Source organism: Coffea arabica, chromosome 2c (assembly GCF_036785885.1).
Source record: "Coffea arabica cultivar ET-39 chromosome 2c, Coffea Arabica ET-39 HiFi, whole genome shotgun sequence".
Classification (NCBI taxonomy): Eukaryota; Viridiplantae; Streptophyta; class Magnoliopsida; order Gentianales; family Rubiaceae; genus Coffea; species Coffea arabica.
In genome coordinates, this window is record NC_092312.1 from 10,361,326 (window position 1) to 10,479,507 (window position 118,182).

Sequence of the window (118,182 nt, forward strand, 5' to 3'; positions counted from 1 at the left end):
TAAAGAGAGTCAAAATTCATCAGGGACTGAATTGCAAAGATTGAAAACTTTTAGGGACAGAAGTTATATTTTTCCAAAGTTTAAGGGTCAAAATTAAATGAAAGATAAAATTCAAGGACCAAAGTGCAATTAAATTAAGTACCTAAGTGAAAGGAATTTAAAATATTCTGGGCCGAAGTGAACTACTCCAGAGATCAGGGGCTAAAGTGCAAAATTTGATTTCTGATTGGGGAGAAAAAGGCCATTGGGCCATTATTTATTTCTTTGGGCCGAAAACTACCTAAGCCCAACCGAAAATCCATAGAAACGAGCAGGCCAGCCCGTCATTTTATCACTCAAACCCGACCCAGAAATGCATGGGCTCCAGCCTCCTGGCCCATCCGAAATCCAAAAGAAAAAATAAGCCAAAGCCCATTTCCAAAACCCAACCAAAACTAACTCCTGGCCCAACCGAAGAAAAAACATTAGCCCAAACCGTTTTCTTTCTTTTCTTTTCTTTCTTTTTTTTTTTCTTCTTCTTCTCTCTTTTCTTTTTTCCCCGTTCGTTCCGTCTCTTCTTCTTCCCAGGCGAGCTGAAGCTTCAGCTGGCGGCCATGGTGGTCGCCGGTGGCGCCGCCGCCGCCGACCGCTACCGCCGGTGACCTCTCCGGTTACCAAAAATCCTCAAAATACACCCCCTCACTCGATTTTTCGCGTAGGTTTCATTTCCGGAGTTAGTTTTTACAAAAGATGATCTGAAAGTGGCCAAAAAGTCAAAATACAGTCCAGTTTTTATTTTTTAAAACACCCAAATCTTTCACCAAAAATCATAAAAAAAATATTACAATACTCCTTATAACCTCTATAATACAACTATGATTTTAACTAACCAGAAAACAATAACAAAAGACTACATTAAGGCAAAACAGTCCCTAAAAATCTTTTTTGGCATTTTTTCAAACAATTAATATGCATTCACAGACATCATTTCCTTTTCCTTCATCTAGTTCATGCCATTTCCCAATTTTCAGCAATGCAACAACAACAATACGAGGCAGCCAGCAGAAATGAAAGAAAACTAAACAATGAAGCATTGATTTAATGTGCTAGACAAAAACTAAAAAAAATACCTCAATGTAGGTGTGTGTGAGGTTGAGATGGAATCGAGAATTCTGTTTGTTTCCTCCGCCCAAGTCCGAGAGAGGGAGAGTGAGGGGTCAGGCTGCAAAAATCCGAGTGCTTCCCTTCCTCTTCTTGTGCGTTTCTTTTTTTTTTTTTTTTGCCTCTGCCAAGTGAGTCCAGAGGGATTGGAATGCTTTTTTTTTCTTTTTGTGACTTGTCTTTTTGGTCTCCTGAAACTAGAGAGAGCCGAGGGATGTATTTTTGGGGGAGGAAGAGTGGAGAATTTTTTTCTTTTTGGCCTGTCTCCGTGAGAGCCGAGAGAGGAGATTGAGGAAGTAGTTTTTTTTTCTTTTGTTTGGTTTTTGTTCTCGTCTGTTAAGAGCTAGCCGAGAGAGGGAGGGAAAATTTTTTCCTTTCTTCCTTCTTCTGTCCTGGAGAGAGCCGAGAGATGTCTTGTAGCCAAAATGGAGCTTGTGTGCTGAATCTTCCAAAATGATGATTTTCTCAATTAATGAAAAGACAAGTCCATGGTCATTGAGTGTGAAATGGGTTAATAGTTAATTTGGTGAAACAAAATGATCAAAATGATTTTTTGATTTTTGTTGTTTTGTTGTTTTTTTTTTTTTTCTCTTTTCGTAAAGCAAACCTGCAAAAAATGAGAAAATGTACATTAAAATACAAGAAAATAAATAACTTATTAAATAGAAAAATCCTGGGAAAATATTAAAAATTGACAAAAATTTGGTGTCTACAATTATTTCACTATACGTTGATGATTTGCTTGTCACAGGAAGTAAACCAATCTTGGTAAATCAGTTTAAGGAGCAGATGAAGCAAGTCTTTGAAATGACAGACTTGGGAGAGATGTTCTATTTTCTTGGCATGGAGGTTATTCAATCTCAACAAGAAATCTTCATAAGTCAAGACAGATATGCAAGAGATGTGTTGAAAAAGTTTAATATGGAAAGTTGCAAATTAATTAGTACTCCATTGATTGAGAATGAGAAGCTTAGTAAAGATGATGGAGCTGCCAAAGTTGATGAAGACCTGTACAGAAGTCTTGTAGGTTGTTTGATGTATCTTACAGCAACAAGGCTTGATATTATGTATGCTGTGAGTTTACTGTCTAGATTTATGCATTGTGCAAGTGAGTTGCACTTCAAAACTGCAAAAAGAGTACTCAGGTATGTCAAAGGCAATGCTAACTTTGGAGTTTGTTTCAAAAAATCAGAAAAATTGGAGTTACATGGCTATTCAGATAGTAACTGGACTGATTCATATGATGATATGAGGAGCACTTCTGGATACTTGTTCAACCTGGGTTCTGGATGTTTTTCATGGAATTCCAAGAAGCAAGATGTGGTAACTCAATCTACCGCTGAGGCAGAATATGTTGTTGCTACGACTGCTGTTAATCAAGCCTTATGGCTTAGGGAATTGTTAGCTGATCTAAATCAAGTTCAACAAGAGGCTACTCAAATTTTTGTTGATAATGAAGCTGCTATAGCTATTTCCAACAATCCAGTGTTTCATGGGAAGACTAAGCACTTCAAAATTAAATATTATTTTCTTCGAGAGGTTCAAAAGAATGAAGAAATTGTTCTAGTTCATTGCAAGACTGATTATCAGATTGCAGATATTTTTACGAAAGCCTTGTCCAAAACAAGGTTTGAATGCCTAAGAAGACAGTTGGGGATCTGCAGTAAAAGTGGCAAGGAGGGGTGTTGAGATATGCCAACTTTTCCTACAGATTTTATCAGATTAAGTTTGATATCAGAATAATTTAGTTGGTAGAAGAATAAGTCTTATTGTTAGGATATTTGCTAATCAAAATCATATTGGTTTGATAACAAATATTTTAGTTAAGATTTGCTAGGTAGAAAATCATGTTATCAAATAGTTTTTGTTGAGATTTTCTAGAGAATTGTTAGCTGAAATTGTTTTAGTTTGTTTCTTTGTAAACACTATAAATAGGGTGTTGATGAATGAAGAAATTAAGTTCCTTTTTTTTTGGCCCTCAATATAGTCTTGATATCTTTGTTTATACTTCAAATAACCAACATCAAGAGATCCATATGTCAGTACTAAATTTATCCTAATAATCTCGCATCATAAATTTAAAGTTGGGTCGGACAGAAATTCCTCTAGGAAAAAGGGTAGCAAAATTTTTCAGTTGAAAATAGTTGAGAAGTTAAGAAAGTGTTGCAATCCAAATCAAAATGGAAAAGACAATATCCAATTGTCGATTCGATGTGGCCTGAAGTAGGGTAGAACTGCAATCACTATTAAAATTTCCCAATTAGATGCAGTGAGCCATACCATCACAATGACTGTCCAAATATTGTCTCAATATTGTTCATGTAGTTATAGATATTGTTCACTCACATAACTTGGTGCATGAATTATTAGGATCAAATCTAATCTCAAGAACTATACATCCACAGGTCCAAATATTCACCAAGCATGCATGCCACTGCACATTCTATTACAATTTAAATGAATTCTTAACGAGCTTGCATCAAAGTAATTGTCATTTCATCGACCGATACAGCTCCTATGCTTGCAGATGACGAATATGGAAGATTACTACCATTATTAACTTTTTTTATGACAAATGCAGGCTGTTTAGGAGAAACTGAAGGCAGCGCCGTTCCATTTGATAGCATGGAAAGTACTTGGGACATGGTTGGCCGATCACTCGCCTGTTCTTGAACGCACAAAAGGCCAATTTGAATGCATCTCAGTACTTCATCTTGATTATACGAGTCCCTCATTGATGGATCAACTATTTCCAGGGCCTTATCTTCTTTCCACAGATCCCAAACCTGAAGCGTAGAATCAAGCACATATATCAAAAAACAGAGAGTTTTCCTTTTCGTCAATCATAAATATGTTAGCCATGTCATCGAATTAGATTTCATGACTGCAGAATTATGCAAGCATGCTTACATATCCAATCAAATTGATAGCGTTATCATGGAAATAACTGCTATTCTTTCTGCCGCTGATAATCTCCAAGAGCAAAACCCCATAACTGAAAACGTCTGATTTATCAGAAAAGAGCCCTTGCATTGCATATTCTGGTGACATGTACCCACTGCAATCACACATATATCATATTAATTAGTCCTATGCTATTGCAAGTAATCTCTTCATATTAGTATTCATTCCAACTTCAGTACTCTGCAAACTGATGATCAGACTCAGAAGTAGCTGACTATTTAAAAAAAAAAAAAAGAATCAGAACACTTACTAGGTTCCCACCACTCTGTTTGTGTTAGCCTCCATTTGACCTGCTCCAAATATTCTAGCCATGCCAAAGTCTGATATTTTTGGCTCCATACCAGCATCTAGTAAAACATTGCTTGCTTTCAGATCCCTGTGGATAATTCTTAATCGCGAATCGCGGTGAAGATACACAAGTCCCCGAGCAATGCCTAGTATTATTTCAAAGCGTTTTCTCCAATTGAGCAATGCAGCTTTTTCTTTATCTGGACAATGCATATCGACTATCCATCACATTTTCATTCAGCATCTTAACATAATTCTTATTCAAATTGAGGGGTGAAAAATAATTTCTCAAGGCTGAAGGAAGATTGATGAACAAATATAGGGCGGCATGCAATGCCACTTTTCCGAATTGTAGAAAGTTATCATCGTTTTGTGCTTGTACCAAATGTTTTTCAATTTCAGAAAATGAGAATGTGCGACCACGTATGCACAAGATGAGTATAGTACTGCTGATAGAAGCATACCGAAGATGAAATTGTCGAGTCCCTTATTTGGCAGGTATTCATAAACTAGCATTTTCTCATCTTGCTGGATGCAACATCCCAAAAGCTTAACAAGATTCCTGTGCTGTAGTTTTGCTATCAGTGTAACTTCATTCTTGAATTCCTCAATCCCTTGTCCTGAACTTTTTGACAATCTTTTGATAGCTATTTCTCTACCAGTATGCAGTCGACCCTGAAATTAGAATCTAGAAACCAATAGGTTATCTTGTCCAGAAGGTAGCAAAACAAATGGAAAACTGAATTTATCATGGACAAGGAGAAGTCACCATGTAAACTGTTCCAAATCCACCCTCTCCAAGTTTGTTAGCAAGGGAGAAATTGTTGGTTGCTGAAGATATGGTTCTTAGGTCGAAAACCGACAAATCTGTATTTTCATCTATTTCCTTTGTTGTTGAAGAAGCTCCGTAGGACGGTCTTGGACTAATGTTAAAGCTGAGCAGCCGCTTGATGTACTGTCTTTTACCTGCCCTTATACACAAGCATTTCAAGAAGTCATAATGGAATTCAGAGAATTAGAAGAAAAATTCTAATCGGTAATGGTTGGTTTAGTTCTCTAATTAGGATTGAAGTCAAAATCTTGAAGCTTAAAGTCATCGTGTCATGATTTTTTGTACCCTGAACTTTGAAGAAAAGATCAGAAATTTCTGAGCTTTTAAGTATGTATATCTATGAAGCAGAATTTTACTGCCAAATCGATCTTGCAATAGAAAGATACAAATGCATTATTGTAATTCAAAGTAATTTGTTTACCTTTTCTATTCTTGAGTACCACCCATGACAAAAATAGCAGTATGAGAACTCCTGCTGCAGATGCTACAACAATGATTACCAACTTTTTGCTCCGCGAGTCCTTTGAACTCTTTAGAAATTCAGCTGCAAAGATGGAAAGACCACTCAATTGATTAGCTCAGCATGTTGCAAACAAGTCCAATTTGTAAATATTTAAGATTAAAAAACCTGGGAAGTCCCTAAACTATTGTCGTTATCTATTTTTGACCCCTTATCTAAATTTTGCTTTTGATTGGCCCTTAAACAATTAAAATCACATACTTTGAGGACTTCGGTGACTTTAGACATAAATTTAGCCGGATTTAAAGGGCTTTTTTGTCAGTTCACAATTAAAGTAATGGCACCAGCATTAGAAACCCTAAAAAAAAGGCAATCCTTCAACGACTGCTAAAGGATCTGAAGAAGAAGAAGAAGAAGAAGAAGGACAGGGTGTAAAAATGAAACTTGAAAATGCATAGCCAATAGATTGTACATATGGATATTGGAGTGTCTCTTTTGTTATTGGATTAAAGGTAGCAACGGATGATTCGTTGTCCATTAGCAATGAATCCTCCTTGGAATAGCAGATTGCATGATCTTTTAGTGCCTTGGGAACTGAAAAAGAGTACTTGGCATTCCACTTGGAATCAACAAAGCTGTAGAGTCCTCTTGATCTTTCCAGGAATATTAGACATGGAGAGAATGTGTTGGTGGTCCTCATCGGAATGGTGGAGTCGCAGAGGCTGTTGACACATCGGAAGTTTATACAGCCAACAAAAGAAAGTTTTCTAGCAGGGAGAGCAAGTATTTTTGAAGGGACATCACACAACAATTTCCTTTATTTTGCTTCTCCTGATCTATTCCCCACCAAACTCTTCACCTTGATTTCCTTTTGTTCCACCTCCATCCGTCCTCTTAGTTGTTCTTCTTCTTCTGATTTCCCAGAGATTCTAACTATTTCTTGCTGATGATTACTAGTGTCTCCCCTATGATGATTATCCTTAAAAAAAAGCCCTAAAAAGAGGCAATCCTCGATTTTTTACAGGATTTTTTGAAGAAAATCTAACGGTGTTTTGAAGCAATTGAAGGGCCGCCTCTTTTTAGGGATACTAGTCCTGATACTTCAATTGTAAACGGATCAAAATACCCTTTAAATCCAGCTAAATTTATGCTTAAAGTCACTAAAAATCCTTAAAATATGCAATTTTAATTGTTTAAGGACCAATCGAAAACAAATTTTAGATAAGGGATCAAAAAGTAGACAATCACAATATTTTAAAGACTCCCCAAGTTTTTTACTCAATATTTAACTATCTCCTTTCCTAGGATGTCAATCATTCAGAGGAAAGAAAGTCGCGAAACATTGACTGCCGGGCTTGACTCCGAGTCCATTTTTCCTTTTTCCATATCACTTTTGATTCGTGTATGGAGTACGTTTTTATCAGTAATGAATTCGTCATTGACTTGATGTCAAAATGTGATTGAATCGTCTCTAGCTAACTAACTGACGAAATCTAGTGCTCCTAATTTTCTCACTTTTGAGTTCCTTTCATGGGAATTTAAACAAGAAACAACAAAGATTGGTAGATGAACAATTGATAAAGAAAATTGACAGCTTACCTAACTCCGCGGCTGTAAGTCTGATGTAAACATCCTGGCCTCCATTGGAAAACTGCCTGATATCTATCAAGTTCCCGTACCAAGTGATGCAGCCACTTCCGCCACGACTGATATTAGCACTTGCATAAGCTGTGCATGAACAATTTCTTAAGCACAAATCCTGGCACTCTTTTGATCCCACACCCTCATTCACTCTAGCATTTGAAGTGTCAGGAACCTTCACAAAGGTCAATTTTATGAATCCGTCAGTGCTGTTTCCGCACGTCTTTTCTCCTTGCTTTCTGGTGCACCCATTGATTGCATCCCTCAGATACCATTCACTTTTCACCTTAGGCACAAAACCTGGAAGACATTTACACTCGAATTCACCCAAATTGTAAGGGTCACAGTCACTGAATGTGCCACAATGGCTGTAATAGTCGCATTGATCCCTGGGGGCAGACCAAAATTTGACCCAGCTATGCTCACCTCCTTGCCAAGTTAGCCTCTCCATGGTCCCTGATTCATTTAATACTAATCTAGAAAAAATATTGGGATCGTGAATACTATAGGAGAGGCTAACTCCATCATTATTATCGACATAGCTAACTGTGAAGATGAACTTTGAAGTCATGTCTGGTACTCCACTCAATTGGATCCCATTCCATGGCCCTGTTCGCCATAGCCGGTCTGATCGTTTGTACAAAAAGAATTGGGGTGAGCCATTTAGCTCCATGTTGAAACGAAAATCACCCGTCCCAGGATCATCTTGTGACTTCCAAGAGGTCAGGACTGTCTTAAATCCAGATGTCCGGTTCACCCCAAGTTTCATGTGAGGAAGCAAAGTATTAGTGGGAAAATCAAAACTTTGCCATGCTACAATGCTTCTGCTTTGATCTTGAAACAACATCAAATTCCCTGTTTCAGTGAGCTGAACAGAAGAAGAGCTAGTGGATAACATGCCTGAAACATTGGTGGACCATAGCAAAAGGTTGCTGGATTCATCGCGTAGAATAAGATTTCCTGATTTTTCAATGGATACAACTCCATTGGTGCCATTTACGGGACTGTCCCTATTGGCTACCCAGACAACAGTTTGTTCTGGAACTTTGTTGTACCAGATGCCGAGATATCGGTTTCCAGAAATTCCAGGGCTAAAGAAACCAAAAGCAAAGGAGTTTCCACTAGACACTAAAAGATCTCCATCTTTGAAAGATTGGTTTTGTGTGATGGAGTCCTTGGAAGTGCAATACCGGATAAGAATCAGGAGGAGAGAAGCCAACAAGTACCTTTTCTGGTGTTGCATGGTTCCTTCAAGGCTTCTTGCCTTTTGCATTTGGAAGTTTGAAAGGGAGTGTTGGGATGCCACTTTTTGTATATAGACTCGTCAATTACATGTGTTCAAGTGGTTGAGAAAACAGAATTTAAATAAAACAAAATCAAAATAGTATTTAAGGTGATTCTTGAAACATAGGCAGCATGCTAATTGAAAAAATGGTTCCCACGAGTTCACCAACATTTTGACCTCTTTACTTTGGATATTGTGAGCTGTATTCTGCAAAGTATTAATACTAAGCACTAAGCAGGACGCCCGTGCAAGTTCAGGTGTGCTTTCCTAAATTCCTTTCTGAAGTGCTCATAAGATATGGAGAGGGAAGTAGTCCGACTATAAGGTAGTGAGATATCTATGATCAGGTTTATGCTGATATTTTCACAAACGATACTTTTTTTTTATAATATAAGTGAAAGGGCTCGATACGAGACCTTTTATTTAGACTCTCTCTCACTCTCGCCACCCAATCCATTTCTCCCTTTATGACTGACATTAGAGTCTACTGAATTTTTTTTTTTTTTGAAAGTTTTAGAGTTTCTTTTAGTAACTTTTACTATTGACATCATTTTTGGGCTTTGTATTGGCAGCAAGTATGAAATTTCCAAAGAGCTAGTATCAAGTATTCAATGCTACGGTGATAATCATAAGCCTCTCTTTAATTAATGCAATGAGGTTCATCATATTTAATTAATTGATTGATACGTACCACAGAAGCATTGGTACCAGCTGGTAGATTTTTCAACTTAAAAAAAAAAAAAACTTACTCAAGTGTCCGGTTTCTGCAGGTATAGTACAAAGGTAGCATTTTGTGAAATAGAAAAAAGAGGACGTATGGTAATGTAATGTGCACGTATTTACCTTTGATTTTGCATTTCGCATTAGAACAAGTGTCCATCAAACGTTGAAGAGTCAGAATCACATTAAATTCGATGTATCTGTTTCCTTTAGTACTGACTTTTGCCTCTCAGTGTTACTTTTGCACCATTTAATCCATTTTTGCTTAAGATCACCATAAAAAACTTGATTAAAATATGGGAAATTACTGCAGCCCCCCCCTCTCCTCTCCTCTCCTCTCCCTTTCTAATTTAGAAGCACAAATGCTTTTTCTGCAATTGTATCAGTCACTTGCCATTTCTCCTTAAAGTGATATTCTTGAAATTCATAGTCAAAACTACACATGAACATTAGATCACATAAAAGTACAATAGTTGCACTCTGCGTACAACTATGGTAAAAGTTGCAATGAATTTTGGTTATCTACCCTCGAGTACAGTGACAGTTACGTCACTGGTTGGGCGTTTTTCGACTGGATCTTCAGTATCGTACATACTCCTCTCACCATAGAAACCTGCAGGCTGTTTGGGATGGGGTAGCACCATATTCGCACTATCCAACATCAACACCACAGAGGACATGGTTGGTCTGTCTTCAGGGCAGCGCTGCACACACAAGAGGCCTACTTGGATGCATCTTTCTACCTCTACTCTGTTAAATGACTCTTCCATCAGCTCATCTATTAGATGGCAAGCTTTCCCCTCACTCCAGATTTTCCAGGCCTGACGAGCATAGTTCAACAACAGATAAACGGAATTTTTTTTTTTTTTATATGCACAGATTATTTGTCTGTAGGAAGGAAAATCTATGAGCTTACATGTCCCAATAGATTAAGGTTGTGATCAGGATGATAGAAATCTCTGTTCCTTCTGCCACTAACTATTTCCAAGAGCAATACTCCAAAGCTGAAGACATCTGATTTCATTGAATATAGCCCATTGGTCACGTACTCAGGTGCCATATAACCACTATGTATGTTTAAAGAGTGTTAGAAGTCACAAACGAAGAAAGAAGTGTTCGCTCAAGGAAGACTCTTAAGGCCAGGTAGATTATCAAAGAAACGATAAGCATGCTTACTGAGTCCCGATAACCCTGGTGGTTTTGGCTGAAAGCTGCTCCTCTCCAAAAGCTCTTGCAATCCCAAAATCAGAAATCTTGGGATTCATCTCACTGTCTAAAAGAATGTTGCTAGCTTTCAGGTCCCTGTGAATGATCCTCAATCTTGAATCTCTATGAAGGTAGAGAAGCCCCCGGGCAATCCCAATAATAATGTAAAATCGCCTCATCCATGTAAGCTCTTTCCTTGTGGTACAATCTGCGGCAACTTCTAATCAGATGACCAGATAGCCTTCTAATATAGAGGAGGGCATCAGGAAAAACAGAATTTCTGTTTCTTCAAGTGGAATTCAATAAGCAAGAGAGTCTGAGATTGCTAACCATAAATATAGTTGTGCAAGCTTTTATTGGGCATGTATTCGTAAATAAGCATCCTCTCTTCACCATGAATGCAGCATCCCAAAAGTCTAACTAGATTCCTATGTTGAAGTTTGGAAATCAAGCTAACTTCATTTTTGAACTCAGTCAGCCCTTGCTTGGAATTTAGGGAGAGCCTCTTCACTGCAATATTTTGTCCTGTTGCAATTTGGCCCTGTAAATTGCGGAAAAGTTTTCCAAAGTGTCATTCCTGTTCAATGTGCACAGTTATTTGTACATTGAATTAGACCTCTGATCTCTCTCTCTCTCTCTGTGGACGGTGTGTGGTAACTACAAGAAAAACAACATTCCTGTTTGTTTATGATGACAAGTCCAGGATTGATTGCAGTGGATCTCTCTATCTATTTTACAGCTCCCTGTCTATATGAGCCCAATGAACTCCCGCCCTTTATATTTCTTAAGAATAGCTAATGCAGTTGCTTGTTTTAGTATACCTTGTAAACAGGTCCAAAACCACCCTCACCAATCTTGTTTGAGTCAGAAAACTGGTTGGTTGCTTCTGCAATGCTAATCATATCAAAAGTCGGTGATTTGAGCTCTCCCATACTACTAGATCTGGGCTCAGGTTTTCTTCCTACAACTGCAGTTTGTTCAACAATAGACCAAAAGTAGCATAGAAAAGGGCCTTGGAATCTCACATTAGATTAAACACATCAAAGAATTACCAGATAACCACAGTCAACAAGGTTCCGTGTAAGTGTGTTTATATGAAACTGTGTACTACTTATATGCCAATATAAGAGTTAAAAATTGAAATGCCGCAGCAAAGTTCTTAAAAAATTCTATACAGATGTACAAATTTGTTTCTGCCACCGGAAAACAGTAGTGTGAATTTTGTTGACATTAATAATTCAAAATCCCGTGTAATACATCATTTTGGTAAATCATATGGCAGTCACAGAAGGAAATTGACTGTCAGATTCAGGGTCTAAAGCCTGAAACGTTAGGACCTCGTGGCCCTGACACAAATCAAGAGAAAAAGTAGGAAAGACATAGTCAAGGAAATGGGAAAGTTACCTTTGCTGTATAATTTTTTTCTCCAGACAAGATATAAGGTTCCAATAAGCATCGGAAATGTTACAGACACAGGAATTGTTACCATCATGAGGCGTTTTTTCTTAGGATGTGACGATGATTCTACAACAAGACATGGTCAAAATGTCACCGCTAGAAAAAGGAACATCTCCAAATGTATATAGAAGAAATACTGCTAGAATACAGAAATAATACCAATATCCTCGGCTGTAACACGGACATGAAAAGTCAGACGATTGAAGGAATCATGCCTTTGTAAATCGAACAAATCCTCATACCAGAGCAAGCAATTACCATTCTCACCTCCACTGGAGTCTCCAGTGGAATAAGCTGTGCAGGAACAATTCTTTAAACACTCCTTTTGGCAATCATCGAGGTTCATATTAGAGCAGATATTGAAGGGCACCGTGTCAGGTATTTTAATTCCAGTCATCCTAAGAAATCCTTCATTCTGTGGACAGTTCAAGGGGTGTTTCCTAATGCAACCGTGTGATGAAACAAGCATATTACTATCTTCTGGAGCTTTAGGCACGAAACCTGTTAAACAGCTGCAGGGCTGAGAAGTGTATGATGTGCATATAGCATTTGGACCACAGCTGTCGTAATTTTCGCAAGTTTCACCAGGATGAGTGCGTATGTCAAACCACACAAGGCTTTTGTCGTCCCAAATGAAGAATCCAATGGTTCCTGTATAACTCAAAACTACAATTGAGAATTCGTTATTTGGATCAAACTCACTGTAAGCCTCTTCTGGAGTAGATATGAACTTGGGCTTGAAGAAAACATTTGGTCTCACTGAAGTTCCATTTAAAATTTGAAGATCGTATGATCCACTTCGGAATATCTTTCTCGTTCCCTTTTTCAAGTAGAATTGGGGAAAGATGCCGCGATCAATAGCAAAAGAGAATTCCCCAGGAGAAGGGTCTTCTGCACTCTTCCAAGATGTTAAATTCCTGTTTAAGCCATTTCTAATATCCCATCCCAGTTTCATGCCAGCTAAAAGTGTATCTGAAGGATGATCAAAGCTCTGCCAAAGATAGGTCTGATCAGATTTAGTATCACTTTCATACCGAAGAACGAGATTTCCCGAGTCCAGAAGCTGCGCTTGGGTAGCTGTCGTGGATATATTTAAGATATTTGTAGACCATGCCTTTTTTCCCTGGGAATTTTCAAGTATCAAGTTGCCATCATTTCCAATCTTCAAAATCCCAGATGCATCATTCAGAGGAGAGTTTCTATTGGCAACCCAAACCACAGTCTGTACTGGGATATCATTAGGCCATATCCCCAGGTACCGTAAATTAGAGTTTGGAGGAGTAAGAAAACCAAGCCTAAATTTCTTGCCTACAGATGTTAAGCTGGAGCTATCATTGAAAAGTTGGTATTGACTGAGCCTGTCATTTGCTGCCAATGTTGTTGTTGGATACAAAACCGCAAAAGAAATCTGGCACAGTATGTAGAAGAGATGGCGTCTAGCGAACTGCATGATGCTGCTTATCTAGTGAGCAGTCATCAAACTGTGCTTGAACTTGGAAGTTATCGTCAGTTCAAAAGCTAGAGACCGATTCTTAAGGCCATCCATTTCAGAAATGGCTGAGGCATTATTAATGGTACAGTGGGAAAAAAGGAAAAAACTGTCAATTTATTGCTTTTTGGCTTTGAACTAAGCTCTATCTTTACTTAAAGTCTGATAGACAAGGATGGTATTGGAGCTTTATCAGTCAAGCCGGATGGGTACTCAGTAGTTGGTAGTATCCCCTCAATACCCAGTTAAAAGGAAAACAATGCCAATGCGGTTGGTATAGGGTGCGGTTGATGGACAGGATTAATCTGCACAACATTAAAACATAGACGGGGGGAGATGCGAAGAAGATAGGCGGCATCATTTTGGGTAGCAAGGAAAAAAATAAAACGAAACAAAATTAAAAGAGCCAACTCCGCTCAATTCACCGTTAGTCAAGTCCCACAACAATAAGGTTTTCTTCCATAAGGTTTCTTTTCTGGGCAAATTACACTTTACCCTCCTATGGTTTAATATTTTTTTATATAACTCTCTTATGATTTCAAAAATTATATATAACCCTTCCATGATTTAGATTAAAGTATCAAAGTAATGGAAATGATCATTTGTAACGGAATCACCTAAAATATAAAAAATACTCTTATATAAAGTAGAAAATGGTTTATTAAGCAAGGAGAGTCAAGTGTATATTTTGAAAATTATAAGAGTTTATATGATAAAATATAAGATCACACGGGATTAGTGTATCATACATTTATAAAGGTAATATTGACATTTTAAGATTCCGTTATGAATGATCATTTCCGTCATTTGACACTTTAATTCAAACTATGAGAAGATTATGTATAATTTTTGAAACCATAGGGGGTTATGTGAAAAATTGCTAAATCACAAGGAAATAAAGTATAATTTTCCATTCTTTTTTTTTTTTTTGATAACTCTTCCATAAGCTTTCAATGTAAATTTCACAAGGTTGAGACTTGTTTCCAATATTTTTTTCCCTCCAGTTTTGCCTCTATCTGAATGGGAAAGTATGGGACCTGCCCTAAAGTAAAAATATGAGAAAATCAATCAAAATATCTCTTTTATCTCATCAAATGAACTTTTTTTCTTTCATTTTTAAAAGGAAAATTTGACCATTTGGTCCCTCACATTTTCTGAAAAAGATTTTTAGTCTTTCAAATTCAAAATCAGTCAAAATAATTCCATAGACATAAAAAGAAGTCTGTCTATTTGATCCCAAAGCTTATTTTCACTCATTTCTCTGACCAAAAACCATATGCTTGCCTCGTGTGCTCATTCCTGTGAGCATGGTTTGTGCTTGAAATTATGAGCAAGTGAGGGAGATGTGTGTTTTTTGGCTAGAGAAGTGAGCAAAAATGAGTTTTGGGATCAAGTGGGCAGATTTTTTCATATTTAAGGGACTATTTTAGCTAACTTTGAATGTGAAGGAGGGGCTACAAAATTTTTTTTTTTTTTTGGAAATGCGAGGGACCAAATTGAAAACTTTCCCTTTTTAAAATACTAACTTTACTCCCTTGCAAAGTCAAGTTAGTAAATTTTGGTCCCAATCTAGGGCCTTGTTTGGCAAGTAAGTTTTTTAGGTGTTTGTCTAAAATTTTACTGTAACTTATTGTACAAGTTTTTAAAAAAAAAAATTTTGAAGTGTGTTTTTTTTGAATATTTTGAAATGTATAGTTTAAAAATTTTGGAAGTTTTTTGAAGTTGCTGTAGATAAAGTTTTTAAAAAACTTGTAGCAGGCAAATTTGGAAAAAAACTCAAGTGCCAAACAGGGCCTAGATTTTTTATCATTTTTTACTTTAAATTCATCACGTGACCTACGCATAATCATTTTTTTAGTGACAAAAAGGTTAAATCCCATTTATAATTAAAAAATGATTCTATTTATATTCATTTTTGCTTCTAAAAGAGTAGGATATGGCACAAACCATATTATTTTTGCTTAAAAAAATGGGGGTCCAACCTAATCCGTATTCATTTTTGCCACTAAAGAAGTAGGATCTAACTTTTTTATACATAAAAAATGACTGTATATGAGTCACATGAAGATTTCAAACTAAAAAGTGGTCAAAACCTGGGTTGAGACCAAATTTTACTGATTTAATTTTGTAAGGAATATAAAGTTATTATTTTAAAAGTGAAGGATGAAAAAATTCGTTTGACAAAATGTGAGAAATGTTTTAATAATTTTTCTTAAAAATATATACCTAACCATGTGTACAATATGCAACGAGGTTTGATTTAAAAAAAAAAATGGGACTCGGCCGGATTCCCTGATCCTTTTTCCTTTCCTTTTTTTTCCTTGTCCTAGATGCATTTTTCAAATGGGTTTAGAGTTAACTAGATTGAGAACAATCCCGCAATTAACTGTATTTGAGTGAATTTTTTAAAAAAGAACATTATTGATAGAATTTGGCCAATCGAAAAATGCCTAACCACCTTGCATAAAATCATAAGGAAATTATGTGGATAATAGTGAAAAATAACAAGGAGATAAAGTGGATAGTCATACAAATACAGGAGAGTCAAGTGAATACAGTGATTCTATTTCACACATAGCGCGTTTGATTCAATCATTGCAACTGGTGATGCTTTTCATCCATTTTTTTTTTATATAAATCGAAGGGATTTATATGACTATTTTGAAACAGGGTCATACTGATACAACATTATATAAAACTATAAGGGTGCTAATATTCTACAAAGCCATTGTGAAGCACTCACACTCCAAGATGCTTCTTGACGAACCTAGGAGTTGACTGACTTTGTCATGAACTGGTAACTTCCGCATTTATACTTCTTATCTGTTGTAAGGACTTTTATTCCTAAATCTACGACTGAGCCTATCTTAAGAAAATTGCAGCAGCCGACTAGTTTTCTTCTTAGAGTAGATGAAATGGCATAATACAGGATTTGTTATGGTGGACCATTTGATTGTTTTAATTTCCAATCCAAATCCATCGTGTCTACCGATGATGAATGGCTACATTTTGTAGAAGACAATAAGTAGTCTCTCAATGGGTAAAAAATCAATTCATGACGGTGCCTATACATCAAAAGTCTACAACTACTTCTGAAAATTCAAAATTGTAGGGGCCTCATATTCCACCTATGTTTTCAGAACCGGACCGGATAGTGACTCGGTCGAGGTCAGGGGTCAGGGGTCAATGGGTTCGACCGGGGGTCGATATGAGTCGAACCGGATGACGTCATAAATAAAAATTATTTGAAAATTAAAATATTATATATATAATATCTAATAATATATTGATATTAATAAAGGTATATTCATATATATTTGATGTTTCAAATATATTTAACAAGAAAATACAAAGAAATTAGAACAATCAAGTAGCAATTTATATTATTTAATAAATATTAACAAGTTTAGAATTAAAATTATGAATTTAATTGAAAAATAACATCAAATTTTAGGACAATATTTATAAAGTATCAAATATTTGAGGTATATCAATAAGTTTTAACAATTTAGGGGGTCAAAACATAATATTAAAAAGTTTGAATTTTTTTTAAAAAAATTACTGTTGAACCGGAAAAATTGATTTTTTCCCGGTCAAATCCGGTTTTTGACCGGCTTTGACCTGATTTTAAATTTTTGGATTTTTAATATGATTCGGACCGGCTATCTGGCCGATTCCCGGTTCGACCGGCCGATCCGATCCGAGTTTTAAAACAGAGTATTCCACCTCAAGTAGGGAAAATAGTATTGTCATTTCGCATCTGGATCACCACTCCACTCTGTAGGCAAATTGACTGAGTCCATAAAGCAACATAACTGGACACCAATATGCCATTGACTGTAGGTACTATTAACTTCTTGAGGATGGCAACTTTATGAGAAAAAAATGACGAATTTATAAGAATATTGTCAAAATTAAAAAAGTTCAGAAATTGGAGGTAGTCAGAGAGGTTTCTGATTTAAGGGTTATCGCATTTTAGGTAAGCGGCTATCAATAAAATTAGAATTAATTTGTATTTATTTTTGATTGCCGTAATTTTGTATAATTTCTCCGAAATTTTTTTTCCCAAGCTTTCGCCACACATTAGATGAGCGGCGAAAGGCTGATAACGACTTCACAGGGCGGGACTACAGCTAATACAATTCAAATTTTTTTGAATAGTTTATAGGTTGAGGCAAATGGCTAACACGGAAAAGATAGGAGGTTTTTTTTTTTTTTTTTTAAAGCTGAGGCATTCAATTAGGCAGGACGTCAGCTTTTTGACTTTTAAGCAACGTCAAAAAATTTTTTTTTTAATTGAAAATTTGCGTCGTCAAAATTTTTTATTTTTTCCACCTTTGATCATAATGTGATCAACGACACATATTGTCGGCCAAAATATTTTCTTTTAAAGTGAGAAGGCAATTATTGATTGATTTGTGCAAAAATTATTTTTTTTAACTGAAAAAAGTTTATATACTAATTATTACATTTTATAAATATGATATTATTTATCATTATTGATTGCGATAATAATATTATAAAATATGACTTAGGCAAATTTTATTAGTAATTTAATAGCATACTTGGTTATCATCTTAATTTATAAATTTAATATTATTCTAATATCATATTTTAAATTTTTGATAATTTTGATTTATAATAAAAATTTAGTAATACGATTTAAGAATTTTAATTTGAAAAGTGTTACACTGTAATTTGAAAATTAGTATTTCGTGTAAAACGTAAAACCCTAATTACGCCTATTTAAGGTTACGTTTTACGGGAGAAAAAATTTGGTCGCGTTGCCTTTTATTAAATATTAAATAACTTATTAAAAATTACATATTAAATAATAAAAGGTAGGAAGAATTTTTCGAAGAAAAAAAAACAAGAATGTATCGCCGCTGATCTTTTAGAATGGAGATTTCATTTCACTCTCCCGGGCAGAACCGGCCTTTGCAAGTCAATAATGTCCAATAGGGTCAGTCAAAGTTTCCTGCAACTGGTCTTTCCTTTTTTTTTTTTTTTCATAACCTTCTGCCCATTCGTCCTATTCAAGGTATCCAATGGCTAGTTCCTTTGCTCTCTATGGATGATACGATTTAAAGTGCCACAGCCCCTTCTTCACTTCAAGAAGAGCTTCTTTTCTCTAAGCCCTTCTTTATACTCAAAGCCCTTTTTCGTCCTTACCCCTTTTGCTTCGCACCTTAGCAAGTTTCTTTTGCTTTGAATCGGAATAGCTATCCAAACCTACTGCACTAAGACGAATTCTTTCTATTGGCCCTATGGGTTCTTCCTTATTTTCTTAGTACTTTTTGATCCGGAGATAAAGAAAAATCCTTCGCCGCACATGAGTTGAGCGTCGATGGCGATGAAAATTCCTTCCCCGTTTAGTTTATTTCATGAGCGGCGAAGTGTATTTTTTTTTAAAAAAAAAGAATCAAAATGAATGAAAATTAAAAGTCTTTTTATTAGTAGTTTCATGTCTCAATTGTGGCGACCCCTTATTCCCCAATACTCCTCACGGAACACCAATTTTCTGAACTTTTTCAATTTTGACAATATTCCTAAAAATTCGCCGAAAAAATTGCATCCTTTATTGTGTTTTATTCTTGTTTCTTCACTATCCCACATCTGCTTTATCAAACGATTCTGATAAAATCTGAACTGGTCTGTGTCATCCTCTCTCTGCAGCTGGACAGAGCGCAAATTTTTTTTTTTTTCTTGCATATTCATTAGTATTGAAATAAGTATAGAATTTCTCAAAACTCAAGTAAGATGGCAAAGCTCTTTTGAAAAAAAAAATTGGAAAATGCAAAAAAAAAAAAAAAAAAAAAACTAAGAATCTAAGATGGCAAAGACTAAAATGAAGTAAATGTATATTGTGTTCAAGTTGATTTACATACTGAACACATGCATGTTTTTGTTTAAATACATGAAACCGTTCCTGCACTGTTTCATTGGTAGCAGTTTCAGCCTCGAATCCGCACCGCGCACGCATAAGGAAATTATTCAAGAGATGTTTATCATTTCCTTGAACGGAAGTTACGTGAATCTCTTTTGGTTCACAGTTCGCTGAGTTTATGACGCATTCTGGGACTGCACACATACACATAATTAAGGAATGATCTTCCCACCATAGCAACGACGAACAAATAAGCAAATTAGTTAACATTTCTTGGAAAGTCCTGCACCATTCCCCTTTAGACCACAGTAATCATAATCATCAAATTCTATTCCTTCTATAAAAAAAAAAAAAATCCATATCATTGGATCTAGTTTTCTCTCCACGGTTAAGAGTAAAATTAGCGAGTTTGGATGTATGGGAAATAATCTCTATTCAACGTTACTTTGAAATTTGCATGTGTTATATTAGCAATGAATTGATTGCCCTTATGAGTGTTTTGGAAAGGGAGATAATTAAAACTAAAAAGTTCGACAGCACGCATACTATTGTTTAGACATTCAAAATGGAAATTGCCCGAATGGCGACAGAGTCAAGAAGGGATAGAAAGAAATCGACTATCTTTCTTTTGCTGGGGCAGGCAGATAAACCAAAGAAAAAAGGGTTTTTATTTCATTTCTAAAAGCTCAGCGAGCGAAGAGGAGCCTCCAAACAGAGCAAGATCAGCAATAGAAATGGCCAAAAGGAGGAGGAGCATTGCCCTCACGCTTGATACGCACAAGGACCGGAAGAGAACAAATTCAAGTACGATCATTCTGACTTTATGAACCAACTTTTCAATCATGGAATGATCCTTTGCCAATACAAAGTCAGTTCAATTGATAAGTATGGGTTAATAATTTTTTTTTTTTACAAAAAATCATATGTTTAAATTCTGTTATAGATTTAAGGATTGTGTTGGTAAGTAATTTGAAAAAATTCTTGTAAGAGACGTATATTTTTAGGAGCACGTCCTGACCAAATCAAGAGAGTCTCCTTAAATGGCATTAGATACATGTACCCTCCTCATAAGTAAGGTCCACATGACGAACCAATAAGAAAATGCATTTAAGATGACCAACAAATCAAAAATGTTATAAATGTATATATGTGCATTAATTCCATACATACGTCTGATAATCGGCAATACCCAGAATGGAATAGAGGTTTTTAAAGTAACTAGTAATTCATTATATTTATCTAAATCCAGTACTGATGATGCATGACTGAACAACATCCGTGTCCCTTCTCCAACAACAGAGACATGATTCTACCAAGAACTCGTCTTGCCAAGTTATATATTTTGCCAAACAATAAAGGAAAAAGACTAATTCTTGAACCCTTTATGAAATCTTCTTTTTTGCAGTATAAATAGGTGTCCAAATGAGATTCTCTTTCAACGATTTCGTCCACCAATTCTTCTCCTTCCAATACTGTCTGAGGCAGAAAGGCCAGCTTCAATTATAATGGCAAAAACCACAGTGCATTGTTATGTGTGGTTGATAGTGGCTATAGCTTTGATTGTGAGGCCTTCCAAGGCATTTGATTGCATTGGCGCCCCGCAAGAACTGATTCCATGCCTAAGTTACCTGCAAGCTGCTGATCCCACACCCAGTATTGAATGTTGTTCTGGTGCTCAAGATGTGGCCAATTCGGCTAATTCGTCTAAAGACGATTTGCAATCCGCTTGCCAATGCTTGAAATCTGCTGCGCAAACTTATCCCGACATAAATTATGATAATGCTAAGCAACTCCCCGCCCTCTGCAACGTCAACCTCAATATTACCATTGATCCTAACATTGACTGCACCAAGTAAGTTTACTTCTTTCGCCCAGAAATTGAATTTCAATTTCACTACTTTATTTTTATTTGTGTTTGACGTCCCTTTATCATCTATTATATGCATGTCATTCCTCTTCTTCTGTTTCTGGACTTTAATTTCTTCAAAAGGAAAAAAAAAAAAAAGAAAGAAGAAAGGGACTACGACTCTATGTTAGAGTATGATTGATTGATTTTTGCTACTATTTCTTGGTCCTTAGAACCATCTAGGTCAAGTTTAGCTGCTATTTAACACTACTGATTCCAATTGAACGTGACTTTCATGTTGTCTATACATGGCCGCACCAAATAGCAATAATATGAAATTTCTTTAGTTTGAACGCTGTTCTGATCAAGAAATCTTACTTCTGTATCTGCACAAGTTAATTTTTCTGAAAGATGTTTGATCATTCTTTACCTTTGAATTTTGATCACGTGCAGGCTCCAAGTGACATCGGAGAATCTTGAAGAGAAAAGTGCCAAAATTTTCAGTTTTGGTGGAGATATCAGCATGCATGCAGTGTAGCCTCGTACAAATTTGTAGTTTGAATGTACCTCTCTTGAATTTTTTTTTTTTTTTAGTATGGGAACTTCAGATTCCAATACTTGAAGAGAAGAAAGGCAAATTAACTGTCTCCTTGTATCCTTCTTTCTTGCATGTTGCTACCCGTCTTTATTAATATCTTGGCTTCTATGAAAGTTTTCATGTTTCGGAATGGAGCTTCACCTATGGATTGATATTTCGGTCGCGTTCATGTTTTACTTACTCAACATAAATATTTGCTGTCATTTGTTTCTGGAGAGAATTGCAGTTTTCATCAATAATATTTGGTCTGTGGTGTGTCAGTCAGTTTTGATCAATAATATTTGGCCAATACTCAATACCAAATTGCTATTAGTCAACGCTTTTGAATTTACGCTTTTAGTCCCTAATATTTTGATTTTGAATCATTATAAATTTTAAATAATGACATTAAGGGTTTTAAAATGAAATGAGACGTGAATTAAAATAAAATTATATTAAATGGATCATAGAAATTCTAATTAATACTGTTCAAAAGGGTATAGCAGCATGGACCATCATTAAGTTAAAAATTTGACTTCAAACATTATACTCGGTCATTTCCATATTCATTGAAGAAATGAAAAGTTGGCTTCAATCAATGGCCGAGTCAAAATTTTAGGTTGGGAGGAGGGAGATATATATGCATAGTAAAATGTCAATTCACGATAGTAATTTTGGAAACTAAGACTTTTTTATATCTTAATGAATACAGAAATGACAATGGCCTGTACCGTTGCTTATATCAAAAATTTAGTTTCCATACGGTTTTGGTTTGCTTTGGCATTTGTTGAATCAATTTTATTTCAAGAAATTCCTTACCTACCATCTAACAAAGTGATACTCGTATCATTTGTAACGGGGTGTTCTTTGTCCCACAAATTTTCAATCTCTTTTCCACTTCTTTCTGTGCAGAAACCAGGCTGCTTAGGTTTGTATTCTCAGTATTTGGCGTCAAGACCACAGTGGACAAGGTTGGCCTGTCTTCAGGGTGCAGCTGCACGCACAAGAGGCCTACTTGTATTCTACATCTGATGCCGGAAAGAATTCTTCCATTAGATCATCTATCAGTTGATAGGCAGTCCTTTCATTCCGGAGTTTCCACGCCTGATAGTTTATTCCGATCGTGTAATTGAGTACCAATACGCACCATTTTATTCGTAAAATGTCCCCGTATGTTAAGATTGTGGTCAGGATGGCAAAAATCTGTATACAAATCAGGAACTTTGCACTGCATTTTGCAACTAATCAAGCCATGAAATCTGTATACAAATCAATTAGATATTGATTTATCTGGTTCTCCTGAGGTAGTAGTGAGAAACTGAGAATCACATCATGGCTGTGATTAGTCATTACTTGTTAATTTGGAAGCTCGAACATTTCAGAATTGAATTGCTATACAGAGCTGCTATACAACTTTACTAGATCCTTATTGACAGGATCAAAATTTGTTGAACCAATTTCAGTGCCAAAAATTTTCTCTACCTGCCCTCCGACAGAGTTATAGTGATGTCATTTGTAACAGGGTGTTGTTGTTGTTGTTTGTCCATTGAATCTTCTGTTTCATTTGCAGTCCTCTCCGAATAGAAACCTGGCCGCTTAGGCTGGGGAAGTAGAGCAGTCTCACTATTTAACATGGACAGTGCAATGGACATGGTTGGCCTGTCCTCAGGGTACCGCTGCCCGCACAGGAGGCCAACTTGTATGCATCTCTCCACCTCTGATACCGAGAAAGATTCTTCCATTACCTCATCTATCAGTTGACAGGCATTCCCTTCACTCCAGAGTTTCCATGCCTGAGATTGTAGACAAAATTTGATGGAGGAAACTTCATGTGTAAAGCATTTTAAGGATGAAACACCGAATCCTGTTTACTTACGTGACCAAGTAAGTTATGGTTGTGCTCTGGATGGTGAAAGTCTCTGTTCTTTCTGCCGCTCACAATTTCAAGGACTAGCACTCCAAAGCTAAACACATCGGATTTTGTTGAATATAGCCCTTGTGTGACGTACTCAGGAGACATGTAGCCACTGCAGATCATCGTATGTCAGTTTCTATGAAAGAAAAACAGTTACCTGCTGGGGAGAAAAAATATGAAATCTGGAAATAGTAAACTTTTAAGTTCCTTACTAAGTGCCAATAACCCTTGTTGTTTTTTCCGGACTCTGATCGCCTCCGAAAGCTCTAGCAATGCCGAAATCTGAAATTTTAGGATTCATCTCTCTGTCTAGGAGGATATTGCTAGCTTTTAAATCCCTGTGGATTATTCTCAATCTTGAATCTCGATGCAGGTAAATGAGCCCTCTAGCAATCCCAGTTATAATGTCAAAACGGCATGTCCATGTTAGCAACTTTCTTCTCGTGCTATCTGCAAGAGCTTCTAATCAAGTAAGAAAACCAAATTTCTCATGACAAGATAGAAATCAATTGAACAAGATTTTTGTTGAGTGGCACCGTATATGTAGATGTCCAGGCTTTTACTGGGCATATACTCATAAATTAGCATCCTCTCTTCTCCTTGAATGCAGCATCCCAAAAGTTTAACCAGGTTGCGATGTTGAAGTTTGGAGATCACGATGACTTCATTTTTAAATTCAGCAAGTCCTTGATTGGAATCTATCGAAAGCCTCTTTACTGCAATCTCTTGTCCTGTTGGCAGCTGACCCTGGAAATGCACAAATTTGCAGAATACCAATATAACAGAAGAAATTTGAAGTACATAGTCTAATTTGAAAGATTGCACATCATAAATGGATTACTACTACTTGAAAATACCTTATAAACTGGTCCGAAACCACCTACTCCAATCTTGTTTGAGTTAGAAAAGTTGTTGGTTGCCTTTGCAATGGTCATCATCTCAAAAGTCGGTAATGATAGGTCTTCCATTACTTCAGAATGAAGCTGTGGTTTTAGCCCTGCACTCAGAACATGTCTAACATTATAACCAAACTTGAACTCAAATTTATTTCCAAAGACGAAAATAAAGTCTCAAAGATGATCTGTCCGCCTGGTCGCTTGAAGGTCTTAAAACTTTAGTTATGAAGTCCCTAATTGACCTGGTAGAGAAGTGTAGGAATAAGAAAAAGCTATACAAACTCCCTCCATAAGAGTAATCCAGGAGCGGTACACGATCGAACTCCAAACAAACCAGATTCAAAACGAATCTTATCGCATAGTCAAGGAACATGGCAGAGCCAACAAATACAAAGTGTTTAATTTTGTAAATATTGATAGAAGTTTGTTATAAACATTGATAAAAGTTTGATAATAACAATCCTGCTCGATTATAGGCTACAACAAAATTTGCAAAAGGCTCTGACTATGGTCCGCATAGGGATCCGCTGCTGGCAGCCACTGTCAGTTACGGATCCACCTGCAGACCTTCAGTGTCAAGCTGGCCTAGATTCTTTCTTTCTCCATATCTTGCTAGCACAGTTATGATCACAACAAAAATAATAATTCTAACAAAAATAAATGTAAATACTAACAAAAATTATAGAAACTACCTTAATTAAAATCCTAAATGAATTCTCGAGTATAGATGAGACATTCCTGAATTATCTCACTAGAACAAGATTCAAGATGCCTAGACTTAAATGAGACAGATGTAAAAAATATAGCTTTCCTTGATAAAAGGATGCATTTTGTCTTCTGTTATGTCCTCATCCCATCTTTTCTAACGTAAACCATTTACCGCACCATCATTTCTCCGCGAGCATATTTCTATGATTGTCTCCCTCAAATTACTTAGCACCCCAAATGTCTGGCATCAGCGGGATGAGCAGAGTTATAATACGAATCTATTTCTACATTATTAGACCAGTTGGAGAAGTAGCAGGCAATAGGAGGGCCTTACTGTTTTCTCGGCGTATTCAAGATAAGAGCTCTTGATCAGAAGATGCATGTTTTACTTAAGGCAGTTGTCATCAGCAAATAATAAGTTGAGAACAAAAGAAAAAAGCATCGACTGTTTCTCCATTTTTCGGATGAAATAGTTAATTGCTCATTACTTTGCATGAGTTCTGTGTCTTCTGCAGTAACAGTAAAACAATGCGGCAAGTGTTTTCATCAATGTTAAGCAAGTATTTGCTAACAAGCGATATTTTGTTAGAACACAATCTTGAAATGAAAATCGATCTCGAGTTTCTGAATTTACCTCGTCTCCGTGATCTCTTGAACAGGATGAACCAAAAAGTCAAAACTAGCAAGGCCAGAACAACTGAACAAGGCACCACGACTAGAATGATCTTTTTCCTTTCGTTAGAGCCTGTTGTGAGCTTTATAAAGTCAATAACTGTCGAAAAATAGAGGTGCAAGAAAAAAACAGATTATTAAGAAATAATGGAGTAATAAAGAATTTCAAGATACCTAGTTCCGCAGCTTCTACACGAATATAAATATTTTGATTGCTTGGGGTAGCTAATCGCCTTATATCAATCAAATCCCCATACCAGAAGAAGCAACCACTTCCCCTCCCTGAAACGTTTGAATTGGCATATGCAGTACAAGTGCAATTCTTCAAACACTCCTCTTCACATTCCTTGAGAGTTGCACTGCTGTCCGTCCAATCCAGCGAATGATCGGGAACCTTTACGCCCTTTACCTCCACAAAACCTTCTCCCTTCGAACAATTTAGAGGTTGTTTCCTAAGGCATCCATTGGACCGTATGCCAATTCCCCAATCCTGAGGTGACTTGGGCACGTAGCCAGTCAAGCAGCTGCAGCGAAAAGGATCATTTATGGTGCAAATACTGTTGGTACCACAATAGCCATAATTATCACAAGAGTCAATAGGAATACTATAGATGACTATCCATTCTAGGCTGCTGCTGCTGTTCCATAAATAGAAATAGATTTCCCCAGAGTAGCTGACCACAATCCTTACGAGAAGTGGACTACTGTCAGGAACCTCATAGTAAACCTCATTTGTGTTGACAAAGATTGTTGGGTTGAAGACTGCAGGTATTGGCGGTGGTATGGAAATAACTCCACTAAAGCCAACACCATTGAAAGGTCCAGTTCGAAACTGTAGAGAATTACCTTTCCAGAGTTGAACCTCCAGGGGACGTCCAGTACCGCTGATGCCATATGTAAATTGCCCTGAGGATGGATCATCCATACTCTTCCAGGATGTCAATTTTCGATTTAGGCCAGTCCTGGAATCTCTCCCTAATTTCATCCCTGGAAGCCAAGTATCAGTGAAATTATCAAAGCTTTGCCAGATGTACCCTTCATCATTTTCTTTGTCATCATGTCTCAGAACAAGATTCCCAGAGTCCAAGAGCTGCAAAACAGTCCCACTTGAGGATATCTCCTGAATATCAGTAGACCAAACTGTTTTTCCTGTACCGTCTCGAAGGATCAAGTTTCCATCTTTAACAATGCTGACAGCCCCTAACGAGTCATTGAGAGAGCTATTTCTGTTTGCCACCCACACAATGGTCTGTGGGGTCATTCCATGGCACCATATTCCTAGGTATCTCTTTCTTGAATTTGGAGGACTGAAGAAGCCAAACTCAAATCTATTTGTAGCAGATACCAATGTCAGGCCATCAGTTATAGTCTCAGATGCAGCTAAGATATCAGTTGCCCTGACAACAGAAAGTATGAATCCTACTGTGCAGTAGAAAACCGGAAATATGATAATGATCTTCATATGAAGATCAGAATACATGAATGGCCGTTGAATACGCGAGCTGATCGAGTGGGAAGTAAGTCTAAAACCAATTTAGTCAACATTACTTAAGTATTTTTTAGTACTAGAATGTTGAGTAGAGCAGTTGTTTTACTTTGAAGGTTGAAGTCCAGATACGCCATCAAACTGTGAATACCAGGCAAAGGTGTTGGGCACGTTGATCATGTAGGTCAACACAAGTCATTAATGAGAAAAGTCTAAGTTTGTTAGTCCAACCTTCCTAGTGGTGACTGGTGAGCTCTGACAAACAAGCATGTGGAAAAAAACCGAAAGCTTCTCTCTGGAGGCTCACTGTCAATGGTGAAATTTGCAAATGTCTTCTAAAGCAGCAATCACACTGGATTTTTCCTAGGGGTGGCAATTTTCGACACGACCTGAAAACACGACACGAACCTAACACGAAATTAATAGGTTTGGGTTGAGGTTTTGGGAATTCGGGTCAGAATCGGGTTGGACCCGATGAACCCGAAAAGAAAACAGGTCGATTTCGGGTCAACCCGTGGTGACCTGATATGATCCAATATGACCCGTTTACGAATTAAAAATAATTTAATAAATATAAAAATAATTTTATCTAACTAACCTAAGTTATTCTTTTTTTCAAAGGCATTAATTACTTAATCATAAATGAATTTATTTAATTTGTGTGAAGTTGAAATTATTATATTTGGACAAATAATATATTATATTATTTTTTACTTTTATACTGTTTTAATTTATTTTATATTTTGTTTGGGATAAAACACTTTTACGGTGTTTAATTTATTTTAGATTTGGTTTGGAATTACTTATTTAAATTTTTATTACTTGATTATGTAATTAGTTTTGTGAGAAATTGATTTTATTAGAAATTACAGTAATAAATTAATAAATTAAAATTAAGTTTCGGGTCATTTCGAGTCGACCCGCCAACCCGTCAATCTGAAATTTTCGGGTTCGAGTCAGCATACCTGACCCGTCACGGGTTGACGGGTCGGGTTCAGGTCAACAGATTTTCTGGCGGGTTAATCCGAACCCGACCCGCCAACCTGATTTGGACCCGAATTGCCACCCCTAATTTTTCCCATGAATCCAGCCAGGTGAATAAACAATTACTTGTGGTTCGGCCCAAGTTGATCTCCTTTAAGCTGCTTCGAGCTTAATGTACGAGGACCATAATAATTATGTGTACTAAACTGTATGCTAACTTTGCATAAGAAATTCATGGTCCAAAACTACATGGGTATTAATAATCCAATGGGCCTAAGTTAAGTTCCGAGCTCGTTTAAGCTGCTTCGAGGCCTGCAAGAATTATGTATAGTACCGTTGCGTTCTCTATGTTGGAGTTCTCATGATCCCTTCTTCCCGTCTAGAACCATAACGCCACTTAACTTCTAACTCGGTATTAATGGTCCAATGGGCCTGAGTTGACCTCTGACCTCGTCTAGAACCATAACATTACTTAGCTTCTAGTTGGGCATTAATAACCCAACGGACAAAAGTTTAGTTGGGTATTAATAGTGCAATGGCCCTAAGTTGAGCTCTGAGCTAAAGATATCAGGACCACGCCTGCAATAATTACAGAGTAACATATTGTATAAGAAACCAATGCTTAATGTGGGAGGACCGTGCCTGCAATAATTATGTATAGTAATTGTCGGGGACTTGGTTCATGGTCCACATTCACTCATTGCCATCTAGAACCATAATGTCACATAGCCGGTCGTTGGGTCATTCAAGGATCCAATGCGCAACGGATCTTCTGTCCATATCATGTGCCACTCTCTATCCCACTTTTTATTATATTGCTATTTTTTCTACATAAATATCAATCTTACATCAATCTATTACGGATCCAACGGGTCTAAGATTACACATCAATCTATTACTGTTCTCCCCGCCAATATAGGACTCTTAATTGGAGATCTTACATATAACCGCCGCATGACATTGCGCACTTGTTAAGGAGACATTTCATAAGATTTTTTTTTTTTTTTTTTGTGATTTAGGGTGCATCTGATAAAATTAAAATTTGAAATCTAAATTTATTAAATTATTGAATTATTAAGTATTAAATTCAATATATTTGAGTGCATATCACATTCAGTGATAAGTGAATAACTTATCACTTAATTTTGGAAATAAGTTTTGCTCAGAAAATTGAGTACCATTTAATTCAAATTTGTGGTAAATTACATCATTATTTGTTAGTCTGTAGATCTGACTTCTTACGAGAATATAGACTCTGGACCAAGATTCATGCACTTGTATGAAGAAACTCGACAAGATGGGAATGGAATCTACTACGATACTTTCCCTGAATTATCCATCAATTAACTCCATAACCAAGCCGAGTTATCCACAAAATCCCATTTCAGTGCATTTGACTCGTGAAACTGGATGTTTGCATGATTCTTACGGACATTGTAATTGGACTAAATGGACAACCCAAAGTATCCCCCGTTCCATACACGAGGGTGGCTAAACAACAGAACAGAAAAATTTTGTGGATGATATTTGTTCTACCTTTTGCAAGTGAAAGAAAATGGCATCTTCAACTTTTCGAATGGCGAGTAGAGTTTCACTGGAATGATTAATCGTCCGGGCCGTCCTGTACTTTCATTACCGTCTTCGTGTTACCATTTGTCATTCTGACTAAATTACATTCCAATAATTTCACTTTGACGTTCATTACATGAAACACAATACAGAGGAAAGTGTCAAAAAGATTTCCACATCTCCAGTGACAAAAGTACTGTTTTTATCGACCCTCAACTACAGTGATAGTTACATCATTTGTGGTAGGGCATTCTTCACCTAGCAAATCTAGTCTCTCATCTCCACACCTTTCCATATAGAAACCAGGCGTCTTAGGTTGGGGAAGGATGGTGCTCTCACCATCCAACATCAATAGTACATCGGACATGGTAGGTCTATCTTCAGGGCGTCGCTGAACACACAAGAGGCCAACTTGAATGCATTTTTCTACCTCAGACATGGGAAATGATTCTTCCATTAGCTCATCTATTAGTTGAGAGGCATTCCCATCATGCCAGAGTTTCCATGCCTGGAATTATTTGATAATAGTTAATCATAAAATTTTTTGCACAATTTTCTGCAGATGAGAACTGCAATGGATGAACTTACATGTCCGAGTAGGTTAAGGTTGTGGTCTGGATGGCAAAAACCTCTGTTCTTTCTGCCACTGATAATTTCCAGGATCAATACTCCAAGGCTGAAGACATCTGATTTCATTGAGTATAGTCCATTTACAACGTATTCGGGAGACATGTAACCACTGCACGCCGACATTGAAGTTGTGAAATCAAGCAATGCTACTTCCTGAAATAAGAAATGACAATAAAAGCAGGGAGCGAAGTAACTTTCTTACTAAGTGCCAACAACCCTTCCTGTTCTTTCGCAACTCTGATCTCCTCCAAAAGTTCTAGCAATGCCAAAATCTGAAATTTTAGGATTCATCTCTCTGTCGAGAAGAATATTGCTAGCTTTCAGATCCCTATGAACTATTCTCAATCTTGAATCTCGATGAAGATAGAGAAGCCCTCGAGCAATTCCAATAATAATGTCAAGGAGCCTCGTCCACGTTAGTGAATGCCTTCTTGTACTATCTGTTAAGAGCATCTAATTAAACATATGTGTGTGTTTTTCTGACCTATAGCAGTCACTCCAGTCATTCTTATTACTTTTTCCCTAGGATTTGCTCTTTTACTGTTGTCTTGCAAATTGTTAAAAAAAAAAGGGGGAGGGTTAAGATTGCGAACCATAAATATAGTAATCCAAGCTTTTGTTATGCATGTATTCATAAATCAGCATCCTCTCTTCTCCTTGAATGCAGCATCCCAAAAGTTTAACCAGATTCCGATGTTGAAGCTTAGAAATCAATTTAACTTCATTTTTGAACTCAATCAGTCCTTGATTGGAATCTACAGAGAGCCTCTTCACTGCAATTTCTTGACCAGTTGGAATCTGACCCTATAAAATGTCAAGTGAGTCCAGATAGTATGCCAGGAACTTGAAGTTTCTACACAAAATGAATGCTTATAGTCCTGCACTTCATGATACCTTAAAAACAGGGCCAAAACCACCCTCTCCGAGCTTGTTAGACTCTGAAAAGTTATTAGTTGCTTTTGCAACACTCATTATCTCAAAAGTTGGCAATTCCAGGTCTTCCATGTCTTTAGACCAGCGCTGCAGTTTTACCTTTCCAGCTGCAATTGGTGCAACATTAGAAAAGAAACTAGCAACTGAAATAGTTAACCGATAGATGTATTCTTTACTATAAAGTTTGCATCCTTTGGCCTGGTCTTTGTGGAAGTCTCTATCTTTCAGATCCCATGCCTTAATACAGGATCTCATAAATTTAATCGAATTGAGAAAAATACTAAAAATGAAATATTAATACAGAAAATGTACAATAAGATGTCATAATAATGTTGCTTTACTTGTTTAATCTCAGTCAGTGTGGTAAACAATGTACTTGATAATCCAGAATCGATACTTTATGTTTTAGCATGTGTGCATGTCAGATGACGAAAAATACCATTACAATAAAAATCCCATATACTTTCTCTTTCTCTTCCCCCCCCCCCCCCCCCCCGCGCCTTCCCTAACCCCAAAAAAACACACATGACACAACCCTTGGAAGAACAAGGTCTGATTGATGTGCTTCTGACAATCGTATCGTATCTATCTGTATTCCGGTTAAGTCATATGTGCAGTCAGAGAAGGAAGCAGTAGTGGGATGGCTACGTCCTTGCTTTGATGTTATTTAGTAAGAAAACCTTTGATCAGAAAAGAAACACACTCAGAAATTCAACGAGAAGATGACTGCAGAAACGCCAAATAGAAAATGAAAGGTAATACATGACTTCAGTTTTAATATGTGGTACATGTTCTCAGATCTCTACATGGCAACAGCTAAAATTGCTGGTTATGGTCACTATTGATGAGGAAGCAATGAGTTTTGCAGCTAACAAGATTTCTGTCAGTGCAATAAAAAGTGAGTTTACCTTGTATATGTGCTCTCTTAAGTAGGATGATACAGCAAACTGAAAACATCACTGTCAAAGATAATGAGGAAGTTAACACAACCAAGATGACCTTGTTTCTTTTCTTTGGGCCTGTTATCAAATCCATGTACTCAATTAAAGTTCAGAAACAAATATTCAAAAGGCAAAGACTGGTTGACTGCAACTGATAAAGTAGTTTAAGCAATTAAAGTACCTAGATCAGAAGCTGCAACACGAATATAGAGGTTTTGAGCACTTGGTCTTACTAGTTGCCTTACGTCAATCAAATCCCCATGCCATATTAGGCAGCCACTTCCCTGCCCCGAAACATTTGAATTAGCATATGCCGTGCAAGAACAATTCTTCAAGCACTCTGCTTGACATTCCTTCAGGGACATACCCGGTGTTAATCCAAATCAACCAATGATCTGGAACTTTAACGCCTTTTAGTTCCAAGAAACCTTCTCCTTTTGAACAATTTAGTGGATGTTTCCTAACACATCCACCAGTCCAATCATGGATTTCCCAACCCTGTTGTGATTTAGGTATGAATCCAGTCAAGCAACTGCAAATAGTTGGGTCACTTATCGTGCAAATACTGTTGGCACCACAATGGCCATAATTATCACAAGGGTCATTGGGAAGATTACCTACAAGTAGCCATTTTAGACTGGTAGCATTCCAGACATAACGCTGCATTATGCCGGAGTAGTTTAAAACAGACCTTGTTGTAACAAGCTTGGTCTCGGGAACGTACTCGTAGTATGTCTCTTCTGCATTCACCACAAGCTTCAGGTCGAAGACATTGTTTGGTTCAAAATTGAGTCCGCTGAAACCAACTCCATTCCATGGTCCGCTTCTATACTGTAGAGAATCTTCTTCCCAAAGTACAAATTCCAAGGGCGGTCCACGGGGATTAACACTACAACTGTATTGCCCTGGGGCAGGGTCATCTGCACTTGTCCATGATGTCATACGTCGAAACAGGCCACTGCTGGGATCCTTCCCTAGCTCCATTCCTGTTAACCATGTATTTGAAAAATGATCAAAGCTTTGCCAAATATAGTCTCCTGCATTTCCACCGTTGTCATTTCTCAGGACAAGATTTCCAGAATCCAATAGCTGCAAAAAGGTCCCATTTGAGGATATGTTCTCCGCACCTGTAGACCAAACAATCCTCTCTGTCTGGTCTTGGAGGATGAAATTTCCATCTTTTGCAATGCTTACAACTCCTGATGAGTCATTAAGCGGATTATTCCCATTTGCAACCCAAACAATGGTTTGTGGACTCATCTGAAAGTACCATATTCCCAAGTATCTATTTCTGGAGCTTCCGGGACTAAAGAAGCCAAACTCAAATACATTTCTCGCAGATACCAAAGTCATGCCATCGGTGATTGCCCCTGGTGGAGTCAGCATGTCAATTGCCTGGGAGATTTCAATCAGGCAAATTATCAGGAATATACTGTAACAAAAACCCACAAAAGCAGCAGCACGACTGCCCCTGGAAATGGTTGATCGAGACATATCACATTCATATCTGTCGATATGAATCTGTCGGGCCATGATTTTGGCTAGATGTTCAAAACTTGGAGTGACAGAGATGATCTTGTCTCTGATTCTTCAGTTCATCCTTTTCTCTAAAAGGGGTGGCAAAGAAGAGACTATCACGGGAATGGCAAGTGCAAGACTGCAAATTGTCCCTGGGTAAGAAACTGAACTCAAGTTCCAAGGCGTATAACTAACTTAATAACTGGTTTGTATCCCATTCTCGTTTCATTTGTTTTGCAATCACTTGGCAGGAGTTTCAGTGAAATATAAAGCTGGAAGACGAGCCTGACAGGATTTCAGTGCTTCATTGGCGCACTAAATTCAACTCAGTTTGTCTGGCATTCTTCATTTGAACGTGACGGGACAAAGTCGCAGTTTTAGAAAGCGGCCAACTCACACTTGGACACGGAATTTTCTGCCTATGGAGATTTTGAGAGTCAGCTTTGAATGCAATAGTTGTCTGTCTTTTGCGTGTTCAATACATACATAATACAGTACATTTGGTTACACCCTTGCCGAAATTTTCTTTCTAAATTTTAAATGACTCTATTGTATTGAATCAATTGACGTCAGAACTAAATGTTGAACAAATCAATGAGGGTCCTTCAGAATTCTGTCCGGATCGGTGATCAATCCTGAATGTTTTTTAATGTAAATTAAATATATAGACAAGTTAAGCGCGATGGATATAAAATTCCAAATTCGTATATAAAAGTAAATTGATTCAAGTGTATAAAAAACATTCAAATGGTAGTCAATTAAAACGTTCATGAATTGTTTTTTTTTTTTTTTTTGATCCGGCAATGTACCAATCACAGTGGGGAGAGGATAATTTGTGCTTTTCCAGACAATGCTTTCTAGTCTCAACAGAAAGGATCGAACAAAAATTAATTCCATTTTTAAGCTGCTGGGGCTTGGCCCTTTGGTGAAGATTTTCAACTGTTTCGTTGACTTTTTGTGCACCAATTTTCAAGACTTGCACCATTTCTTATGTTTTTATCAATTTCACAAAAGAAACATTTATAAGTTGTGAGCAGACAGTGTCCATAGATATTGCTCTTCACGTCACGGCTTGCACTTTGCCAATCTTGCTAGGCAATTTCAATCTAGAGTCCAGAAGTTTAATTTAACTTTATCATGCGATAGGTCTTCTTAGATTAAACAAGGGACATGTAACTATGGTCAAAGTCTTGAATGCAGTTCCATTTGGATTGTTATTTTTAGGAATTTTTATAGAAAAATATATTATAACGATTTGATGTATATAAGATAGTAGAAATGTGTTTGCGAAAATCACAAAAATTTTTCTGCGTAAAATCATATTCCAAACATAGAAACTATGATGCTGTCTAAGTAAAGAAACGTGCAATTGACTGGGGGATATAACTGTCATGTGGTATGTGTAATATTGAGTAAACTCTTTCTTGTTTGGGCAGCTTTTTGCAAAAAAAAAAAAAAAAAAAAACCCTTCCAATTTCTTGTTTTCCTAGCTGAATTTTGGAAGTCATTGACAATAATTTCCAAGATCTTAGGTGCCACCTTGGTCGAAATTACCCACGAAATGGGTCTCTACCTTAGTTCGATAGAAAAATTGGATGCAAAAAATATCAAGCTTCATAAGTTTTGCCTTGGTTATACCCACTGCGAGACAGGAATTTAACTTGAATATTAGGTATTAACCAATTCGATCTTCCTCGCTAAAACGAAATGAAATATATTAATCAACATTAAAACGTTGAAGAATACACCATAAAGGATCTCAAGTTAAATAATACACGAAGAAATGCAACTCTTGAAATTTAGGTAAATGATACTAAAATAACAACACAACAAGACATCGTGCTTTAATTAACAGTAGAACTGGAGATGTGGGCATCTCTTCAAAGTGGGTGAATTCTCTTCATACGATCCTACTTGCAAGTATCTCAGTTTAAAATTAACAAAGAGCTGAATTCCAAACCTTGCAAGGTGCCTTCATTCTTCTACCCCTTTCTTCTCTTATTTTCTCTGACAACACCAAAGTCAAATAAAAGAACATGCTTTTCAAGAAATCTTCCCCCACTTTATCCCTTGTCATCCTAGTTTATGATTCCTGCACATTTACTTATCATGAAATTGAATTCTGGTATCGGCCAAAGCTCAAACCAAAGTCCAAACAAAATTTACATTTGAACTGATTAATATGGAAGAGAAATTAACGTTCTGCAGCATATACCATACACTTAGGAATGTACGCAAATGATTGCATTTACACACCCTTTAAATTCTTTTAAAGAAATATATACATGCTATGAACCAGAACTTATCGACCATGTAACAGTGTTACTGTTACATCAGTAGAATTATGCGGCATTTTCCCACTTGATGTAGAATCCGTGTCAATAACAGTTCTCTCGATGTAAAAACCAGGTCGTTTAGGCTGCGGAAGAGTTGGATTCTCACTGTCCAAAAGTAATAGAACAGTTGACATGGCAGGTCTGTCATCAGGCCGCTGTTGAACGCACAAGAGGCCAACTTGGATACACCTCAACACCTCAGATGTAGAAGCCGCCCCCTCCATAAATGGGTCAACTAGATTCGAAGTATTTCCTTCATTCCATAGTCTCCAAGCCTGAATTCAGAGCCACCCTCAGGTCAGTTGTATTATTCTCTACAAGATGTTTGTCAAGAAAGTATTGCTGTTAATTTTGGACTCACATGTCCCAAAAGGTTGAGGTCATGATCAGGATGGCAAAATCCTCTGTTCTTTTCACCACTAACTATCTCCAAAACCAGGACACCAAAGCTAAACACATCAGATTTAACTGAAAACAGGCCATCTACTGCATACTCAGGAGCCATATAGCCACTACATGGAAACATGGAAGAATATTCATCATTTGCAAATTAGCTACTGATGTCTGTGAAAAAGAGGCAGGGAAAAGAAAATGTGCTTACTATGTTCCCATGACTCTCGTGGTGTTATCCTGGTAATGATCACAACCAAATGTTCGTGCTAGGCCAAAGTCAGAGATTTTAGGATTCATTTCAGTGTCGAGAAGAATGTTGCTTGCTTTCAAATCCCTATGAATTATTCTCAACCTGGAATCTCGATGAAGGTATAGAAGTCCCCGAGCAATTCCAACAATTATGTCAAAGCGTTTTCTCCAATCTAGTACTTTTCCTCTTCCTTGATCTATGATGTATTCAACTTATGTTAGCCTCTTTCATTTAAACAAAATGACCATCAGAAACTATAGGAAACTTACTGAAGATGAATAAGTCCAGACTCCTGTTGGGCATATATTCATATACTAACATTCTCTCATCCCCATGAATGCAGCACCCTAGCAGCCTGACAAGGTTTCGATGCTGCAGCTTTGCAATTAAGATCACTTCATTTTTAAACTCTTCAATACCTTGTCCAGAATCTTTTGAGTCTTTCTTGACTGCTATTTGTTGCCCTGTTGAGAGGATACCCTGCAAAGCAACTTATCTTTGAGTTAGAATAAGCAAAATGGCCTACAAGAAATGTTAAAGGAAGTCAATGGATATGTGACAGACACTACCTGGTAAACAGGACCAAATCCACCTTCTCCAATCTTATTTGCGAATGAAAATTGATTAGTAGCATTTGAAATGGTGATCAAATCAAATAAGGGTAACTCTATCTCGTCATCTGCAATTCTTTCGGTATTCTCCTGGCTTGCAGTCTCTTGTTCTTTAGCTGACAATTTAGGTAAAACTCGCATTAGACATCAATGGGAAAGGGAACCATCCAGCATCTAACCCCTTATCCTGAAGAATCAAGTTATACCCCTACTACTACGATTTGCTCTTGCCGGGTCGATCAAATTGCAGAAGTTGAGATCATATGTTTTACATTCTATCATACAACAAACAATCTATCTAATAATGACTGCTTAACAGTAATTGACCTCCGAAATAGTAAATAACTTGAAAGCAGTTATTCCTCCAGCTGAAGAACACCTGCGCTACAGTTAGACTGTTATGCATGGTGGTTTCAAGTCCCCCTCTTTTCCGCTAGAGTTCCAAATTTTTAAGAAAACTAGTTGGCATGTATGCCAAACTCCCACCACATCGGATTGGATTCTTTATTTTTTTTTTCCCTTATCTTTTTAATTCTCGTCGGAGGAAAAAAGAAAAAAAGAAAAACCCTGAGGTCCAAATTTTAGTCAAGGCAATAATCTCAAGAACATCCAATGTGAACCAAATCGACCAGGCGATGTGGCTTCATCATATCTAAAGATGAGATGAATCTGCATCGCTTGCCGTTTCAAACTGCATATCATCAAAATTAGAATATGTATTGACTAATGCTTATGAAATTGCACAAGAAAATGACTTTAATATACCATACTCCAATTAGTGCCACGTAAAATATTAAGGATGCTGAAAAAGTAAATTTGGTCGAACAAAATCCTAACAGTTTGAGCTGAAATCATCCACAAGTTGGTTCCTAAAAATATTCTTCTATATTCCATTGGCATTGAAAAACTGGACGTGACTTTTGGGATAGGCCCATTGGCCATAAGACTATTGCAGAACAAGTGGAAAAAGGTGTAATCTGTTTGCGTCCGAATATGAAGAAAACTTGCTAGATGATAAGGATGGTAAAACATATTTGTCAACTGAGGCATTTCGTCAAACAATTAATAATGCAATAACAGCAAAGCTAGGGTTTACCTTGACCACCCTTTGCGGTCCATTTACGGAAAAGACACCACCCGCCGAGGACCAACACAAGAGTCCCTAAACCCACCGACACCGATATTATCAAAATCCCCCTTTTGCTGTCAGACCCTTCCACAATCCATCAAGAATGACAGCGAAATACATTAGTATCACTTTTATTCATAGAAACCACAAAGAAGAAGGGAAAAAAAAAAAAAAAAGGGACGACTTGTAAGACTTTGCAGTTTGCAGTTTGCGTCCTCAAAGTTTTGTCAAGGTTCAGTTTGTACGCCAAACTTTTATTTCCAATAGTTTGTATCTTTGATTTGAGGTATAATTTCTGTTCCAACAGTCAATACTCAATATTGAACCGGACAAATGGTCATACTTGTTCCCTATGGTGTTATTAACTTGTTAGATAGATACATGAATGAATTTTTTCCATTTTCACTAGAACTATTAATTTCTGTAATAGGTTTAATTTCACTAGTAAGTTTGTATTCTTTTGATATTTTTAAAGTGCGAAGCGTGCAATTTTTGAAATGAAAAATTTCTTATCATTTTAAAGTGAAATTATGCATTTTGCAATTTTAAATGTGAGGGGCTACAACCAACCGTTACAAATATGAGGAATAATCCGTGCAACTTCTTCTTTTTCTATAGACAACTGAAAAATGTTTCTCGCTTGTGAAGATTAAGATATGCATATCAAACTCTTCTAGACATTGGAAAAATTATTATTTTACTATTTTGAAACAAGAATAGTCCAACTACTATGACTAAAAATTTTAGTAATTTTTTTGTCACCACGTAGAAAATGGAATAAGTTCCTCATAGATATTAGGTGAACCGCTTGGGGAGAATCATTGAAAGAATAAACCATTAGCAGTGTTCATGCACAAAAAAAAAAAAAAGGAGCACAGAGTTGGTTTTGTGATGCCAATAATATAGCAATAGTTGCTTGTCTTTTGTTACCAGAGTGCTAATGTATCAACGATATATAATAGAAGCTGAAGCTTGGCTGCTATAGCAATATTATCATGTTGAGGGCCAAGTTGTATACCAAGTAGAGAATCACAAAATTGCAAATCAAATATACATCCAGTTCAAAAGTGAAGAAAAAGTTACTTTGATAAAATACATACCTAGTTCAGAAGCAGGCATCCTGATGTAGAGGTCCTGTCCTCCATAATTGTAAGTCCTGACATCTAACAGATCACCAAACCAGACCACACATACACTATCATCAATCTTAGCATAAGCCGTGCAAGAGCAATTTCTCAAACAAGCCGCTGCACACTGCATTGGATCAATCGCTATTTTGTTTACCAGAAAATTCGCGGTATCAGGCAGTTTCAACTTGGAAAACTTTCTGAATCCCTCTGGTCCACTGCAATTCAATGGATTTTTTCGTACACATCCACCTGACCAGTCCATCCTTTGCCAATCCACAGGAAGTTTTGGGGTGAACCCTGGTGGACAACTACAATAAGGGCTGTTATTGATATCGCAAATGCCATAACTTCCACAGAGGGCATACTGGTCACAAGCATCGCTCTGCACCGTGGCTATGTCCACCCATTCGTTTCGCCTGATGCTCCAAGTTAGATGCTGAATAAGTCCTGACTGGTTCAGTACGAATCTAGAAACAATTGAATCATTAGTGTTCTCATAAGTGTAGTACTCATTATTTGCATCAAACACGAATTCTGGTCTATAGACAGTGTTTTCTTCCAGGTCACTGCCCCCAAAGCGAACACCATCCCAGGGTCCGCTTCTGTATTGGATGGCTGATCCTTCGCTCAGAACAACTTGAGGAAGTCCGCGAGGATCAACTCTATACGTATAGGCTCCTGTGGATGGATCCTGTAAGCTTTTCCAGGATGTTAAGTACCATTCCTGGTTTGTTCTGAAGTTCCATCCAAGCTTCATTCCAGGAATTAAAGTATCACACGGATGATCAAAGCTCTGCCACAGATAGGTACCTGAATTTTTGCCGTAGTCGCTACCATTTTTCAGAACAAGATTGCCATTGTCCAGCAGCTGCAATGTCGGATTACTAACCAGAGTTGCGGATGTATTCGATGCCCAGATGATAGAATTAGTGCTGTTGTTGATGATGGCAATGCTTCCAGATGGTGTGATTGACAGGATGCCTGATGAGCTTGGTATCGGATTGTCCTTGTTGGCAACCCATACCACTGTTTGCTCTGGGATGTTCTTGAACCAAATTCCAATGTATCTTTCGCTCACATTTGACGGACCAAAGAAGCCTAACTCGAATTTTCGGCCAGCTGAAGCTAGTGTCCCCCCATTGTCTAATAGAACTTGATTTGGTGCCAAGAAGTCAACTGCCGAAGAAAATTGGCAGAAGAAGGGTGAAGCGATCGAGAAGATGATGAATAGGATGACCATCATTCATGATCTCAATCACCGAGCTCTAAGATCATGTTTATTGAGTTGAACAAGACAGGAATAATAATAAAAAAAAAAGGTAAAACAAAACTTGCAAGATTTGGACTTTGAATTGTGAATTGAATAGTTCAGATTTCAGAACTGGTAACAAAAATTCCAAGAATGACTTTGACTGGGTCAAATGCTAAGTGGTAAATTGCCTACTGAACAAGTTTTCGCGATTAAGACAAAATAGGGGTGGCAATTTGGATTGAGATCCATTTATCCATCCATATAATCCATAATTAAATGGATTTGGATTATTCAGTTATAGTATTGGTTTTAAATGGTTGACCAAAGTAAAATTATTAAATTAAATGAATTTCTATGAATTATCCACAAAAATCACTAATATCCATTTACTTAAAAACCAAATTGGTTGCAAAACTCATTAGCTAACTAAAATCTCGAATTTGTTGACTAAAGCCGCACATCACAGCTAACTTGAGTTGGCTTGTCCAAGGAATTAAATAACCGTTGAGAAGTGGTGCAACTAGGAAAGGATGCTTCTTTTATAATCATGGTCAATGAAGCTGAATTATGTGGAGCTTTTCTTGAATTGAGTCTAATTTCTGATGGTTTTTCTGTATTAAATGCATTAAGAATTTGCCAAGAATAGAACTTTGTGGCTTTGCATCAACTTGTGCCATTAGCCACTAGGTGTCTCCCAGCATGGATCATGGATGCCTTCTCTGAGTGTTCAAGTCTCTATGAAGATGATTTCAACCGCAGAGATGGTCCACCCACATATTCTCCTCTTTTATTAGCTAGTGGCATTGGGCATGCCTTCACTAGAACATGCCTGAGTAATGGCTGTCACTGTTCATACCTAAATTCTTAAATGAAAAATTTTGTTTGGATTGTAAGTTATTTGGGATATACTGTAGCACTTTTTATGACGTGATGTAAGTGAGATAAAAAGGTAATTGAGAAGATAAAAAGGTGTATTGAAAATTGTAATGATGATGTAAGTAAATAAAATTGAGAAAATAATGCTCAATCCAAACAAATCCTAACCACCCGTTTGGTTAGGGTACTCACCGCTTTTCAATGGGTATCAAGCTCTCAAGAACCATATCTAGTGCTTGGTTGGTGTCTATAGGTATACATCTATCACTATGGAAGGCCCAAAAGTTGCCAATAGCCATTACCGACTAAATTGGGCACTTTAACACTAATTTCGGAATTTGAAGCTGGGCAATTAAGGGTGCGTTTAATAAAATTGAAATTTAAAAATTATAATCTAAAATCTGAATCCATTAACTTATTAAATTATTAAATATTAAATTTAATACATTTGAATGCATATCACATTCAGTGATGAGTGAATAACTTATCACTTAATTTTAGGAACAAGTTTTGTCTAAAAAATTCAATGCCACTCAATTAATTCAGACGTTCAATTTTTGATTGTCAAATACTTTGAATATATTAAGATTTAAATTCATTAACTTTAAATGCAAAATTGAACTATCATACAGAACCTAAATAAAAAATTAGCAACAACAAAGCAAAGGGTGCCGGTGTCTCTTCATGTCTTCTCCACTCATCTACTCCACCATATACAATACTTGCCCTTCTCTCCAGTCCAACATCTTGGCCAAAAAATGCCACTCTAGCCGCGATGGGTTTTCTTTCTCTTGTGATCCACGCTCAAAATTTGGGAGATTCGGCACATTTGGCATCCAACTAGAGTTTATGTAAAATTTTTACAATTCTCCTACAACTTCGATGGATTGGACTAATTCAAGCCTGACTCACAGAAGATTATTTTTTTTTTTTGTTTTGGTTGACTGTGGATTAGATCAAAATAATGAGATTATCTTTCGAATTTGGCCTGAAGAGTTATGGGCTTTGCCACGATTTGTTGATGGTTTTGGCTCCCTTCTATTGGGTGTGTGTTGATTTTGTTGGAAATCATGAAGTCAAAAGAGAAATTTAAGGTTGATCAATGGAGGTTGTTGAGATATCCATCACCAGCAGTTGGTGAGAACAGACAACGGAACTGAAAGCATGAAAACGATAAGACAAAAAGAAAAAAGAAAAATAAAAGTTGATTTCTAATCCAATGCAAATACTTCATTCTTTGTCAAAGGGAATCATCCTACACAAACCCATTACTATTGAGGAGTCAAAGTCATTGCGATTCCTTAGCAGGAACCAAACGGGTGGTAAGTATTTTGTCCTCTTTCTTGTCCAAATACATCTAAAATTTATAAGTACATAAAAAAAGTATCTCCATATTACAAGAAATGGTAATACAAAAAAAAAGTAACCAAAATATTTAAATGCATTATAAATGAATAATCAGTTTTTATTTAATCCATTTAGATACATTTATTAAATTGATCTAAATGGATTGAATAAATTTCATTCACCATCCGTTAAGTCAAAACCAATTATGAACTATTTATCCATATTGCTACCTCTGGACAAAAAGCAACACCTTCGGGCAGAAATTGATGAGACTCGAACTCTTGGTGCCCCATTCTGCATTTTTAGCTATGAAAAATTTCTTCATTACTCAAGAGTCAGGACAAAAAAAAAAAAAGATTTTTAAACAGCACCAGAGAGGATTGAATGAGTTGAGCATACAATAAATTTCCATCTCCAAGATGAACACTAGCAGAAACTTTCCTAACATTTTTCGTCACTCGGAGGTGCTAAATTGTCCCTTCCTATGCATCCCATTTATCTAACCAGCACCAATTGTATTAATGAGACAAACATGAACATAGATTAACCGAAAATCAATCACAAGCATCTATGTACAATGTTCATATGATTCCCCCAATATTTGGAGTCATTCGACATATGAACACGGAAAAAAAAAGGGCTTGTTTCAGGGAGGATATAGCCAAACACTTAGATCGTCTTTGACACTTAACAACTAAGCCATCAGGCATACCAAAAGATCTTAGCTATACTTAAAACATTGTGTTTATGATATTTGCCAGGTCTATATTTCTCGATATTTCTGTTTGGTGAAGGTAAAAGTATTGCAGGCTTATACAAGTCGTCTGCTCCATGTTCTTGAAATACTAGAAATTGAGTGGATGATGTTAAAGGATTTTTATCAACAGCATAATTGTTGAGATGCCTTGAATTAGATCTTCAACCCCCGCTGAACTGCACGGTGTATGCTCTTCAATGCTGGTTTGCCAAGGAGGTTCTGGGCGGAAGCAGTGAGCACGGCCTGCTTCTTGTCAATCGTGCACCTCATACAGGTATAGACTGCAAGATACCTTATGAAGTGTGGTCTGGTATGTCCCCTACTTACTCAAATTTGAAGGCTTTTGGTTGTACTGCGTATTATCATGTCAGTGAGGGTAAACTAGAACCAAGGGCTAAAAAGGGAGTGTTTCTGGGATATGGATATGGGGTTAAAGGGTATAGAATCTGGTCACCCTCAGAAAGGAAAGTTATACTTAGTAGAAGTGTAATTTTTGATGAAAACTCTATACTTAACCCCTCTGTGAAGGCTGTTGTTGAAGAAAGTGCAGGTGATGAAGAAAGTGCAGGTGTTGATAAACAGGTGGAGCTAAAAATCATTCAAAATGGTTTTGAATCACAGCAGCAATTTAGTGATTATCAACAACTATCCTGTGAAACTGAACCTCCTGCAGAAGTAGAGTCACCAGAACCTACATCAGCAGAAAGGTTGGCACCTATATCTCATACTGCGTCAGAAACTCAACAGCATGGTATTGCTTATGATCGTGCAAGGAGAGTGGGAGTACAAGCTCCCAGCAGGTATCGGGATTTTGTAGGTTATGCATTTCAGGTTGCTGAGGAGGTGGATTCTCCCGAGCCCTCTACCTATAGAGAAGCTATTTCAGGCAGTGAGTCAGCTCAATGGCTTGCTGCAATGGGTGATGAAATGGAGTCGTTACACAAGAATGGCACTTGGGAATTGGTCAAACGGCCAGCAGAGAGAAAGGTTGTGACTTGCAAATGGGTCTTTAAAAGAAAGGAAGGAATTTCTCCAGCTGAGGGCATCAAATATAAAGCACGTGTTGTTGCAAGAGGGTTCACTCAAAGAGAAGGAGTAGACTACAATGAGATTTTCTCACCAGTGGTCAGACACACTTCTATCAGGGTGCTACTAGCAATGATTGCACATCAGGACTTAGAACTTGAGCAGCTAGACGTGAAGACAGCTTTCCTACATGGAGAGTTAGATGAAGAGATTTATATGACTCAGCCAGATGGATTTTATGTTCGGGGAAAAGAAGATTATGTATGCAAGTTGAAGAAATCTTTGTATGGATTAAAGCAGTCCCCAAGGCAGTAGTACAAAAAATTTGACGGCTACATGATTGAGCTAGGTTACAACAGAAGTCAGTATGATTGTTGTGTATATCACAACAAACTTGAAGATGGTTCGATGATCTATTTGATTCTGTATGTAGATGATATGCTCATAGCTGCGAGGAATAAAGCTGATATACAGAAGTTGAAAAGTCTTCTCAGTGCAGAGTTTGAGATGAAAGACTTGGGTGCAGCACAGAAAATTTTGGGAATGGAGATTTTCAGGGATAGAAGTCAGAAAAAGCTTTTCTTGTCACAGAAGAGCTATATTGAGAAGGTACTATCCAGATTTGGCATGTCTACAGCAAAACCCTTGAATACTCCGAGTGCAACGAATGTTCAACTATCAGTTATACTTGCACCACAGTCAGAAGCTGAGATGGAGTATATGGCTAAGGTTCCCTATTCTAGTGCAGTGGGTAGTTTGATGTATGTCATGGTCTGCACTAGACCTAATCTGGCACATGCAGTCAGTGTTGTTAGCAGATTTATGGCTAATCCTGAGAAGGAGCACGGGCTGGCAGTGAAGCGAATTTTTCGGTATTTGAGGGGTACATCTGATGTTGGTCTCATCTATGGAGGTGATACAGAGTGTTTGGTTACAGGCTATTCAGATTCTGATTATGCTGGAGATGTTGATAGTAGGAGGTCGATGACTGGTTATATTTTCACTCTTGGGCATTCTGTAGTTAGTTGGAAAGCAACTCTACAACCTACAGTGACTCTGTCCACTACTGAGGCAGAGTATATGGCACTGACGGAGGCTGCTAAAGAGGGAATTTGGTTAAAGGGGCTGGTTGGAGATCTTGGCCTACATCAGGATCAGGCTAATATATATTGTGATAGTCTCAGTGCAATATGTTTAGCCAAGGATCAAGTTCATCATGAGAGGACTAAACACATTGATGTCCGATATCATTTCTTGAGATCTGAGACAAGGATCAAGGTGAAAAAAATTGGCACTGCTGACAATCCTACTGATATGTTCACCAAGCCGGTCCCTCATAGCAAATTCAAACATTGTTTGGATTTGCTAAATGTCCTAAGTTTCTGATGGCCCTTATGGGCATTCTGATGGTACTTAGAGATAATTTTCTGAGTACTTCTGGCACTTCATTAGTGCGTCTGTTACATTTTTCGGGGAAGATTCAAGTCAAGGTGGAGATTGTTGAGATGCCTTGAATTAGATCTTCAACCCCCGCTGAGCTGTACGGGGGTCTCGCTAATAAAAATCTGATTTCCCCCTAATAAAAATCTATTCCGATTACAACCCTAATAAAAATCTGATTTCCCCCAAGTTGTTCTTGTCTATTCTTGTTTGTTCTTATGTTCCGCTGCATTTGTTATAACAATAATTAATACCTAAACAGCACTTCTATCAAGAAGGTTTCAAAACGTCAAATTTGTGTCAGATGTATGGAAACAGGAGACATAATTCATATTGAATAGAAACTGATATAGGGGACAAGGGCTTAATCTCGTACACAGAGAATGAGCTTTGTCTTCATTATATGGAATATAGGTCAATTTAGATCATGTAACTGGCTACTACCGTGAGTTGACAGTTTACTGTTATAATTTCTACTAGATCTTTTACATTTGCTTTCTTCAGTATGGTGCATCTTCCTCTGTAGAAAATGTGGAAGCTTGACTTTGCTTAGTTCCATCATTCCATCTTCGGAAACCAAAAGAAAGAACGTACGGATGCAACATGCATTTGGTTTGCACCATTTGAAAGTAGACATTTCTTCTTCTTCGTTTCCTCCCACATAATATGCTTCTCCAGAGAAAACTTTCTGCGCTCATTTCGCATATTGATTACTTACCCCGAGTGAGAGGTGATTGACTTGTAAGTTGTGACCATGTAACCAAAGCTAATAACTGTACAAAATTGGAAGACTCTTTGAATTTCTCAATCTTATCTTCCTTCCACTGCTGTGATAGTTAGTTCATTGCCTGTATTTGAATCTTGACCACTCCATGATGGGTCAATTTTGAAGGGGGAATTTTCTGTAATAAAACCAGGTTCTTTGGGTTGTGGCAACTCCACATTTTCGTTACTTAGCATGAAAACCACAGTACTCATAGCTGGTCTGTCTTCAGCTCGTTGCTGCACACACAAAAGCGCCACTTGGATACACCTTATGACTTCTTTTATTGAAAATGATCCATCCAGCATCTCATCAACCAGTTCAAGACACCTGTCTTCATTCCAAAGTTTCCATGTCTGAAACAAATTCAGTTCAATGAAACAATCATTAATTACAAATAAATTTGTTCTACTAATACGCAAATTTTCAGCTGAAGTGAGTATCAATTTTCTTTGTGCACTTACATGTCCTATCAGGTTATAGTCATGTCCTGGATCATAGAATCCCCAATTCTTTCTGCCACTTATTAGCTCCAACACTATAACACCAAAGCTGAATACGTCTGATTTTATGGAAAAATGACCACTCATTGCATACTCAGGAGACATGTAACCACTGCATCAGAGTACAGTGTTCAGCAACATCAGTGAAAAAATTGTATCAATCGAAGAGAAAGGTAAAGAAAAAGAATTGCCATTCCTAAATCTTTTTCCTCAGGTATGACAATTACTTACTATGTTCCGATTACTCTCCTAGTCTTTTCTTCTGTTTGCTCTCCTCCAAAAATTCTTGCAATGCCAAAGTCTGAAATTTTGGGGTTCATCTTGATATCAAGCAAAATGTTACTTGTTTTTAGATCTCTGTGGATAATTCTCAATCTGGAATCCTGGTGAAGATAAAGCAGCCCTCTTGCAATCCCCAAAACAATATCGAAGCGTGTATTCCATGGCAGTAGCTTTCTTTTCACTCGGTCTATAATTGCATATGCAATTAAATTTGTAGGTAAGCCAATTTAGTTTGCCGTGAAAGAGAGATAACTAATGGAGCTACAGGTATTGAGGGTTAGTGCTGGTACCGAATATAAAGTTGTCCAAGCTTTTGTTTGGCAGGTACTCGTACACTAACATTTTTTCTTCTCCTTGAATGCAGCATCCAAGTAGCTTAACAAGATTACGATGCTGAAGATTTGCAATCAGTTTGACTTCATTCTTAAACTCTCTTAGGCCTTGCCCCGAATCCTGTGAAAGCCTTTTTACTGCTATTTCTGATCCGTTAGGTAGTTTACCCTGTGGCACCAACACAAGAAAAAACAACATATTACCTCTGAAGGATCTGATTTCCCTTTGTAAGCTAAAAACTAATCATCCATAGAAAAGTTGAATACCTTATAGACTGGACCAAAACCACCTTGTCCAATCTTATTGCCAAAAGCAAATTGGTCCGTAGCATCAACAATGGTTGCAAGACCGAATATAGGCAATTCGAGGTCTTCGTCTTGACTTTCTTCTTCATAATGGTTGTAAGAATTGTTGTCATGGGCTGAAAATATATATGTAATAGATGAAGCAAGGTTAGTGTGATAAGGTTTTCCTAGTTTTCAAATAAAGAAGATACTTTCAGTGGAATCATTAAAAAAATTCTGAATTTAATTCTAGTGGCTAAAATCCATTAAGTGCTAACTCTCTTGACAAAAAAGCCAAATAGTGGTAGTCACAAAACCTTAGCTGAGAAATAGGTACTGTAGGGTAAGTATGAAATACCTATTGGCATAGAAACCGTATCCTCTTCTGCTCTTCTCTTAATTCTTTTCATCATTTGCCAGGCCATAGCCAAGAGAACCAGAAGAAAAGCTGTTGATATGGAGATTCCAATAGCTACTCTAATACGCTTTCTCCTTTTGTTTTCAGCAATTGAATCTGGCAGTTACATTATGTCTAAGATGAGAATCAAAATTTTGAGTAAAAGCTCAGTATGCAGTTATTGCAACAACCACCCTGGGATATGCCACTTGTAGTTTTGTATCTCCTCTGGGTATCAATAAGCTTCTTACCTACCCAAAAAAACCCTGTAATCGCTAGCAGAGTTGCCAAGGTGTTTACTGGCACTGATGCTTAAGTTTACCCAGTAATCCCTCTAAACAATTAATGTGAACTAGAAGAAACAAAAAATTGTGAAGGATTCCTAACTGGACTTTCAATTTAAACATGGTTTCCAATTTCTCATAGATGAAAGGCATGTCCATTGCAGTTCATTGGAGAATAACTGCATTATAAGATTTAAGGCAGAAGAAAGTTTTGGGTGTTGTTTCAAACTGATTCCCAAGCCATTCAATCAAGATAACTTCAGAAGTAGACCTAATTCATCGTGAAACATCTCAGAAACTTCTAGATTATTCACCTCACATGACATAGAACGGTAATGATCAACAACCTAGAAATGCTAGAGTCCGGTAATGATCAACAACCTAGAAATGCTAGAGTCATCCTCATTGTTCTTCTTTGCAATCAACAAGTAGAGCTACTACAGTTACCAACTTGTCATAGCTTCAATTTTCACAAGAATTTGTCCTATAAGTTGAACTTTCCTCCTCTTGTCCCTAGGTTTTGCTATGCTGCATCGTATTAACCAAACAAATTTGATTGATTAACATAAATAAGATAGGTACAATGCAATTTTGTTGCTATTGTTTACCAATTTTAGGTTCCTTAGTGAAGCAGCATATAAGGCTAATGTACAAAAACTAAAGCACAATTTAGCAAGGCAAAAGTTCCACATCTTCAGCAAGATGGAAGTGCATTCCTAATTTCAGAAGCGGTGCAAGGGTAGAGAATGACGCAACAGAAAATAAGTGCATACCTAATTCGGCGCGTGCCATTCGTATGAAGAGTTCCTCTCCATCACTAGCAGAATCTCTCATGTCAATCAAATCATGGAGCCAAACCACACATTGGCTGCCATTGCCAAGAACATTGATTCTAGTATAGGCCATACAATCACATTTCTTCAGACACTCTGCTCTACATTCCTCGACCCCAAAATTTGCCCACAGAACTGCATTATCTGGCAACTTAAGTGCATTATACTTCACAAAACCATCCCCATTGCTACAATTGAGATTGTACCTCCTCTTACAACCACCTAATGAATTAAACAATCTCCAATCTTGTGGTGAGTTTGGAACAAAACCGTTTAAACACCGGCAATTTGGATCATTGGTATAGCAACTTCCATACTGTCCACACATGCCATATTTATCACAGTAGATTCTGTTAAGCTCCACAATCATGTTCCAGTCTCGACTAGTATTTCGCCATGTGAGATACTGAATTGAACCCAGTGGTGTCACAACGGACCGAACTAAAGTAGAATCATCTAGTGTTTCATAAGCATAATAAACTTCATCAGATGTGGAAACAAAGATGGGCTTGAACACTGTATTATTCCTCAGTTCATTGCTACCGCTGAACCTATCACCATCAAAAGGACCCCACCTGTACTTCTTAGTCTCTCCCTGTCGGAGAATCAGCTGAGGAGTTTCAGGAGGATCCAAGCTAAATGTAAACTCACCATCTGAAGGGTCATCAAAATTTTTCCAAGATCTCATGATATTGCTGGTTCCAGTTTTTAGATTCCATCCAAGCTTCATTCCAGGCAACATCGTACCAGACATATGATCGAAGCTTTGCCATATATAATCTTTTCCATCTGCTTCATCCTGTTTTCTCACTACAAGGTTACCTGTATCTAGGAGTTGCAGCAATGGACTCTGGCCTGCCATTGTTCCATTCGTAATTGTAAACCAAACGAACTTGTTATAAAGAAATAGAGAACCATTTATACTCATCATTAGACCGCCAGATGAGTCGTTGATCGGATTTTCTCTATTGGCCACCCAAACCACTGTTAGGGGTAGGGGTTGGTTGTGGTACCATATGCCCAAATACTTTCTACCTGAATTGCCTGGACTGAAGAATCCCAGTGCAAAAATCTGGTTGGAGGAAACCAAGGTTTGGCCGTCTGTAAGGTTCTGGTCAGGTGCTAAGATGTCTGCTGCAATGGATCTGTAGGAGGCCAGGAGTGTGAAAATGGCAAAGACCGAAAATATCAGAGAAAAACCCATTCTTTCGAATTGGCAACGTAAAGGGACTTTCTATTTGCATTAACAAAATTTCATATGTGAAATTAATGTGATCAAAAGTAAGAGCCAGCCAGAGAAATTTAAGTGCAATACGAGTTTCCATGCTTGACTTCTAAGGCCTCACATGCTATTATTATAGCTTTGACTTGTTCCAAATACTTGGCAATAGATTTGTAGCTTTGACTTTCATTACAGGGCACCGTCAAATTGACCATAGTTGACTAGGCCTTCTTATCACCATTTCCTCAGACAGATTATCTGTCTAGTTAAGATTTATGACTGATTAACCATGTAAGATTTTGCAACCGAACGCTTTATGCTTCTAGAAATCGAGGACCGACTGTTTGACCATGGACCGGTTCATGATGTCACTGGGAGATAAGGTTTCAGTTTTTATGAGTAGAAAATACTGAAAAACTGCACCAAAAAAAAAAATGAAGAAGAGAAAAGGCAGATCTGGCCAACAGGTTTTCTTTCAGTCTTTCATTTTCTTGATCGGTTGATTATTGATCTTTACAGTCATAGATAATAAGAAGAGACTTCAAATATGAAAATTAACCAGAAGAAATACTAGTATAAACACATTTTGATTTTAAAGAGTTATTTTTTGTTGGGGATTTTGGGTTTTTTTTTTGTGGGTTTTTGGAGGGGGGGGGGGGGGGGGGGGGGGGGTTGGCGTGGGGGGAGAATATCTAAGAATTAAGGAATAACTTCCAACCTTCACTTCCCCAGTACAATACAAGTCACTTTAATAAATGGGATGGGGTATGGTACGCTAGAAACTAAGATGCTGGAGAGGTGCCTCATTTGTGATCATGTATCCAGATCTGTACAAAACTGGAGAATTTTTTTGTTTTTGAAGTGTTATCGTCCCTCTGCAGTTGTGAAAGTTATATGATTTCCTGTGTGAAAATCTTGACCGCTAGATGAAGAATCAATCTTCATGGCAGATCTCTCTGAAACAAAACCGGGTTCTTTGGGTTGTGGCAACTCCACATTTTCATTACTTAGCATAAATACCACAGTACTCATTGTTGGTCTTTCTTCAGTTCGTTGCTGGACGCTTAGAAGGGCCACTTGGATGCATCTTAAGACTTCATCCTTCGAAAATGATCCGTCCAATATGTCATCAACTAGTTCAATAGATCTTTTTTCATTCCAGAGTTTCCAGGTCTGAAACAGATTGAGTTCAATGGGTAAGAATGAGTAAATACAATTAGTTCGATAGGATGAATTTGAAGCATATAATTCTTTTCTATTCACTTACATGTCCTATCAGGTTATGGTCATGGTCTGGATCATAAAATCCCCAATTCTTCCTGCCACTTATAATCTCCAGCACTATGACTCCAAAGCTGAATACATCTGATTTTACAGAAAAATGACCACTCATTGCATATTCGGGGGACATGTAACCACTGCATCCAAATCCAGCATTTGTAAACGTTGATGACCAAACTGAATCACACCAAAAAGGCAGACAAAGAAATATGAGGTTCATTTTTTTCTTGGGTGTTAGTATTACTTACTATGTACCAATAATTCTCCGAGTCTTTTCTTCAGTTATTTCTCCTCCAAAAATTCTCGCAATGCCAAAGTCTGAGATTTTTGGGTTCATCTCTCTATCAAGTAAAATATTACTAGTTTTCAGATCTCTGTGGATAATTCTCAATCTGGAATCTTGGTGAAGATAAAGCAGCCCTCTTGCAATGCCCAAAACGATGTTGAAGCGTATACTCCATGGAAGTAGCTTTCTTTTTATCCGATCTGAAAGTTTTATGGAAATCAGTACGCAGGTTAGTTAATTTAGCTTAATAACTGAAAGGGTAGAATCATGAGGGCAACATGTAATGAGATCTGATGGGGTACCAAATATAAAGTTGTCCAAGCTTTTGTTTGCCAGGTACTCGTAGACCAACATTTTTTCATCGCCTTGAATGCAGCATCCGAGTAGCCTAACAAGGTTACGATGTTGAAGCTTTGCAATCAGTATAACTTCATTCTTAAACTCTCTTAGGCCTTGACCTGAATTCTGTGAAAGCCTCTTTACTGCTACTTCTAATCGATTAGGTAATTCGCCCTGTGTACAAGTACAGTAAAAACCAATTAATATCATGCTTAGCGGTTGATTTTTCTTTTCTGCATTTGTCTTCTAATTACTAACTGAATGGAAGGAAAAATAAGCCATACCTTATACACAGGACCAAAACCACCCTGTCCAATCTTATTACGTAAGGCAAACTGATCTGTAGCAGCAGAAATCGTTGCTAGATCAAATGTAGGTAATTCAAGGTCCTCCTCTTGACTTTCTTCCTCATAATGGGGGAATGACTTGCTCTCATGGGCTGCAATGGTACTTGGAGTTAAATGGAGGAATCTAGTATAATACCTATATTAGCTTTCTCAGCATCCAAATCCTTTCGATGAAAGCACTATAACTTGAATCTAGTCACAGTTCCAAGTGCTAAACCATGTGACAAACCTCTGAAATTAATAGGAAAAGGAAATTTTGAAATACCTATTGGCATTGATATGGTATCCTCCTCTCTTCTCCCCTTTGGTCTCAGCTTGTACCAAGCCAAGATAGCCAAGAGAAGCAGCGCAAAGGCTGATAACATCGTGATGGCAATAACTAATCTGACATGCTTTCTCCATTTGTTTTTAGCAATTGAATCTGGTAGTTAAAAATACAGCTGAGTAAATATGACAATCGAACTGTCTGCTACATGTATAATTAGGCACATTATACAAAAGTCGTTTAGCAGAGTTGGGAAGAAGTTTGATCTCTGTGGTGGCTAGATGTATGCGGAGATTTTTTTGTCTTTGTAGCAAAAGAAACAAGAACTAGAAGAAACATAAGAGTTTCATTCTATCTTTGCAGTCCACTCTTCAGAAGAACCAGAGCAATACAAACAAGTTGATCATGATATGTGGTAGAATGGCCCTTCACAAGGATTGGACATACAGCCATTATACCCTCCTGGAGGGAAGGGACGATAAAGTTTTCATTTAGTGGTTGCAGCATATTATCAAAGTAACTAATATAAGCTAACTAAGCAACATTAATTAGGTAGGAAGCCTCTCATGCAGCTTGTTTAAAGATCCACATCAGATGACAGAATTTGAAGTGAAGATCAACAACCTCGAAGGTCTATAGACTAGTTGTGCTTCTTTGTAGTGAGGAAGTACGGTTGATACTCGTTCATTAGATCGATTTTACAAAGATTTCTCTTCAAAAAATCATTGAGTTGAATGCACTCCCTTTATGCTAGAGTTTTCATTTCAGAGAATCCAATTAAGCTAACAAAGTTGATGCATATAAATGGACAGTCGCATGATATAATTGCTCCAGTTAGTCACTAATTTCATCTTTACTGTGCGAAGCACGGGATGTTCATCATGAAGAGAAACTGAAACAAACTTCTCGAACACAAGAATTCTACATCCTCTACAAAATATTAGTGCATTCCTGATGTCAATACTAATACGAGCAAGACATTACCATACTCTAATATGACATTCCAGACAGCAGAATGCAAGCGCTTACCTATTTCAGCACGTGCCATGCGTATATACAGTTCTTCGCCTCCATCAGGGAAATCTCTGAGGTCAATTAAGTCACCGAACCAAACTACACACTGGCTGCCATTACCTAGAGGGTTGATTCGGGTGTAGGCCATACAATCACATTTTCTCAGACACTCTGCTGCACATTCTTCAGGGGTAAGATTAGGCCACACAACCACGTTATCTGGCAACTTCAGTCCATCATACTTCACAAAACCATCTCTGTTACTACAATTCAGATCAAATTTCCTCTTGCAACCATCTGAATAATCATATAATCTCCAATCTTGTGGCGAGCGCGGAGCAAACCCTTCTAAACACCTGCACGGAGGATCATCCGCATAGCAATTTCCATTTCCTCGACACATTCCATATCGATCACAATAGAGCCTATTTACCTCTACAGTCATGCTCCAGTCTTTACTACCATTTCGCCATGTGAGATACTGAATTCCACCAAGTGGTGTCACAACAGACCGCATTAAAATAGAATTATCCAGTGCTTCAAAAGTATAATAAATTTCATCAGCAGTTGAAACAAATATAGGCTTGAAGACTGTGTTGTTCCTCAATCGGTTGCCACCACTAAACCTATCACCATCAAAAGGCCCCCACCTGTAATCCTTATTTGATCCGCGACGCAGTAAAAGCTGAGGTGTTTCAGGCGTTTCCAAGCTGAATGTAAACTCTCCATCAGAAGGGTCATCAGGACTTTTCCAGGATCTCATGTAGTTGCTGGTACGAGTTTTCAACTTCAATCCAAGTTTCATTCCAGGCAACATAGTATCAGACATATGATCAAAGCTCTGCCAAATGTAATCGCTTGCATTAGTATCATCCTGTTTTCTGACTACAAGATTACCTGTACCTAGAAGCTGCAGAATTGGACTCTGGCCCGTGATTGTTTCATTCATAGACCATACAACAGCCATGGAGCTGTTGTAAAGCAATAAAGCACCATCAGACCTCATCGTTAGATGGCCTAATGAATCGCTGAGAGGATTATCTCTGTTTGCTACCCAAGCCACTGTGGTGGTAGGGACGTTATGATACAATATGGCCAAATATCTTTTACCAGACTTTCCTGGAGTAAAGAATCCCAGCTCAAAAATCTGGTTGGAGGACACCAAGATTTGGCCATCGGTGAGGTTCTGATTTGGTGTTAAGGTGTCTATTGCAATGGAGGAGTAGGAAGCAAGAAATGTCAATATGAGAAGAACTGAAAGGGAAAACAGCCGAGGAAAGTCCATTCTTTCAAATTAGCAAGCTAAAGGGGCCGCTCAATATACTTTAAACAATTCATTATGCAATGAACTGGTAGAGGAGTTTTTGAAAATTGATTTTGAAAGGTCTCTGCTAGAGGAAGTAGTTCCAATAATAGGTCACCATCTTTGACTTACAAGGTCTCGTGGGACGAATATATTTTGGAGTGCTTTGTTTGCATTATGTATCAAAATGGGAATCAGAAACTTCATTATAGGTTTGTATGCAAGTCATTTCTCCTACTTAGTTTTGTTTAGAGCTGAGCCAGTTATTGCCAAGAGAATAGATTAATTCATTTAACAGTAAATTATATATATACTATCAATGTATTCACTATTATAGTTGGATGAATGACACACGAACAAATTTTTCCTTTCACGGGAAAAAAAAATAATAAGACAAGAAGTTTGTTTTTACACTTCAGGATGATTTAAAGTAGTTCTTTTTGAACAAAATGTATGACTGTGGTTGGTTTTGGTGTCAATTCTTGACCTAAACCAAAAACTGTAATAGTTTGTGTAAGTGTAAAGATGGTGTTCAATTTAGTAGTTAATTAGGGACAATATGGGTACTTCAACCAAACGTTGTAAAAGGGATTTTTTTTTTTTTGTTTAAATTTTCACTTTATATGAAAGTATAAGGGGGTAAAGTAAATATTTTGAAATGTTAAGAAAATTATGTATGAATGGATCAAACTACATTGAAATTATATGTAATTTACCCCAATAGTTTTGATAAGTCCCATGTCACCACTAGGAATTGATATTTTGAATTGACTTAAAAGCTTAATTAAAACCAAAATGATAGTACTATGTTCGGTTGACGCCTTGACGGTCATACTAGGACTGCTCGGAAGATTTTTTCTAACACACGGACAGATGGGCCGCATTTGATTGGTTGTCTTGTCTTGGTCTCGTGGGACTTTTGATGTCACCGTTTTCTTACCCTTACCCTGTTCCCTGCCTGAGAGAAGACTGTAAAAACACAAATCAATGGTGCCAAACTGAACTGGGTAAGATGGAAGCAGTCCAGCAGAAGAGAGGACCAGGGTTAAGTAATCAATGAGTAATAGCTTTGGAATGTATGAATTCTCAAAGTTGGCTGCCCTCAAAGTTAATTAATCAATGAGTAATAGTTTTCTCTAAATTAAGTAATCAATGACTAATAGTTGTAATGAGAATGAATATGTCTTTTGTGATGTATATTTGGCATTTATAGGAATAAATAGATGATAAATGAACCGTATGGAGTTTATCACTTTAATTCCTAATAAGAATGGTCAATCTGATAACCATTAGGAGAGGGTTGGGTTGGGTTAAATGGTAAGGTAGGAGGGATTATAAATAAAAGATTTTGAATCCAAAACCTTAAAAAAAAAAAAAAAAAAAAACTAATCTGATCTGACAACCATTTGTCACTATCAAGTTATTAGAGATAATTATAGGATATCAAGTACTTATCGTTGGTTGGGGATGATCAATACTATTTATCGAGTATAAACCATTAAGTTTAACACATTTCAGAGACTAGCAATAGTTTACATGATTTGCATGTGATTATAATATCTTAAAATATATTATTCTTTAGATACTAAAAAATTTTTGTGAAATTTTGATCATCAACATCATAATATAGTATTTTTATGTTATTTATTTTCTTTGACCAGTTACTTTTAGAAATTGTATTAAATGCAAAGAGACAAAAAGCATTCCAATATAGTTAACGTGTCCCTTAGGATTAAATTTGGAATCATGAACCAAATATTTGTTGATTTATGGCTTGAATTCTAACATATCAAATATTGATAATATCATGTTTTACCAAAATTGTGGTATATTCATGATTTTATTACATATAAACTACAATCGTTACCATTTTTTATAAATGAAGAATATAATTAAGCTAAAATAATAAACATACGCGTAATTTCAATTATTTGTATTCTTTTTATTGCTATTTTTGTCAATAATGGAGTATAAATGATCCACCAAGTAAAGTTCTTTTTTTTGGCTTGTACATTCTGACAATTAAAATTTCATAAATAGTTGAGTTTTTTTCCATTTTTTTCTTTTAATCATATTTTTTTATCACAATCCAATGCAAAGCAAAAGCAACAAGTCTACTTTTTTCATATCAGCACAATATTTTTTTGTTTCGGTATCAGTGTTTTTAATAATCATGGAATTGGAATGAGAATTCTGGCTAATTAACAATTTTAATATTAATTTTTAGTATATTGTAGTGTTTTATTTTTTCAATTGCCAACTTTAATCCATAACATCTACCATTATTGTCAATTATTGGAATACACTAAATCTGTCTAATTACAATTGTCGCCATAAATAAAATTTACTTAATTTTAAAGTTTTTCATTTCATAACTGCTACCATTATTCACTAATATTGCAATACAATAAATATATGTAATCATTAAAAAAATAAGGGCACTTTGGGCATCACAAAAAAATAATTTGGATATCATTCTTCATTTTAAGTTTACTCTTATTATAATTCTTATTTTATAAATGGAAATGGCTTCTGCATGGCTTGATAGATGGACTTATTTGTTCAAACCAATATAAAATGAAGCATTCCTATATTATTGCATATAACAATGCTTATCTTCCTTTAAATGTCAGTGATTTGGATGTTGTCTTTGGCATTATTTGAATTATATTTTCATCTTTTTAATTCATTTCCTATTCACTTTATGTCATTTTGCGAATAGTTTTCAGTTTTTCTCGTTTTGAGGAATTGCTATAAATGATAATAATGGTTTATATGGTGCTATTTCAGATTTTTTTTCCAATTTAATATTGCTATTTCAATTATAAAATTGTTATACCTTTTTATATATTGAAATTCCATTGGGTGGAACATGAAAAATTCTTCCCCTTATGAATTGGATGTGAACAACTTATTTAATTCATCCAAGAAATGTTTCTCAAATCAATATGGTATGATGCAATATGGTGGTCTTAGTAATCAACCATTATTTTCTTCTAAACCATATACAATTAAGATTATATGAAACTTTAACCACAAATTAATAAGGGCATAATTGAAATGACAACAAATAAGATCAAGGCTATACTTTTTACATAGTAATGACCAGGTGGGTTGGTTCGCAATCCGTTGTTCAAGCATTGGGAGCTTCTTTTCTGTTCTGAAGGCTTCGGTAGAGCTACGACGTTTTCGAGGTTTTGACTTTTTAAGCACAATTTACCTAATTCTTCCATGTTAGATACATGTGAAGGTAACAAAGGATTGATTCTGAATTTCAGACCATATGCTTCAATTCTGATGGTGAAACCTTTCAAAGAAGGCGTCCCACGGTTTACTAGTGTCTGCCCACCAAACATCTTTATTCAATTGGCGTTTACTCAATTTAATGAATCAAGACAACGCTTCCTCGCTACTGTATTATGTATAGTTGACTCCAACGATTGTCAAAGTCTTGAACACATTTATTTCATGTCAGATCCTCGCACTGAATCGGGCTCTTACGTGTGGTGTTCTGTGAGATTTTAGTCTGAGAATGATTTATGTTGTGTTATCCATTTCAATAGTGTCTCCACTCCCAACTGCCTGTTGCAGTTCTACTCGGTAATAAATCATTGGAGGGATGCGTAATCAGAAATCAGAACAGACAGTTTGGTTACTTCAACAAAGACAGTGAGTAGGTGAGGTTCAAATTTCACTTGCAACGAAAAAAATTTAAATGTTGTGTCATAGGACTCCCTTGATCTAGTTGGATCTGTATACCCACTAACCCCCTACAAATGTATCGTTGGTCTAGTAAGTTATACAAATATATCGTTGCTGACAAAAAAAAAATAAGAATAGTGAGTGGAAAGGCAGAGATAGAGATCATGCTCGATAGTTCATTCAAAATTACTTCCATGTTTCCATTCTCAACAAAACAGATAAATTTACAATGAACTCCAGCAAGAAAGGGGGAAAAAGGAAAAGAATTATATCAAGTGTATGATTTTTGTATCTTAAATCAACAAAGATGTATGAATCTCTAGGTATCAACTAAAAGAAGCAAAAAAAAATCATGTATAAACAGAAAATTCTTGTCGAATTCAATGACCTATACAATTCTGCTTTTGCTGGAGGGCATTCCTCAACTACCGGCCATCAAGGATAGTTACCGTAAGTTGGTTTACAGTGCAAGATTCATCTTGTCTACTTGAAGATGAAGTTGTATCATGGGGCCTTCTTCCAAGGCAAAATCCGGGGTGTTTAGGCTGGGGCAGTGATGCACTTTCACTGCTTAACATCAGAACCACAGTTCCCATGTTCGGTCTATCTTCTGCATGCTCCTGCACGCAAAGTAGACCCACATGTATGCATCTCATTACGTCAACAGTGGAATACAGTTCACCTGCTGCTGAATCCATTAGTTCTAATCCTCTGCCTTCCCTCCACAGCTTCCAAGCCTGTGCGATTTTATATAATCTTTTTGTCAGTGACCACAATTTCATCAATGCCCTTTTCCTTAGGAAAGAAAAGTTTATAGAAGTATGGATATGTAACTCTTTGTTTTCAATGCAACAATTTAACACACAAATTTTGAATAAGCTAGACTTACATGTGCAAGAAGATTGAGTTGGTTGTTCATATGGTAGAATCCTCTGTTCTTCTTACCACTCACTATCTCCAAGACTAGAACTCCAAAACTGAAAACGTCAGATTTAATAGAGAAGACGCCATCCATTGCGTATTCTGGGGACATGTAACCGCTGCAAAAAAAAAAAAAGCGTCCAGGATATAGTTGTAAGTGGTAGTGCATTAATGTTAAGCCGAATGCTACCAAGGATTTGCATCTGCTGCTTACTATGTTCCAACTACTCTTCTTGTGTTTGCTTCTGTCTCATCTCCTCCAAAAATTCTTGCCATGCCAAAATCTGAAATTTTGGGGTTCATTTCTTTGTCAAGGAGAATATTGCTTGCTTTGAGGTCTCTATGAATAATTCTGAACCGTGAGTCTTGGTGTAGGTAAAGAAGCCCCCGAGCAATCCCACAAATGATGTTGAAACGCCTTTGCCAATGGAGCAACGAGCTTCTCTCTTTATCTGAGCAAATTAGGCATACATCCATCAAAACTAGTTGTCGAGATTTTGAAGAAATTATAACGCTGCTAAGTGCGTGCCAATAACAAAAACCATATTGGCAAAACTACAAGAACAGCAGACTTACTAAACAAGATTGAATCCAGGCTCTTATTTTCCATATATTCGTAAATGAGAATCTTCTCTTCCATGTTGATGCAACAACCTAAAAGGCGAACTAAATTTCTGTGCTGAAGCCTAGCGATCAATCTAACTTCGTTTTTGAATTCTTCTATTCCTTGCCCCGAGTTCTTGGAGAGCCTTTTCACTGCTACTTCTTGATCTTCAACCAACATACCCTGATATCATCATTAAGACATTGTCGCAAGCTCTTCTTTTGACGTTGAAAGTACTTCATTATATCAACTCCTCGAATCATAATTGAGACATACCTTATAAACACAACCAAATCCACCTTGTCCTAGCTTATTCTTTTCAGAGAAGTTGTCTGTAGCCAATGTTATGGTGCTAAAATCAAATAATGGAAGCTCAAGTTCCTCAGTGGTGCTTTCACCAGAATGATCCCTTTTACTGGGAATAACTGCTGCTTTCAACAGAAGATCTTGACTTCTTTCGCGTGAACCTGGAGAAAATGAAAGCAGGCATTGTTAAGTATTATGCAATGACTCTTGAGTATTTAATAATACCACTGAAGGTTGGAGAAAAATTTGCAACTTTTTAGTTACCTCTATGATCTATAATGCTCTTTTGGACATGTTGCGATTTCCTCTTCCAAACAAAAATTATACCTACTACTGAGAGCATAAGAAGAATACCGGCTGCTATGGCTGTCGCAATGATGATCCTAGTTTTCTTGTCAGAGTCATTTCCAGAGCCAACATTACCAGCCTGATCTGAAATCCAAATGGAAAAATCAGAAATATTAGCCCGCCGCACGTTTGAACATCTTAATCAACACTAAAAGAGTGCTAAGGCAGTGCTGTAGTGCGGACTGACTGAACTACAACAAGTATGCCTTCTTTCCCTTATTGCAGGAAGGACAAAAACTGGATGGTTATGTAACTTAAGCAGCATGTATGAAGTCTTGATTCATTGGACAGTACATGTTTACCTCTTGTGTCATTATCCACGCTAGAAATAACATCAGGAGAAATGCCGATTATAAATCATGGAATTCCTTTCATACATGCTGACTGAAACTAGCCAGACTGCCAGAGGATGGTACAAAGAGTAAGGATCATAGACTTGGACTAAACTGTTAGGCTCCCATTAAGATCACATTGGAGGCTTATGTAAATCCGGTAGTGTGTGATTATAATTATATGTATTGTCGGTTAAGGACGGTAGCCCTTGGCAAAATAGGCATTTACATTGCTGATTATTTAACATTCAATCTTGGTCTTTAGTAAGATATACAATTCGTTCTTACTTAACTAGTCCTTGCTTCCTTAAATTATCAATTTTCTTCTATGTAACATTTACTCCCTAATTACAGGGGTTAATCTGCAATTAAGCCTTCCCAGACCAGTCCATAGTCCAAGTTCTGTGCATGGAAGTTGGGCCAGAGCCCAATACCTTCCCGCGTGCCCAGTATTTTCACAAATCTAAGCCCTTCGACATCCAGCTGCTTAATTTATCGCTCATTAACCTCATCATCCCTAGTGATCTTCGTAATCAAACCACTAATGACATCACAAGTTCTTAAGCTCAGTTGTAATCACTCATAAAGCAAAAAGGAAAAATAAAAAGTTTTTTAAAAGCTACTTTATCAAATAAAAACCATAAAAACGTCTTGGCCCAACTGGAAATTCTATTTTATCAAAAAGGCAAAAGATAGCAATTAAGCCCGAAGCAAAAGAACAAATGCAAGTTGGTTAATACATAAATTCATTATTTTCGGAAAAAAAAAAAAAAGACTCACAATTCCACAAATGCAAACTCATAGTGGTTACTTAGTGTGCCTAAATCATAGATCAGCTTAGGGGAGGGGGGGGGGGGGGGAGGCGAGGAGACTTCAGTGTTAGCTTTTCTCTAAAAAGTTTTGAGATAAACTTAAATGTGAAAAGTTTTTCTTTTGACTTCCAAAGAAGATTATATTTTCTTGCACTTAAATGTCAAAGTTGTAAAAATCCATCCATGAGACTTGGACCATTTTATGGCCTGAAATTTATGGCGACAAATAAATATTATTATTGTTTTTGGAATGAAATATTATGCAATACAGGACTACAGGACAGTCAGTCTGTTTGGATAGTGAATTATTTATATAAATTTATTGACTTGCATTATAAATACATTTTTTATTTACTTTTTTTCACATATATCGCATAAAAAAGTACTGAAGTAGTTTTAAAAAGGAAATCGTCCTAAATAATCTACCATCCAAACACAATAATATATGGATTGCAAGTCATGCTCGGGCAGCCTTGTTAGTTAAGTGCCGCTACTTAACTTACCAACCCCTGCCACCAGGTCAACAACGTCGGCCAATGGCGGTTGAAGATTGGGTAATTTTCAGACCCTTTTCTATTTCTATGGGGTTTTAGCAGAAGAAACATATGAATTGAATTAGGTCCCGTCGCATTCAGGTGAGCGTTAAATATAGACTTATTACTAAGAGGGCCCGATTTATTTGAAAATTCTTGGTGGGATATCTCCAAAATCGAAAATTCAGCTTGAGCCCGCCTCTAGAACGTCACGCAGCTATTCAAGGATTCCTCGTGGACCCAAGAAACTACTACATTGCATGATTTATGACCCTAATATTATTATTGGCTTAGCTCTAATCATAGCGATTTGATTTGCATAATGTTCAACACTAATTATGCACTAATAGACCCTTTATATTGATCCTGACTTTGAGTAGATTCCAATATTGTCAGTTATCAATTCTTGAGCACTCTTATGGCAAAGGAAAACAAAAAGAATTTTTGCGTTGTAAAAGAAAAGAGAGAAAGGTATTACTTGGAGAGAAACACCCTTGTGTTTGGCATTTGTTGCATCTAGTCAATTTGTGATGGACATAATTATGTATTATCATTTCGAATTAAGATTTTTGAGGGTGGATTTGAAAATAAGAGCGCCACTTCACTTCAAAAAAAGTCTAGTTTGTTGTTTAGTAGTAGTAGTAGTAGTTTTATTAGACACGGTAACTCAAGAATTAATTTTGTTCGGTGAAGTCAAGGATACTCCGATGGGCTGACTTAACTGCTTCAAAATTAATTGATGGGTAAGAATTCCTATGTACCCTGAGTTTAGTACTTCTTCAATTTTCACATTAGTTCAATTTTCTTTGTCAAGCAAATCATGTTGGACGATTTTTAACCAGTTTATTAATAATATTGGCTTCTGTTTTGTTCATGCGATTTCACCATTTTCTTCGACTAATTTTAAGGCAGCAAAATAAACTCAAAACAAATCCTCCACAATATCCACCTAGCTAGCTATGAACATAGTAGTGTATTCAGAATTTCTACCTAACTATTCAGTGCAAGAAAGCAAATCCCAAATCTGAAAAAATTCTGAACAGTGAAGGAGGGGCCTTTATAAAAAGGCTCAATGCCAAAAGCCTAAAACTACTTGCGACCGGGTGCTTGATGTAGAATTTTAGATGGCGACGGGCGGGCGGGCGGGCGCCACCACGATTGATATGATACAGTAGTATATTTGATACGATTCCCCTATCTGCTAAATACTTCTCAATAAAAGATTAAGATGGCGGGCATGTCAAGAGAAGTATAGCTGGAAACACTACTAATGAACGATTATCATTCTTAGGTCGCTGTTTTCTCAGAAAAATATGCGATAGCAGATAGGTATTCTTCAATTTTCCACTTACCAACTTCATCAATTTTTCAAAGCGTTGCACCAAACGTTTTGTTCTCACATTAAAAATTAAAAACACTTGGCGAGAACCCCACTGCCAATACACATAAATAATTATGAACAAAAATGTTAACTTGACATTAGTCAAAAATAGGTGAAATTGGTTTTTTTTTTTTAAATGAAAAAAAAATTCCCAAGTTTTGCATAAATACCCGTCGAACTTTTTTCATTTCTGGCAAATACACTTGAAACTTTCATTTTCATTATCAGACCCCTAATATCGCCGTTAACCACCCCAAAAACTTTTTAAACTCTATTATATTAGCACTATAGTAGTGAAATTAGAATCTAAAGCGTATTTCCTTTCATCTTAGGAGTTAAAGCAAGATACTTTATTTTTTCCGGGGTCTGTTTCCATTCTTTTCTCCTCTCTTCCTTCTTCTTCTTTCCTTAGCAGTCAGCACACCCCCCCCCCCCCCTCAATCCTTTCTAAAATATAAGTACTAATACCTATGAAACATAATGGACGGCTAATGCAATTATAATTCGATAGGCAATGCATTTATGGCCGAAGACAAATTAGTCCAACATTCTGGCAAAAATTGAACCGAACGCATCAAAATTTGCAGCTAATTATATTGAAAGAAACGTACCTAAATCTGAAGCTGCCACCCGAACATATAGATCTTGGCCACCTTCATCCGCCGCATACAGCCTCATATCAAGAAGGTCCGTGGCCCAAATAGCACATCCAGAACCACCAGCTGTAAGATTCGAATTAGCGTAAGCCGTACAAGAACAATTTTTCCGGCACATCGTTTCACAGTCGGCTAAACTCATGCCGGAGACCACAAGCGTGCTAGAACTCTCCGGCAATTTCATGTTATGCAACGACAAAAACCCGTCATTCCTACAATCCAATTTATGCTTCCTGACACATCCATCGGATCCATCTCTCAGATTCCAAGCCTGTGGATTTCTGGGCTCAAATCCCTGCAGACACTTGCAAACTGGCGAAGCATTTGTGTCACATACACCATAATTTCCACATTCTTTGTAGGCGTCGCACTGATCTTTTCTGGCGTACCAAAAAAGGTTCCATATTTTGCTATCATCTATCCAAGTAAATCTCTGAAGACTTCCAGTAAAAGACACAACCAATCTTGAATACAATGATGCATTATGCAACTCGAATGAGTAATATACCTCGTCTTTAGTGTTCACAAATAAAAAGGTCATGACAGGACTACTGGCCTTCATTTCTGGGACACCGCTAAATCTGAGGCCATTCCAGGGTCCGCTGCGGTACGATTTGTTGCCTTTATTCATCAAGAAACATTCAGGGAACCCATGAATATCAAGCACAAAACTGTAGTCACCTGAAGATGGATTATCGGCATTTTTCCACGATGTCAAGTATCTGTTTAGGCCAGTTTTCGCGTCCCACCCGAGCTTCATCCCAGGTAACAATGTATCAGTGGGGTGATCAAAGCTTTGCCAGAGATAATTTTCAGGATCAGCGTCGTCTGTGTAACGTAGTATGAAATTTCCAGAGTCTAGCAGCTGTGCTACAGTGTTGCCTACCCTGGATAGATTTGAGGACCATATTGTATTTGCAGCTTGATCAAGAATTTGGATGTTGCCATCATCACCAATCTTCAACAGCCCAGATGAGTTTGTCAGAGGATTGTCTCTGTTTGCTACCCAAACAATGGTCTTGCTCGTTAGTATCTTCTTGTACCATATTCCAACATACCATTTGTTTGAATCTCCAGGTCTGAAGAAGCCTAATTCAAAATTTTCACCGGATGAAACTAACGTTTGGTCTTTGGTCAGGGGCTCTGTTGAAGTTAGGACGTCAAAAGCTACGGCAAAGTTTGTAACAAACAGGGCTAAAGAGCCGAAGAAGAGGAAATTTTGGAAGAAATGAGGCTTGATGATGATGCAGCTCATTCTTCAAGGGTTCTGTCTAACATTTGGATGTTTAATTTTCTCTGGTTATCTTCTTGGTGAAGACAGGTGAGATGGTTTTTTAGCAGGAAAGCATCGTTAGTTGACTGAAGATTTTCCTCTTTGGGGTCCGCTTTGGGCTTCCTTTGAAAAGGAAACATCGTGGGCATGTTTTCCGTATCTTGTCGGACAAATACTGCTATATGGTTCTTGCATTTTGGCTGTGAAACACGAATAAAATTCAAAACATGCAGTGGGTAAAACATAGTTGGATTTTCTTTTGAAAATACAATCAAAAGTTTGGCATAAAAATATGACTTCAACAAAATTACTCATATAAATTTATATTTGAATGGTACGAATATATTTAAAAGTTACAAAACTCAAAATATAGATAAAATTACTACAATTTTTAAAGATTAAACCGCTTCTAATTGTTGTTCTTGTGTATCAAATATTAAATTTATTAAGGTTGTGTTTGGATTGCAGATTTTCAAAGAAAAATTGCTATGTTTTTCATGGACACATTTTTCAATCACTTTTTTATTTTATATATATCAAATCGCCACAGCAATTTTTGTAACAAAAAATCCAAAAAAAATGCAATCCAAACAAAGATTTTATCACCTTATTATGTTTACATGCATAAATCCATAAAGTTATGATATACATAGCTACTGCTTTATATATAATTGGGGAGAGATGTCATTATTATTACACAAATTTTAACATTTTTTTCCAAACTTAAAGTATAATTTGAGAAGTATACTGTGCCAAAATTTGATTATGTATTTTATAAGGTTGTATGAAGAATATAAATATTTTTTTTAAAGTATTATTCAAATGTAGGGTAAATTACCTTTTATTCCCCTGCATAATTTGGTACTTTACCACATAATTCCCTGTAGTTTAAAAACTTATATATAACTCTCTCATGATTTGGATTAAAGTGCTATCGCTAATTTTTTCATTAAAATTAACGGTCAATAGTAAAAGTCAAAGTTAAACTAATAAATTGACAAATTCACCTTTTTCACTACTTGTTTTCTTTTTTCTTCCTTCTCTCTCTCTCTCTCTCTCTCTCTCTCTCTCTCTCTCTCTCTAGGGAGGAGAAGAGATTATATTGAAAACCTATATTTTGGCTTATAAAATCTAATTTTCTCCAAATACAAAAGAGATGGAAGGGAAATTAAAAAAAATAATCAAGAAACAAAAAAGATGGAAGGGAAATAAGAAACAAAAAATACAAAATGTTTTTTGACTATAAATGTCATTATAGTTTTTTAAACCAAATATTTAATGGTATTTTCTAGTTCTTGTTTATCTATTTTTATTTCAATTTCTTCTTTTTTATGTTTGGAGGAAAAAATAAATAATGAAAAGGTAAATTTGTTAATTTATTAATTTAATTTTGACTTTTTACTATTAATCATTAGTTTTAACGAAAAAATTAGTGGTTTAAAACTAATGGTAACACTTTAGCCCAAATCATGAGGGGTTTATCTATAGAATTTTAAATCATAAGGTGGGTGTGTAATAAAGCACCAAATCACATGGGGATAAAAGATAATTTACCCTTAAAATGCATAAATACAACAATTTTTTGAATTATACATATCGACGAGTACTTACGGACTTGGACTCAAGCCATATAGTATTCACGTTTTATTTCTTTTTTTTTTAAAGATTAATCATTTTTATATCCTTAGTGTAACAAATTTTGTACACTATTAGATTAGATGCATGAATCACACTAACTGCTATTCTATTATATGTAATGTGCATCTAATGCCACTTAGTCTAAAAGATTCTTAAATTCGTGTAGAATGATAAAAAATATACATATCCTTATACTATATAAGAACGAGTTTAAGACTAGATTTCAACCGCAGGGGTGAGGCTATTTTGGAAATGTGAGAGTGTTTGAAGAGTAATTGGAACATTGAGTACAAGTCATTATAACTTTAATTTCACTATAATTACTTATATAACCTTTCAGACATTTAAGGTTAGGGGTAGGTTTGGTATGTTACAATATTTGGTGTCAAATTGAGTATCAAGTACAACTGAATAAAGCTTGTATTTTGATAGAATTACATAAAAGTCCTTTTAATCATTTATTATACTAACATCCAAGCTCTCCAATTTCCTGAAATATTTCTCATCCGTTAAGGAATTAATTGGATGTTTATATAATTGGATTTTAATTACAATTAATTAACTTAATTATTATCTGAACAATCATTATCATATTTATGTCCCCATGTTTTTTTTTTCGACTCAAAGTAATTGATTTTTGCGGAATGAAATAAACCTAATCCCAGAGTTAATACCAAAAGCCGGCAACTCTTGGCACAACCCCAGGGACTTATCTACCCAACTAACCCAACCCCCCGACCCGATGTGGGATAAGCTACTCTAGGTGTTCCCAACCTAAGCTAAGAACCCCGGCACATGAACTAACCATGCTAATCCTAACGAGCAGTTTGTCTTTTTTCGACTCAAAGTAATTGACTTTTGCCGAATGAAATAAACCTAATCCCAGAATTAATACCAAAAGCCGGCAACTCTTGGCACAACCCCAAGGACTTATCTACCCAACTAACCCAACCTCCCGACCCGATGTGGGATAAGCTACTCTTGGTGTTCCCAGTCCCCATGTTTAGCCGATACCCTTTCTTCTTTTTCGGTTTCACCTCTTTGATTTTATTATGACTATTAAATATTTGGTGGAATGCATAAATTTTCCTTTAAATTGAGGTGAGTTCTTTAGGTTTGTCTTCTTAGATTGTAGTTTTTTTTCCCTGATGATTGGTTTATTCAATAACTCCATATAGTTTGCCTTTTGATACTTCTAATTTAAAAAACTGACTAATTGTATTGTTTTTCTCAGTAGATTCCAGAGATTCTGTCTTTGGTCAAAATACAATTTGAGATAATGTTGTCACTTTCTAAAATAATCAAAAAAGCAATTTTATCATCTTCTCCTCCTCAACCAAGGTATTATTTCTTTATTTAAGACAAATAACCTTATTTCTCATGAACTTTCTCCTATTATTCTTGACTCCAGGAATTTGTTGACTACATTCCAGCAATTATGGTTCAAGTAGTTATTTTTTCATGTAATATGATTTGGAATTCAGCTTGTGTTTATTTTAATTGGGAATTTTATGATTGTAAAATTTATTAACTTAGAATTTTGTATTTCATTGAAACTAAAAAAGAAAATTAATCATGCTACATAATACTAAGATGTCATTTGCACTCTATTTGCTTTCCATGTTATGATCTCGTTCTTGTATTATACTGTTTATATAGTTTGAAATACAAAAATTTTACTTTTGTGCTATGTAAAAGAATTTGTAGTGGAACTTGATGAGTTTAAATACTTTACCTACAACGCCATTTTGATTGCATTGTATTAATTCATTTACTCATAATTGTATGTTGTACAATGATAAATAATGTTTCTTGATTTGATTGAAACAACCATTATTCATAATTCAAACGAGTCAATTAAGTAAAGATGTTATATTGGATACTTAAACAAGTAAACATTGAAAAATATTATTAAGCAGTTTCTACCTATAGTTTGCAATTCGAATTCATATGAGGAGTTTCTTCTGATTTTACTTGCCATTTTCTACAATTTCAAATTTAGAAAATATTATTTGCACCAATTTTTTATAATCAAGATAGTTTCAATTCAAATTTTTAACAATTATGCAGATTTGAACTTATTTATGAGATTATAAAGAAATGCCCCTAGTAAAAAACATCAAATCTGAATAGTTTTTACAAAACTTTGAAAAAGACCACTTAAGTTTCTTATCTATCTATCATTTTTGGGCATTATTATCTCTGTAAGAAACATGTGATTAAGTCGTATTATACCCACTAAATTATATAAATAGTTAGTAAAAAATAAAATTATTTTAGATTAGATTGGACGCAAAGTGATTGATGGATAAACTTGACTTGATAATTCAGGTTGAGCTTAAGTCAAGAGAGAAATCAGAAGCATTGCCTGAGAGATCTTTCACGAACATATATAGATTCGAGAGATGAAGGGTCCAATTGATACTTTAAAATGTTTTATCATCTTGGATAAGTTTTAGAAGAGATCTTTGAATACTTTTCAATTGCACTTCAAACATTCTTATATTTTCAAACTACTCTTATCTTTACGGTTGAAATTCAAATATAACCTTTGATCACAACGGATTCTTATATAGTATAACAATAAGGATGTCTTATTGCACATTATTTGTATTAACTCACTATGTAACTTATGATTTTTCTATTAAAATCACATGATAAAATCATCATACTTTAGTTCTTATACTACAAAATATTAAACAATAATTATTAATTATCTGGAATCACAAGCACCTAATTCCCGCCCGTCGCGCGGGCTATTTCTCCCTAGTACATGTAATAAGTAGCAGTATAGTAATAGAATTACTTGCCTCCCGCTAATTGTTTTTTGTGTAAACGCTAGGATGGATAGAGCATTACAAGTTATGTATAGGTCAGTTAGGGATCGTAACTTGTAAATAAATAGCAAGTTTTCTTTCATAAGGAAATCATACTATGAATCATGATTGAGAATAATATCGTATGATGTATTCTAATATAATTTATTGAAGACGTCATTAATAGGAGATACTTACTAGCTAAATGTCAATTAATCAATCAAACTATCAATCAACTTAGAATAAGTCATATGGATCGCATATGTCGCAATTCTAACAGTTTTGAGCATGGTTTGATTTGGAGCTAATTAAATTGCATATATTGCATGGATTAAATGTTTTGGAGTGAATTAGGACAGAAGAATTACTTCCTAAAATTGAATGAGATCATTTCCAAAATGTAATTGCTTAAATTTTAATTTACAGACTCATGATCAAAAAGTTTTTCCCCCCTCAAATTATTTAGACTTGTTATAACGTTTGGTCATTTTAAAAAAGACTATGATTTTTTTTTTGCACAATAATTTTTATGTTTTCTGTAAAACATTTCTAATTGCCTTTTAAATTAACATATATCAAATTACTACAGTATATTTTTCTAAAAAACTCCTAAAAGTAGCGCTCCAAACAGGACCCATAAGACAGCATGAAAAGTTTCATCCGAAAGCAGTCTAAAGGAGCCTTTATAATTTGAATGCTACTTGAACTTTAGTTTTAAACTTTACCAAATGTTAATGTGACGGGCTGAATTTTAAGGGGAAAGAGATTGCAGGTGGTCCCAGACGTTAACTCTGATTGGCAAAGAATAAGAGAAAAAGTTTAGTCAAGTCGGGGGCATCTCTCCTAAGAAGTATTTGATTATTTTTGTCCACATTAACTTTTAAATTACTCAATTGGACACCTTAATGAAAAGATAAGGTACTTGTTACACATATTAGGAATTGATTTTTGAGACGGCTTAATTTGAATTAAAATAGTACTAGAATTTGAACTGTTTTGACCTTGTCCAACTGAAAATTTGTCTGTTTGGATTGTTATTTTTAGCAGTTTTAGTAAAAAGAAAAATATATATTATCGCGATTTGATGTATACGAGATAAAAAAATAATTAAAAAATATATTCACGAATAATGTAATGAGATAAAAAAAATAATTAAAAAATATATTCATGAATAACGTAACAATTTTTTTGGGTAGAAAATCACAAACCAAACTATTGTCCAATAAGAACGGGTCAATTTCTTGAATTGACAACTACAGAATACAATGACCACGAATTTTTTGACACACAACACGATATGGTACTTAAATGAAAGGCAAGAAATATTAATAGTGTCTTAAGTTACCTATGAATGATAAAAACAAATTACACCTTTTTTGTGCATTTTCTCTTTGATTTGCCGTTACATTCTTTTTAAGCAACATGAGATGATTTATACATGAATTGATTGAAAGACCCACACAAAGAGCAAGTAATACAAAGGTTGTGTTTGGATTGTATTTTTCATGATTTTTCATGAAAAAATTACTGTAGCGATTTGATGTATGTGAGAAAAAAAAATAATAGAAAAATATGATCATAGAAAACGACGTAATTTTCCGACGAAAAACCGCGACCCAAACAAGGCCATCGGGAATTGAAATAGCATACTGTGCCAGCTCGTGAGCTACACTATTATATTTCCTAGGAGTCCAAGAAGCTTTCCAGATTGAGAATTACTGAAGACCAGTAACAATTTATCATCAATTAGAACTCGAATGCTTGATTGATCACCTTCTTGACACTGGATGGAGTTAAGGATCATTTGAGCATCACCTTCAATGATAACGTATTGCTTAAAGGTTAATGAACGGGCTTAATATTGCCTATTGCCAGACACAGAGTCGAAACAGAAAAAAATTGTGTGGTGTGACTAAAATTTCAAAAAGAAAGAACAAAACTTAGTTTGAAGCGGAATGATTGAGTAAAATCCAAATTAAATATGAAGGTTCCGTAGTAAGTAAGATCAAGGCAATCCAAATAGAGAAAACCATTCCATACGTCCTTCGCAGAAGCATGTTATTTGTCCTCATGCAAATATCCATTTGTCACCAAGAAAGCAAGATTGAAGAGGTTGGCAGTATTATTGGCGACTTTGATTGTCGATGGAAGTTACGAACACGCAGCCGGCCAAGAAAGAAAGAAAGAAAGAAGAGCACGCCTCTTCGTTGGGATGGAAAAGGGTTAGGTAAAGGGTGCTCGTTCTCATTACTAACTACTAGCTTTTTTCACTGCAGGAAGCATTTTTGTGTTGTTATGAATAATATAGTTTACCAACCATATCGATTTGGCAGCTCCTTGAGCAATTTATAAATCGTCCATCTTTGCCTTTTGGAATTTTCTAATGTTTGTCGGATCATACCTGAATTGATCCACGTTTTTTTTAACATTCTCGAATATGATAATTTTTTTTTTAATGTTTAGGGATATTCTGAGATCATTGCAATCCAATGTAAATTTAAACTTGAGAAAGATCACAATAAAAAGCATATATTGTGAATTTGAAGGGTTTTCCAGTGTTTGGTAACTGAGGTTTTTGGGTGTTTGTCTAAAACTTTACTGTAGTTTACTGTCGAATTTTTTTAAAAAAATTTTTGAAATGTGTAAATTTTTGAATATTGTGAAGTGTACGATTTAAAAACTTTGAAAAATTTTTTGAGGTTACTATAACTAAAGTTTTTAAAAAATTTATAGTAAATAAACTTGACAAAAAACTTAAGTACCAAACTAAAGCATTAGTGTGGCAGGTCAAGGTCGTGAAAGATTTACTAATGAAATACCCACATGAAAACCCATTTACGCCGCAATTTAGACAAAAGCGGAATTGTAGTGTCGGAATCTGAAGTAGAAAGGGTATATTTTAGAAGGTAAACTGACGCCTCCAAGAAATTCATTAATCTATCCAAACTCGTTTTAATTGTTGATATCATTGGTTGCATTAATCTGGTCGAATTCCACGCAGAATTTTCTGTGTCATTTTAATGGTGTTGTCATTGGAGACTCTTTGGGTTTCACATCCAACAAACTCTTCAGAGGAAAAACAAATCAACAAATGACAAAAATAATTGGAACTGACCATGAAGATTGTTGTACAAATAGCCATATAGTAATTAATGGGAGACTAACGGGGACTGAATCACATCCTAATTTAAGGAGGGAGGTTCAACTGGACCTACGAAGGACTAAATCACACCCATATGAATTTTTAAAAAAAATCACATATTGTGATAATTGACGGGATGTCATATTTAAACTTTTGATTTCCCACTCCATCAAGCCTTAATTATTAATACTTAAAGGTGGCTTAAAACCAGAATGGAAGACAAGTATTTAGTCATACTGGAAAGGTAAAGGCTGTCTTTCTTTATTTGTTACTTCTGAGCACAGGCTCAAGCAGGCAAGGCACTAGTTGCTCTCTTTATTTTCTGTCTAAAATTAAGGTCACGCTTGAATTGCTTGTTTCCGTCGAAAAATATTGTCGTTTTTCGTGGTCACATTTCCTTCTCACCTTTTTTCCTCACATATATCAAATTGCTACAATAATTTTTCTATAAAAAATGACGAAAAATACAATCCAAACACAACCTAAACTTTTTCACTGGAGTAAAAGAGTTAAAAGGTCGGAACTAGTACATCATTTGAATTAGCAGAAATTGAGACTCCACTTTTATGATTTGATGGCGGCTGCTAGTTGCCATCATCATCAACGTGTTCATAAGGCCGGTGGAATAAACGCGGAGGAGGACGACACTTGTTCTCCTCCAACACTTTGAGAACAGAGGAATGAGATAGAGCAGAACATTGGCAAAATGAACGGTGGGATCCGCCATGGCATTTAATCCAACCCTAGGCGGTGGTACAGCGACCATACTTCTCTTCTCTTCACTTCTCTTCTGTGGCACCCGGCCCACAAATGGAGATTTAATGCTCTTGCGGTTCAAACACTTCATGTGGCTTTAATGTTGCAGTGGACTCGTCGACAGTTTTGTGTTGCATGACTCGGCCCATCGTGCACGAGTTTCCGACTTGTGTGCCAGACCCAATCAATCAATCAATCAATCAATCAATCAATCAATCAATGGTTCCAGTTCAGTTTCCGTGTTTCACAAATCAATTGAAACATCGAAAAGGAAATATTTGGCAAATTTGCCTGTAGACAATTGACAGCCTTTTGTCGTAACACCACCAAAATTTGCTATTTTGAATGTTACCAATGTTGGCAATTTTTTTTTTCAAATTGTTTTTTTTTTTTGGGTTGGGTTTCACATCGTTTTGGGAGTGCATTTAGTCTTACAATAAGATCTTTCAATTGTAGTTATAATTGTTGGATCGTTACAATAATATTTGTTGGAGAGAAGAGGGAATAAGGATAAAGATGGTGTTTTGAATCACTCAAGAAAATTGCATATGCTGATATTTCTCTTCCTAACCAAACAAGCACTAGTACACCTATTGTTCTATCTACATTGATGAGATATGACATCATCCAGTATCTTACTGCAACTGTTCTTCTTTTAAGAAGTCTTTAATAATGTCTTTCTTGCTTGTTAAAACATGCTTAGAAGTAGATTATGGTGGATTAGTTTGATTATATCTATCTACCCATACAATAAAAAGATAAAAAGATGGTGCAAATACTGTAGTAGCCTATCTTTGTGACAAGTGACACAGCTCCCTTTTGAGAAAAGAAAATTTGTGTTTTTACCTATTTTTTGACAGCCGTATTGATGCCAACTTAATAATTTCCATCTGTTTTTGCGTAAATTACATAGACTTGTCCTTGCTTTTAAGTCCAAAATATTAAATTCATTTGGGTTATTTGGTTTAGTGATGTGATACTTTAGGGAATTGTCCCACCAAATAGGCAATAGTTCTTGAATCCAAAATATCAAATAGAATCAAGCGGGCCTCTTAGGAAGGCACCATAGTATTACTCAGCCAAACTGCTCTATTCCTTTGAGTAGCCAAAACCCTCTCCTAAGTCCTAAATGGTACTTAAATACAAAAGTCTTTCCACCTGCACTTTGATTTGTTCTAAGAAGTATGAATATCATATCATATAGCCATTTGACAATAATTACTACTTTCCTGCGTCTCCGGAAAATAATTACTCCTTTTGTTGCCTCTTCTTCTTCACCTTTGTAACCAAATGCAGAGTTTTAACAGCAGTAATCTTCTTTTATCTCAACAAGCATCCTTTTTGGCATTATAACACAAAGACTATTCGAATACAGTGAGAAAACATCTTTCTGGCATTTACCAAGTGACCACTACACCGGTCAGAAAATTTAAGAGAATTCTTCGACAAAATCCATCGAAGAAGTTTTATTTCTGTTGCTTCAACTACCAAGAAATGCTCTTCCTAGAATATGCCCGCAGCAGACTTAATTCAGTTCAGTATTCAGATATGAAAACAGAATGACAGACACAGCTGAAACAAATTGAATTATGTCTTAAAATATGTTTCGAATGCATAAGGATTTTATGTGAACTCCTAAATAGGCTATTCGCAGAGCACCTTTATTCTTAATACTCACATTTACCTACAGAAAGCATCTGATAAGTAATAAATTTCATAATCTGCGGATTTGTGTCTCTTGACTGTTGTGTAAATCAACCATTCATCGCCCTTCAACCATTGAAACACTGACTTCGTTGATGGAATCATTGCATAAACTAATCCCTGACTGACAATTATCTGATTCCAGCAAGCTTTGGAATGTAAATGTAGGCTCTCTTGGTTGAGGAAGTTCTATTTCACTCTCAGAACTGCTTAGCATGACAACTGCATTAGCCATTGTAGGCCGATCTGTAGGATGGTCTTGAACACAAAGAAGCCCAACTCGAATGCATCTCATTACTTCTGATGGGGTGCAAGAATTAGTCAGTGATTCATCCAGCAACTCTGGAGCTTTGCACTCATTCCATAATTGCCATGCCTGAATGAACCATTTCCAATTGTTAAGAAACCATTTCGAGTAAGCAAGCTGTAGTTAGGCTTGTCATATTATTTATCTTGTAATCTCAATTCTTAGACATGACTGGACTTTTGTATGATCAAGCTAATTTTAAACAGTGAATGAGTTTGCACTTACATAACCAAGAAGGCTTATATGTTTTTCGTGATAACCAAACCCAGTATTCTTCTTGCTACTGACTATTTCCAGCAATAAGACTCCGAAGCTGTAAACATCAGATTTTTCTGAAAATACCCCTCCCATGGCATATTCTGGAGACATGTAGCCGCTGCAATTACATTGAAACATGAAATGTGTTACTAATATATGTCACACATCTGTAATTTAAGCACATTAATCCGTGCAATAGATATCAATTTTCTTTATGTTTCTTTCTTTTTGGTTGGTCATGAAATCAGGGCACACAGGCTTTAGGTGCTACAGAGAGATAATATTCATGCTATCCAAATCAGGGGCATTCTATGAGAGCTTTTTTCCCTTTTCGGGCTCTACGGTTACTTGCTGGAGGTGTAAGCTTTAATGTAAAGCTATAATATTACACGAAAAAGTTAACCAATTTGTTCATGAACATAACTAGAGCACCAACAAACAGGGGAATTTGGGTATATATTAGCAGATAATCAGAATCTACTGAGGAAAAGCAAAGACTTACAAAGTTCCCACAACCCTGCGGGTGTTGGCTAGTTCTTGTGTGACTTGGAAAGTTCGTGCCAGGCCAAAGTCTGAGATTTTGGGGTTCATGTCATCATCCAAGAGAATGTTGCTGGCCTTTAAATCTCTGTGAATAATTCTTAAACAAGAATCTCGATGGAGGTATAGAAGCCCTCTGGCAATGCCCTGAATTATGTTGAAGCGTTTTTCCCAATTTAGCTCCAACCTTTTTGTTCGATCTGCACATTGTCCACGGTCCGCAGGCACAATTTAATTTATGAGTCCAAAAGGACAGTCCATAATATGTACCAAGTGATGTTCAACGATAAGAGAAGAATAAACGCTCCTCTTTTTGGCAAATTGGTTGCAGTTTAAAGCTACTCTTGTATGTTTCTAACTGGAGATAAATTACAGAACCAGAAATCTAGCTTCAATGTTATTTTTTAAGTTTGCACAAGGTTCTAGAGCTCAAGGGACATCTACATAATGCAAACACATGAATTCTCCAAACCTTAGAATATATTTGGGGAGATGGCAATACAGATCATACTATTTTGAAATGAAATGAGAGGTGTTTGCTTTCACAAAACTTGCCAAAGACCCAAGAAAGCAAGTATCGCAGGCGGGGTGAGTTGAGGATGGATTGAATTTTCAAGTGATTAAGTTATGGTATGGAAATTAAGGTAGCAGTAGCTGTATAATAATTTTGTGTGTACAAGAATATTGGATGAAACAATATTATGAAGCATAAAGTAGATCCCTTTTATGTTAAAGGTTCGTGAATACAAAAACTTGTTTGATTTTTACATTATCAGCTTTGCTTTATACACTTGACTGACCATCGTACAGTTTGACCAGTTGGGCAAATTGAGTACCAACTTTGCAGCCCTTGATCCTCTGGCAGATGTATGCATTGGAATTTACATAAAACTCTATGGGCTGAAGTAAAAGATCAGCAAAAAAGAAAAGCCACTAATATTTCGGCAAAGAAATAGGAGAGCATTTACCAAAGAGGAATTTGTCCAAGCTCTTGTTTTTCAAGTATTCAAGAATTACTGTCTTTTCTTCTCCCTGAATGCAGCAGCCCAACAGCCTGACAAGGTTTCTATGCTGAAGCTTAGATATCAATACAACCTCATTTTTGAACTCCTCCATGCCTTGTCCTGAATGACGCGAAAGCCTTTTCACGGCTATTTGCTGTCCATCTTCTAATCTCCCCTGCGTGGAATTCGGTTAAGAAATTTGCTAATGAGTTTTCTCTGTGCCTCGAGCTAATCAAGTGTCCAGATACTTGTTTTGATGCTTGGAATGATATTTACCTTGTAAACTGCGCCGAACCCTCCTTCACCAAGCTTGTTAGCTTCACTGAAGTTGTCGGTAGCAATCTTTATCCTATTGAAATCGATCACTGGAATCTCCAATGACTCATTTGCCGATGCGGGACTTTCCTGGATATCATCTTGTGAGGTATCTCTCAAAGTGCCCTTTTTCTTCTCAGACACCACGAGATCCTTTAGCATGCACAATTTTCTGATGCCCCTTATTATGCACCATTTTCTCGTCACCACTCTGACGATCGTTATAAGCATAACTGCCGATACCTCAAAAGTAACTGCATACATAATTATCAATCAGTTTCCTTTTCTGAGTTGTAGATACTAGGAATGGTTAAATTTCTGGGGGCAGGGCTGTTAAGTTTTTTTTTTTTTTTTTTTCATTTCATAAATAAGAAAAAAAACGAAATTTTTAATGATGATAAGCGTTTAAACAATAGGAATTAGCCCCTCTGTACATATATACGATCAAAAAGAGTACTTCAAGTCATATTTTTCTATTTGCAGTGTTAATACTCTTGTTAACCAAAAAAAAAAAAACCTCCCAATAAACTGTGAGCAATAGGCGAACATTAGTTACCTCTTCTGTTTGCTTCAAGAATTTGTGCACCCAATGAATGCTTGAGATCTCTTTGTTATTCTTCTTCTGCCGTTAGCCCTTTTTTGTCTGCTACAGCATGAGAAATGAAGACAAATGGTCAATATACATGGTAAATAAATGAAGTCGACTCTATTATTCAACTTTGCGCACTGCAAGGTGGCATAATTGGATATCATTTCCTTGCATAATTCTATTGTTATGTCAATAATCATGAGATCACTCAGTGCCTACCCAGATTATCTTGAGCACAAATATGCTATTAAGTATTGACTGGGGTGGTTCCATAAAAGATAATGCCTTGATCTCTGTTAATTCTCAGCTTAAGCATTTTTCAGAAAGGAACCTGCACCGTGCAACGTGTATATCAGCTAGATCAGGCATTCAAATCGTTGAATAGAGAAATAAAATATCCAACATATAGATTCTTCCATCTTACGATAGGAAGAGTAAAACAGAATAAAGAAAAGCCAAAACAGAGGGCGGATATGAATTACTGAACAATTTACATAATACGTAGCTTAATTAGTTGAGTCGTTGACCATTGGTTACTTGGTGTTTAAGCACGGCAAGTAACAGGCACCTTCAGCATTATTAAAGTTGGACTGGTGGAAGTTTACACTTGAACATCAGTCTTCAGCTTCATGAATTGAAGGTTGCTTGTAAATTGGAGGTGTTTCCTTCGTAGACAATAATCAAAAGAACTTCTGTAAGAGTTAGATTTTTTTGGATAAATTACTTATTACCCCGTGATTTTATATAATGCTAGATGATCCCCCTATGGTTTTAAAATAGCCACATAACCCCTCTGTGACTATATACGAGGTGAAAAAATGGATGGAATGCATATGAGTTAAGGCATTTATATCAAACACGCTTTAAAAGTGCATATGATAAAATCTTAATATCCATATAACCTCCTTATGATTTGTATAAATATTCACTTTACCTCCTGTGAATTTTGCATTTGTCTACGTAATCTCCCCATACTTTTATACAAGATGGTTAAACCATTGATTGATTTAGCATTTAAGTAAGGAAACTATTACTATTTCAACTAATGACATTACATAAGCTACTTTCTATCAAGTTTCCACTCTGCATAAAATTATTGGGGGTAAAGTGGATATTTTAAAATATTAGAGGGGTCATGTAGCAATAGATGAAACCACAGGAGGTTGTATGTAATTTACACTTTTTTGATCTCTGATCTGATGAGAGGAAATGGGAACTTTTACGTGCATGATTTCCATGCAATTTGCAAATTGTACACTGTGGATGCCAGTTGAAAATTAATGGAGGTACTTAAATTTGAATGTATTTTTGGCCAACCCTGAATTTTGTGAAGTAAATTGTTTATCCACCGAATGCCAATTTTCAGAGAGGAGAAGAGATCAGAGTGACTGTTATTCGGATAAATATCGAAAATTTTTGTTATTTGATAAATCAATCATCGTACCTGATGATGTGCGCTCCAAAAACATGAGCGTTCAGTTTCCCCCCTACTTGGTGCTTTTGTATGCTGATGGGACATTTACGTGTCAAAACAGTGGAACTTCAGCTTTCACAGACGAGTTTTTATACCATATGCCAAGTTGTTGAGGATGCCAAACCTTGCTTGCATTAGAGCGGAGGATGCCAAATCTACTAATTTGTTTCCTTAATTTTTTATTTAAGGGCTACCCCGTGTATAAACTTCAGTTCTACCTCAAAAATAAAATGATTCTTTTTCTTTACCCACAAAAAAAGAAAAAACCTATGGGGCTAAAAATACAAAAAGTAGCTCAACAGGCTAAGTCCAAAAGCAATCTGAATCTTGCTTACGGAAAACATATGCTACGCACTAAAATTTGTAATCTCTCTAAGGTTACTGTTGTGTCTCCTGACTCTCTTGTAAATCGACCATTCATCGTCCTTGAACCATTGAAATACTGATTTCGTTTATGGAACCGTTGCATAAGCGAATGGCTGATTGAAAACGATCGGATTCTTGCAAGTTTTGAAACGTAAATGTAGGTTGTCTTGGTTGAGGAAGTTCCATTTTGTTGTTTTGTCAGAGCCGCAAGCTTTGACTTGTGGCATAATTTTTCATTTCCTTCTCATCCCACATCGGAGCCTGCTGAAGAGAAGCCGGCTACTCGAGGCCTATAAATAGAAGGGTCCATTGAAGGATTTAACTTGCACCACTCAAGAGAGTTATATGGGCTATTAGCTTCTTGAGTCATCTAGCCCATTCAGTTAAATATTTTAGGCTCTCTTGTTTTGAATTTAGGAATATTTTCTAAACTCTTTTGTAAGTGCCTATTGGCCTAGGAACCACTTTCCTACGGCTTTTGTATTTCTTCTTCATAGTAGAAATATTGCTCCTCTCTCGCCCGTGGACGTAGGTCAATTTGACCGAACCACGTAAATCTTTTGTGTCTCTTATTTGCTTTGTTATCCGTCTTTATATGGTCGGTTTTACCGCCTAATTATTATATGGCTGGTATCTACCGCCTATCTATTAAATGGTCGGTTATACCGCTTAATTTGTGCTAACTTGAGTTTGTCTATTTCCTGGCCCGGTCCTAACAAACTGGTATCAGAGCTGGTTGTTATATTTTGCAAGACAGGTTCATCTGGTGGGGCCCGTTCATCTGGTGGGGTCCGTCCATCCTGTGGGGCCCACTCACCTTGTGGGGTCCGTTCATCCCCGTGGGGCCCGCTTATCTCGTGGGGCCCGCTCACCCTGTGGGGCCCGCTCACGAGACTTGCATATTTGTTTGGCCAGTTTTTTGAGACAAACTTCACGTTACAGATTTTGTGGCAACAATGACGATAACAAAGACGGTTGTCGAGAAATTCGACAGGAATGTCAACTTCGGAATGTGGCAGCTCAAGATGGAGGCCATTCTTGTTCAAGACGGAGTTGACTTGGCAATTCAAGGAATTGAGAAAAAGCCAGAAGATGTGACAGATGCAAATTTTGCTGAGATGGATAAGAAGGCAAGATCCAGTATTATCCTAAATCTCTCCGATGAGGTATTGCGTGAGGTAGCAACGGAGACTTCGGCCAAGGCTATGTGGGATAAATTGAAAGCCTTGTATATGAAGAAGACAGTCGAGAATCGGCTATATTTGAAGCAAAGTTTGTACATGCTTCGGATGTCTGAAGGTACATCTATACTCTCCCATCTTGATAAATTTGATTCCATTATTATGGATTTGGGGAATATAGATTCGAAAATTGATGATGAAGATTAAGCCCTATTACTTTTGTGTTCCCTTCCCCAATCTTTTAAGCATTTCCGTGATACTATGATATATGGAAAGGAAACAATTTCGTATCGAAAAATTAAATCTGCATTAAAATCTAAAGAGCAGATAGATAGGGATATTACTGGGGAAACTAGTGGGAGTCAAGCCGATGGCTTGTTTGTTAGGGGTAGATCTGAAAGGAGAAACACAGAAAATAGAAGTAGATCTAAGTCCAGATATAAAAATGTGGTGTGCAACTATTGTAAAAAGAAGGGCCATATTATCTCTGATTGGTTTAAATTGAAAAATAAAGAAAAGCAAAAGGAGAAAAGGAGTGAAACCACCGAGGCTAGTATTGCCGTTGATGAAAATGATGGAACTATTTTCTGTGCAACGGAAAATAATTTTAGGTCTAACAATGAGTGGATTTTAGATTCGGGTTGTTCATATCATATGTGTCCCAATAGGGACTGGTTTTCAACATATGAATCAACTGAAGGTGGAGTTGTCTTAATGGGCAACAACGCTGTTTGTAAAGTTGTTGGCAAAAACACAATCCGGATTAAAATGTACGATGGTATTGTGAGGACGCTCACAAATGTTAGACATGTTCCAGATTTGAAGAAAAATCTCATCTTTTTGGGCACTCTTGAGTCTATCGGGTGCAGGTATTCAGGTGGAGACGGAGTTCTTAAAATCACTCGAGGAGCTCTTGTTGTTATGAAAGCACACAAATCTGGTACTTTGTATATTTTGCAGGGATCTACTGTGACAGGTGCTGCTGCTGTTTCAACATCATCTTTGTCAGATACAGACATCACCAAATTATGGCATATGCGTTTGGGGCATATGAGCGAAAAAGGCTTGGGCATATTGAGCAAAAGAGGACTTCTGTGTGGACAAAGTACCGGTCCATTGGAATTCTGTGAACATTGTATTTTTGGGAAGCAGAAAAGAGTCAGCTTCAGTTCACCAGCAATTCACAAGACAAAAGGCACTCTTGATTACATTCATTCAGATCTATGGGGTCATTCTCGTGCTCCTTCTAAAGGTGGTGCCAGGTACATGTTGACTTTCATTGATGACTATTCAAGGAAAGTTTGGGTCTATTTTCTTAAGCACAAAAATGATGTTTTCCTAACTTTTAAGCAATGGAAAGTTTTGATTGAGAAACAAACAGGAAAACATGTTAAGCGGTTGAGAACAGATAATGGCATGGAATTTTGTGGAGGTGAATTTAATGAATTTTGCAAAAATGAAGGAATTGTTCGGCATCACACCGTCAGGATGACGCCTCAACAAAATGGTGTGGCTGAACGTATGAACAGAACGCTTTTGGAGAGAGTAAGATGTATGATCTCAAATGCAGGGTTGACAAATGACTTTTGGGCAGAGGCGATCAATATGGCCTGTTATATTGTCAACCGTTCTCCTTCTGCATCTCTTGATTTCAAAACTCCTGAGGAAGTTTGGTCAGGTACTCCTGCTGATTACTCCAATTTAAAAGTTTTTGGGTGTCCAGCATACATGCACGTGAATGATGGAAAATTGGAGTTTAGGGCTAAAAAGTGCATTTTTCTTGGGTATGCTTCTGGGGTGAAAGGATACAGATTATGGTATCCTGATCCCAAATCCCCAAAATTTGTAATCAGTAGAGATGTTACTTTTGATGAATTATCTCTGTTATCTTCCAAGAAGGAGTCTTCTAGTCCTTGTACTACTGATAGTACACAGAAGCAGGTGGAGCTTGATATTGGCAGTTCTGGTCCTTCTCAATCCAAATCTTCTATTCAACAAGTGCCAGTAGATACACCTGAATCTACTGTTGAAGATAGTTCAGAAGAAGAGGAGTATTCCATAGCCAGAGATAGAGCAAGGAGAGACATTCGACCACCACAAAGATATGCAAATTTAGTTGCATATGCTTTGTCTGTTGCAGAAGAAACTGATGCAGTTGGTAAGCCTTCCACCTATTCAGAAGCAGTTTCTTGTGATGATTCTGCAAAGTGGTTGATTGCGATGAATGAAGAAATTGAATCTATTCATCAGAATGAAACTTGGGTTCTTGTAAAGCCGCCGTCAGCTAAGAAAATTGTTGGTTGCAAGTGGGTCTTCAAGAAAAAGGAAGGTATTCCAGGGGTTGAAGATGCAAGGTATAAAGCACGATTAGTTGCAAAGGGCTATAATCAGGTACAAGGTGTTGATTTTAATGATATATTCTCACCTGTTGTTAAACATAGCTCTATTCGTGTTTTGCTTGCTTTAGTTGCCATGTATAATTTGGAGTTAGAACAGCTCGACGTTAAGACAGCTTTCTTATATGGCGAACTTGAAGAACAAATTTATATGAAACAACCCCAGGGTTTTGAAATTGAAGGTAAGGAAGACCATGTTTGCTTGTTGAAGAAATCCTTATATGGATTGAAGCAGTCTCTAAGACAATGGTATAAAAGGTTTGATTCCTTTATGTTGGGTCATGGTTATTTGAGGAGCATGTATGATAGTTGTGTTTACTTCCGGAAGTTAAATGATGGTTCTTCCATTTATTTGCTGCTTTATGTTGATGACATGCTCATTGCTGCCAAGAATTTGTCAGAAATTCACACCTTGAAACTGCAGTTAAATAGTGAATTTGAAATGAAAGATTTGGGAGCAGCTAAGAAAATTCTTGGCATGGATATCAAGCGAGATCGAGGAGTAGGGAAGTTATTTTTGACCCAGAAAAATTACCTTGAAAAAGTTTTGGAGCGTTTTGGCATGAAAGATGCTAAACCAGTATCTACTCCTCTTGCTAGCCATTTTCGGCTATCTGCTGCTCAATCACCAAAATCAGATGAAGAGGAAGATTATATGGCACGGGTTCCTTATTCCAGTGCAGTCGACAGTATTATGTATGCAATGGTTTGTACTCGTCCAGATATTGCACAAGCAGTCAGTGTTGTTAGCAGATATATGTCTTGCCCTGGTAAAACACATTGGCAGGCTGTGAAGTGGATTCTCAGATATTTGCGAGGTACTTCAAATGCATGTTTGGAGTTTGGAAGGAATAATAACACTTTGGTTGGTTTTGTAGACTCAGACTACGCTGGGGATCTTGACAGGAGAAGATCACTTTCAGGCTATGTATTTTGCATTGGCGGTTGTGCTGTTAGTTGGAAAGCTACTCTACAACCTGTCGTAGCTTTGTCTACTACAGAAGCAGAATATATGGCTGTGACCGAGGCAATCAAAGAAGCCTTGTGGTTGAAGAATTTATTTAGCGAGTTAAGTCTATATCAAGGTGTTACTGATATTCACTGTGATAGTCAAAGTGCCATACACTTGACTAAAGATCAGATGTATCATGAGAGGACGAAACACATTGATGTGAAGTATCACTTCATTCGGGATATCATTGCTGAGGGAAAAGTCCTTATTCAGAAAATCAATACTAAGGACAATCCAGCCGATATGTTTACGAAACCTCTTCCAGTTTACAAGTTCAAGCAGTGCTTGGACTTGATTGGTGTTCGTTTGTGATTTAAGCCCATTGGGGCTTATGTGAAGAAGGTGGAGAAATTTTTACTATTGTCGATGATAGAATTCAAAATTATGCCAAGGTGGAGATTTGTTGTTTTGTCAGAGCCGCAAGCTTTGACTTGTGGCATAATTTTTCATTTCCTTCTCATCCCACATCGGAGCCTGCTGAAGAGAAGCCGGCTACTCGAGGCCTATAAATAGAAGGGTCCATTGAAGGATTTAACTTGCACCACTCAAGAGAGTTATATGGGCTATTAGGTTCTTGAGTCATCTAGCCCATTCAGTTAAATATTTTAGGCTCTCTTGTTTTGAGTTTAGGAATATTTTCTAAACTCTTTTGTAAGTGCCTATTGGCCTAGGAACCACTTTCCTACGGCTTTTGTATTTCTTCTTCATAGTAGAAATATTGCTCCTCTCTCGCCCGTGGACGTAGGTCAATTTGACCGAACCACGTAAATCTTTTGTGTCTCTTATTTGCTTTGTTATCCGTCTTTATATGGTCGGTTTTACCGCCTAATTATTATATGGCTGGTATCTACCGCCTATCTATTAAATGGTCGGTTATACCGCCTAATTTGTGCTAACTTGAATTTGTCTATTTCCTGGCCCGGTCCTAACACATTTCACCCTCAGAACTGCTTAGCATGAGAACTACATTCGACATTGTAGGCCGATCTGCAGCATGGTCTTGAACACAAAGAAGCCCGATTTGAATGCATCTCTTTACCTTTGTTGGGGTGCAAGAATCTGCCAGTGATTGATCCAGCAACTCTGGAGCTTTGCACTCGTTCCACAATTGCCATGCCTGAAAGAACCATTAATTTCCATATGTTAAGAAACCGTTTTTGAGTACCTGAAACTGTATTAGGGCTTGTCTTTCTTGTTAAACATAATGAACTTTCATCTGATCTTGCTAAAAGTAAACATGTAAGCAATATAAACTCACACGACCAAGAAGGTTTAAATATTTTTCGTGATAACCGAACCCCGTGTTCTTCTTGCTGCTGACAATCTCTAGCAGCAGAACTCCAAAGCTATAAACATCAGATTTTTCCGAAAATTGCCCACTCATGGCATATTCAGGAGACATATATCCGCTGCAATTAAAAAGAACATGAAAAGATTAGCAAATTTCACATCTATATTTAAGCACATTATTATCTTTAAGTTTATTTCTATTTTAACACGGCAGATAGGCTTTAGACGCTAAACGACGATATATCTGTAGTCCTGCTCTATGAATCAAGGGTATTCTTGTGTCCTTAATGAATCGAATGACAACTAATGAACTTCAAACTACGTTTTTTTTTTGGGTTCCCCCGAGCTTATTCTAAAAAGAGTTCACTGTGCAGGAATTGAACTTAAAAAAAAAAAGTTAAGCAAGGGTTTTTTGTCATCGTATCAAAAATTTTTTTGCCTGAATAATTTAAGTGAAGAAAAGGACATTCTTTTGTTGAGTTAAATGATTGCACGTATTTTTCATTCATGAAACCTTCAAGTTGTTCTTTGCTAAAATCTCAAGATACCAGCAGCTGATACACGCACGTTTATCATCAAAAAAAGCTGAACACTAGTACTTTTATTAAAACAGCTAAAATAACTTTGCTCATTGAACTCAATTTGTAGTTTGATGCTTTCACAATCAATTCAACAGTGCCAAATGGGCTAGATGATTAATTTAGAATAATTTTCTCAAATTGGATGATAAAATTGAGAAATTTTTTTTTTCAGTTTGAATGGCCAAATTAAGATTTTTAACACCAAAACAAGACTTCCTCAATTTCAGAGACCAAACTGATATGCTTTGCTCATGTCAAGACTAAATTGAATAATTTTCAGGTCAAGAGACTAGATTGAAAATTTGCACCAATGTACTAAGACGAAACTAATCCAGAAAACAAAGCCGCTAACCACGATATGGGACAGGTACAATTGATCTTAGGTGCAATTGGGGCGATCGTATTTTTTTCATGATTTAGTGTATACTCTATGACTTTGTGACTTTTTTATATTTCATGATTTGACATACACTCGCATAACTTTTGCTGTACATCATGAAATACAACAAAGTTATGTGATTGCATGGTAAATCATAGAAAGCAGTATAATAATCGTACTAACTGTAGCTATGGCTAGCCGCCCAAACCCTCCCCAGCCCTGTGCAGACAAAAGCACCAAAGAGCACTAGCACTGGGCAAACGTGGGCATGAATTAGCAGAATCTCCTGACTAGAGGCAAAAAGAAGACTTACAAAGTTCCCACAACCCTGCCAGTGTTGGCTAATTCCTGTGTGACACGGAAAGTTCGCGCCAGTCCAAAGTCTGAGATTTTCGGATTCATCTCATCGTCCAAGAGAATGTTGCTGGCCTTCATATCTCTGTGAATAATTCTTAAACAAGAATCTCGATGGAGATAGAGAAGCCCTCTGGCAATCCCCTGAATGATGCTGAAGCGTTTGGCCCAATCTAGCTCCAGCCTTTTTGTTCGATCTGCCCATTTATCCAAGACACAAATTCAATATACGAGAGAAAAAGGCAAAGTCCATATTACATATTCCAAGTGACATTCAATGTACGTAGAAGAATACACACAATGCTCTATATACTAGTATGAATGATAAATATGATTTTGCATATGGACTTCCATGAAAGATAATTATGAAACAAAATATTGCATGAAAGATAATTATGAAAAACTGTATGATTTTGTCTGTGGATAAATGTTGGAAGAAATATAATTATGAAGCACCCAGTAAGCTCTGATTTTGGTTTTCTGATCATGCATAAACTTGTTTAAAGTATGTACAGTCAGAGGTATTTTATAAGCTCGACCGACCATTGTGCACTTTGATTAGTCGCAAAAGTTCGATCCCAACTAGCGACAGTCATTGCAAAACAGTACATTAGAACTTACGAAAAACTCCTGGCCTGAAGCAAAAAATTTTGAAGAAAAAAAGAAAAGAAAATTAATTATAGCTCAGTAAAGTGAAGGAACAATATTTACCGAACAGGAAAGTGTCCAAGCTTTTGTTTTTCATGTACTCAAGAATTACTATTTTCTCTTCTCCTTGAATGCAGCAGCCCAACAGCCTTACAAGATTTCTATGCTGAAGTTTAGATATCAATATAACTTCATTCTTGAACTCCTCCATGCCCTGTCCTGAGTGACTCGAAAGCCTTTTCACAGCTATTTGCTGTCCATCTTCTAAGCTCCCCTACGTGAAATTCAAGTTCACAAATTATTCAACAATGTCACCCAGGCCTTAAGCTAATATAATGTTTGCAGGTACCTGTTTAGATGCTTGGAATGATAATTACCTTGTAAACTGTGCCAAATCCTCCTTCACCAAGCTTGTTAGCTTCGCTGAAGTTGTTGGTAGCGATCTTTATCCTATTGAAATCAACTATTGGAAGCTCTGATGACCCCTTTGATGATGCAGGATTTTCTTGGATATTGTCCTGTGAAGTATCAATCAAAGTGCCCTTTTTGTCAGCCAAGTGACCCTTTACTTTGCCTCTTTTTCTGATGCTCTTTATTGTGAACCATTTTCTTGTCTCTGACCTTTGTTCCCTGAGATGTCTGTCTGTGATTGTATGCATAAGAATATCAGTGATGATTAACCTTTTCGGAGATGTAAATATAAGTTGGCTTGAAATTAGCAATGGAGTAGTTAGAATTCTGGGAAAAACGAAGGTAGGCGTAAGTATCTTTCATACTGATTTGCAGCTAAATGATCATATATAATACGTAGTTTGAATCATATTCAGTGTGTTAATATCTCTACACGCTAAGAGTAGTTGATAAACATGTTTACCTCTTCTGTTAGCTTTCCATCTGCGGACACAACATATTAACACACCCAAGAGGAAACCAACCGATATGGATACGAAGCTGACGATGATTGCTGTCTGTCTACTTTTTACTCCTGAAAATTACATTAAACAAATTGTTGAAGAACATAATTCTATATTAAGTAGTACCAGTCCAGACTAGATCTAAGTTACCTAGGTCTGAATTAGCAAGGCGGAGGTATAGATCCTCCCCAGACTTCACGAGTTGCTGCATGTCGATAAGATCTGTTACCCAAACCAGACACCCTATACCATCTGGATATGCATATGCCAGACAAGAGCAGTTGCTCAGGCACCATTGGCTACACCCCCCTTGGTCAGTCTTATCATACAAATACATATAATGATCTGGTAATTTCATCTGACCGACCTTCCAGAAGCCATCCAGTTTAGATGCATTGAAGCTTAAGTTGCTTCTGTTTTCATTGCACATCAACTCTGTACGCCTTACACATCCACTTGTCCAATTTCCCTTACTCCATTCCTCATTTGACCTAGGCAAGAACCCTTTCGGGCACTCACAAGTTGGAGCGTGGTTCCTGCTACAAACACTGAAGGGTCCACAAGTTCCGTATGCATCACATGGATCCAGAGGTGCTGCCAATTTAAAGTTCCATTTATTTTGCTCTCTTTCCTTGTACCATACCTCTACCATACCTGTCGTTGAAATTACACCAATTGAAACATCAGAATTGTCAAAGTTGTTGAAAGTCATGGATGCAGCTCCCATCTGATTATTTGGTGTCACAAATATTCCATTTGAATACCCCTCGGCGATGTCTTGTATACCAGTGAACTTCCATCCATTCCATGGACCTGATCTCCAGTGTGGTTTTGTACCATTCCATGCCACAGACTGTGCTGGTCTTTCGTCTGTGAGTCCATAAACAAAGTTTCCAGGTGCCGGATCATTCTCATTTTTCCAGGCTGTCAAGAAGCTTTCCCGTCCAGTTCTGCTGTTGAATCCTATCTGCATGCCTGCTAAAATTGTATCAGTAGGATAATAAAAACTTTCCCATAGAGTTTCCCCTGAAACATTATCTTTAAGGATGAAATCCCCGTCATCTTGGAGCACTGCTATTGTGCTATTAGACTGGACAGAGGCATTTGATGACCAGACAGTATTTTGCTTTCCATCTATAAGCATTAGATTCCCATGGCTGCTGATTATCAGCTTTGAAGCTGATGCGACTGCCAAAAACAAGATCTGAGCTGAGCTGCGACGGGCTGAGCGAGCTTAGAGGGAGCGAGCTGGCGAGCTGGGCTGGTGAGCTGTCAAGGACGCAACCCGAGCTGAGCTGCCACGAACAGAGCTGGCTGAGTGCAGCCGAGTTGAGAGGGAGCGAGCTGGCGAGCTGGTCAGGTGAACGAGCCGACCTGCAAATGGACAGACGGTGGGGCTAACAGAGAGTGGCCGAGCTGATAGGCCGAATTGACGGGGAGAGAACGGACGACCTGTCCTGCAGAGAGGGAAATAAACGGAGGGACTAGAGTCCCCGGAATAGCTCCGACGGCCAAGTCAGTAGAGCTCAAGAGTAGAGCAACAGTAGAGAGAACTGTGGATGTCATACCTTGTGTCGTCTTGTGGTGCTGTATATATAGGCTTAATGGGTGGTAGTTTCCATATAGGAGTCAAAGTCCCCTTAGGGTTCGGAGTCTTTCTAGGGTTTCATACAACCACCCCTGAAGATCCGGAGGCGGCGGCCCATCAGGCCCACTTCATGGAGAGGCGGCGGCTGCAGCCGAGCTGACCTCCCTCTTCTCCGAGCTGCTCTGTCCGAGCTGTCATATCACAATATCCGAGCTGACATGTGGCATCCGTAGATTAGTTGGTCGAACTGATAGGTCATCATATCCGAACTGACACGTGGCTACTGGGAAATTTGCCCCACTACACTAGCCCCCCTTTGAGTCTAGAGTCATCGAAAAGTCGCATGAGTTTAGACCAAGTTTTTTGGCGAAGAGTCAGTTCGGTGTAAGACCCATGATTCCACGATTGCGGCCCTTGCTTGAGTAACTTGTAAGACCGAACTGAGTAGGACCAGTTCGTTTTTTTGTATGAACTCCTCTTTTATAAATAGACTCTGGTGGGCTGAATAGACTTTTGTTTCTTCTACACTTAGCAAAATTTTTCATTCATGTCTTTCTTATCATGCTGTCTAAATACACTTGCGCGAACAGACCCCGGGCTAGCGCGCGAACTGACTTCCAAATAGTTCATATATTTGCACGAAAAGATAGGACCATGCATGACCAAACAACTCAGGTCATGTATGGACAGAGTGAGTGAGTTTTAATGAAAGAGCCTTATACTCGGACTCGTTATTGGAGGTCCTGAAGTCGAACCTCAAGACGCAAGCCAATTCTTCCCCCGTAGGGCTGATTAGGAGGGGTCCAACTCCACACCCTGACTTGTTACTCTATCAATATACGATGTCTAGGTTGGGATGGCCTGTCCAGCAACCTCCTTGGTTTCTTTGGCCTGTACAACCTCTCTGACCTGTTTGGCTTCTGCAGCTTTTCCGACCTGCTCGGCCTCAGCTGCATCTCAGGTCAGCTCGGCCTCGGCAGCTCTCGCGGACTGCTCGGCCTCAGTTGCGTCTCAGGTCAGCTCGACCTTAACGGCTCTCGCGGCATGTATGACCTCGGCAGGTTTTCCGACATGCTCGGCCTCAGCTGCGTCTCAGGTCAGCTCGGCCTCGGCAGCTCTCGCGGCATGTATGACCTCGACAGGTTCTCCGACCTGTTCGGCCTCAGCTGCGTCTCAGGTCAGCTTTGCCTTAGCTGCTCTTGCTGCATGTATGACCTCTACAGCTTCTCCGACCTGCTCGGCCTCAGTTGCGTCTCAGGTCAGCTCGGCCTCGGCAGCTCTCGCGGCATGTATGACCTCGGCAGGTTCTCCGACCTGTTCGGCTCAACTGCGTCTCAGGTCAGCTCTGCCTTAGCTGCTCTTGCTGCATGTATGACCTCGACAGCTTCTCCGACCTGCTCGGCCTCAGCTGCGTCTCAGGTCAGCTCGGCCTCGGTAGCTCTCGCGGCATGTATGACCTCGGCAGGTTCTCCGACCTGTTCGGCCTCAACTGCGTCTCAGGTCAGCTCTGCCTTAGCTGCTCTTGCTGCATGTATGACCTCGACAGCTTCTCCGACCTGCTCGGCCTCAGCTGCGTCTCAGGTCAGCTCTGTCTTAGTTTCTCCTGTTCACCCTTCAAGGGATTAGCTTCCACTGCATTAGCCTTCTCGTGAGCTCGGTCCAGCATCTCCCGAACTGACTTGGGAGGTTTCTCCACGAACTCGGTATATAGTTTCTGTTTGCGTAGTCCGTTGATGAAGGCGGCCATGACGACCTTATCGTCCCGATCCCGGATCTGGAGGGACTCATTGTTGAATCGGACCATGTATTCGCGCAGCGATTCCTCGGACCTTTGCTGAACTGTCATCAGGTGAGCAGTACTCTTGGAAAAGGCTCGCGACGAGATGAACTGAGCTGAGAACAGTCGCGCGAGTTGGCTGAAGGACCGAACTGACCTGTGGGGGAGTCCCTGGAACCACTGGCGTGCCTTTCCCTCCAGGAACATTGGAAAGGTCTTACATCTAACTGCATCGGCTGCCGTTTGTAGGCGCATTTGTGTCAAGAATGTGAACAGATGATCCTCCGGATCCGTAGTCGCGTCGTAGGATTTCATGGTCGGTATTTTGAACTTCGCAGGGAGCGGGTAGTTCTCAATATCAGGGACAAAGGGAGAGGCGATGTACCTGTCCGCCTCAGAATCCAACAGCAGGTCCAGCTCGTCCTGCACCTGGTGCGGCTCTCTCCGCTGGGAGAGATCTCCCCTTGAATGCCTTCGGAAGAGCTCCGGGTGCTCAGCTCGGGAGTGTTTGTGAGAAAGCTCCACGACGTTGACCTGTTCACGCGTGAGCTCCCGGCGCACCCGCTTGGGCTGGGGGTTAGGGCTCCCTGTTCGGGATTCTGACAGCCCATCTCCTTGGCTCTTTAGCCCCTGGCCAGGATCACCTACTGCCTGTCCCTTGAGGTAATTCACAACTGCCTCAAAAGTTGGCAGGTTCCCTGCCACCGCCTGGACCAACTGCTCCGGCGAAATTCCTGAGAGCCCCACACCCTCGTCTCCCTTGGATCCATCGGCATTCCTCTGGGACCTCGTTCTTGGCATGATTCGCAAGAGAAGAATTACGTTTTCCCACAGACGGCGCCAATTGATGCGACTGCCAAAAACAAGATCTGAGCTGAGCTGCGACGGGCTGAGCGAGCTGAGAGGGAGCGAGCTGGCGAGCTGGGCTGGTGAGCTGTCAAGGACGCAACCCGAGCTGAGCTGCCACGAACAGAGCTGGCTGAGTGCAGCCGAGCTGAGAGGGAGCGAGCTGGCGAGCTGGTCAGGTGAACGAGTCGACCTGCAAATGGACAGACGATGGGGCTAACAGAGAGTGGCCGAGCTGATAGGCCGAATTGACGGGGAGAGAACGGACGACCTGTCCTGCAGAGAGGGAAATAAACGGAGGGACTAGAGTCCCCGGAATAGCTCCGACGGCCAAGTCAGTAGAGCTCAAGAGTAGAGCAACAGTAGAGAGAACTGTGGATGGCATACCTTGTGTCGTCTTGTGGTGCTGTATATATAGGCTTAATGGGTGGTAGTTTCCATATAGGAGTCAAAGTCCCCTTAGGGTTCGGAGTCTTTCTAGGGTTTCATACAACCACCCCTGAAGATCCGGAGGCGGCGGCCCATCAGGCCCACTTCATGGAGAGGCGGCGGCTGCAGCCGAGCTGACCTCCCTCTTCTCCGAGCTGCTCTGTCCGAGCTGTCATATCACAATATCCGAGCTGACATGTGGCATCCGTAGATTAGTTGGCCGAACTGATAGGTCATCATATCCGAACTGACACGTGGCTACTGGGAAATTTGCCCCACTACAGAAGCCAAGTCACCTTCTAACGGTGCATTTTCCCGATTTGCGACCCAAACAACTCTATGATCAATATCAGTCTTGTGCCAGATTCCAATGTACAATCTACTTGAATTACCGGGACTGAAGAATCCTAATTCAAAGATTTGTCCAGCGGAAATTAGAGCTTGTCCTACCTTGAGTGGTTGGGATGGAGTTAAGGTGTCATTTGATGCATAGCATGTTGGTAAAAAGAAGTGGATGTTAAAAATCGCAAGCAATGATATGCTAGCGATATCCTTGTGCTTGTCCATATACTATGCTATTAGTCTCTATAGTAGTCGTTGAGCCCAAAAGAGCCTCAAGAATTTGTTCACCAAACAAAGTCTTGAGATCGCTTTTGCCTTCTTCTGCCTTTAACCCTTCTTTGTAGTACACCATAAGCAAAGGTCATCGGTCAATATGCTTGCTCAACAAATTAACTTGACTGAGTTTTTGTTCAACTTTGCACCTTAGCAAGGTGGCTTAGTCAGATATCATTTTCTAGCCTAATCTTTTCTTATGTCATGAATCATGAGGTCACTCAATCCCTCCCCAGAAAATGTTTACAAAAATCTTTAATTAACTGCTGTGGATCCCTAAAAATAATGCTTTATGTCAACTAAAACAAACAGTTGTCACACATGTAGAAAGGCTAGAGTATGGTATCAAATCAGTGGATTAAGCTAAACTTTATTTGCTACACTAATTTTGATATCAATTCTAATCTAGTTACCAACTAACTAATCAACTTTTACACAACTACTTAAAGTTTAAGCAGCTTAGTTCAGTTTTTTGTAAACAGTTTCTGACGATAGGAGGAGTTAAAAATGAAAAAAATAAAAAAGAACTGCAAAGAAGAGAAGGCGAAGTAAATTACTGGGACAATTTACGAGCAGTATACTTAAGTTGACCGTTAACACTTGGTGTTTCAGTTTCGCAAAGGGGATGTTTCCTATGGCTTTATTTAAGTTGGATGAAGAATTGAAGATTGATGGCATGTTAGAAATGTTTCATTCATAAATTATAGCCAGAGAACTTCGTTCGGAAGACGATTCATACTTAAGGATCTCCAATCGCAGAAGACGGGTCCCAGAACTCCAGTCATGACTCATTCATTTAACATGGGATTAAATTACACATAACCCCCTATGATTTCATCTATTGCCACAGAATCCCCTTAATGTTTTAAAATATCCACTTCATCCCTCTATGGTTTTATGTCAAATAGAAACTTGATGAAAAATATCCTATGTAACGGCGCCAATTGATATATCAACAATGTTCTTACTTAAATGCTACGTCAATCGGCGGTTTGGCCACATTGTATAAAAAAGAATAAAAAGATTACGTGGATAAATATAAAAATTACATTAGCATAAAGTGAATATTTATACAAATCATAAGGGGATTACATAGATATTAAGATTTTTTCACACGTGTTTTTAAAGCATATTTGGTATAAATGCTGTAACTGATCGTAGATTTTATCCATTTTCCACTTTACACAAAACCACACGAGAGTTATGTGACTATTTTAAAAGTTTTTTTTTGGGAGGGGGCTGATCTGGCATTATATAAAATCACAAGGGTGTAATAAATAATTTATCCTTTAATGTGGAATTTGCATATGCATCCTTAATTATATTAAAGTGGAGGCCTTCACGTGGCAAAGTCATACTGCAAGTTAACTTTCTGTGCTAGCAGATTTATAGTTTAATGCTTATCATGAGATTAAAGACTTCAAGAGTTATAGTTTAATGTTATATGGTTGATCAATAAAAGTTTTCCTTTGCTCAAAAGGAAAAAGAAAAAAAAAAAGACTTCAAAGGTTATATTAACTCCTCAAGTGGAAACATTGTAACCAAGGTTTTCAAAATCGGGATCCTACTTAGGATCGTTTTTTGGTTTGCAAGATCGGATCGTAGGATCGGATCGTAGAATCGATAGATCCTATAAAAAATGTAATAAATTGTCATATTTATAATTTTTAAGTTTGCAATTCATAAATATAATAACAAATAATGTAATTCATGTGCAATCAATATAATTATATTGTTAATTAAGGTTAATTCATTTCTAAAGGCTCTAAACCATATTAATTAATTATAATAAAGACACAAAACACTAGTTCCATGTGATAACCTATAAAAAAGATCATTTATTCACTCTAGTGAATTATATGAGTCAAATTTAAAGATTCATCAAATTTTCTAGGTTTGGAATTGGGCTTAATTATTTACATTGATTTAAAGCACTCTGAATATAGTTTACAACGTAACAAACGACACTCAATTTCGAGTTTTCTACACAAAGATATAGTCAAAATACTAAAATTGTTATTTAATTTATTAAAAATAGTAGGATCGTATTAGGATCGTAGGTTGGATCGTTAGTCTTAATTCAGATCGTAGGATCGTACGATCCTACGATCCGGATCGCGATCCTAACAACTATGATTGTAACCCCCAATTCTACAATTAAAAGGAAAAACAAGACACAAAACTCAAACTGTAAGCTGCAAAGATTCCAATATTCATTGCACTTGAATAAGCAGGACTCAAGAGCCCTAGTTCAAATATTTGCCCAGCGGAGATTAGAGTTTGTCCTACCTTGAGTGGTTGGGATGGAGAACATGGTGGTAAAATGAATAAGATGTTAAAATGCACGAGCAATAGTAAGCAAGCAATAGCCCTCTACTTTTCTTTATATTCTGCTCTCTATTCTCTTTACTGTCCTTGAGGCCAAAAGACCTTCAAGAATTTGTCCACCAAACGGATTCAGATCTCTTTTCCTTCTTCTTCTGCCTATAGACCTTTTATCTACTACAACATAAACAAGAAAGGTCAATGGTCGATATACATGAATAAACTTGGCTCTTTTATTCAACTATGCGCATACATGCCGGCTTAACTGATTATCAATTTCCAGCCTAATCCTGTTTTTAATATCAATAATCTTGAGATCACTCAATCCCTCCCCAGAAAATTCTAACAGAGATCTCTTCTTATTCACTTGGGTGGTTCCATTAAAATAATGCTTTGTGTCAAGCAAGATAAATAGTTTGTAGACGTGTAGATAAAGCTAGGTGTGGTATCAACTTGTTAAACGGAGACCTGACGTAGCCCCTTTATTTATTTTTGGCGTCTGATGATAGGAAGAGAAAAACAGAAGACAGAAAAGCATTACTGGACAATTCAGTAGCCATGTACCTCAGTTGAGAACCGTTATTATTTTGGTGTTTTAAATTTTGCAAATGATAGTCACAGGGATGTTTCCTTGAGCATTATTAATTCAAGTCCACTGCTGGAAGGGTACGCTTGAAACGTAATCTCTTGCTTGATGAAGACTGATTGTACATTAGAAGCGTTTTATTATAAACAATAATCAAAAGGACTTTGTGCAAGAGTACCCTCATTTTTATTGATCTCCAACGCCAGAAAATGGGTTCCAGACTTCCAATAACCAACTGGTTTCTTTCTTGGAGATGCAAGCATAGAGGTCTTGATTCGAGTTCAGATATAGCAACATGATGTTGCTCATTCAGGATGAAACATGAATATTTTTTGGAAGTACAACCTGGCTGCAAAATGGTTATACCCCTTCCAGCAGAACTAGCTTCAAATGCTCTTAACAGAAACAATCATGTCAAGCATTCTCATTCTTATCTAAGGAATCCAAGTCATATTGAATCACTAGCCAATAAGAAGTTTCATTTTCTAAAGGAAACACTCCTATGAGCTTGAATCCTAAATTAGTTCTGCAGAGGCTGCGGAATTCGTTACAAATAAGTGGATGGCCTATTCCGATATTCAGTAGTACCAATTACCATACAGCACATGGTATGAGACTATTCGTTCTTATTCAAAAGAAAAATTGTACTGGTAATGATAGGATAGGTTTTGAAAACTACACTTGTTTCCGTGTAAAGATACCTCTACAAATGCAAAGCTGAAGCAGAACTCAGATGAAAATCATCTGCCAAGAATCACTCTAAACTCAAAAGTTTCAGGGATTTCATCAACAAATTTCTGCAACGAAATTTGTTTCTGCTGATTCATTTCCAGATATGACAGCAGATACTGCTCATTCAAATTGAAGTATGTGTTAAGAGTAAGGAATTACCAGTGCCGAAGCCAGGATTATCTGTCAAGCGGCAGGCATATATGTGTTTTTGAGTGCCATTTTGAGAATTATGGATTGCATGTACAATTTTTTTATTCGTTCCGGATGTCACTTTATCCAATCCAAATATCTCATTATAGAGCAATCATATCTCAAAGTACAAATTGGAAGTGAAAAAATAACATTGCTAATTAGCTATACATGTTGGTTTTGTATGATTAGGAGCATTTCTTTAATGTACAATTTTATTAGTTTTTTTTCTTACATATAAAAGATCACATATATGTAAAACCAAGTATTTAAATTTTAATTTTGGTAGATTAATAATAGAAATTAAAATAAACAAGTAATCGAAAAATGTGCAATTTAGCTATTAAGAGATTTTTCTTAACACAATAGATAAAATTGTAACAAGACAATAGATAATACTAAAGCAGTTAACAAGAAGTGATCAAGTAATTATAACGCAATGTTAAAAAATATTTAAAGAGAGGAAAAAGTTCAAAATTTTCATAAGCAAATGATAGGAAGAGGGGAAAGAATTTTGTCAATCTTTTTTTCTTTTTCAAGGTAAAGACTCTCAATGAAAATTTGTAATAACAACTTTTTTGGGGCAAAAAGGAAATTTCAAAACTTGGGGCTGGCTGCACGGCTGCTCCCCGGACTTGATGAACAAGCATTCTCTATCCCACCTACAACGACAGGACTGGTAGAAAAATGTTGTACGTTGCTAAACAGCACCACTTTTCAATGAACAATATTGTGCTAAATCCGCTACAGATTAACACACACACACACACACACACACAAATTGTGCTAAATCTACAACAGACTGACTAATTAAGGATTTTTATCTAAATTCTGAACCTATTCAATTTTATTCACCAATAGCATATGATACATGCTAGATTTCACTTGTTCCAGACGTCTTGTGTCTCGGGTAGACTATTCATCGACCTTCAACCAATGAAATACTAACTTCATTTGTGGAAACATTGAACGTGCAAACCCCTGATTGAAAATGCTCAGATTCTAGCAAGCTTTGAAACGTAAATGTTGGTTGTCTTGGTTGAGGAAGTTCCATTTCACTCTCAGAACTGCTTAGCATCAGTACCACATTTGACATTGTAGGCCGATCTGCAGCATGGTCTTGAACACAAAGAAGTCCAATTTGAATGCATCTTATTACTTCTGCTGGGGTGCAAGAATCCGCCAGTGATGGATCCAGCAATTCTGGAGCTTTACAATCGTTCCACAATTGCCACGCCTGAGCAATGAATCATTTCCAAGTCGCCCTTTAGAATTGGATTCGAGTACCCAAATTGTAGTTTGGCTTCCCACTATATTCGTCTTTTTATCTTAATTCTTAGACAAGACAGATTTTATCTGATCTACCTGAAATTAAACTAACACGAGAATAAGAAAAGCTTTATCCACTTACATAGCCAAGAAGGTTCAAATATTTTTCATGATATCCAAAACCAGTGTTCTTCTTGCTACTGATAATCTCTAGCAGCAAAACTCCGAAGCTATAAACATCAGATTTTTCTGAAAAGAGGCCTCCCATGGCATATTCTGGAGACATATAACCGCTGCATCATATTTGAAACACAAAAGTATCAACTGTTTACAAAATTCACCTATAATTAAGCACATATTTCTCCATGCAATAGATATTAGCTTTATCTTTATATTTTTTTTGGTTGGCCACGAGTCAGGGCAGACATGCTTTAGAAAAGATCAGTTGATCACTTACAAAGTTCCCACAACTCTGAGAGTGTTAGCTAGTTCTTGGGTGACTCGGAAAGTTCGTGCCAGCCCAAAGTCTGAGATTTTGGGGTTCATGTCATCATCCAAGAGAATATTGCTGGCCTTCAAATCTCTGTGAATGATTCTCAAACAAGAATCTCGATGGAGATATAGAAGCCCTCTGGCAATGCCCTGAAGTATGTTGAACCGTTTTGCCCAATCTAGCTTCAACCTTTTTGTTCGGTCTGCCCATTATCCACATAAAACAATTTAATGCATGAAAGGAAAAGGTCAGTCCACAATATACACTGTGTGGTGTTCCATTGCAATAATAAGTAGAAGGATAATGTTAATTTTTGCTGTTTTTGACAATTTGGTTGCAGTTTAAAGCTGGCATTCAATGGTTCTAGATTAATATACATTACATAAGTAGAAATCAAGCTTCAATCTTTGTAAACCCCGCATGGTGTCAGGTTACCTGAAAGGACATCATCACAATAATTGAAAAAACAGGAATTCTTCTAGTCATGAAAAAGACCACCTGAATCTAGGAAACCAGTTAGAGAGCTGGTAATGTAGATTATTATTATTTGGACATGGAAAAGCTGTTTTCCTGTAAAATTTTAATTTCAAAATCTCTGAGATTTGTCTGTAATTTTTTCAGTATTCCATACAATTGTGGTAAATGTTTCCTATTCCTCTAGAGAACAAGATAACGGAAGAAGGAAATTTGAGAAAATTATTGGGGCAATTGAAAGGGTAAAGAAAACTTTAGAATTTTCGGGGGTGCAAATGTAAAATACATTAATTTTGCCACCCTAAAATACTAGTTGTTGAAAGTTGAGGTGTGACATTTACCCATCGTTGCTCTTCAGGATTGACGAAGTGTTTGATGTCACATAACGTGCAAAAACTATTCATAACGGGATTGAGGACTTGCAAGTAAAGGATGGATTCAATTTTCCAATTAAGCAGTTGTTCTACAAGATATTTATACATATACCCTACTATCTGATGAGAGATAATTATGAACCATAAAGCAGATCACTCCGCTGACCTCAACTGGAATGCAACTGGCACAGTCCTGATCGTCGTAGCAAACAATACACAGGAAATTACTTAGAACTCACTAGCCTAAACTAATTAAAAGAAATTTTGAGTTAGTAATTCAGTGAAGTACTAAACAAGAATATTTACCAAAGAGGAATTTGTCCAAGCTTTTGTTTTTCATGTATTCAAGAATGACTATCTTTTCTTCTCCTTGAATGCAGCAACCCAACAGCCTTACAAGATTTCTGTGCTGAAGTTTAGATATCAACATAACCTCATTCTTGAACTCCTCCATGCCCTGTCCTGAGTGACTTGAAAGCCTTTTCACGGCTATTAGCTGTCCATCTTCTAATTTCCCCTGGAATTCAGGTTCACAAATTATGCATAAGTTCTATCCATGCCCAAGCTAATATCGGTGTGCAGATACTTGTTTAGAAGTTTAATTACCTTGTAAACTGCACCGAATCCTCCTTCACCAAGCTTGTCAGCTTCACTGAAGTTGTTGGTAGCTCTCTTTACCCTATTAAAATTGATAATTGGAAGCTCGGATGACCCCTTTGCTGATGCAGGACCTTCCTGGACATCTTCTTGCGAAATATCTCTCACAGTGCCGTTTCTCTCGGACACAAAGAGACTCTTTACCATGCACTTTATCCTGAAGCCCTTCATTATGCGGCATTTACTTGTCTCTGATTTTTGTTCACGTATATGTGTGTCTGAATGCCTAAGTGCTGTAACGTTAACAATAATTACAAAGAAAATCAGCACTTATTAACTTTTTCTGAGTTGTAGAATCAGTTTGCTTGAGATTAGCAATGGACTACTCAGTTTCCATGGAAGGGGAGGGTTAGCGTATATTGAATACTGAATGGCTGCTAAATGATCAAATATGCAAATTTAAATATGTTTAGATGCATTTTCAGTCCTATGCAGTCAGTGATAAACATTTTTACCTCTTCTGTTTGCTTTCCATCTCTTAATACAACATATCAACAAGCCCACAAGTAAACCAACCGATATAGATAGGACGCTGATGATGATTGCTGTGTATCGCTTTTTTACTCCTGAAAATTCCATTAAACACATTGTGAACAGACAAGCTTTATAATGAAGAAACAGTCCAGACTAGACCTAGATTACCTAGCTCTGAATTAGCAAGGCGGAGATATAGATCTTCCCCACCGTCTGAGAATTGCTGAATGTCAACAAGATGTGTCACCCAAACCATACACCCTATACCATCTGGATATGCATAAGCCAGACAAGAGCAGTTACTCAGGCACCATTGGCTACACCCCCCTTGGTCAGTCTTATCATACAAATACAGATAATGATCTGGTAATTTCATCTGACTGAGCTTCCAGAAGCCATCCGGTTTCGATGCTTTATATGTTAAGTTGCTACTGTTCGTAGTGCACATCAACTCTGTACGCCGCAAACATCCACTTGTCCAATTTCCCTTACTCCATTCCTCATTAGATTGCGGATAGAACCCTTTCAGGCACTCGCAAATTGGAGATCCACTCATGCTACAAGCAGTGAAGGGTCCACAAGTTCCATATACATCGCATGGATGTTGAGGTGCTGCCCAAAGCCGGTTCCATTGATTTTGTTGACCTTCCCATTGCAGTAGTTCCAACATACCTGTTGGTAAAATTACCATAATGTAAATATAGGACTCGTTGAAAGTGCTGAAAGTCATATATGCAGCTCCCGTTTGATTATTTGGTATCAGACTCATTCCATTTGCGTACCCTTTAGTCGCATCTGGAATTCCAATGAACTGCCATCCGTTCCATGGCCCTCCTCTCCAGTATGGTTTGGTGCCATTACATGTGAAAGCTTGTGGTGGTTTTTCATCTGAAAGTGTATTAAAAAAGTTCCCAGGTGCTGGATCATTCTCATTTTCCCAGGACATTGAGACGTTTTTCATTCCAGTCATGTTTGGTAAAACTGTATCAGAAGGGTAATAAAAGCTTTCCCATAGAGTTGCCCCTGAAACATTATCTTCAAGGATGAAATCACCGTCATCTCTAAGCACTGCAATTGTGCTATTAGAATGGGCGGAAGCATTAGTTGACCAGATAGTATTTTGCTTCCCATCTAGAAGCTTTAGATTCCCGTCGCTGCTGATTATCAGCCTTGAAGCCAGGTCACGCGCCGAGAGTGCATTTTCTCTGTTTGCAACCCAAACAATTCTACGGCCAGGATCAAACTTGTACCAGATTCCAACATACAATTCACTTGCATTACCAGGACGGAAGAAGCCTAATTCAAAGATTTGCCTAGCAGAGATTAGAGTTTGTCCCACTTTGAGTGGTTGGGATGGAGTTATGGTGTCATTTGATGCACAACATACTGGTAAAATGAAGAGTATGTTATAAAACACAAGCAACAATAAGCTAGCTTTATCCATATACTATGTGCTCTCTATTCACTGTACTGTCTTTGATGCTAAAGGAGCATAAAAAATGTGTCCTCCAAATGAATTCTTAAGATCACTTCCTAGGCTCTTAGTCTTTGTCCTGCTTGGCCTTTTATTTACTACCACGTAAACAAATAAAAGTCAATGGTCAATATACTTTGATAAATAAATGAACCTTTCAATTCAACTATGCACAGCTGCAAAGTGGGTTGATTGAATATCATTTTCTGGCCTAATCTTCTTGTTATGTCAATAATCATCAGATCAGACAATCCTTCCCTGAAAATGTAAGCAGATACGCCATGTTAACCTCCCCTTGGAGGTTCCTTTTAAATAGTGCTTTTATGTGTCAACCAAAACAGACAGTTAGGACACCTATCAAATAAAAAAAAAAAATAGAAGCTTATCATATCATAGTTTATTCTTTCTGATGATAGGGACAAAAAACGGAAGAAAGAAAAGCAAAGAAATTAAGGTTAAATACATCAATGGACAATTTACAAGTAATACACCTGAGTTGACCAATATTAGTTGCTGTATTGAGATTCGCAAATGACAGTCACTGGGATGTTTCCTATAGCATTGTTAAAGTGGGACTTGGGAAATTGCACTTGAAATGCTATCTTCAACTTGATCAAGTAAATTAAGTGTGAATAAAAAGTGTTTCCTTGTAAAAATTATACTAATTAAAAGAACGTTCTTATAATATGCATTAATATGACTGCGATGGTTCTTGTGGTTGTGTAACACTAATTATACTTTTAGTTAATTTGTTGAACTTTACGGTATCAAACTACCAAGTAATCAATGGTGTAGGTCTTTTGCAGCCGTCGTAATTCCTAAATGTTGCCCACGCATTACTACTTTTAACTGCAGTTTAAATCAAAAAGATCAATCTGAGTGTTATTTGCCAATTGCCCCCTCGGAGAGATGATTTGGTTTCACAACCACTTCAAATAAAATGATACTTTCACGGTTTAATATTTTTCTTCCCCTCAGCAATCATCTTCTCTTATCTGAACAAAGCCTGATTTTTGAAGGATTGTAAGTTACATACGGTAAGATTACTGCCCCCTTGATCTAAAAAGAAAGAATACTAATATTGTGGCCTTGATACGAGTCACCACTGGACTAATATCATAATTTTAGAGGATCTTTCAAAAAAGTTCCAGCAAAGACTTTTACTTTCTTTCTTTCTTTTTTCCTTTTTTTTTTGGTTGTGTTTCAAAGGAAAAAATCCACTTTTCCTCCCTATACTTTGGGATAGAGATATATTTCGTCCCCAAACTTTTAGGTGCAATGTATTTAGTACATAAATTAATAATTTTTGACCACATTTAATTCAAAAACGGTAAATTATTCAATTTGGACGGAGAAGACTCACGTGTCTGGCACGTGACCGTTGACTTTAACTAAGAAATTAATTTGACTTAACGCCACGTACTAGACACATGAGTCTTCTCCGTTCAAATTGAACAATTTACTATTTTTGAACTAAATGTGATCAGAATTTATTAATTTATATACTAAATATGTTGCGTCTAAAAGTAAGTTTGTTTACAACTTAGGATAAATACTTATTGCATGAACATTCTATATGACTATCCAAAGTACAAGACTCGTAGGGGGAAAAAATTACACTTTCGCTGAACAGCACCAGTCCCAATGAAACATATTTTGCTACAGATTAACTAGACAAGGATCAATCCCCAACCCTGCACTTTGTTTACCATACCATACAACACATGGCCTGTTCTGATATTGGTAGTAAATATTACCATGCAACACATGGTATGAGACTATTAGTTCACAAGAAAAATGTACTAGCAATCAAAGGATAAAATTTTGAAAGCTATACTTGTTTACGTGTAGAGACACCTCTACAAATGCAAAACTGAAGCAGCAATGTTTACGTGTAGGGATACCTCTACAAATGCAAAACTGAAGCAGCACTCTAATGAAATCATCTGCCAAGAATCACTCTAAACTGAGAGTTTCGAAGAAATCTGCAACAAAAATTCAACAAAGAAATTTGTTTTTGCTGCTTCATTTCCCGACATAACAACAGACACTGCTCATTCAAAATGAAGTATGTGTTTTAGTATAGACTCATCTGTGCCGAGGCCAGGACTATAGGTCAGGCGGAGGACATACATGTGTTATTGAGTGCCATTTTCAGAATGATCGATTGCATGTATAAGTTTTTGTTCCGAATGTCTCTTTATCCAGTCTAAATATCTAACTATGACTTAAACTAAAAAATTTTTTAATTGAGATTCTACATTGGCAAGTTCTCTCTCTCTTTTTTTTTTTTTTTAATCATTTGATTGTTTAACAACATTACAACTATATTTAAGTCAATGGAACATAGTAAGAAAGCTATATATTAGCTTGCATGAACATATTGAATAAGTATAACTACTCAATTCTCTATCTTCTTATTCTTACAATTCCATTGAACAAAAATATAATTTGACTATTCTCTAATATCAAACTCTGGAGAGCAATCATATCTCCAAGTATAAATTGGAAGTAAAGAGATAATATTGCTAATTAGCTATATATATATATATATATATATATATATATATGCTGGTTTTGTATGTTGAGGAAGAGTATATCTATAGTATACAACTTTATTAGTTTTTTTCTTACATATAATATAAAAGACCACATATATGTAAAACCAAGTATTCATATTTGAATTTTGGAGATTAATAATGGAAATTAAAATAAAACAATTAATTGCAAGGTGTGTAGGATTTAGGTATTAAGATTTTTTAACACAATGGATAAAATAATAACGAGGCAATACGTAATACTTAAGCACTTAATAAGAAGTGATCAACTAAATATAATGCAAGGTAAAAAAATATTTAAAGAGGAGAAAAAGTTCAAAACTTTCACCAACAAAAGCTAGGAAGAGGGCAAGGAATTTTGTGGATTTTTTTGTTGTGGCTCCGGGGGGGGGGGGTGTGACGCCCCCGCTTCTCCCAAGAGCGAACCCTAGGGTATCGGCGGGACGCCTGCCTAACTCGCGCCAGGACTCGAAACACAAAACTAATAAAACTATATTAAACCAAAAGAGAACTGTTTATAATATATACAATTCCCAAAAGTTCTATTTATTTCTTCAAAAGTATCGAGTCAAACCACTCTAATATCAACTTACGAACGGACTGGGGCCTCACAATCTCCCCCACTTAGGACAATTTCGTTCTCGAAATTAATTCTTTGGTCAAAACGTACCTTCGAAACCCGCCGAAGGGTCAGTCACTTCTTGTTGACCCATTGCATACACTCTTACTGGCCCTTTGGGTCGATTTTCCCCTGCATTTGACGGTTTCGTTATGGTCCCTTCTGTTGGTGGTTTGAGTCCTCCCTTCTGCATCTTAGGGCACCGGGCAATCAAATGTTCGGTGCTACCACATTTGAAGCATTTCCGTACCGAACTATTTTTCCAGCAATTTTCATCGGTGTGATTGCCCCCACAGAAACCACAGGTTGACTTAGTGGCCGTACTTGACCCTCCACGCTGGGCACTCCTCTGGGGCTCTTGCATTATCTGACCTCGTCCAAAGCTATTCAGGGTTCTTGCAGGTCGTGGACCATCTGTGCCTTTGCTTGTCTTAGTAGGTGGCTCGTTTCGCGAACTCTGTCCAACCATGGAATCATTCGAGCTGGGTTGCCTCCTTTTCCGGTCATGGAAGGCTTTAACCTGTCCTCTCGCAGTTTCAATCCGCTGTGCTTTTTCTAGTGCCTGGCTAAACGTGTCCAACTGTGCAGCTGCTAGTGCCTCCTGGATCTCCACATTCAAGCCTTGGGTAAAACGGCGAATTCGCTTTTGCTCCGTCAGCACCAGCTCTGGGGCAAAACGGGAAAGTTTCGTAAACTAAGTTTCGTATTCCGCCACACTCGATACCTCTTGACGTAGGCGGATGAAGTCATCTTCCCGTTTTTCTTGCACAATGGACGGCAGGTATTTTTCGTTAAATTCCCGTGTGAAGTTGATCCAGGTCCAGGAGGTTTGTTCGCGCTGCCACTTGGTTTTAATCACGTTCCACCAGGCTCGGGCGGCCCCTTCAAATTGAAAGGCAACAAAGGATATCTGCCGTTCCTCCGAGTACCTAAGCGCGGCAAAAATATCTAGCATACGGTCCATCCAACCCTCCGCTAGGTCAGGGTCGGGTCCACCTACAAATTTAGGGGGTGCAAATTTTTGGAACCGTTCTAAAACACGGTCCTCTCCCTCATGATTACCCGGATTATGTCCAAGGTTCGCAGTACTGCTCCCCTGGCCCTGTTGATTTGACATTCGCTCCAGAAGATCGGCCATCCGCTGGATGGCTGTAGCGACTTGGTCTGGCTCTTGTCCTTGTTACCACCTGTGACGCCCCCGCTTCTCCCAAGGGCGAACCCTAGAGTATCGGCGGGACGCCTGTCTAACTCGCGCCAGGACTCGAAACACAAAACTAATAAAACTATATTAAATCAAAAGAGAACTGTTTATAATATATACAATCCCCAAAAGTTCTATTTACATCTTCAAAAGTATCGAGTCAAACCACTCTAATATCAACTTACGAACGGACTGGGACCTCACAGGTAGGGGTGGGCACGGATCGGGTACCTGCCCCTAACATGATTTGGCTGACCCGACCCTAATATATCAGATCAGCCATTTTGGTACCCTATGACCCGTCCCTTTTTTTCGGGTACCCGAATACACTTGAGATCTTCGGTGACATGTTTTCTATGCCAATCCAATGCCACCAATAGTATTGTGCCAAGTGTCATGTTATTATTTACCCTTGTGTTAAATCAAGCCAAATTAAATTATTAGAAAATTAAAATGTAAATAATAACATGACACTTGGTACAACATTATTGGTGGCATTGGGTTGGCATAGAAAATATGTCACCGAGGATCTCAAGTGGAGTGGCGGCACTTGAGATCCTCGGTGACATGTTTTCTATGCCAATCCAATGCCACCAATAGTATTGTGCCAAGTGTCATGTTATTATTTACCCTTGTGTTAAATCAAGCCAAATTAAATTATTAGAAAATTAAAATGTAAATAATAACATGACACTTGGCACAATACTATTGGTGGCATTGGATTGGCATAGAAAACATGTCACCGAGGATCTCAAGTGGCACTTGAGATCCTCGGTGACATGTTTTCTATGCCAATCCAATGCCACCAATAGTATTGTGCCAAGTGTCATGTTATTATTTACATTTTAATTTTCTAATAATTTAATTTGGCTTGATTTAACCCAAGGGTAAATAATAACATGACACTTGACACAATACTATTGGTGGCATTGGATTGGCATAGAAAACATGTCACCGAGGATCTCAAGTGCCGCCACTCCCTCCACTCATGGACTCTCTCTTTTTTTTTTTTTTTTTTGCCAAAACTCTGTACATGGGGATGGGATGCCAACCCCTCCGCTCATGGAGTAATATGCAGACGACAACTACAAGACCGACAGAAAAATGTTGCACTTTTCTAAACAGCTTCACTTATCAATGAACAATATTGTGCTAAATCCACCACAGATTAACACAAAAAAAAAAATAGAAAGAAAAGAAAATTGTGTTAAATCTATTACAGACTAATTAATTAATGATTCATCTAAATTCTGAACTTTTTGTTACGTTTATTCACAAATAGCACATGACATATGCTAAATTTCACTGGTTACAGCGTGTTGCGTCCCGAGGAGACTATTCATCGACCTTCAACCAATGAAATACTAACTTCATTTGTGGAAACATTGAACGTGCAAACCCCTGATTGAAAATGCTCGGATTCTAGCAAGCTTTGAAACGTAAATGTTGGTTGTCTTGGTTGAGGAAGTTCCATTTCGCTCTCAGAACTGCTTAGCATCAGAACCACATTTGACATCGTAGGCCGATCTGCAGCATGGTCTTGAACACAAAGAAGTCCAATTTGAATGCATCTCATTACTTCTGCTGGGGTGCAAGAATCTGCCAGTGATGGATCCAGCAATTCTGGAGCTTTACACTCGTTCCACAATTGCCATGCCTGAGCAATAAATCATTTGCAAGTTGCCGATTAGAAGTGGATTCGAGTACCCACATTGTAGTTTGGCTTCCCACAGTATTCATCTTTAAATCTTAGTTCTTAGACAAGACAGATTTTATCTGATCTACCTGAAATTAAATCAACATGAGAATAAGAAAAGCTTTATCCACTTACATAACCAAGAAGGTTCAAATATTTTTCATGATATCCAAAACCAGTGTTCTTCTTGCTGCTGACAATCTCTAGCAGCAAAACTCCGAAGCTATAAACATCAGATTTTTCTGAAAAGAGGCCTCCCATGGCATATTCTGGAGACATATAACCGCTGCATCATATATGAAACACTAAAGTGTCAACTGTTTACATAATTCACCTATAATTAAGCACATATTTCTCCGTGGAATAGATATTAGCTTTATCTTTATATTCTTTTCGGTTCGCCACGAGTCAGAAAAGACATGCTTTAGAAAAGATCAGTTGATCACTTACAAAGTTCCCACAACTCTGAGAGTGTTAGCTAGTTCTTGGGTGACTCGGAATGTTCGTGCCAGCCCAAAGTCTGAGATTTTGGGGTTCATGTCATCATCCAAGAGAATATTGCTGGCCTTCAAATCCCTGTGAATGATTCTCAAACAAGAATCTCGATGGAGGTATAGAAGCCCTCTGGCAATGCCCTGAATTATGTTGAACCGTTTCGCCCAATCTAGCTCCAACCTTTTTGTTCGGTCTGCCCATTATCCACAAAAACAATTTAATGCATGAGAGGAAAAGGTTAGTGCACAGGATACACCGTGTGGTGTTCAAATTTCAATAACAAGTAGAAGGATATTGTAAAGTTTTGCTGTTTATGGCAAATTGATTTCAGTTTAAAGCTAGTATTCAATGTTTCTAGATTAATACACATCACACAAGCCGAAATCAAGCATCCATTTTTGTAACTCCACATGGTGTTAGGTTACCTCAAAGGACATCATCATAATAATTGAAAAAACAAGAATTTTTCTAGTCATGAAAAAGATCTCCTGAATATAGGAAACCAGTTAGAGAGCTGGTAATGTTGATTATTATTACTTCGAAATGGAAAAAACTGTTTTCCTGTTAAATATTAACTTCAACATCTCTGAGATTTGTCTATATTCCCATGTAATTTATTTAGTATTCCATACAATTGTGGCAAATGTTTTCATTTCCTCTAGAGGGCAAGATAACCGAAGAAGGAAATTTGAGAAAATTATCGGAGCAATTGACAGGGTTAAGAAAACTTCAGAATTTTCAGGAGGTGCAAATGTCAAACACATTAATTTTGACGAAGTGTTTGATGTCATAAAACGTGCCAAAGACTATTCAGAACGGGACTGAGGGCCTTGTGAATTGAGGATGAATTCGATTTTCCAATCAAGCAATTGTTCTATAAGATAACTATGCATATACACTACCATCTGATGAGAGATAATTGTAAAACGTAATGCGGATCACTCGGCTGACCTCTAAGTTCAATTTCACTAGCGCAGTCCTGATCCTCCTAGCAACGAATACACAGGAAATTACTTAGAACTCACTAGCCTAAACTTAATAAAAGAAATTTTGAGTTAGTAATTCAGTGAAGTACTAAACAAGAATATTTACCAAAAAGGAATTTGTCCAAGCTTTTGTTTTTCATGTATTCAAGAATGACTATCTTTTCTTCTCCTTGAATGCAGCAACCCAACAGCCTTACAAGATTTCTGTGCTGAAGTTTAGATATCAACATAACCTCATTCTTGAACTCCTCCATGCCTTGTCCTGAGTGACTTGAAAGCCTTTTCACGGCTATTAGCTGTCCATCTTCTAATTTCCCCTGGAATTCAGGTTCACAAATTATTCATGAGTTCTATCCATGCCTAAGCTAATATCGATGTGCAGATACTTATTTAGAAGTTTAATTACCTTGTAAACTGCACCGAATCCTCCTTCACCAAGCTTGTTAGCTTCACTGAAGTTGTTGGTAGCTCTCTTTACCCTTTTGAAATCAATAATTGGAAGCTCGGATGACCGCTTTGCTGATGCAGGACCTTCCTGGACATCTTCTTGCGAAATATCTCTCACAGTGCCCTTTCTCTCGGACACAAAGAGACCCTTTACCATGCACTTTATCCTGAAGCCCTTCATTATGCACCGTTTACTTGTCTCTGACTTTTGTTCACGGATATGAGTGTCTGAATGCCTAAGTGCTGTAGCTTTAACAATAATTACATAGAAAATCAGCACTTACTAACTTTTTCTGAGTTGTAGAATCAGTTTGCTTGAGATTAGCAATGGAATAATCAGATAACAGGAAAGGGGAGGCTAAGCGTATCTTCAATACTGAATTGCTGCTAAACGATCAAATATAAGAATTCAAATATATTTAGATGAATTTTCAGTCCTATGCAGTCAGCATGTCAACAGAATAGCTCCTAACAAGCTGCGAGTAATTGATAAACATGTTTACCTCTTCTGTTTGCTCTCCATCTCTTAACACAACATATCAACAAGCCCAAGAGTGAACCAACCGATATAGATAAGACGCTGATGATGGTTGCTGTGTATCGCTTTTTTACTCCTGAAAATTCCATTAAACAAATAGTGAAGAACAGGCAAGCTTTATAATGTAGAAACAGTCCAGACTAGACCTAAATTACCTAGCTCTGTATTAGCAAGGCGGAGATACAAATCTTCCCCATCATTTGAGAATTGCTGAATGTCAACAAGATCTGTCACCCAAACCATACACCCTATACCATCTGGACATGCATATGCCAGACAAGAGCAGTTACTCAGGCACCATTGGCTACACCCCCCTTGGTCAGTCTCATCATACAAATACAGATAATGATCTGGTAATTTCATATGACTGAGCTTCCAGAAGCCATCCGGTTTAGATGCTTTGGAGATTAAGTTGCTACTGTTTCCATCACACATCAGCTGTGTACCCCTCACGCATCCACTTGTCCAATTTCCCTTACTCCATTCCTCATTAGACAACGGGAAGAACCCTTTCAGGCACTCACAAGGTGGAGAGCGACTCTTGCTACAAGAGCTGAAGGGTCCACAAGTTCCATATACGTCACATGGATGCTGAGGTGCTGCCCAAGACACGTTCCACTGATTTTGTTGTCCTTCCCAGTGCAGTATCTCCAACATACCTGTTGGTAAAATTACCATAATTGATATGTAGGACTTGTTAAAATTGTTGAAAGTCATACATGAGGCTCCTATTTGATTATTTGTTGTCAGACTTATTCCATTTGCATACCCCTTATCCTCATCTTCAATTCCAATGAACTTCCATCCATCCCATGGACCTCCTCTCCAATATGGTTTGGTACCATTCCATGTGAAAGCTTGTGGTGGTTTCTCGTCTGAAAGTCCAACGACAAACTTTCCAGGTGCTGGATCCTTATCATTTTCCCATGATGTCAAGAAACTTTTCTGACCACTTCTGCCGTTGAATCCTAACTGCATGGTTGCTAAAATTGTATCAGAAGGATAATAAAAGCTTTCCCACAGAGTTGCCCCTGAAATCTTATCTTTAAGGATGAAATCTCCATCATCTGTAAGCACTGCAATTGTGGTATTAGACTGGACAGAAGCATTTGTTGACCAGACAATATCTTGCTTTCCATCCATAAGCTTTAGATTCCCATCACTGCTGATTATCAGCCTTGAAGCCAGGTCATCTGCTAAGAGTGCATTTCCTCTGTTTGCGACCCAAACAATTCTACGATCGGGATCAATCTTGTACCAGATTCCAATATACAGTTCACTTGCTTTACCAGGACTGAAGAAGCCTAATTCAAAGATTTGTCCAGTGGAGATGAGAGTTTGTCCTACCTTAAGTGGTTGGGATGGAGTTATGGAGTCATTTGGTGCACAATATACTGGTAAAATGAAGAGGATCTTATAAAACACAAGCAATAATAAGCTAGCTTTATCCATATACTATATGTTCTCTATTCACTCTATTGTCTTTGACGCTAAAAGAGCTTCAAAAATGTGTCATCCATATGAATTCTTAAGATCACTTTCTAGTCTCTTCTTCTTTGTTCTGCCTTGATACTTAATCTACTAAAGGTCAATGATCAATATACATGATCAGCAAATGAACCTCTTGAATTCAACTATGCACAACTGCAAGGTGGCTTGATTAGATATAATTTTCTAGCCTAATCTTGTTGCTATGTCAATAATCATCAGGTCAGACAATCCCTTCCCAGAAAATGTAAGCAGAAAACTCTTATTAACCAGGGCGGTTCCTTTTAAATAATGGTTTATGTCTTGCAAAATAGACAGTTAAGACACGTATCAAACGATTGAATAGAGACATATACTATCCTAGTTTATTCTTTCTGATGACGGGGAGACAAAAACAGAAGAAAGAAAAGCAAAGAAATTAAGGGGAAATATATTAATGGACAATTTACAAGCAAGCAATATAGCTGAGTTGACCAATATTACTTGGTGTATTAAGATTCGCAAATGACAGCCACTGGGATGTTTCCTATAGCACTATAAAAGTTGGAAAATTACACTTGAAATGCTATCTGCAGGTTGATGAAGTTTAACTGTAATTAAAAAGTGTTTCCTCATAAAAGTTATAAGAGCGTTCTGATGATATGCATTAATATGACTCATCTTCTGGTGATGTAACACTAATTTTATAAGAGCCTGTTAATACGTCAAACTTCAACGGTATCAAGTAATCAATATTCTAGGTCTTTTGTAGCTCTCGTAAGTCCTAAATGTTGTTTACATGTTACTACTTTTAACAACAGTTTAATTGAAAGAGATCCAATGTAAGTGTTATTCGCCAATTCCTCCCTAGGAGAGATGATTTTGGTTTCGCAACCTCTGCAAATGAAATCATACTCTCACGGTTTAAAATTTTTATTCCTGTCAGCAGTCATCTTCTCTTATCTGAACAAAACCTGCATATTTTTGAAGGATTTTAAGACACATAATGTAAGATTACTGCCTTCTTGATCTAAAAAGAAAGAATAGTATTGTGGTCTTGACGCTAGTCACCACTGGACTAATATCAAATTTTCGGAGGATCTTTCAAAAGAAATTCCAGCAGACCTCTTATTTTATTTTTTCGTGTTTCAACTGTCAAATAATTCCTTTCTTGGACATGCAAGCATTGAGTCCTTAATTCAAGTTCGGGCATGGCAACATGATGCTCCTCATTCAGGACAAAACATTTTTCATCTTTTTTTGAAGCACAACTAGCTCAAATGGAAGCAGCCAACCAAAATCCGAATGCTGTTTACATGAGCGACAGTATCAAGCGCTCTCATTCTTGCCAATGAAAAGATACAGAAATGAAGTCTGTTTAGAACTTGGAACAAGGACTTATTGCATGAACATTCTCTATGATTCTATCCAAAGTACAAGACTAGTAGGAAAAATATTACACTTTGCTAAACAGCACCAATCACCAATGAAACAAATTGTGCTAAACCTATTACAGATTAACAAGATAAGGATCAATCCTGAACTCTGCACCTTAATTACATTAGTATGTATCTGAAACGAGCAATATTAACTTGTTCCAATTCTGTTTTGTCATGAGTAGACCATTCATCGACCTTCAATCATTGGAATACTAACTTCATTTATGGAACCATTGCATATACAAACCCCAGATTGGAAATGATCATGTAGACACCAAAATTTTATCTTTTTTATTTTTTTTTTGTTTCATCGGAAAAAAAAAAAGAAAAGAAGAAAAGAAGTGTTAAAAGAAATCAAATCAGTTTTTGCAAAAAAAAAAAAAAAAAATTGGGAAGCCACGCGCGCCATTCCTTCTTCTTCGTACGAAGAAGATGAAGCAGAAACAGTACAAGGTCTTGCAGCAAAATTTCTTGGCCTTTTTCCATTCTTTTTTCTTCATTTTTTCGCTCCATTGGATCACTCCAGTACCAATCCACCTGGATCTAATCTAAACATCAGGAAAATCCCAGGACAAAGGCCATCTAGTGGCTCAAAAATCATCAAGAAAAATGCAGCTCCAATCTCCTCCCTTAGTTCTAGGTTTTGGGGATTTTGTAGCTATAAAAGGTCCTAAAAACAGCCCTAAAGGGAGAGGAACAAGGGGATGTGGCGGAAGAGTAGATAGAGAGAGAAAAGAGAGAGAAAAAGGAAGAAAAGAGAGCAGAAATTTTTCCAGAAAATCTTGAGCCAGGGTTGACTTTCTGACCCAATTTCAGCTCAAAACCCGACATCAATTTAGTTATTTATGGAGTTTTCTTTGTTGCTACACCATCTAAGTTTGTAGAAGGGCAATTTTTGTTCACAAAACTTCAAGAAAAACAGTCTCCAGAATTCTCAAATTTTGGCTCGAAATCAGCCAGTCGTCAGCACTTGGATCTTCGTTAGCAAAGATTTGCAGCTTCAGGCCTTTCATTTGGACGCGATTTTTCACGTTGTTTTGGCTCCATAATACCTTAAGAGGTAACCCTCCCTCACTTTCCTCTCTTTTCCAACCTGTTTGCACGTAAAAGATCAAGAAATCTGGTCCCCTTTTTGTTCATGGTGCATGAGTTTGTGATTTTGTGCTGGGATCTGGAACTTGCATTTGGTAGCAGAAATCTTGTATTAATGGTTGGGGAGGTGCGTGATTTTGGATGGGATTTCAATCTAAACTTGCGGTTTGTTCCTTTTATGCAAAAATTTGGTAAATGATTATGGAGGTTTCATTTGTGTTGTTGCGGCCCTTCAAAGTTGCAGAGGATAGTTGCAGAAGCACACGGATCCTCAATGCCACTTTTCCGGTGGGAAAAGTGACAATTCAGTACCACCTCCATATTTATGTCAAGTGTCCTATTTATTTAAATTTCTTCTACCATTACCATTATATGATAAGTGAAATTATCACTGAATTTGGTACCAAGTAGTGGCACCGAAGATCCAGTTGTTGCAATTGTTGCAGAAGAAGCTTTCTTCGAACCAGTTGCATGTGACTTTC

At 37.4% G+C, this 118,182-nt stretch overlaps 11 protein-coding genes and 1 pseudogene across 15 annotated transcripts; 1 reads left to right on the forward strand and 11 right to left on the reverse strand.

Annotated features, from left to right (window-relative positions):
• Window positions 1–3,405: 3,405 nt before the first annotated feature.
• LOC113725883 (G-type lectin S-receptor-like serine/threonine-protein kinase RKS1) lies at window positions 3,406–8,661 on the reverse strand. Its single transcript, XM_027249296.2, has 7 exons — window positions 7,284–8,661; window positions 5,646–5,768; window positions 5,162–5,358; window positions 4,857–5,067; window positions 4,355–4,592; window positions 4,051–4,198; window positions 3,406–3,926 (listed from the first exon to the last, which is right to left on the reverse strand). The coding sequence occupies exons 1-7, from the start codon at window positions 8,596–8,598 to the stop codon at window positions 3,606–3,608; spliced, it is 2,553 nt and encodes an 850-aa protein (XP_027105097.2). The 5' UTR covers window positions 8,599–8,661; the 3' UTR covers window positions 3,406–3,605.
• Window positions 8,662–9,842: 1,181 nt separating this feature from the next.
• On the reverse strand, window positions 9,843–13,758 carry LOC113725882 (G-type lectin S-receptor-like serine/threonine-protein kinase At4g27290). Of its 2 annotated transcripts, none has more exons than XM_027249291.2 (7): window positions 12,154–13,758; window positions 11,941–12,060; window positions 11,358–11,497; window positions 10,867–11,077; window positions 10,507–10,744; window positions 10,247–10,397; window positions 9,843–10,151 (listed from the first exon to the last, which is right to left on the reverse strand). In XM_027249291.2, exons 1-7 carry the CDS (start codon window positions 13,442–13,444, stop codon window positions 9,849–9,851), a joined length of 2,454 nt encoding a protein of 817 aa, XP_027105092.1. In that variant the 5' UTR covers window positions 13,445–13,758; the 3' UTR covers window positions 9,843–9,848. The 2 variants fall into 2 exon arrangements, with proteins under 2 accessions (XP_027105092.1, XP_027105091.1); XM_027249290.2 differs by having other exon boundaries at window positions 11,358–11,503.
• A 7,046-nt stretch (window positions 13,759–20,804) lies between these two features.
• LOC140035823 (non-specific lipid-transfer protein-like) lies at window positions 20,805–21,977 on the forward strand. The gene is made up of 2 exons (XM_072077215.1): window positions 20,805–21,222; window positions 21,670–21,977. Exons 1-2 carry the CDS (start codon window positions 20,876–20,878, stop codon window positions 21,752–21,754), a joined length of 432 nt encoding a protein of 143 aa, XP_071933316.1. The 5' UTR covers window positions 20,805–20,875; the 3' UTR covers window positions 21,755–21,977.
• Window positions 21,978–23,026: 1,049 nt separating this feature from the next.
• Window positions 23,027–27,527, reverse strand: LOC113723875 (G-type lectin S-receptor-like serine/threonine-protein kinase At4g27290). The gene is made up of 7 exons (XM_027246837.2): window positions 26,159–27,527; window positions 25,947–26,057; window positions 24,566–24,705; window positions 24,245–24,455; window positions 23,921–24,158; window positions 23,670–23,820; window positions 23,027–23,586 (listed from the first exon to the last, which is right to left on the reverse strand). The coding sequence occupies exons 1-7, from the start codon at window positions 27,462–27,464 to the stop codon at window positions 23,272–23,274; spliced, it is 2,472 nt and encodes an 823-aa protein (XP_027102638.2). The 5' UTR covers window positions 27,465–27,527; the 3' UTR covers window positions 23,027–23,271.
• Window positions 27,528–30,185: 2,658 nt separating this feature from the next.
• LOC140035492 (G-type lectin S-receptor-like serine/threonine-protein kinase At4g27290) lies at window positions 30,186–34,394 on the reverse strand (annotated as a pseudogene).
• Window positions 34,395–36,193: 1,799 nt separating this feature from the next.
• On the reverse strand, window positions 36,194–41,179 carry LOC113725885 (G-type lectin S-receptor-like serine/threonine-protein kinase At4g27290). Its single transcript, XM_027249300.2, has 7 exons — window positions 39,865–41,179; window positions 38,732–38,848; window positions 37,594–37,751; window positions 37,294–37,504; window positions 36,983–37,220; window positions 36,743–36,893; window positions 36,194–36,656 (listed from the first exon to the last, which is right to left on the reverse strand). Exons 1-7 carry the CDS (start codon window positions 41,135–41,137, stop codon window positions 36,348–36,350), a joined length of 2,457 nt encoding a protein of 818 aa, XP_027105101.1. The 5' UTR covers window positions 41,138–41,179; the 3' UTR covers window positions 36,194–36,347.
• A 5,786-nt stretch (window positions 41,180–46,965) lies between these two features.
• On the reverse strand, window positions 46,966–51,505 carry LOC113723244 (G-type lectin S-receptor-like serine/threonine-protein kinase At4g27290). Its single transcript, XM_027246417.2, has 7 exons — window positions 50,212–51,505; window positions 49,116–49,271; window positions 48,740–48,894; window positions 48,431–48,641; window positions 48,090–48,327; window positions 47,820–47,970; window positions 46,966–47,711 (listed from the first exon to the last, which is right to left on the reverse strand). The coding sequence occupies exons 1-7, from the start codon at window positions 51,473–51,475 to the stop codon at window positions 47,403–47,405; spliced, it is 2,484 nt and encodes an 827-aa protein (XP_027102218.2). The 5' UTR covers window positions 51,476–51,505; the 3' UTR covers window positions 46,966–47,402.
• A 687-nt stretch (window positions 51,506–52,192) lies between these two features.
• On the reverse strand, window positions 52,193–56,423 carry LOC113723237 (G-type lectin S-receptor-like serine/threonine-protein kinase At4g27290). 2 transcript variants are annotated; one of them, XM_072074279.1, is made up of 7 exons: window positions 55,041–56,414; window positions 54,012–54,167; window positions 53,684–53,838; window positions 53,363–53,573; window positions 53,023–53,260; window positions 52,761–52,911; window positions 52,193–52,666 (listed from the first exon to the last, which is right to left on the reverse strand). In XM_072074279.1, the coding sequence occupies exons 1-7, from the start codon at window positions 56,308–56,310 to the stop codon at window positions 52,358–52,360; spliced, it is 2,490 nt and encodes an 829-aa protein (XP_071930380.1). In that variant the 5' UTR covers window positions 56,311–56,414; the 3' UTR covers window positions 52,193–52,357. The 2 variants fall into 2 exon arrangements, 1 of the variants encoding a protein (XP_071930380.1); XR_011838933.1 differs by having other exon boundaries at window positions 52,596–52,666; window positions 52,761–52,858; window positions 55,041–56,423.
• Window positions 56,424–60,205: 3,782 nt separating this feature from the next.
• LOC113725888 (receptor-like serine/threonine-protein kinase SD1-8) lies at window positions 60,206–67,352 on the reverse strand. Of its 2 annotated transcripts, none has more exons than XM_072074282.1 (7): window positions 65,879–67,352; window positions 62,216–62,293; window positions 61,832–62,022; window positions 61,528–61,738; window positions 61,166–61,403; window positions 60,920–61,070; window positions 60,206–60,767 (listed from the first exon to the last, which is right to left on the reverse strand). In XM_072074282.1, the coding sequence occupies exons 1-7, from the start codon at window positions 67,176–67,178 to the stop codon at window positions 60,456–60,458; spliced, it is 2,481 nt and encodes an 826-aa protein (XP_071930383.1). In that variant the 5' UTR covers window positions 67,179–67,352; the 3' UTR covers window positions 60,206–60,455. The 2 variants fall into 2 exon arrangements, with proteins under 2 accessions (XP_071930383.1, XP_071930382.1); XM_072074281.1 differs by having other exon boundaries at window positions 62,126–62,293.
• A 9,624-nt stretch (window positions 67,353–76,976) lies between these two features.
• Window positions 76,977–96,067, reverse strand: LOC113723245 (G-type lectin S-receptor-like serine/threonine-protein kinase At1g61550). The gene is made up of 7 exons (XM_072076737.1): window positions 95,780–96,067; window positions 91,011–92,031; window positions 90,324–90,520; window positions 90,010–90,220; window positions 78,320–78,557; window positions 77,785–77,935; window positions 76,977–77,628 (listed from the first exon to the last, which is right to left on the reverse strand). Exons 1-7 carry the CDS (start codon window positions 96,065–96,067, stop codon window positions 77,311–77,313), a joined length of 2,424 nt encoding a protein of 807 aa, XP_071932838.1. The 3' UTR covers window positions 76,977–77,310.
• A 4,557-nt stretch (window positions 96,068–100,624) lies between these two features.
• Window positions 100,625–105,196, reverse strand: LOC113723235 (G-type lectin S-receptor-like serine/threonine-protein kinase At1g61550). Its single transcript, XM_027246404.2, has 7 exons — window positions 103,857–105,196; window positions 103,670–103,780; window positions 103,164–103,447; window positions 102,864–103,074; window positions 101,674–101,911; window positions 101,359–101,509; window positions 100,625–101,184 (listed from the first exon to the last, which is right to left on the reverse strand). The coding sequence occupies exons 1-7, from the start codon at window positions 105,130–105,132 to the stop codon at window positions 100,867–100,869; spliced, it is 2,589 nt and encodes an 862-aa protein (XP_027102205.2). The 5' UTR covers window positions 105,133–105,196; the 3' UTR covers window positions 100,625–100,866.
• A 5,512-nt stretch (window positions 105,197–110,708) lies between these two features.
• LOC113723234 (G-type lectin S-receptor-like serine/threonine-protein kinase At1g61550) lies at window positions 110,709–115,371 on the reverse strand. 2 transcript variants are annotated; one of them, XM_072074283.1, is made up of 7 exons: window positions 113,858–115,371; window positions 113,668–113,778; window positions 113,124–113,407; window positions 112,824–113,034; window positions 111,687–111,924; window positions 111,372–111,522; window positions 110,709–111,197 (listed from the first exon to the last, which is right to left on the reverse strand). In XM_072074283.1, the coding sequence occupies exons 1-7, from the start codon at window positions 115,152–115,154 to the stop codon at window positions 110,880–110,882; spliced, it is 2,610 nt and encodes an 869-aa protein (XP_071930384.1). In that variant the 5' UTR covers window positions 115,155–115,371; the 3' UTR covers window positions 110,709–110,879. The 2 variants fall into 2 exon arrangements, with proteins under 2 accessions (XP_071930384.1, XP_027102204.2); XM_027246403.2 differs by having other exon boundaries at window positions 113,124–113,413.
• Window positions 115,372–118,182: the final 2,811 nt, after the last annotated feature.

Excerpts from the sequence above, each read along its gene's own strand:
- LOC140035823 (XM_072077215.1), top strand. The coding sequence starts at position 20,876 with ATGGCAAAAACCACAGTGCATTGTTATGTGTGGTTGATAGTGGCTATA. Across the intron at positions 21,223-21,669 it reads CCTAACATTGACTGCACCAA|GCTCCAAGTGACATCGGAGA; the intron begins GTAAGTTTACTT and ends GATCACGTGCAG.
- LOC113725888 (XM_072074281.1), bottom strand. The coding sequence starts at position 67,178 with ATGAGCTGCATCATCATCAAGCCTCATTTCTTCCAAAATTTCCTCTTC. Across the intron at positions 61,404-61,527 it reads CCTGGATTCAATCTTGTTTA|ATAAAGAGAGAAGCTCGTTG; the intron begins GTAAGTCTGCTG and ends TAATTTGCTCAG. Across the intron at positions 61,071-61,165 it reads AGAAGAGTAGTTGGAACATA|CGGTTACATGTCCCCAGAAT; the intron begins GTAAGCAGCAGA and ends TTTTTTTTGCAG.
- LOC113723244 (XM_027246417.2), bottom strand. The coding sequence starts at position 51,475 with ATGGGTTTTTCTCTGATATTTTCGGTCTTTGCCATTTTCACACTCCTG. Across the intron at positions 49,272-50,211 it reads AATGGCACGCGCCGAATTAG|ATTCAATTGCTGAAAACAAA; the intron begins GTATGCACTTAT and ends TGTAACTGCCAG. Across the intron at positions 47,712-47,819 it reads ACTATAACCTGATAGGACAT|ACATGGAAACTTTGGAATGA; the intron begins GTAAGTGCACAA and ends AATTTGTTTCAG.
- LOC113725883 (XM_027249296.2), bottom strand. The coding sequence starts at position 8,598 with ATGCAAAAGGCAAGAAGCCTTGAAGGAACCATGCAACACCAGAAAAGG. Across the intron at positions 5,359-5,645 it reads GGTACTCAAGAATAGAAAAG|GTAAAAGACAGTACATCAAG; the intron begins GTAAACAAATTA and ends GTATAAGGGCAG. Across the intron at positions 4,593-4,856 it reads ACTCGACAATTTCATCTTCG|ATAAAGAAAAAGCTGCATTG; the intron begins GTATGCTTCTAT and ends TGCATTGTCCAG.
- LOC113725885 (XM_027249300.2), bottom strand. The coding sequence starts at position 41,137 with ATGATGGTCATCCTATTCATCATCTTCTCGATCGCTTCACCCTTCTTC. Across the intron at positions 37,505-37,593 it reads GATTTGGTCCTGTTTACCAG|GGTATCCTCTCAACAGGGCA; the intron begins GTAGTGTCTGTC and ends GTTGCTTTGCAG. Across the intron at positions 36,657-36,742 it reads ACCTCAACCTTTTGGGACAT|GCTTGGAGACTATGGAATGA; the intron begins GTGAGTCCAAAA and ends CTCTGAATTCAG.
- LOC113725882 (XM_027249290.2), bottom strand. The coding sequence starts at position 13,444 with ATGCAGTTCGCTAGACGCCATCTCTTCTACATACTGTGCCAGATTTCT. Across the intron at positions 11,504-11,940 it reads AAAAAAATTATACAGCAAAG|TTGTAGGAAGAAAACCTGAG; the intron begins GTAACTTTCCCA and ends AACAAACTGCAG. Across the intron at positions 11,078-11,357 it reads GTTTTGGACCTGTTTACAAG|GGCCAAATTGCAACAGGACA; the intron begins GTATACTAAAAC and ends CGCAATTTACAG.
- LOC113723245 (XM_072076737.1), bottom strand. The coding sequence starts at position 96,067 with ATGGACAAGCACAAGGATATCGCTAGCATATCATTGCTTGCGATTTTT. Across the intron at positions 90,521-91,010 it reads CCTTGCTAATTCAGACCTAG|GCAAAGTAAAGGGTCACTTG; the intron begins GTAACTTAGATC and ends TCAGAAAAAGAG. Across the intron at positions 77,936-78,319 it reads CGCAGGGTTGTGGGAACTTT|CGGCTACATGTCTCCAGAAT; the intron begins GTAAGTCTTTGC and ends ATGTAATTGCAG.
- LOC113723234 (XM_027246403.2), bottom strand. The coding sequence starts at position 115,154 with ATGGATAAAGCTAGCTTATTATTGCTTGTGTTTTATAAGATCCTCTTC. Across the intron at positions 113,779-113,857 it reads CCTTGCTAATACAGAGCTAG|GAGTAAAAAAGCGATACACA; the intron begins GTAATTTAGGTC and ends TGGAATTTTCAG. Across the intron at positions 113,414-113,667 it reads ATGGAGAGCAAACAGAAGAG|CTACAGCACTTAGGCATTCA; the intron begins GTAAACATGTTT and ends TTATTGTTAAAG.
- LOC113723875 (XM_027246837.2), bottom strand. The coding sequence starts at position 27,464 with ATGTATTCTGATCTTCATATGAAGATCATTATCATATTTCCGGTTTTC. Across the intron at positions 24,706-25,946 it reads CAAGAGATCACGGAGACGAG|GGCTAAAACCACAGCTTCAT; the intron begins GTAAATTCAGAA and ends TTCTGAGTGCAG. Across the intron at positions 24,456-24,565 it reads GTTTCGGACCAGTTTATAAG|GGTCAGCTGCCAACAGGACA; the intron begins GTATTTTCAAGT and ends GTGCATTTCCAG.
- LOC113723237 (XM_072074279.1), bottom strand. The coding sequence starts at position 56,310 with ATGGACTTTCCTCGGCTGTTTTCCCTTTCAGTTCTTCTCATATTGACA. Across the intron at positions 54,168-55,040 it reads CATGGCACGTGCTGAAATAG|ATTCAATTGCTAAAAACAAA; the intron begins GTAAGCGCTTGC and ends TTTAACTACCAG. Across the intron at positions 52,912-53,022 it reads CGGAGAATTATTGGTACATA|TGGTTACATGTCCCCCGAAT; the intron begins GTAAGTAATACT and ends ATTTGGATGCAG.
- LOC113723235 (XM_027246404.2), bottom strand. The coding sequence starts at position 105,132 with ATGGATAAAGCTAGCTTATTGTTGCTTGTGTTTTATAACATACTCTTC. Across the intron at positions 103,448-103,669 it reads ATGGAAAGCAAACAGAAGAG|CACTTAGGCATTCAGACACA; the intron begins GTAAAAATGTTT and ends TTAACGTTACAG. Across the intron at positions 101,185-101,358 it reads ATTTGAACCTTCTTGGCTAT|GCGTGGCAATTGTGGAACGA; the intron begins GTAAGTGGATAA and ends TTCATTGCTCAG.